The sequence below is a fragment of the Anarhichas minor genome, unplaced genomic scaffold (genome assembly GCF_050575085.1).
Source record: "Anarhichas minor isolate MPS153535 unplaced genomic scaffold, ASM5057508v1 ptg000003l, whole genome shotgun sequence".
In the NCBI taxonomy this organism is placed as follows: domain Eukaryota; kingdom Metazoa; phylum Chordata; class Actinopteri; order Perciformes; family Anarhichadidae; genus Anarhichas; species Anarhichas minor.
The window spans coordinates 680,904-812,500 of NW_027466449.1; the positions used below are offsets into that span (position 1 = coordinate 680,904).

At 43.5% G+C, this 131,597-nt stretch overlaps 3 protein-coding genes across 5 annotated transcripts in view; 2 read left to right on the forward strand and 1 right to left on the reverse strand.

The window, feature by feature from the left end:
* Positions 1-4,647: 4,647 nt before the first annotated feature.
* mtor (mechanistic target of rapamycin kinase) lies at positions 4,648-84,041 on the forward strand. Of its 3 annotated transcripts, none has more exons than XM_076092635.1 (58): positions 4,648-4,787; positions 5,253-5,395; positions 5,609-5,717; positions 5,902-6,134; positions 7,275-7,475; positions 7,571-7,705; positions 7,790-8,065; positions 8,580-8,688; positions 8,931-9,114; positions 9,288-9,416; positions 9,630-9,874; positions 10,763-10,972; positions 11,188-11,393; positions 12,019-12,141; positions 12,469-12,552; positions 13,357-13,449; positions 13,802-13,936; positions 15,115-15,244; positions 20,899-21,149; positions 21,266-21,352; positions 22,718-22,885; positions 27,897-28,009; positions 28,347-28,509; positions 29,067-29,159; positions 29,585-29,731; positions 30,280-30,422; positions 30,665-30,827; positions 32,195-32,340; positions 49,503-49,578; positions 51,161-51,300; positions 53,869-53,969; positions 54,412-54,527; positions 57,124-57,201; positions 57,534-57,641; positions 61,502-61,627; positions 62,361-62,492; positions 66,095-66,210; positions 70,157-70,274; positions 70,667-70,855; positions 71,255-71,382; positions 71,554-71,650; positions 71,936-72,034; positions 72,151-72,273; positions 72,688-72,870; positions 73,551-73,685; positions 74,880-75,054; positions 76,584-76,719; positions 76,906-77,053; positions 79,817-79,939; positions 80,416-80,498; positions 80,574-80,646; positions 80,739-80,813; positions 81,139-81,274; positions 82,163-82,225; positions 82,317-82,397; positions 82,664-82,744; positions 83,209-83,314; positions 83,519-84,041. In XM_076092635.1, the coding sequence occupies exons 2-58, from the start codon at positions 5,267-5,269 to the stop codon at positions 83,532-83,534; spliced, it is 7,566 nt and encodes a 2,521-aa protein (XP_075948750.1). In that variant the 5' UTR covers positions 4,648-4,787; positions 5,253-5,266; the 3' UTR covers positions 83,535-84,041. The 3 variants fall into 3 exon arrangements, with proteins under 3 accessions (XP_075948750.1, XP_075948758.1, XP_075948768.1); XM_076092643.1 differs by having other exon boundaries at positions 71,282-71,382; XM_076092653.1 differs by lacking the exons at positions 79,817-79,939; positions 80,416-80,498; positions 80,574-80,646; ... (5 more) ...; positions 83,209-83,314; positions 83,519-84,041 and adding an exon at positions 78,433-78,541.
* angptl7 (angiopoietin-like 7) lies at positions 35,752-38,366 on the reverse strand. The gene is made up of 5 exons (XM_076092664.1): positions 38,006-38,366; positions 36,641-36,741; positions 36,344-36,538; positions 36,018-36,213; positions 35,752-35,924 (listed from the first exon to the last, which is right to left on the reverse strand). The coding sequence occupies exons 1-5, from the start codon at positions 38,364-38,366 to the stop codon at positions 35,752-35,754; spliced, it is 1,026 nt and encodes a 341-aa protein (XP_075948779.1).
* Positions 84,042-112,854: 28,813 nt separating the features above from the next.
* The window catches only part of tafa5l (TAFA chemokine like family member 5, like), a 25,662-nt gene continuing 6,919 nt past the window's right edge, over positions 112,855-131,597 (forward strand). The window contains exons 1-2 of the mRNA XM_076102068.1: positions 112,855-112,961; positions 126,179-126,328. Coding sequence (XP_075958183.1) covers positions 112,865-112,961; positions 126,179-126,328 — 247 coding nt within the window. The 5' untranslated portion in view covers positions 112,855-112,864. The remainder of the gene's footprint in view (positions 112,962-126,178; positions 126,329-131,597) is intronic.

The following is a 131,597-nucleotide window of genomic DNA, read 5'->3' on the forward strand; positions in this document are numbered from 1 at the left end:
ATTGTGGCGGACTCATGTGTCTCTCACACCCAAACATGCTTTCTGTGTTCCAGTAAAAATGTCAGCCTTATGGTCCATGAGGTTTGCCACCATCATCAGTAGCCGTCCTCTATCTGAATGGATTGCCACCGATAAGGTTGAGTTAAAGATAAAGGAGTGTCAGTGAGGAACCCCATGTAGACTGTCTCTGCTTCATTACAGATAAGGACCCAGATAAAATCCCCTCACTTCCTCGCGCCACACATGGTGACTATATATTGCCTAGAGTGGATTTAATGTAGCCACACAAGCACGTGGTAAGATGAAAGTAGAATCAAGGTCATACGGAATATTCTAAAGCCCCAAAAATTGAAAAATGTTAATGTCAAATGCAACGTGTCATTGTGTCAATCATTGTGTTTTTAACCAGCTGTGAAGTGTTCACAGGCCATGCTGACGGCAGGGCAATCAGAGAGCGATAGCGAGCCAGCTTCCATTACTCTTAGTTGGTTTACGAGACCTCTCCATCCATCTGCTCCCCCCCAGCTCCCTGCTCGCTTCTGCGGACCGGCCACAATTTCCAGACGCCCATTTTATCTAATGGATGCCATTCATTCATTCCCAGCATGCTCGTTGGCAGGGGCTCGCCAGAGTCCATTAGAAAAATTAGTCCACTGCGAACGACCACGCCGCTGCAGATGAATGGAAAACCTGTCTGACTCCGAGCGATGTGGTCGCCAGCGTTGAGCTGATTTTGTATTCCGTAGCTGTGGGCTTCCTCTGCTGGTAGATGTGTAATGAGATACATTTTGATGTGAAATTGACTCGTTCAATTCACCGTAAAAGCGCTCTGCTGTCTCCTCTCTGAATCTCACCATTACCTAAGACAGTAGTAGAAATGATGAGCAACGTCTCCATGGAAACACCAACACCTCTGTAAACCCGAGGCACCAGTGTTCACTGTTAGACTGCCTGATTTAAGGACCTTCTGATGTACAGTCAGGGACTCAGTGTCAGAGAGGACCCTCATCTCCATAACCCGGCCTTAGGTTTCCCTGCACTGTGATTCATCGATTAGTGTTTGATCCATACGTCCCACCAAGGGAAGGAAACGTGATCAATAGGCTGACTCTGTGTGTGTGTGTGTGTGTGTGTGTGTGTGTGTGTGTGTGTGTGTGTGTGTGTGTAGCTGCCCTTCCTAAGTCAGTGAGCTGGGCACCGTGCCAGAAGACAAACTAAGCACTGTGACGAGAAAGTGCAGCATCACCATGGCTTCCCCTTCTGCAGACTTGGTTTCGACCCAAAATGGCTGCCCAGTTGCATTAGCTAATTGCACACCCCAGCGTCTCCGTGCCACTATGCACATTTTCAGCTGTGCTGGTTCACTTCAGCCAGACGATCGCATCCTTTAATTCTGCCGCGACCGTTATGTTTGGACCCACCTCTATCCGTGAAGAAGATATTATTATTTATTGAAACATTATGGATCTTGGAGATTCACATATCAGTGATCATCTCCTCTTCGACCAAACATCCAACAGACTGCTGTTGGTACCACTTTTGCTTGACCACGATGGTAGTACCATAGCTATCCATATATGCATTGTGTTCTGGTTGGGCTTTATGCTGCATTCATGCAATGTCTGCACAATGGGAGGAATGGGAAACCTCCTGTTATCCCCACTTGGGAGCCTTACTCCAAGATGGCAAACCTACATTGTAAGCCTAAATCTCACCATACAGTAGAAGTCTAGATTAGCTAGTTTATACAATGTTATATGATTAGTTAAAGCAGATGCAAACAAATAATGCATGGCTCCTTTATTGATTAGCTGAACGGCATATAACTGCCAGCCAGGGTGGCGGGCAATTGTAGCTATGAGGTAGCTACATTATGTTGAGGTATCTTGAAGTTTGTGTTTTTTGAATCAACTTGCCTGTTCATAATTATTGTCTGAACTATACGACATTAATGTTAAATTAGCATGGATGTAAAAAAAATTATTGCGGCCGAGATCTGTTGGTCAAAAACTTGAAAGCGTAAAAAATGAAAGTGCAAATATTCTATTTGAATATGTGTTGTGGTTTTTGCTGTGGACCTATAGCTTGTAATCAATACCATTATTACATATGGTATCTCTATTTAACAGCAACTAGTATTCATTGTACTTAGTCAATATCCTTCAACAATTAAATTCATTGTCGAAAAAATTATCAGAAAAAGAATGTCTTTCAGATACAGCAATAGCAGGACACCTTCATGGTAGCCAACCCCAAATGGTAGGACTACCATCACCATGTTTTGCTCCCAAAGCCGTCTTATTGGACCTGGATTGGATACTGAACACATCCACAGGCGTGTTTTCCCGTGCAGTTGGGTAAGGCCGGGACCCAGCTCTGGGCTGTGGCCAGGTAGGGGATGAGAGACGCCCCCACCTTTTTCTCCCCCCCTCCACTCTCTCCTCCTTCGATCTAGCCAGAACGAGAGGCTCCGTCATAGGGGGAATATTTCAAACGCACGGCTGAGTGAGGAGGCATGGCAGAAAATAAACAGGAGAGACGGCAGGAGGAGGAATCAAAGCCTCGGACTCCCACAACGTCCTGTCTGTCACTGAGCAGAGGAGGCCGGCTGCCTGTCAGGACAAGAGCCCTTTGTGGCTGTGAGTGTGCATGCATTCATGGTACTCGAGTGTTTTTTATGTGTGCGTTGAAGTCAAGTGGCTGCATGTGTGTAGGTGGCGTTCGCGGCCCCATGGTTAAGAATCACTGTCCTAAAGGACCACCGGACCTCAGACTGGGAACCACTGGTATACCTGAGTCACTAAATGAGAGAGGGAAATGTTTGCTTACCAGAGGAAACATCCATTACACCACGACCTCAACCTAATGATGAGGGTGATGTAAAAGAAGATGGTAATTATGGTTCAAATGCTTTTGACCTTTGGGGTCTAATTTCCTACAACTGAAAAACAAGAGTCTAATTGGTGTGTTGCACTGTGGTAAATGTCACTGGTCAGAGCTTCATGCAATCCAATATTTCCCTCTCAGTCATACAAGCTGGATGTTTACCTGGACAATGTCTCCCCCCTGAGGCTGAAGATTATTTACACCGTGAAGAAGAAAAAGAAAAAAGAAACAACCACACATAAACATCACCCATAATTAATTTAATGCTGGCATATTTTGTTCCATGTCTTACGCAGAAGCTCAATGCCATTTAGTTTGTACACTTCTCGCATGCTTGTAATACTCAAACATGTTGCTTTTGACATGGTTGTATTATCATTACATATAATGAATGTGGAGAAGTAATGTCGTCTCAATTCATTCTCATCTTTTCTGAATCCTCTACTCTTGACAGATTACAGTAACTGAGCTTAACTGCAAATATCTGTAAGATTTTGGGTAATCAGGTGATGCTTTTGAACTTTATAGTTATATGATTTTTATGTATTCATTTTATTGTTTATGAAAGTTAGTTTTTTTCCATATTTTCTTTTCTTTCTACTTTTAAGTCTTTTTTATGGATGACAACCAGAAGACAGCAAACTAAGAACTACATCGTGTATAATGAATAATTTGTCAAACATATGACAGTAAAAACCTGATTGCACGTTCATTCGCTGTGCCTCAGTTTGTTGCACAGCTTCTTCAGTCTCTTCAGTTCTGTTGGATGTTATCTTTAAGGGGTTGATCTCATCTCATCTCATTCGTTGTCCTTGTCTAAGTTTAGGTTTTCCTCCAAATGTAACATAGAGACACAGAAATATTAGCAGGGCCACATTAAACTGCTGGGGGACCCTGGGTTGAAAAAAAGCCCCAGTGAGTGATCTATTCCTCCTACTCTCTCAGGTGTGTGTGGTAGTTTATACAGTGTATGCGATATGTAAACACAAAATAACTATGAACATCTTAAATTGTTCAGATTTTAAGAAGAAGAAGAAGAAGAACTTTATTAGTCCCTCTTGAGGATTTTATTTGTTTCGCTGTTATTTTTTCTTATTACACACATACACACACATGGGAAATACAGACACATATTGCCAGATGCCAGAGTGAGATGCCAGAGGTATGGCCGGGGCTGCTGAGGGTTAGGGTTATAGTCAGCAGCCCCAAGCAGTCAGGGGTTCAGTTGGACTGACACGTCTCCAGCTACCAGTCCACCACAGTCCGTAACGTGGTCCGTATTGGACTTGAACTGGGCCACACTCTGGTTCCTAAGCCAAGTCCCCCACAGACTGAGCTGTTGTCGGCACATTTAAAGGAGGCTACAGCATACGGCTTTAAGATGAAATAATAGAGCAGGGCCCATTTTAAGTCGCTTAAATTGATATTGTGCTTTAATCGTGAACTTTCCCAAACAGATTAAATAAGCAGTAACCAGTTGTCGTAATTGGCAAGTCTGACATTTTTATTTTAGCAATGACACTTTCAGGTAGTGAGTTAACTTTCATACAAAGTATGTGAGTGAAACGTACAATATTTCTCATTGGGAATATCCGTTTGTCCCTCTCTGGAATGTATGTGAATAAAGTGTAAAGTATTACAAATTTACAAATACAAAATGTTCCAGTAAGGTGTCTCAAAACTGTACTTTACTCAAGGACATCTGCGCTACATGCGTTCAGCTCTGCGCAGGCCACTCGACGCAACACAGCGCTTGTGAAGTTTTCCGCACGTACCCTGCTGCAGACGGCCCAGCCTAACTTAGCTAACATTTCTCTGCGCTAGCTAGGTAGTCGTGCAATGAGAGATATTCTGCAAGAGCAGAATAGCAATTGAGTGGCCGACACATATAAGAGAAACACGTAAGTGGTTCAAAGTGACGTTACTATCTTGCTAACACTTCGCTACAGTAGATAGCTTAACCTTAGCAGTAGCTAACGTTAGCTAAACAAAACCAGCATGATACACTCATGAGGCTCTGTGTTAGCCTGTAACCTACGTGACATAACATAACGACACACTACTTAGACGTGTCAGTGTTGTACTAACTCTTAGTATTGTACAGGATATACTTTTTCTAGTTTCGTGTAATGTCTCTGTTTGGTATGTTGAGTTAATCAGTAAGGTTTCTGAAGCTAACCAGACGCGTTAGCTTGCTGCAACGTCAGCTAACAACAACATTGACCTGTGTAAACAACTCAGGACGGATATACTCTCTTTCCAAGTATGGTCTTTGAACTTGTTATTCTTTGTCTTTGTTGCATTTCCTTTGACGACCCAGGACGTGTTAGCGAAGGCATAAATCCACGTTATATGTCTCCTTGCAGATTAAGCCATCCAAATGGTGATCATGTCAGGCACAGCCACTGTGCTGCAGCAGTTTATCAGTGGGCTGAAGAATCGAAATGAAGACACCAGAGCAAAATCTGCCAAAGAGCTGCAGCACTATGTGACCACAGAACTCCGAGAGGTAAAAACATAAAAGTAAACATGGATGTAATAGAAACCTGCCACGAGGATATGATTACAATATACTGTTGTTGCCCACAGCTGAGTGATCAGCTGTTTACACTGATTCATTGTGGATATGAAGACTTTTTAGACACCTAGTTTTCTTTTTTTACTTCATTGTACAATTCATCAATTATGCTTTTTCAACACACATTTTTTGTGCCTTCCACAGTTAAGCCAAGATGAAGCCACTACATTCTACGATGAGTTGAACCATCACATATTTGAGCTGGTATCCAGCTCTGATGTGAATGAGAAGAAAGGAGGGATTCTCGCCATCGGTAAGCCGTAAACATCGACATGCTTTATTTCACTTTATTAAATGTAACTTTTGATTTACCGACGATCTGGTGGAATTCTCCAGAGATAAGTGACTGTCCTGGATGTATGTCACCTGAAGATGTGCAATACAGTACACATTATGTGTGAAACAGCATATTACTGAGACTCAATCCTGTGTTCCAGTGAGTCTGATCGGAGTGGAGGGAGGCAATGCCACCAGGATCAGCCGCTTTGCCAATTACCTGCGCAACCTGCTCCCGTCCAGCGACCCTGTGGTGATGGAGATGGCCTCTAAAGCCATGGGCCACCTGTCTATGGCAGGGGACACCTTCACTGCAGAGTATGTGGAGTTTGAGGTGAAGAGGGCCCTGGAGTGGCTGGGAGCAGACAGAAATGAGGGCCGACGCCATGCTGCAGTAAGTGACTCACAGACGGCAGGGGCTGTGTTGTTTGTTGTTGAAATAAAGCTACTTCTTGGTGGTGTGTTTACAGTATGTGTGGTGGAGATGAGGGCTGAAGACAGTTTGACTCAAGATTGTCCCATTGACCCGTTTTTACTTTGTAAAGCAGCACTAAGCTCATTATGGTCGAGAACACACTCATTGCTGTTCAGGAGACAGTGTTGAACTTTGCTAGTGAAGGAGGAAATTACCCCTTTATTTACATTCCAACATTTTTATATTTAATACAGGTACATGATTTTTGCCAATTTTCAAACACGTGGAATACATTTTCAGATCATACAAGAATGATTGTCAGGATCTTGCCCCCTCTAAAGGGAAATGATCGCTGATGGTTTTGTGGGCAGCTATTCATGCTGACTCTGTGCCGACATCAACGGGAAGAATGAAAATGTTTGAGGCGACCAAAATAATCAACATGAATACTTCTATTAACCTGTAAAATTTTTGATTTGTTTGGTCAAGCTCGATTGTTCAATTTCCTGCCAAATAACGGGGCAGAGTGAGGCTTTCGGATGTCAGTGAGCTTTGATGCTGAATGTGTAAATGCAGATTGTGTGGCTTGAGTTGATAAAACAAGTGCATTTTCTATACAGTTAACAAGTGCAGCTCGAATTAGAAGACACTCTTGCCATGTATGTTAACAACCCAGTCATAACGTGACGTGAGCAAGGTGGAGCCCGCGTTAAAAGCATATTTTTTATGTCACGTTAAGCATTTATGCTCATCATAGTAGTGGTCATAATCACAAATATTTCTAGAGTACTTTTATTTAAGTGGCACAGTTTCCTCCGAACACATTAATCTCTCACGCTCTCTTTACCACATCGTCTCTGAGTTGATGGTTTGATGGTGAATGGACACATCATTTTAGCAACCAAATATAACATTGTTGTAACAACAAATTTAAGATGATGATGGAACAATACACACACAATTTATTTCCAGTAGCACTTTTTTTTTTTTTAATTCTAAGGGTTGATATTAATTGCTGAGTGATGTCTCAAAGCACAATATTTACACATATTTTACACTGGAAAGACCCAAGAACGGCAATCAATGACCAGCTGTGAAATGCTTTCCTGTCCTCTCCAGGTGTTGGTGTTGAGGGAGCTGGCTGTGAGCGCGCCCACCTTCTTCTTTCAGCAAGTGCAGCCCTTCTTTGACAACATCTTCTACGCAGTGTGGGACCCCAAGCAGGCCATCCGGGAAGGGGCTGTCTCTGCACTGCGAGCCTCTCTCATCCTCACCACACAGAGGGAGACCAAGGAAATGCAGAAACCGCAGTGGTACAAAGTAAGACATCGCAGTAACGTCCCTGCATGCATTTGCTTGAATAAAGCCTTTGTCCTTGTATCAGACAACACGAGTGTTCGTCTTTTCTGTAACAGCAAACCTTCGAGGAAGCAGAGAAAGGCTTCGATGAGACTTTGGCCAAAGAGAAAGGGATGAATCGCGACGACAGGGTCCACGGGGCTCTCCTGATCCTGAATGAGCTGGTCCGCATCAGCAGCATGGAGGGAGAGGTGAGGAAGCCGTGTTCACTGTGGAAACGTTTCTCGCATCCGCAAAGCGAAACCTTCATCTCAACCGTCTCGTCTCTATGACAGCGCATGCGCGAGGAGATGGAGGAGATCACGCAGCAGCAGCTGGTCCACGATAAGTACTGCAAGGAGATGATGGGATTCGGAGCCAAGCCCCGGCACATCACGCCCTTCACCAGCTTCCAGTCGGTGCAGCCCCAGCAGTCCAACGCCCTCCTGGGCCTGCTGGGCTACAGCACGCCGCAGGGCTTCCTCAGCTTCGGAGCCACGCCGGCGCCCGCCAAGAGCTCGCTGGTGGAGAGCCGGTACTGCCGCGAGTTGATGGAGGAGCGATTCGACCAGGTAGGTCTCACAGAACAGGTCTGGCTTTTCCCCAGAAAAGCTGTTTTGGTAATTGCTTCATCTGACGATCATTGTGTTGGTGAATTGATGTTGTGGGCTTAAGAAGAGATGCATACCAAGCCATGGCATTTTACAATTTCCCAAGTAATTCAAGTGATAGAAATAACGATAACGTCCTCATAATAGTGCCAAAATGAGGCCCATAAACATTTTACTACCCCCCACAACAGAAAATGAGAAGATTATCAAGCTGTTAATAGCTGTGATGGCGATTTAAGTACAGCATAATTATGATGCTTCTTTAATGCATATCAACCCTTGCATCTCTACACTTTTACCCGGGTCTTGGCAAATGTTTTTTGTTTGAAAAACATTGTATTTATGTGCCATCTCAAAAAAAAAAAGTATATGTGGAAAGAGTATGTGTATAAGGTGAACAGCACGAGGCCAGCGCTGCTGCTTTAGCACCCGGTAAATCTTAGTTGACACGCTTGTATTATGTGCTTTTGTCCAGGTGTGTCGGTGGGTGCTGAAATACAGGACCAGTAAGAACCCTCTAATCCAGATGACCACCCTCAACCTGCTTCCACGCCTGGCTGCCTTCCAGCCAAATACCTTTACAGGTAAGACAAGTTAATGTTTGAATGTAACCCAAGATCCATTTTAATCTTTAGTAAAGTAACACGCAGCCATGCATTCTTTCCCGTCACTATATATCCACTGGGCTTTGACAAGATCGGTCCTAATATCAATGAGCTCTGCCGGGATAAATTGCTCATAGTTTCCCCCTAGTCAGTTATGTGTCGCAGCCTACACTTATCTGTGTTTAACCATTTGCACTGTGGTGCTTCCATCCACTGCTTAGACCAGTACCTGTCGGACACTATGGGCTACCTGCTGGCCTGTCTGAAGAAGGAGAAGGAGAGGACGGCGGCCTTCCAGGCTCTGGGACTGCTGGTGGTGGCCGTCAGGACAGAAATCCAGCCGTACCTCACGAGGATCCTTGAGATCATCAAGGCCGCCCTGCCGCTCAAGGACTTTGCACACAAGTCAGTCATTTAATACATGACATGATGGCTCTAGCAGCTTGTAGTCTCTCTATACTGCCAATTATATTTCTTCATTTTGAGATATGGTAGACCTGTTTTTAAATAATAATATTGGGATATTGTTTATGAAATGAAGAGAGACTTGCCGTGAGCTCATGTTTTCTTCCTTGCAGGAGGCAGAAGACCATGCAGGTGGACGCCACAGTGTTCACCTGCATCAGCATGCTTTCCAGAGCCATGGGTCCCAGCATCCAACCAGACATCAAGGAGCTGCTGGAGCCCATGCTGGCTGTGGGCCTCAGGTAGGACAGACTGCTCTCTCCATGACGCCGAATGATTGAACTAACAACAAGTAGATGGGTTTAAATCCAGACTTTGTCTTATATGGCTTGTTCACTTATGTTTAAAGCTCCATGTGGCGATACACACACCACAACACGCTTCTTTGTCCTCATCTTAAGATGACAACTATGATGATATTGGGTTGTTTGTCCTTTTCGTCCCGGATCGTTTAGTCCTGCGCTGACAGCGGTGCTGTACGACCTGAGCCGTCAGATCCCCCAGTTGAAGAAGGACATCCAGGACGGCCTGCTGAAGATGCTCTCCCTGGTGCTGATGCACAAGCCGCTGCGTCACCCCGGCATGCCCAAAGGCCTGGCTCACCAGCTGGCCTCGCCAAGCCTCACAAACATCCCCGAGGCCAGCGACGTAGGCAGCATCACACTTGCCCTACGCACACTGGGAAGCTTTGAATTTGAAGGCAAGAACCTTGCACGAGACACAGCTTCATAGCAGGACTATCATTTGATTCTTTAATGCTTATTTCTTAAGAAACTCAGCCAAGGAAAGTCCACAGATTGAAAAACATGTCCAGACCCCCAGTTCAGTTCGAACACACCAAACACCAGTGATCTTTGGTTCAGTCAGTAGAAGAAAATCATTATTTTTAGATATGGGCATTACAGCCCTTAAATTAATCCTAAAGCATGAGAAGAAATAACAGATGGACATGACTCCTCGGATTGGACTGCACATTCAGTAGAATTGGGGAAAAAAGGTTTTAAATTGAAGAGGCATAAACCATCGGGTATGGACCCACACGGGTGGGGGGGGGGGTGGGGGGGTGGGGGGGGGGGGGGTGCACGTAGTCTGTAAGAAATGATTAAGTGAACCGCTGGAGTGGTTGTATTGAATGCTACGTCCAGCTGTTTTCTGGATTGGACCCATGGGGGTTTGAGGCAGCATACCACAGGATCATACAGCAGCCCAGGGTAAAACAATCGCTTCTTAAAGTCTTATGTTGTCATCCTGTAGTGGACTGTGGGGTGGGTTTGCCTTTCTGTGCACCCTTTACTGCACAGATGTTACGAGTAATGGAACATTTCTGGCTCTTCTTTTAAAAACAAGTTGTTGACCAACTCCCACTGCAGCACACACATCCAGACCTCTTCAGAGTTTAGTTTTGTAACCCCAAACTAATTGAAATGGAAGCTGTATACATGCATTCAGTGTAGTAAAACCTAACATGGTTTATGATTACCTGTATTTCTACCCCGACTCGTCCTGAACTACAGTTAAACCAAAAAATGGCTGTAATGCCAAATCTCCCCATTTCAGGGATCATTCTAACTCTCCGTTCTTTCTCCAGGACACTCCCTCACCCAGTTTGTGCGCCACTGTGCCGATCACTTCCTGAACAGTGAGCACAAGGAGATCCGGATGGAGGCCGCTCGGACCTGCTCCCGCCTCCTCACGCCCTCCATCCACATGATCAGCGGCCATGTTGTCAGCCAGACCGCCGTGCAGGTTGTTGCGGATGTGCTCAGCAAGCTGTTAGTTGTTGGCATCACCGACCCAGGTAACGCATGAAAGAATACAACAAGGGGAGGAAGGGGACGGCAGTAGCATGTGGATTTATTGAGCTTCGTTTTATTTTGAAATTGGTTATGATGTCTCTGAAAGTGATGGGAACTCAATTATGCAAGAATCGGCATTTGATTATAAGAAATGTTGCATTGGAGGTTGAGAGTCAAAATGTCTGTCTTTTTCTTGTCCCTGTCCCCCCCCCTTCAGATCCAGACATTCGATACTGTGTGCTGGCATCTCTCGATGAGCGCTTCGACGCTCACCTCGCCCAGGCGGAGAACTTGCAGGCGCTGTTCGTTGCGCTGAACGACGAGGTGTTTGAGATCAGAGAGCTGGCCATCTGCACAATCGGGCGCCTCAGCAGTATGAACCCCGCCTTTGTCATGCCCTTCCTACGCAAGATGCTCATCCAGGTAGGAGAGGCACAGCAGATGGCTCACACGGAGCAGCCAGATGTTTAACAGCTGTAGCACAAGTGACAAATTGTCATTTGTGAACATCAGGTCGGGGTGACAGTCTGTCCAGTGGGCATGAAAGACAAAACCCTCATTCCTAAAGACTAATGCTACAAATTTGAAATATGTTGAACTCAATACATTTCCACATAGAGGTTTTTAATCACATTTTAAATGGATGATGATTATTATTATTATTTTGTGCTGGAAATGATGAAAACATTCTCTCCAAGACATTTGAGAAATGATATCTATTTTTAAATTAACATCAAAGAGGATGTTAAAAAAAAAATAATGGTGTTAAATACAAATACAATATTTATATTTGTATCATCATGCACAGATATGTAGATAAATGTTCTTCTTGAAAATATTACTTGTCTGTTATTTCAATTGGACACCTTTAGATGGCAGCAAAGGCCGTGGTATTGTTCACAGTTTAAACATCCACAGTAGTCCTCTATTAGACCTACTGAAGGTTTGTTGTTTAAAGACACCATTATGTACACCTTGCATTAACCTTTAGGATTCACTCCAGATAGAGAAGCCTCCTCACTTAACTCTTTTCTGAATCCTGTTGCAGATCTTAACAGAGCTGGAGCACAGCGGTGTCGGCAGGAACAAAGAGCAGAGTGCTCGTATGCTTGGTCATCTGGTGTCCAACGCCCCGCGCCTCATACGGCCATATATGGAGCCCATCCTCAAGGTACACCACTGCCACTCTCCACTGTGAAGGTGTTGGTGTGTATGAATGTAAACCGGGCTGTTACTTAAGTGGAGCGTGTGTACTCGGTAGACTTCACACATCAAAGTGTGTTGAGAGTTGCATTGTGGGTCATGTAGCCGCCAGGTTTTGAAGAGAGAGAAGAATGGTTCAAATAAAAAAATGTTATAGGGGTCCAATGCAAAGTCTGTGGAGGACTCTTTTACAATTTAATTTCCTGAAGCTCTTCAAGGATTGTTTTTCAGATTATTAAAATTATGGAGAGCTCTTTGGTACATTAAGTGACCACGTTACCTTTTTCATTTGCAGGCTCTCATCCTCAAGCTGAAAGACCCAGACCCCAACCCTGGAGTGGTCATTAGTGTCCTTGCGACCATCGGCGAGTTGGCTCAGGTAAGGCTGAGTGCTTCAATTTCTCCAAGTTGTAAGAGGACACTATTAGCCGGTGTATCATATTCATTCTCTAGCTGCTGCTGATTGAAACCCAGTAAATCCGAGCAGAAGTTTTCTTTTTTTCCCCCTTGTGCACATTATCTCTCGCTGACACAGTTTTAATGCAAGCATTCTGAGCTTGTCCTTTTCTGAGGTGGAAAGTTCAGGGTAGATCCCCGCCCATGGATCTGTGCATTGCTCCCCCCCCGTCCACGTGATTCGATGGTCCCCGCACAGGAGTCAGGAAAGCATGATTAAAGGCAGGCAGACTCTGCAGTTCAGACAGAGTGCAGGAGGTGCTCAGGTAGACCGAGTCTTCACGGGTGACTTAGCGCAGGAAGAGACAGACGCCCAGCTGCTCGGGAAGCAGCACAGGGAGACGCGACAAAACGTAGGGAGTTCAGACGACAGCCATGAAATGCCAAGCCAACTTGCATGCTTTGTAAGTTTTAAGCCACTATGTTTAGAGTTCGAAAATGTGTTCACAAAAGAGACTGTAGTCAATGTTGCAGCAAAACACCCCCTCTACCCTAATGAAGCCGACCCAACTTAGAGAAGTCTATGTAAAACACATACCATACCATCATAATAATTAAACATAAGGACTGTGGTTTGATATGGTCCGATTGAAACTGTTCATTTATATTACTTGTCATTTTAATGTAAAAAGTAATTATTCCCGCCCTTTCAGATGTTAGAAGGTCTTAGTGACGTACAATTGGACAGTGTGGTGTTGTTTACTTCACCTGTGCCTACCTGTGTCAGGTGAGTGGCCTGGAGATGAGGAAGTGGATGGACGAGCTTTTTCCAATCATCATGGACATGCTGCAGGACTCCTCCTCATTGGCCAAACGACAGGTACGCCAAGAAAATCAGTGTCCGCCTACAATACGCACCTACTTTCAGTTTACATAGCAGGATGGACAAGTATTGTGCGTCTGGTATTTCCTGTTTAAACAGGAGTGTGTGCCAGGAGCTTACACAGAGAGGATAATTCAAAAGTAGTAACCAATGACCTGCAGGATTAATGGCTGTAATGTTCTTTTCCACCTATTTACACGGAATATAGTGTACAATAAGATTACATCAAAATCAAACGAAAGTAACTGTTGCATTGTTATTTAAATAGTTCCATTTTATTACAAGGATGGTGAAGTAACAATGCAAAGAAAAGTGTATCCCAAACATTATACTTCATGCTTTCCACCAGGTGGCGCTGTGGACACTGGGCCAGCAGGTGGCTAGTACAGGTTATGTGGTGGAGCCCTACCGCAAGTACCCCTCCCTTCTGGATGTGCTGCTCAACTTCCTCAAGACGGAACAGAACCAGGGCATCAGGAGAGAGGTACGCCACTTCTTGTCCCATTTTTACCCCACGGTTGTCTTCATAGCAATGTGAAACCAACTCCGTCATTCTGAGGCCAGACACCCTCCCTGTCAACGTACACTAAACAAATATAGGTCTCTGTAGTTGCATTGACTTGACTGGTAAATTGTAATCACGTGTATGCAGACAGTATGAGGCGACAGTATGATGCTCTGGCATTTCTCGCCCCCGGATCCAGCATCTAATACGTCTGAAATCCAGTTGGGCTCATTATCCAATGGTAGTTGCTAGTCGAGGGTGACTATGTACCCTGTACAAACAGCAAGCATTTATGTCAAGTTTTAGCTTACTTTTGTACGTTGTCGGGTTTCGTATGAACGTCTGTCTTTTGAGTATCATACGTTCAGCTTGTAGGCCTAAAAAGATGGCTCTGCTTACTGCTTTAAAGAGTGTGTTCAGTTTGGATTCACAGCACTACAGATTCCAGCCGTCTATGCACGTCTATTTGCACTATTATACACCAATATTAATAGTATTGAACTATTTATAGAATTCGATTCCTGCGTACGATTGTGTCCAACTTGTGTGATCCAAACATTTCCAATAACTCCAGAGCGTTGTGAAGTCTAAAAGTAAAAATGTATTGAAAAAAAGACAATAATTTATCAAAATTCACATGTTTTATATTACATGTCTAAATATTCTGCTTCGATCCATATTTGTTAGTCTTTCAAAAACAACATTTTCACTGCGGTCAAAAAACAGTTGTCTCTACTGCTTGCTGCACGCTAAGGGAGGCACGCAGCAACGGTGTTCTAGCAGCAATCTAACTGCACCATTAATCACATTTATATACCCCCGATAACCAAAATCAGTTTTTTTCCACATTTATTTAGGGTCATGACTTCATGACGACAGACCTTCAAATCTTCATTCAAAAGCCTCAATAGAAGCTCTGAATGTAAAGAAACGACACATAGCCTTATATGCTGCTTCAACAGAGCTCCAGAACTATACGGAGGCCATAACACTTTGTAACTGCTGTCAAAAGAATGCTCATTTTCTTAGAATGCTGAGAGCGTGACCAAGTCTGACCGTCTTGTTGAGGAGTTCTCTGCTGTTAGACATGTGTTCCGGTGGAGGGCGAACACCGCTCAGTGGAAGATTTGCTAACCGTGTGCTGTGCGCTCCAACAGGCTATCCGTGTCCTGGGCCTCCTCGGAGCTCTGGACCCCTACAAGCACAAGGTGAACATCGGCATGATCGACCAGTCACGAGACGCCTCCGCCGTCAGTCTCTCCGAGTCCAAGTCCAGTCAGGACTCAGGTAGGCCACAACAGCTGATCACAGTTTTAGGAATACTATTGCGCTGCAACTCTTTCACCACGAGTCACAATGGAAAGTAGTTAAACTTTTTATTTGTGTTTCTCAAAGTTACGGCGGTATTAAATTCTCATTCTTCCAAATTCTTTTGCAATTCTACAACAGCTGGAAAATCTCTAAATCAACAGGAACCTTTTTCTAAAATCTCACGTTTGTCTGTGTGAGCCTGATGGATAGTGTTATACAGAGTCTGTATGTAGATCATCATGGAATTTGTGTTGATTTTTATCAGTCAGCCAGATTGTGAGGGGCAAGTAAACCGCAAGGCAGAGGTTTTTGGTTCACATGTAATGTCCAGTATGCTGTAGTTCTTGTGTTTAGTATTTTAAAAGGAATGATGTTTCCACTAAGACATGAAGGATTTACTGTATTACCCCTTCTGACACCCTTTCATCTCTAAACCTCTGCAAAGCCACCCGTTGAGGTGGTCCAATGCGTTTGGCAACATTAAGAACATACTGTGTGTGTGTGTATATATATATATATATATATATATATATATAATAGTGTCTCGACATTAATATAATATAAATCAGGTCCAACCTCTAAGTGCACGCATCTGGCAGCAGGCAGCCGAACACGCTCCATGAAGACGGGCTGTGAGGCGACTTATTGGAACAAACAGCTCCAGTTTTAAAGGTCGGCCAGTCAGCAGTTTAGAAGATGCATGTAAACGTAAATGTCAAAAGGCGTCTGAGATGTAAAACAAGGCTTTTGCATTTGTCATAAATTGATTTGTCAGTTCTCATGCAACGTTTTGATTCACATTCATGAAGAGTTTAGTGTTTTAAAGCAGCTGATGTTAAAGTAAAGAGGGTCCCGGATTATAACCCTTTGATAAAGCAGCTGGTCCGTCCTAGTGGTACGAGATGTTTTATGCTTCACTGAATTGAACAATATTAAATTGTGGAAATTCAAATTGAGATATTGAACCACTTGAATGCAATGAATGCATGCACAGATTCCCCTCCGTTAGCAGCAAGTCAGTGCTGCAGAATGTGAGTAAAACACACTGTGACAATTATTCTTTGGTCCGAATAGGATAGCTCTGATTTCATCCTCAATTGCTTCAATTGCTGAATCTGACTCACAAAACCAACGTCCTGCCAAAAAACGCATGTGATTATCTACAGCTCATTAGAAATAGAGGACAGAGAAGTGAAACACTATTTTTCGAGGTCTCCTCTGCATTTGAAAAGTCAACAGCAGCTTTGGGTTTGAGAGTTGTTGGATCTTCGCTCTTCAGGATCTAATGTCTGGCTTCTGTCTGATCGACGTCCAACTCAAACCTCCAGTTGGGCTGATTGAGCCAGTTTAGAGGGAAATGTAACCGCGGCAACTGGATTGGGACTTTTTAGACTGGAGAAATAATTTAGAGTGACCCACTTTTGACTTAATAAAGTTAATGATACACATCACTTTTATATGTCATTTTATATATGAGGATTGATACTGAAGCTAAAATGTATGACCAGCTGAATCATTCGTCATCACACATCGTTACAGAGATCTATGGCTGTCAAGCTCAGTTTGTTCTCACAACCAATGAGAGCAAAGCATGAGCGTTACAGCGTGCTACACAAAGGTCCCCTTATCCTACCGTAGCAGTATCTCTATGGAAAGATACATTCATGTCCAAATACCATGGTGTCATGGTTACATCAGGTTACACATCTGGGTCATATTCAAACCCCCAGGAAGAGCGCCGGGCTTTGAAGCAAATTTTACATAGTGTACAATGATAATATACGACTGACTCGGTCACGTGATGCCATGGGGGCCAAAAATACTTTTTCCCATAGACTTACATTAGGGGACGAGCCGCCTGTAATTCAGCGACGGCGAATATACTTTCAAGTACGAGTAATTGAATAGCTTTTATTCAAACCTATACATCCCATACAAAAGTTGTAAAATGCGCTATCAGCCGGATCTAGAGTTATTTCCCTCGCTCCATTCATGTGAATGAGCCCGGCGGCTGGGGGCCGGGGTTAAAGGAAACGCTAGTGTGCTTGCTCTATGGGCCCCTTGGATGCAGAAGATCGGCGTAAGTATTTTTATACTCGGAATTCAAACTTTTCTTTGCTTCATGTGCCACTGAGCAACTTTCATAGAAATGAATGGGGTGCCGCCTCCAACGCTGTATCAGTTCTCTTTATAAGTCCGTGGTCATCTTCTCTCTTTAGCTCTTAGTGTACGCACGGATATCCATCAGAACAGTCTTAAGCCCAACAGGCTGCATTGTTCTTTACTGTCCACAATATGAAAGACATAATATAACATACTTGTGATTTTGTGATGTCAATTGTCACCAAAAGCATTCGGATTCATCCACTGATGATTATGAGTGGAACACTTTGACCCGATAAATCACAACAATGACTGTAGATACAAACGGTCAACTCGGGGCTCCACTCGTCTGCATCTAAGAATGTGATCTTGGGACAATACGGTAATAGTTTTACCAGTTTTCCTTCTCCGAGTAAATGGTCTGTGACTGGAAGTGGAGGCTGTATATCTGTTGGCAGATCAGGGTCAGTGTCTGGAGCACTAGCAATATCTGACAGCATGTATTCTGTTTCGTGGGAGGTCACTGGCGGAGGCCCGTCGCCTCACCTGACTTCAAACGAGACCAATCACGTCACTACGGAACGCCAGGGTCATAAAACTGATGAGACGATGCCCTCTTAACAAGCTGTATTTACATCTGTTATTATGGCTAGGAAACAGTCCAGCTTTTCTTTTTTTTTTTTCTTCTCTTGCACAGCTGAAACCTGAATTACTACTGCGCTGCTACCTCACTTAACTACACGGGTGCCTGTTTGTGGGCTGTAAAGATACACATGTGTTGCCATCTATCACCGTCATTACTCTGGACTTGGCGGAGGCCCGGAATAATAAAAGATCCAAAGCTACCCCTCTTTAGCCCGTGAGCCCTGTGCCAATCTGTTTAGTCTACAGTCCGGAGTCTTCAGGGAGACAACTGGAGCAGCTGAAAGCCTCCTCCTGCAGAAGGCCGTTGAAACGCTGAATACCACGGATCTGTATTCTCAGATGCCTCGTAAAAAACATAATCATTCCGTGTAGATAAACGGTCTGACTGACCCCATTTGCATTGCCTGTCACAAAAAAAAACCATGAATAAAACTAGTGAATTTAAGAAAGACGTACGCATTATCAATGTTAAATAGACCACCGCTGTCGCTTGGTTTCTTTTAAGAAATGCATAAAGAAATCGCGCTCTGTAATTCTGGGCACGACTGCTGAAACCCTCCATGTGGCTCTTTTTTTAGATGCTCCTGTACTTAAAGGGGATTCTGAAGTGGCTTATCACATATGGCAGCAATCACACAAATACCCTCAAAGTGAGAATTACTGGGTGTTCAGACCAAATGGCACAGTTTGAAAGAAAAGCGAGGGGCGCAAACACGATCCAGCTTTAAAAAAAAAAAAAAAAAAAAATGCTATCCAACAGAATGGTTACATTTCTGTCATCTCATCTTCTGCTTTGTCGATCGCACGGCGAGCAGACGCATTACTCTTCATTTTCCGACAACCAGGAATGTGAGCTTGCACTGAAGTTGCATTGTGACGTGATCAAAAATGGGCCTTCATTTTCTCCATGCGGTGCTAACCTGAACTCAGCCTTCGCCTTGGCCATTAATGCTAATTTTACGCAATAATGTTCCTTCTTGCCTTTCTTTTTAACGTTCATGCCTATCCTGTTCTCCATGTAATTACATTTTGAACTGTAATGAGCCGAAACGTATAACCGTGTGAACCCATATCATCACGCATTACCTCATGATGCTAATAGAAGAATGAAAGTAGCTCAAAGGAGAACCGACACGATGTTTATGTTAGCAGGAAAAAGGTGCTCTTGTGGTTTAAACAAGACTAAACACACCAGAGCATAGTCATCAACTACTGCAATCCAGCTTCGTTAAATACAACCTTTGATTTGTTGTCCACTGCTGTAACACAGGTCGGTGCCAGAACTGACGAGCAACAAGCCAACAATATCAGCTCTCTTCTCCCGTCGGCCTGTTATTGTTGTCTTACTTTACAGAAGCACTGTAAGCTGTATTTAGAGTGAAGGAGGAGGTGTTGATTTGGATGGTAGGGGGGGAGGGCGACTGGTATGCCGTAAATCACCATTGATATACTCTCGCACACTGCAGAGTTATTGCCCGACTAATAGTCTCTGAGTGTCATGACGTACCTACACAGTCACAACGGGTTGGGCGGATGAAGTTATTGTTGGAATTGGATTTAAACTCATAAAATGAGCTCAAATACTCAAATGATGTTTATGATCACATTTGGAAAATGATAGAAGTAGTTTAGTTTTAGTTTTTCTTTTTCAGAATTGAGCTGGAAGTGTTCTTTTACCTTTTGACTGAAGAAAGCGCTGACTGCATCTGACTGACACCAGTGCTGGCTTCACACATTGAGTTAAACACAAGTTCTTTTCCACCACAGAAATGCAAACCGCCAGTTATTTTAATACAGGGCTACAAAGGGGTTATTGTTTTCAAAGTTTATCTATATTCTAACAAAAAGAAGCAGGAGAACTGTCCTGTGTTTTATATTATGATCAGTTGAGAAACACTGCAGACTAAATGCAGATATGTCATCGGCAACTCGTATAAGATTTATGTTGTTATTTCTCATATGTAAAGAAAATAGTGATTGGACCTCTAATCCAGGAACCAATTGATTGATGTTATTAGATATGTAACCGTATCACATTTGGCTCGTGTTGAGCGCCACTGCCTCATCCAGGAAGGTTTAGCATTTCCTGTAGAGACTTGTGGGCTGCTGAGATAAAGGAGCACTTGAGAAGTCCTTGTCAACTTGTATTACAGCCACAAAGCTTCCTTCAGGTGATCGACAAAGGAGGAAATTTCTTTTTGAGCGTACCAATTGCTACATTTTGCGGTGGCCTTATCATTGATCCAGTTCATTTAACATATTATTTACCGTTTGAACACCAACGCCTGGTGTATGTGACTTTGTCATGTTCACATTTTTCCGCGTTTGCAAGGACCATATGAATGCGTCTTTTAAATAAATCTGACCAGAGCCCGATGGCTTGTGAAATACTGATAGAAGGTGTCAGGTGTGACCTTAAAGTTTGAGCGAAAGAAGCTGCAATTCTCAGCTGTATTTGGAGCTAAAACCTCGGAACAAGCGTTCTTGCGCTGTTACTACATATTTTTTGAATAATTGGGACACAGCTTCTGCATATTGTGATACGATGATTTACTGGGGTACCTTTTATTGTGTGCCCTGGCCTGCCGTCATCCAGTGCATGCTGGGATAGGCTGTCTGTGGATGGACAAGATGGTTCTTAGTCTGGTTAGGACCAGGAAGTGCCAAGATTTCAAATTATGTGAATACAAACTGTGTGCTACTTGTTTCAGTTTGAGGACAATTATTTTCCTCATGGTTTAATGATTCCAGAGAAAAATATAGCCCCGACTTTTATTTCCTTGTGCACCATACAGCCATTTCCTCCTCGAGAGTAAAAAGTTGCTACTAGTGATTTATGATTCAAAAAATTAGCAAATGTCTCTATTTTCTCTTCCTCACAGCGGACTACAGCACCAGTGAGATGCTCGTGAACATGGGCAACCTGCCCCTGGACGAGTTTTACCCCGCCGTGGCAATCGTCACTCTGATGCGCATCCTGCGGGACCCCTCGCTCTCCAACCACCACACCATGGTGGTCCAGGCCGTCACCTTCATCTTTAAGTCTCTGGGCCTCAAGTGCGTCCAGTTCCTGCCGCAGGTCATGCCCACTTTCCTCAACGTGATCCGGGTCTGCGACGCCAGTATCCGAGAGGTAGGTAGCGCCACAGAATAAGAGGGGAAGAGGCTGTCTGGTTGATAATGTCAGTTATTCTCATCAGCAGCGAGTCCTTTACTCTTTTTCCTTCATGTGCTCTTTTTGCTCTCCAGTTCCTCTTCCAACAGATGGGAATGGTGGTGTGCTTTGTGAAGATCCACATCCGCCCTTACATGGACGACATCTTCACCCTCATCAGAGTGAGTAACTGTGTCAACACCCCCCCCCCCCCCCCCCTCTCCCCCCAAATCCCCTGAACTGATCATCCAGCCGCCCTTATTTTCCTGTGAGGCAGGCAAACAGCTGCAAACTCTTTAATTGCACTCAGTTGTGCTCTCCACCAGACTCATTAGGAGCGATGTGTTCAGGCCCCCTGGATGAAGTCTGGCCCCATGTCACACAGCGGTACACATCGTGTGTGGTGGTGTGGGCACCGTCCAACCAGATTAAAGAGGCTCATTGTGTAGAATGACACTTTCTAGGAGCAGATCAGCTCACGTGACATTCACCCCTTCTCACATGATGTGGAACAACTGCTAAAGCCATAGCCCTTGAACCTGCACAAACACACTTGTCTATGACATAATCACATAGCAAGGCACAAACTATCATATGACATGGCTTTGTAACGGAATCTTGGTAACACTGTTACCGGTAACTCCTCCTGCAGAAAAGTAATTGAGAGAACCGAAACCCCTGCGCCTCAAGTCCCTCTGAGTTAATAAATGGCGAGTGAAACAAAGAATCTATTCATTTTTTGCTCCCGCATCCAGATGAGGGGGCTGGAATAGCCATTCAGGATGTACACTCACTCGCTCTCGAGTCAGCTGCCACAGGCTGGGAAAGCAGGAAGTTGGGGGGCTGCTCGAGACCTCTGGCCACTGACTAAACACCTCTGCCAGATCTCACAGCTGAAGCCCATTGACTGATTGACGCATTGCGTGACTTCAAGTCCTCCGCCTTAACTCCGATTGCGATTATCTCTAATGAACGCGGCGGCCGTGCCGAGATTTTCCAAAAAAGACGGTGTCGCAAGCCACCCAGACGTGATGTCAGTCCCAGTTGACGGGGAATCGTCTCTGTCGCACTCGCACGAATGGAAACACATTTTGACCCGATTCCTCAGACCCACACAAACACCACGCGAGAGCAAGGTGGATGAGGTAGTGCTTTGGATGTACCCTCTGAATATTAAATATTTAATATTCAGAAATTGGACTCTCATGAATTGAGGTCACTTTTATTTAGACATATAACTTACTGCAGTCACATCTGTCTCTTTGCTTAGGTAAGATTAGTTTTGTGTATTTTTTAAGATCACACATTTGTGGAGAATTTTGGTTCCAGGATTCTCTACAGTCTGACCTTATATTATTTAATTGTATATATTTAATATCTTTATTAGCCATTTGCGTGATAGTATTGCAATCCCTTTTAGAGCTGTATAGTAGCAGAATGCCTTTTGCGAGTGTGCTATACAAAGCAAAGACAGTTTAGTTTATGGAAGAAATATTCCTTATCATGGTATTCTAATTCATGGCAACCTCTTCTGTCCTGCCCTGTAGGAGTACTGGACACCAAACAACCCCATGCAGAACACCATCATCCTTCTGATCGAGCAGATCGTGGTGGCACTGGGTGGAGAGTTCAAGCTCTACCTGCCTCAGCTCATCCCACACATGCTGCGTGTCTTCATGCACGACAACAGCACCGGACGCAGTGTTACCATCAAGGTCAGTGCACCAATCCTAATGTGCGATTGTAGGCCGACACCCGGCTAGAGTAGTGGTGCGTCACTATTCTTCATGGATTTAAAAGTATAATTAGTGATCAGAGTGTACACCGAAGGGTATCCCAACCACCACAATACAAAGACAAGAAGCTGCTGTCACTCCTGAACTGATTCACACAATAATACTGAGAACCACAAATTCTAAGACATTATTATTTCCCACGGTGTTTTTTTAAAACAGTGAAAAATATTTATTGTTTGTGATGAGATGAGAAAGGAACATTTTTTTTGCTTGTTTGCAAAATTTTCAACTATGTATGTGGAGGTGAATGAACAGTCACACAAATAACAGGTTGAACCTTTAACTGTGACACATGTCAGAATCACAGATCAGATAAAAAAAATCCAAGGCCTGCTGCCCTCGCGACCAGGCCTCAGGTAAGCGGATGAGGATAGATGGATGTAGAGAGGCACCGATTCTGATTTCCCATTTTTTAAAAGTCTGACATGCTGATTTAGAATTTTTTGAGTTAGAGAGTAGAGAGTTTTTTCCCCCGCAGATTTATGACTTTATAATCTCAGAGACGATTACAGTTTCTTTCTCGTATATTTGTGATTATTTTTCTCATAAAGTTAACACTTAATTCTTAGAAATTCTGTGTTTTTTCTCAGAATATACCCCCCCTCCCTGGCTGGGTAATTTCCTTTTTTTTTTTTTTTTACTTACAATGTCCCTAATACAGCGTCATACATTTCAGCTATTGCAGCAGGAAAACTTTTAATTAATCAGGGAATAAAAAACAAAATGTAATAGAAATAAAGAATTAACATACTGAGAGGTTACAGAAATGAATCTAGGAAGGCTGGAATTGAAATTGTGGTGAAAGAGCTGGAACAGCTTTAAAAAGTGCTTTCAGAACCCTCAGCAGAGGCTCAACAAGTTAATGCTGCCATCAATGCTTTCGCAGCCGAGTGAAGAGCAATAGCTAAAATACTAAAAGAAATTTGGTCATTTGAAAATCCTTGCAATATATCAGACCGAACTGCCTGCTGTGGCCCAGTACAATACATTTGATAATGCTCTGAGAAAGGCTATAGTAGCCTAAACGTCTGTTATTACGAGATAATCACAGAGACTGTCGGCATAGTGTCGTGCTTATTTCTGTACCGTATGCAAATCTGGTGGATTATATCAGTTCTTCCTCTATTTGGTGGATCATATTTTTTCATTATACAGCTTTCCTTGTTCACCACAAAGTGCAGAATGCTTTGTGTAGTAAAAGAGTGTATGTTTCACCAGAATGTCCCGTGTGTAGATCAGTACGTCAGATGGCTGCAGGCTTGTGAGTGCTGAGGAGGAAGTTTGAGACGTTATCGATGTAGAACGGCTAAATAACCTGATGAATCACAGTCGGGTGAAGGTGAAGAGGTTGATGGAATATCACCTTAATCCTTCGTAGCAAGTAGCTTAATTGCATTAAATAGTCTAACTGATCAATCACCCTGTCATTCTATGAACAAAAAAAGCAAGCGTTTGATTACTGACTTGAGATTTAAAGGTACCCTGCAGAGTTTTTGACCACTAGCAGTAATGTTTTTTACGAACGTGTCCCCCATACGAGCACAGGCACCCGAGCCACACATAGACTGTATATAAGAAGTGGGCGTAGCCGTTGTGACATCATCCTTTGGTTTGTTGACTGCTGTTTTGAATCCTCGAGTTTGGCATTTTGGTTGTCGCCATCTTGACTTTTTGCACCAGTGGACGGACCATATTAGGACAGCGGAGGAGTGACGTAGAGACGCCGTATACGGCTCTGGTAGCGGTGCCAACCTGTCAATCACAAGGTAGCCCACCTTAAAGCATACACTGCTTTATGGTCTACTTAATTCTAAATGGATCATAATTTACTAAATGAACATCATGCTGTATAAACTAGTGATTTAGGGCATAAACTCATGTTTACTGAGGGAATAAATCAAGTGAGAAGTAGAGTCATTTTCTCATAGACTTCTATACAATCACACTTCTTTTTGCAACCAGAAGAGTCACCCCCTGCTGGCCATTTGAGGTTAAAGACACGTCCGCCATTGCCTCACTCTTCAGAACGGAAGTTGCCGCCTAGAGCAACATGATACACATTCCTGCTGACGTGGTAACGCTATGCCACTATTCAGCAGCAGCAGTAATGCACCAGTAAAGTAAAGGAAGCAGAAGGCTGTCTGTAACATTTGTATTTTAAGGTACCCTGTTGAGTTTTATACAAATATTCAAACATTTCAGGCCAGCCTCGTGGCACAGTCAGTAAGAAATGTTCTTCCCATTCCTTCTTTGTGCAACGGGACACTTTGCAGAGAGTTCAATGTAATTGAAAGGAATCGTGAGACGCGTGAAACTGCATGGCGAAATGATGCAAGCAGCAAAGAAGGAAGAATGCTGTTTTGCTGCAGTGAGTGCAAGACTCAGAGCTACAGAGGTAGATGACAGTAGCTCAGTCCGTAGGGATTTGTCCTGGCAAACGGGTGGACCAGTCGCTACAGAGGGTGGACTGGTAGCTGGAGAGGTGACAGTTCACTTCCTGGGCACTGTTGAGCAAGGCACCGAAACCCCTAACTTCTCAAGCGCTTGACTATGCGGCAGCCTCATCCCTCTGACAATCGCTCCACAACAAAATAATGCACGTCTGTAAGGTCCTGTGTCTGCATGTGTGTATTTCGGGCCGATGTGTGTGTCCCAACGGAATGAAAAAATGTAATTTGTGCGTTTGCTAAAACACAACTTAGCAAATTTGTCGACTGCTGTCTGTAGTGTGATAGCTCCAGCTGTGTATTTTTACGAACCGACCCACACTATTTCCTCCTCCCCCTGCTTTTGGCCACAACGCGTGAATAACTTTCACCAGGCGGATTTCACTCCGACTGTGCCGGAGAAAAAAAGTCTAAAAAGAGTAATTACGGACTCATTTAGATGTGCTTGTGGTTCACTTAAGAAGTAAAAGGTAGCTGTAATGGAGAGTTAAAAAGTGAAGGGTTACTGGCCATAATTGATAATGTCAGTGGAACAATAATATGCGTCGCCCCAGTCGATGTGTTATTTTTTACTGCTTTATTTTTTGACTACCGGGCTGATTAATGGAGAAACAGTGACTTGTCGTGTGTCATAAATCAAGTGGAGAAAGCGCACTAACTAGATGGAGAAGATCATACGTCATATTTTGAGTAGTCATTTGAGTAGATAACTTAATTCTGTCCTGCACTACCAAGAGGTGTGGTGTGTTTTTTAGAAGTGCTCCCATCACTCCACACTCTCTCAGAAGGCACATGAGCTCAGCCCACAGTTGACTTATTGGGGTGCTGCTTTCTGTTGGCGGTTTCCGTCGATATCCATCAAAACCCATTCAGGTCATGAGCCATTCATTTGCAATGCAGCAGTTCAAAGACAGCATAGACCTGTAGCTACACACTCTCCCGTTTCAGCAGCTGCTGCCAGAGTTTGTCTGGGTTCTCTCTGACCCTAAATCACGGTTTGTGTTCAGACCACAGAGGCAGAATCAGAAGAATCACGGTCATCTAGCTCTCTCTCTCTTCTGGTGCTGTTTTGTCTCACAGTCTGCCGTATTAGATAACCCCGCAGCCCACAGTCTGGGTAGTCTATAACTCAGGCCTGGGTCTGGTACTTAATCTTAAGCACAGGATGGGGGTCACGAAATGGGGGGAACCGGGAATCGGGTTACCCTCTAGTCCAAAGGAGAAGAAAAGAAAAACACACTTCCATCATTTCATGGAGCTGTTCTTCGCAACCCCCTGAACACGCACACTCGCACACCTCCACCTCGGCTTCCTGCTGTCTCGCCGTGCGTCATTTAGACGTGGGGGCGGGGGAGCAGAAGTGGTTATGGTGCGCGGTGGGGGCCGGGTTCGCTTCAACATGCGTCATTCCTTTTAAGACCATCTATCCGTGAACATTCCTCACACATGCTCCACACAACATGATGTAGCCATTAGATGAAACTACAGGAGAACTCACACAGCTAATGTTAATTTTCTTAAAGATGTGTTGTTGACAGCTAGCAACCGAGCACTGCCACCTCACTGATCCCCTTCATGAATTTCTAACTTAATATTCAGTCATGAATTCATGCTGTTCATTGCATGCCACACTGTGCGAGTTGGGTCCAACAAAATCTTGTTTGAAAACTGTATCAAACCATTTAATATTAACATACAGGTATGTCAGATCTGTGTGAACCCTAATGCTGTATGCTTAATGCTGTAGATTTAACAACTCATAGCAATGCAGAATTTTCCTGGAAGACTAGCATGTGTGCTCGCACCTTCCTGAAATACAACACCGTCGGCGTTTCTTTAGGGATTCCTGAAAAGGCCATTTATTGATAACAAGCTCATTCAAAATGAACTGCTCATGTTAAGTGACTGAGCATTTAATTAGACGTTTAGATGTATCATTTCGATTTCAAGGGACTCCCAAAGCAAATGGGAAACGGAACAAGACACAACATTACATAACACAACGATGACAAAAACAATCAACACATAACTAAGAGAGAGGGAAAGAAAAGAGTACAAAGTTAGGCTAGATACAATCAAACAAACAATGATCTATCTCTAAATAGAGGAATAGTGACAACATTGGCAATCTGTTATAAGAGAAGAAAACAAAGCATTTTTAATTATGCGAAATTATGACAGAGAATTGATATTTAAAGGTAAATTATTCCAATCAGAAGGAAACATTTTCCAACCAACTACTTTAGATACACGTGGGACTGTAACGAGGATCTGATCAGAGCGTCTTAGTGAATAATTTGACGTATAAGGAACAAAAAAATGAATTGCTACTAGTGGAATTGACGTCTTATGCTCAGATGGAGCCATCGGAGTGTCTAACATTGTACAGAAAAAAGCCTGTTATAAATCTGCAGAGTCTGTTATGTGTAACATTTACGGGATGGAGATCAGTTTTAGTTTCAGTGTGCGCTTCTCTCTTGCAGATGCTCAACGCCATCCAGCTGTTTGGTGCCAACCTGGACGACTACCTGCACTTGCTGCTGCCTCCCATTGTCAAGCTGTTCGATGCCTCTGATGTGCCCCTGCAGGCCCGCAAGTCAGTACAGCACCTGGCTGTCCCTGTGCTAACGTAGTCTGTGTTTCCAATTATAGCGAGAGGTTTAAAGTCCTGTCTCACTGGGTCTCACACAGCAGTGGATTTTATGGATTTAACATTGTTGTGTTATCTCCTAAATCTGATTTTGATTGTATACACACTTGGCCACAGAAATGGAAAAATCGATACTAGCCAGAAAGAAGAACAGGGTTTCACGTTTAGTCTCCTTTACAGCATGACGTTGTTATTTGCTCTTGTGTCGGGCTGCTCTGTCCTACTGCTGGTAAAGTGAAGCTGAGCGTTTTGTGTTTATCTCTCTTTCCTCTGTGTGGCTCAGGGTCGCCTTGGAGACACTGGACCGGCTGACGGAGTCCCTGGACTTCACCGACTACGCTTCGCGCATAATCCACCCAATCGTTCGGACACTTGACAGCACGCCTGAGCTGCGCAGCACCTCTATGGACACCCTGTCCTCGCTAGTATTCCAGCTGGGAAAGAAGGTAGCTACAGTTGTCCCTCGGGGTTCCCATTTGGGTGCGATTATTCCTACAGAGACTGCTTCCACCCTCCCTGCTGCCGTGCTCCACATAACCAGCATTTCGGTAACCCTCCACCCAGCACCAGTCTTAATTACCGGTACTTCCTGCCAGACTGCTGATGTCATTGACCATTTGGCGGCGGGGGGTTGGTGTTTATGAGGGTGGATGAGGTCACGTTTACCCCTCCCTCTTACCCCCCCCCGAGCTATCCCCTCCCTTATCCCTAAACCCTCCTATGGTTTTTTTTAGGCCTAACCTCAGAAGCACCAGCCCACGTGCGGCCTCGTCTGGCAACACAAACGTGCAGGGGAAGCTTTTGATCTGAGACTCATGGTGGTTAGAGACAAGTGCAGGATTTTCAGTTATTTGGCTTCTGGTGTCGGGAAAGAGCTAGCCAGACTAAACCACATAAATCACACACACACACACACACACACACACACACACACACACACACACACACACACACACCACACACCCTTTTATTTACTCTCCTTCCTTATCCCCTCATTTTTCAGTACCAGATCTTCATCCCCATGGTGAACAAAGTGATGCTGAAGCACAGGATCAACCACCAGCGTTATGACATACTCATATGTCGCATTGTGAAGGTGAGTCCCACCCCCCCAATATATCCAGGTTTTCTCAAAAACACATTGATACAACGCACATTTTCTAGATGAATTCATTGTTCTTTGCCTCTTGCCCAGTCAGGCACAAACAATATAACCCTTCTTGACACAGAGTAACTGCACATGATCGAGCAATAAATTACAAAAGGCATTACAATGTTTTGTTTATCAACACTTCAAGGAAATGCACTTCTACATTCATAAAGTGTGTGTGTGTGTGTGTGTGTGTGTGTGTGTGTGTGTGTGTGTGTGTGTGTGTGTGTGTGTGTGTGTGTGTGTGTGTGTGTGTGTGTGTGTGTGTGTGTGTGTGTGTGTGTGTGTGTGTGTGTGTGTGTGTGTGTGTGTGTGTGTGTGTGTGTGTGTGTGTGTGTGTGTGTGTGTGCGTGCGTGCGACTACATTATAGGGCTATACTCTGGCTGAGGAGGAAGAGGACCCTCTAATCTTCCAAAATCGCCAGCTTCGTAGCAACCAAGGCGACACTCTGGTCAGCGGGCCGGTGGAGGCGGGGCCTATGAAGAAGCTTCACGTCAGCACCACTGCACTTCAGAAGGTCAGAGGGGGGTGATTGACATTGGTGCTTTCATGCTGAAGGGTAACACACACATGTCCAGTGCTGATTTCCACCGGCGTGGTTGTTGACTGTATTGCGGTTGTGTACAGGAAGCAGCCTTGTGGACAAGCAGATTGTTTACTCGTAGTGATGACATACGGACCAACAGAGAAGTGATGAATGTAAAACCCAAACCCAAACAAATGAGCGGAGAAACACAATGAACACAGATGCTCCCACGCAAGGGCTGACTGAATGCTTCGATGAATATGAAAGTGATGTGAATCATATGCTGTGGCCTTCACGGTCACTAGTTATCAACAAGGCTCTCCACCACCATCATCATCAAAACGCTCAAAATGAGGCAATCTTTTGGAAGAACGCCGTTTCATTCTTTAAGAACGTTTCACCGCAAGCAGTAACAATGATTTATGTGTCCGTCTCAGCCAGATGAGCCCACACACACACACACACGCACACATTACCTGTGTCACTACCCACGTAGTTCCCAGTGAATGCTGAGATGGAGGATTTCTGTCTCTTCACAGGCTTGGGGTGCTGCCAGGAAGGTGTCCAAAGACGATTGGCTTGAGTGGCTGAGGCGCTTGAGTGTGGTCCTGCTCAAGGAGTCGTCGTCTCCAGCCCTGCGATCATGCTGGTCTCTGGCCCAAACCTACATCCCTCTCGCCAGGTCGGGTCTACCACTCTAGCTCACTTCCTCCTCCCTTTATTTCTCCTTAATTTTTCTTTTTTTAACGTTCCACATGCATGATAGTCCGCAACAGCTAAAAACAATCGCATAATCGCCATGCTAATGCAAGCAAGCTAATCTCACTACTTATCGATTTGCCGTTCTCCCAAATTCAGTTAAGGCCCCGTTCTTGCAAAATATCATATTTTCAATGTGTTTTTGCTGTTTCCTTGGGTCCACAGGGACCTGTTCAACGCGGCCTTCCTGTCTTGTTGGTCCGAGCTGAACGAGGACCAGCAGGACGAGCTCATCCGTAGCATCGAGCTGGCCCTCACCTCCCAGGACATCGCGGAGGTCACGCAGACTCTGCTCAACCTGGCGGAGTTCATGGAGCACAGCGACAAGGTTAGCATCGAATCGCAGCAGCTACTTTAACCCACAGCATCACCGTGATGTAGTTCAGGCTGAAGCACACCTCTGGTTTTATTAGAGAGCTTGCAGGTCGATATCTTAAGTTGTTTTCAAAATTCAAGTTTTGATATTACGTCGTGCATTTTAAAGTGGTGGTATAAAAAGCTTTTCCTGTCTCATTGAATGTCAAACCGCCCACCATAAATCTACGAGGGTAAGATGTTATTTATTCTATCCATGACTCAGCTAGAACTGGTCCCTTTTTAAGCTTTTATACATATATACAAACTGTCCAGCCCCTTTGTGGAACGAAACGTCCATGCCAAGTGGATGTGCATGACATTACATGCACTACCTGATTTGAAATTAGCTGTACCGTACCGGCTCTCCAGCTGGCAGCGCAGCAGCAATTACACCTCATCTGTTTTAGTGTTGTCTGAGTGGAAACAACGATGATGGTTCACTTGGCTCTGATCACTTAAAGGTTTTTCTTTGTCATCAATGTATCTTCACACTAAGTTGCGCGTGAAAGCATTCAGTGTTTTGAATTTACGCATCTGCCGGAAAATTCCGAACGGTGCGTCGGATGCAAAACAAAACAAAAAACAGTGTATGACCGCAAATAACAGAACCTGCACAGAGGCGCTCAGGAAACTTACCAATGCTAAAAAAAACAAGAGAAACCAAGTCTCCTCGTTTGCCCTCGTATTCTGTGCAGACACCGTTGCCACAGTTCACCGCAAGTCAGGAAACCTACGAACTGTGGTTTTCAGTGCTAGGTGTTGTTTAAATGGATTGTGTGTTGGAGGTTTGAAATGGGCCCAAAACGGCACCACATTATCCTTCTTGGTAATAATTCAAAAAGTCGCAAGAGGAGAGCTGAGCAGAAACCATTCTGACTGCTGTCATTGTGATTAAAAATACAAACAGGAGGAGAGAACACTTAAAACCACAGTGAACAGAGAAACCCTTTCACGAGAGCCCTCTGTTTGACCGCACATGTTGAGCTAATTAGTGACGAAGCCGTTGCGTTGAGGGCAGAGAACCGTCATGGCCGGGTCATAATATATTATTTCAGCAGGGTCACCCCCTGCTGGGAGGCTGCAGTAGAAACAGACATAAAGTGTCTGTTTCCGGTGGAAAGATGTTTTCTCTAGGTTACCACACCAACTTAAACTCAATAACTACATAAAGCTTCCTTATTTCATTCCTTCACATCATAGCGTACATTTAAATATAGTGTACAGTTAAATAACAAGTTCAAACCCGACTAAATGCAGAAGGAGGACAGCAGATTTTATTCGAGTTTCATTATATTTAGGAAACAACTTATTTCACACACTTTTGTTTCCTTTGTCCAGGGCCCTCTGCCCCTCAGAGACGATAACGGCATCGTGCTGCTTGGCGAGAGAGCTGCCAAGTGTCGCGCCTACGCCAAGGCTCTGCACTACAAAGAGCTGGAGTTTCAGAAAGGGGCTTCTCCTCTCATCCTGGAGGCTCTTATCAGGTAGGTGGTCTGAAAACCTTTCTTTTATTTTTATGAGAAAAAAAGCATGGCTTTTATAAAACTGTGGGAAGATGAGCGCAGTCCTCGTCACAGTATTTTAATGACAACAACAAGCACACAGTTGTTCTTTACATGAAAAGGGCAAATAAGAAAGAGTGTATTTCTTTTCCAGCCTAACCCATTGTTTGGTTTTGTGTAAGTTCTCCTTTGGTTCACAGTTTAACAGTTTTCTTTTCATTAAAGTTATAAGGAATATGTAGCTTCTTCAAAGTTAGGACTTCATTTCTCGGTAACTTTGAGGTCATAACATAAATCGGTGTCGGTGGAAGGTCTCTTCCCTCTGGTGGAGATTCATCCTAGTCACAAAAACTAGGTTTGACAGGTGCCCCTGTGATAAACAGTTACTGCATTACAAGTTATTGCTTAAAGACAAACCGTTCCCTCAAAGTCAATTTTTATTCCAATAAATACACACAAAATGATATTGCACACATCTTCCCTTAAGCCTTTGATATCCTCTGTCATCTTTTCCATCCCCTTTTTTCTCATCCTGCTTTATTTCTATGCCTTTGGCACGGCGGGGAGAAATCTGTTTTCCAGGCATCTAATTGGACGCTTGCCTCCTTTTCATCTACGAGTGTCTGGACTTGTGTTTCTCAGGGGCCTGTTTTCAATTTCTCAGGAGCCTTGATGATGATGAATGATGGGAGCTGGCACTCTGGTGTTTTCAATATCCCCATCTGGTTCTCACCTCTCCAGGATTTCCCATAAAAAGATCCAGAGGCTGGTGTACAAAAAAAAAAAGCACAATGTAAAGCTGGCTCTACTGAGTTGCCGCCCTATTTAGAGAGAAAGAAAACAAAAACTTTCATAACTGATGCCCACTTTTTGATGACTGGGAGGCATCGTCACTGCTATTTCTGCACCTGACGAGTCACGGTGTTTGTAGATGAGTGGGCGAGTAGGTCAGGGATTGTTTTTTTATAGTCACAAATGGACCTTCAGTTAAAATTCAGGGAATTCAATCTGAATAGGTGACACACTCATAATAGAACACATTTTATGAGCTGTAACTGGTATAAATAATGTGTGAAGGATTTTAAGAAAGTCAAAATAATTAGTTTGTGGTCTAACTACATTCGCAGGCCCACGTAGCTGTGGACGGAGCCAGGAAGCTGCTCACATTTTCCCCATTTATCCCAACAACAGAGGAACATTGTTAATTGAGCATTTGGCCTATGGTGTTATGGTACATCATAAAGGCTCTTTCAATTGACTTGGATAAGTAATTTGTTTCTGTTTTTATTACATTTTGTACAATTTGACAGTCTCTGGTAGACGGCAATGATGGGGCGGAAGCTGCATGATAGAGAATATAAAGGTCTGTACTAGATCCGTGCTCCTTCACTTACAGAGAAACTATGACTTTGGTGGCTCCATCATCACGGTGGCTGCTGAAGCTGGACCATGTGTTAATAATACATGGGTAGCCATAATGGAAATGGAAAATGGAAAGTTTAGTATGTGTGTAGTTTATTCAGCTGTAGAGATGGCTGCAAACTGTTCAGCAAAATCTCAGTTTATACCAGCTTGTGTATTCATTTATTGGACTACTCAAGTGCTCAGTTGGACTCAATGTATGAGTAGACCGGGGTGGACACAATAGCAGGAACACTTGTACAGTCTAGTGCAATGTGCTGCCTTGGTTTCCCTTAGGATGTGTGGATTACACCTGACAGGGTGAAAGAACACCTCATTCACCTTATACGTATAATAATGTGTATAGGGTTATATATTTATGTTAATAGCAGGAATACAACAGTTCAACAACATCTCAAAATGTAGCCTATAGATTTACCCATAAGTTGAAGCCGTACTATCTTCCACCATATTAACCCTTTATATAAAATCTACGTTCCAGGTGAAAGTGAGGTGAACATAAGATACTGGAATCACATGAACCAATTTTTAAATACACACAATAAATCCAATGTGTTTTCTACAATATTTGGATAACCTTTAGTACAATCCATTTCCACACAATTTTTTGGGTTTAATACCCAGAGGTCAAGTCACATTCACCTTAGTTTACACTTATTTTCATCAAATAATAACTGCAACTCTTGGCTGCCCTATTCGCCGAAGTTTAACTCTCCAGGAAAAGTAACCATAACTTCCCTTTGCAGCAGCGTGGTTTCCTCAGTGCGTCGTGCGGTGCGTTGCCTTTACACTTTCAAGGTCTGCTTTTGTTGTTGAGGTCACAAGTTTGAATACTTTTAAACACTAAGATAGAAAGAGCAGGTCATTTGTCACCATCCAAAGGTCCTGTCCTTCATTCCCCTGTGGTCATTTCCTTCTAAGGGTAGAGATAAACGTCCAGCTTTAATTAGATGTTTACCCCCGACTGTCACCTTGTTAAAGGAAGAGAATTTTCACGAAGCCTTCCACCGAGCCCGTATAGGCAGTGCTCCCTGGCTGTAAGGTATTTAAATACTTGAAGGAATTCGTTGTTTCAGAGCGTAGCAAAAGGGCGTAATTGTTTTCAAGGTAGTAAAGCTAGAGGCATTCAACTCGCTGGCAGAACAGAGTGTGTGTGTGTGGTCTTCATTCCTGCGTTTAGCTAAGGTGCACTGGGACCTTTGGGCAATATGTCAGCAGATGACCGAAGGGTCAGAGGCAAATGTGTTGCTATTACTGGACACGAATGGACACGAGACTTTGTTTTGCCGTTAGACGTTGATACATTTCAACCTGTGAAGAGAGGAATGTTGGATGACCTGCATGAGACGTGTTTCGTTTAAAAAATATGTTTATTTTCTATCACATAAAACAACGTAATTACAGAGCTGTACACACTTTACAAATGACACATTTCCATCTTCAATGGTTAGGGTTTTACAATAAAAGGCAGCTTAATTCATAGGAAATGCCTTCGGTGGTTGATCCCATTCCAGCAACTCCCAAAGATCCCTCTTCTGTAGTCGTTCCTACCAGTCCTTAATGATTTATACCTGAACCTGACCACTCTGGATGGATTCTTGCTACGATCCTTACATGTGTTACTTGTGTTAACTAAAAAATACATCCTAGTGCTTTCAAGACAAACGAGAGAAGGAATCAAAATCCAGTCACCCTTACGGGACAGTGGTAAAAGAGCATCTATTAAAGCATTTGAAAAATAAAATATTTGTTTTTTACTGATAAATACACAAAATTAACTACAATTTACAATCAAACACGGCAACAAACATGACACATTCATCTGACTGAGACGTAACCAGACCGTCACAAACTACATTTTCATTCCTTTCGCAGTCGAGGAAAGGCCACAATTTGGTTGAACAGGTTATTTAGTGAGATCGCTCAGCATTCATGCTTATCGTCGCGGTCCAGCGCACACAGCTGAAGCACTTATGGTCGAAAATCCACCGGCCGGACCTTCATCTCCACTTTCTTGAGGGAGTAGTTGGACCCGTGCCAGCCGTACCAAGTGATCCCATCTGGGTTCTTCGTAATGTGCTGACCGTAGCGGTAAAAGATGCCGTTTAAGTTTGAGTCAGTGCAGCAGTTGTACCAGTAGCCACCTTGAAGGAGACGAGGGGAAGATAATTTAGACTTTATGTTGATGGGAGAGGGGAAATGTGTACCTGTAATGTAAATGAAACGTCATCATTTACCTTTGCGCAGGGACGCACAGTCATCCACACACTTGTCATTGTCCTTCTTGATGGTGCTGAAGTTGGTGTTGTTGTGGTAGCGCAGCGAGTCTCCGGCGTTCCCACTGTAGTTGGCGAGGAAGAGCTTGTAGCTGTTCAGCTCATTGCCCAGGGTGAAAAAGCCGTACTCAGCGTAGCGCGTCTCTCCCTGCCAGTCCTGCGTGGGAAAAGATATATGACTTGATTTAGAGAGCGGTTATAGAGCCTGGAGAATATCAGTTTGAATTATTAATTATTTTCTAACTCTCGGTACCCGTAGGAACAATGCCATGTTTTCCAACACGTACCTCCATCTCAATCCGGAGCACACTGGGCTGCCTTGTTAAACGGAAGATGTGGTCGTTGCCGAGCCAGAAGTCTCCGCGGATCGATCCAAATCCGTTTTTGTACTGCTTCCAGTCCCGGTGGAATGATGTTAGGCCGACTTTGCGCCGTTGGATCAGAGTCCAACCGCCTCCTTTCGTCTCCATATCGCAGAAGACCTGAAAGTATTCATCAAAATGTAATAGAGTGCAGATGCCTCACAATACGCACCACCAAACAAAGATGGCATGCGGTCCACACAGCTCTGAAGTGCAACTTACGCTCAGCTCAGGTGTCCCCAGAAACTCATCTTTAGGCAGCTTGTACTCGCCAGAGATTTTGTAGCTCTTGCTGTACAGGGATGCGCAGTCATATATGGCATCTGGAGAAGAAAAAAAACCACAATCTCTTCAGTTATGATAAAACCATATGCAGTTTTAAAAATGCCAGTGTCATAAATTCTAAAAGCTTTATGGATATCTGAGTGATCGGGCAGATGAAAAAGTGACCTTTACCCCCACTAAAAGCGAAATAGATCAAAACGGAGTGGAGTCATGGCTCTGATTTTTGCAAAGTTCTCCTCTTTCACTCCCGTCAGAGTATGGCGATGCCATTAATGGGGCTATGAGATCACTACAGAGCACTGAGCCCAATGCTTTAAAAAAAGTCTGTGTGAAAAGAGATGGAAACCTTCGGCTTCTTCTAATCTTTGCGTCCCTTCCTGTTCTGCCCTCCTGTCTCTAATTTACTCCAGCTTTAAGAGCAGGCCTCTGTGTTCCCTCTGCCAGTGACATGAACGCGGCCCTGCTCGACCACACAGTTGAGGCTATTGGAATAATAAACTACGTCATGCCTGGTTAACCTCTCTGCGGCAGCCAGCGCTGATTAGTGGCGTGTTAAAGTTGAGCTGAACGTCGGAGATGGTTTGGCTTCGGTGGGAGCTCTTTATTGACAGATGGGACTCCAGCTCCAGATGAATGCTTTAGACTGCCGTCGGGCCGCTCAGAGAGCCGCGTGCACTGTAATTTGCCTCACAACCAATTCACGGCAGTTTTCTGAGACTCTTTCTGAAGCAATGGATGAGGCTGATTATAGTTCTTCACAGTTGAAATAAATGTATAGTGTCTTGGCCTATTTGAGGACTGTTTTTGGAAAGTTTAGGTACTCGCAATCAACTGAAATGATGGCTCGTTATTTACTAGAGTTTGTCTTTTCAATTCAAAATGAGTGCTCTCCTGAATGGAAATAAGACAGTCAAACTAAAAGTGATTTAAATTTAAAGCAAGACTGAGACGGTTGGTAGACGGACGGTACAGTTTAAGTTCCGTCATATCTAAAGTCTTTGTCCACATGTGGAAATAATTCTAGGAGTGTGAATTTGACAACAGCTGGCTAAAGAGAGCGAAGAGGCAGGTTGCTCAAATATGCGATGGAGTCACCGACGGATCTGTTTTTCTCCACGTGTGAACACTTTACAGACTCTCTCCGGGTCTGCTTTCTGTATGTAAATTGCTTTCATGTGAATTCAATTTCGCAAAAACAATCACCAGTTAAGCGGACCCTTATTCATGCAATGCAATGCCAACCATCTGCACACATTTACTCCCTACTCTGCTAAACAGCTTCTACAGAGCGTTGATGCTCACCTGAGGAGGTCTGGGTGGCAGACTGCAGGGTTTGCAGCTGCATGATCTCCACGCGGTTGTTGATCTCCGAGTACTTGCTCTCGGCCTCCGTCACCCGGGCTTCCTGCTGCCGGTTCTGCTTGTCCAGATCCATTACTTGCCGCACAACACTCATCAAGTCCGTCTCCTGCTTGCGACTTATCTCCTCGAGGATGCTGGTCAGGTTGGCCACCTGCACCTTGAGAGAGCGCACGTCATCGCAGCACTGAGCCTTGGGAGGCTTTGGAGGTGCCAGCCTCTTCCTGGGATTCTGGGCCCACGTCTCTGCCAGCAGGAGCAGCGTGACCCCCAGAGCCACTACGATCAAATTCACTTTTGCCATTGTCTGTGCAAAAAAGCTCTGGATTCTCACGAGTCTTTTGCGTGCGGTCTGTGATTGGAAGTAGTCTGTCCCCGTAGAAGGCCTTTTGCTGGAAATCTCAGTTGAGTTGGAGCTCCTCTTTAAACCAACGGCTCTCCCAGGCTCTGTCTTATTTCCCTCAGTGAAGCCCTCCTCTGCCTGAACATCTTAAATATTTTTTTGTGCGAGGGTCCTCCCCCTTCCCTCCCGGCGCGCACCAGTCACCGCTGACCCTCTCCAACCTTCGGGGGGTGGAGGGCCTTCCCCCCCTGCCTCCTCCCCCCCCTACCCCTCCCCTCGTCTTACTTTCACTCATTCCACAGAGGGTTTTGACCACGTTTCTCCTCTCTCCGTCAGGTGTTGAGGGTTTACTGGGTGGTGTTTTTTGCCTCTGCCTGGAGGGGCAACATATGGAGCCGAGGAAACAACACAAAGGCTACCGTCCGAACGCTCTGTGCTTCCAGGCACAAGCCGCTTCGTGCAATGCGGAAAAGCAAACTCTCAAATACTTTGCCTTTTAAAGTCGTTTAGTTAGCTGTACGAAAAACATTGTTACAACATTTTTAGGCTTTAAAACAGTATGTAATTTCCTTCCCTGTCTTCACACCTAAATTACCCCGTTAATGAGGGATTTTACTATATCCCCGAGGCCAACCTTTTCTTCATTAAATTGGGTCTTCACATGCCAAGAGGTGAGTGAAGTCACTAAGCACTCTTAATTGTAGGTTAAGTGTTCTATTGATGCTCCCCTTTTTTTTGGCAGATGTTGAAACAGGCTTGTTTTCCACAGAGCCTCACATTTCAAAAGGGTGTTGATACGAGGAGGACGGCTCAGTGAAACCTCCAGGATAACATGAGGCCAAAATGCAGTTTCCATTAAGCGGAAAGTATTTGTTCAGGAGAGGACAACGTCTGAGTATGCTGTCTACATGTGTAAAGGCTTAACGTTTTTGCCATCACACGTGCACAGCATTTTTTTAAGTAGCTAAACTGGTATACTGTTACCCACTGGAGAACAACAGAATGAGGTGATACTCGTGTGGCTTTGGAGAATAACAGAAGGCTGCTTGTATTTTCCTCTCTGCGTTATGACACACACAACACTGACATTGGTTTCCATGTTGCTTTACCACCGCAGAATCTATTTAATAATGATTTTAGTAGAAAAATACGGGAAGCATGGGAAAGGAAATCCCCATTAATATTTTCATTTTTTTATGCAACCCTACCAGAGCTGGAAATAAAACAATAATTGTTCTTAAACACTCACATGCACTTGAATGCTCGTTGGTCGGAGCCAAATTTACAACACCTACAATAGTGGAAGACACAAAGCAGCCGGGGGAAGTGTTTCGCCATTTACAACCCGCCGCTGAATGTGCTGCGTTTTGTGTGGCCCAATGACGGTGTTTGCAAACTTCCTGCTTTTTGGCTCATCTTCTCCTTTAAAATGAGTAACATGCCAATCCCTGTCTGGGGCGTGAATAGAACACCTTTGCAGTGTCAGACATCAGAGACGCTCTCTCGAATCTCTGATTCTCTGGAATTTCTATCTCATCCGAGCTTCCCCCTGAGGAGCTGCCAGCCCTGCCAACTTAGCGGAGATGCCTTTGGAGATCAGGCCAAAGGTTTAGTCGGTGGGGATTTGTGGGGGGATGGCTGTGTGCCTTTCGGCATTGAGACAACAGATAATGCATGACTTTTATGACACTCGGCCATGTGTGATCATTGCCATGCTAAAATAGATGAACTGCCATGATGAAGTGTCAAAGTATGCTCTAAATACAGGGAGTTGTGCGTAATACTAACTGAGACATGGCTGGACCAGGACATTCCTGTCAGTATTTACTTCAGCTTTACGGCTTTCCCCTTCTTCTTATGCACACTAATGGAGTGTCTGGAAAAGGCAGGGATTCAGGTGTTTCCACATTCATAGAGGAGAAAACAAAGTTGAACTTTAAGTGTGAAACCACAGCAATGAATACTCTGTTTAAGCCTTTAAAGACCAATGTATTCGCCTCAAATGTACCCTGTCAAGTTTTTGAACAATATCTAGTGTGCATGGATGATACGATGCTTTTTTTGTGTCTGTGCTGCCAAATGTTTGGCAGGTGAACCTCGCTTTCACTCACTTGGTCTGGCAAACAAGTGGAGTTGTGATTGTTCTGCTCAGCATCATCTTTGTGTCACGGAAAATGCGGTCCGGAGCGCAAATTCCAAAATGATTACGTAGTTATGACATGGTTTGTTATTGCTTTGATGTTCAACATTTGGATTTGTACAACTCCAGCTCCTTGAATGTTACCGGACATTTTTTTTTTTTACAACTGGTCACAGCTTTGCAATTTTCCATTTACTCCTCTTTTTTTTGTTGTTTTATGTTGACATTTGCTTTTAGTTTCCTGTATTGTTTGATTGGTAAGACGCATATGGCAGTAATAAGCCATTTGTTGTCTTCATACAAACATAATTGCCTTCATGTTTAGTTTGCGGCAATGTCTTTAATTGCCGGACAAATTCTGTCTCATTAGGTCATGAACGCGATCCTCCTCTAGATTACCCACATTTCTCAAAAACACAAGAACAACAGCTCTCCGTCATGTTATGGTCAATATTTCTGTGGCTCAGTCACAAGAACCTAACCGCAGGCCAGGTTCTCCCGGTCTTACCTTTCCCTTCTATTCTAAAGTTAATATCTAGCAGAGAGAAAGGTAATTAAGTTAGGATAAGGATCGTTGTGGTGATATGATAAATATAATTGAGTTACAATCATCACTAGTTCCAACTCTGCTGCCAACAAAGACATTTACTGGTCCCTCACTTTAAAAGACATCTGAATGTCTTCTTCATTTTTTCTTAATCATTTTCACTTAAGCTCCTTTCTAAATATTTCCTCGGTTAGTATGTTTCTAACGAGTAACGTTACGTTAATAACGTCATGTTTGATGGCGGGTAGTGCCTGCTGACCTCCCTTTGAATCCTAACCCGAAGTCATTGATGTGCGTCAGTTCCTTTTGGAAAAAGGTGGATAATTTGGCCTCCTGGATTTTCTCTTTGCTCTGTGAGTCACATCTCACTCTCCAGCAATGCATCCCAGCGGCATCACTTTCCTCTGGGCCTGGACTCTGTCATTCAGATGCTGTTTTATATGTTTAGCATCACGCTGTTTTCCCCCTTCAAAACAGCTTCTTGAAACAGCATTCGCCCTCTAACTATGTCTCGCCAGGCTCTGTCTGAAGAATGCACGGCTCCTCTTAACATTAGAGGTATTCGCTAAGCTTTAACCAAAGCCCCCTTTCTTTATATGACTTCCTCTGGAAGCCCGCACATTTCATTGAACAGATTTTTTCCTTTATCCCGCGAGACGAGTTCGAAACCCCGCTGCGCTAATTGCAGCCGTCATCTATCTTTGATAAGTGCGGGCTGACAAAACAAAGAGTTGTTATTATTTCTTTTTTAATCAGAACATTCTCACAGGTTTCCCTAAAATACACTGGAAAAACGTTTTGTAATCAAACGGTGACCACCGGGGCCAAGCTGTCAGCGGAGTGCTCATGGGTTCAATTACAGGAAAGGGAGGAGGTGAGAGCAGGAGCCAGTGGATTCCAGGGCTTCTATCTCAAAACTTTGAATTACATAATATTTAATAAAAGTAACCTCTTCCACCTGTCGGCTCTGCCCGCAACAGAAGAGCCTCAGTTTGAATTGTACAAATGCTTTGGCTTATTGCATGTGTTATATTCTCCTTAAAGTGCTTGCACCTGATTTTTAAATCATTAACTTCACTTTATGATTGTTATTTAATTTGAAGGACCATGTTGTTTCTGAATGTAAGATTTGGGAAATTGATCTGGTGTTGGTGGTTATTTACTCACAGACTACTTTAATTATTAGCTCAGTTTAAATTGAAATAGACATCCAACCCCCCTCATTCTTTGTATAATGACCACGGGATGGGTGTTACCTTCATTTGAGACACTTAAGGCAAGTAGCCGACTTGCCATGGAAATAATACAATGGATAATGATCTGCAACTCGGTTAAACCTGGTCACGTATAGGAGTGAAATAAACTGTTCCATATTTTCCATAATGAAGGAGACGATATGCACCGGGGTATCCCGCTCTGAGGCAGGCTTCATGCGCTGGCAGGCCATGGAGAGGTCTGGTGGCTTAAGCCGGTGATGGCTACCAGGTGGAGTCTGTTGTCGTATGCTAGTCGACTACAAACCAGTTGAACTGGGACAATCGGTACTGGGGGGGGGGGGGGTAGCTTTAGAATAGCTTTGTGTATGCACAGTTGACCGCGTGGCACTTCTTCAGGGAGACGTTTCGTGACACCGGGATGTTAAAATTGTTGTGTCACGGGACAGAAAACCAAAACCACTTGTGTAACCAGCAAGGTTACACAAGGGTTCCGTTGTTTTTGGCTAAACATGAAGTGTTATATTTGGGTTGGTATGAGAGAGATCTCAGGCTTTTAACCTGAAAACTGTTACTTTCAATGAATTTAAAAACCATGGAATTGCTGCTTTGTGACTCTGATGTATTCCTTTGGTTCAAATGAGACAACCGCACTCAACCCCATTGTAAATGATTGGCCCTTATATAGTAACATTGTGTTATTTATGTTTGTAATTCCGCTCCTGTTAAGCACTTTGTGACTGTCTGTGAAAAGCGCGTTATAAATAAATCTTACTTACTTACATTGTTAACAAATCAATTCTTGCATGATTCAATTACAACAGAAGGAAGCAAAAATAAACATGTGAAACAAGTGGCATCTTTCATTTGGAAGTGTTTAATGGTTACTTTCACTGACAACGTAGTCAATATGCCTGTATAATGCATAAGACTTAGCATAGTATACGGATCTCTTTGTCCACATAGCAACGGCAGCATTCCAATGAGGTAGCGTGGGGTGGGGGTTGGGGGGGGCCACTGGAGACGCTTTCCTCTGTTGGCCCCTTGACCTGAAGGTGAAGGGCCCAGGAGACACATTCTGCAGGGGTGTCCCAGTGTGTTGATAGAGTGGTGTAAACACGGGCCCAATGGTTTCTCCGGCTGATTCCTCCATGGCCCCTGAACACGCCTAACTTCCTTGAGGAAAAAGAAAAACAGAAGAATGTCGGGAAATAATGCAATGGACGATCGAGCTGTTTTCTCTACGTATACCATTTCAACAGGGACATTTTTTTTTTCTTTTTTAATTTTTCACTATTTGAGTCACCAAGTAAATAACGTCTCATTTGCCCTTTTCCTGTGTACACATTAGTACTAAGCTTTATGATGAGCTTCACTGAGAAAGCTGATTCTGGTCATTTCGAAGAAGTAATTTCGAGTCGAGGGACACTAAGTGTTTCCTCATCTGCTCGGCCGTGAAACAACCACCTTCTTGTCTTGACGTTTGTCGAAGGAGCGAGAGACAAAGGGCTAGTCAGATGGTGTCAGAGATGAGTTCAGCCCGGCGTTAGCCGCACACGTCCCAGGGCAATGTGGAAGGAAGCGGGTGAGGTAACCCCCCTTCCTGTGCGTCCGTGCCTATCCCATGCAGTGATGCTCTGCTGTTTCTTAAGGCACGCAGAGGTCAAGACCTGCATTCGGCGGTGACAACATGCCGCTCTTTATTTCCATAGCAGATGTGTGCACGCCAGCCTGGAAGATGTATGTCGTGTTTCAGGTATTTGAAGTTTAGGATTTAGCTCCGTTCAGACACAATGTGGTCTGTTAAGATATCTGAATGAAAGATGGTTATGGTTATGTTGAAACATTTATCAAAGTCTCTGGGCTTCAACCGGTTTGATGGTGAGATGTAGGACGTCTGTCCATCAGCCGTATTGATTACATAACTAATCTGTACCAAAGGTTGGATATTTTCATACTTCAACATGTGTTATTTTGCCCGGGGTTCTTCTCAAATGTTAAAATGTCTTTGCCTTAGGTCAAGCGTGTTGATTTGTTTGAAAGGGGTTATAGAAATACATCTGCCTCTCCTGCCTTAAAAACTCAGCTCATGCTGCTAAAAATAATATCAAGCTGAAAAAATAGGAATCTTTTGGGCCCATTAATGCCAATCACTTTCTAATTGCCCCTGACTGAGTGGGATTGTTGGTTTATTTCTGGACGGAGAAGGAAAACAAAGCTAGTTCATGCCACGTTGGTCGCTGTGATTTAGTGAACAAAGGAGGGTCTCTGGAAGCAAACCATTTCCCCAAGAAGAAGAGTTTTAGGGAATGGGCTGTCTTAATATTATTTTATGTGCTTGGAAGACCATGAGTCTTGTGGAAATGTAGGTGTTGCTCCAGTTCCAACACTCCATAAGCTGTGTTAATTTGAAATTTGATACTGATTTGCCTTCTTGAATTTGAAAATGCCTCCACCTCAAAGCTCCAATATCAACAAGGACGCAGGATTCAAGTGTGACAGCTTCATTTATTCAGTTTCTTTATAGCTGCTATTTGTGTCTATCTGTGTTTTAGGTATTTGAGGATTTACTTCTCATACTTGTGCCACCTGTTAGCCAGAAAAAATAAATTGTTGTTTTGTAAAAAACAGGTTGTTGGCTCTCCGCGTCGTCTTCCACTGCTCGACATGTGTTCTCGTAAACATGAGGTCATCTCGGATTGGATGTTTATTTCCTTTTAAATTTCTCAAAATGGCCTTCTCGTGCCCAAATGCCTTGGGAAGTGTTTGTTAAGCAGCGTCGTGAAACTCTAGCTCCACGCGTTTCTCATCTGTATTCACTGGAAAGAACTCCCCCCAAGGTGCCAGACAGTTGGGTTCATTCTGCCTGGGAAGATCGTTGATTGCATTTTGGCTGCCCCACGGATGAACAGTTCCTTCGGCGCAGAGGCAAAAGATGCGTCGGGCAGCTCAGTGTGGAGCGAACGTAAGGCTCAGTGGTGTGAAAGATCTGCCACTGAAATGGACCGGCTAATCAGCTGCTGTCTCGGCAAAGCCTCGGTCACATGGAGGGACTTTGCCTACTTGGCGTGTCCAGAATTCATGCCTCCAGGCAGCTTCAACAAAATCAAACTATGAACCAAATATTTATTTATGTGTATGGGCAGCTTTTTCTCTCTCTCGTAAAGTGACTAAAGTGACTTCTTGCCTAACTCAACTAGCTTCCTTCATTGCAATTTCAACAACTTTGTCCTCGCAGACTTTTTCCAAAGTCACATGTGGTCTACGTTTGTGATTTCACATCATGATTTGTGATATTTAACTACATATGTTTAAATTATTTTACCATACATTTTTGTTTTTTTGCGTATGCAATATCTATATGTTCTTAACTTGCACCTAATGAGAAACCTGCAGAACAGATGTCAGTATACATATCTTCAGTGGGGAATCAATGTACTTCCATTATATACCTGTTGATAGCCACTATTATGAGATGTTTTTAAGAAATACCCCAAAAAGTGAATCAATTTAATGGACCTTGATTCAGCTTTTAGTTGAACAGTGTTTAGATAGCCAATCCCATTTTGACATGATTGTGTTCAACACTAAGGAATGGAGGCACTTGGCAAACAAAGGGCCCAAACAATCAGCCAGGATCAAGTGGATATCTTCCTGATTAGATTAGATTAGATCCAGTAGTGAGGCTCCATTTTTCCTCTCTGTGAGACCCTTGTACGTCTTATCCTCTCTGAGGGGAAATATCTGCAATTTCCTCAGAGATCATGCTCTCTCCTTTCAGTGAAGAAGCCAAAGTACTTTAGAGTAGTTGAGATGGGGTCTATGGATTATTTTAATGGATAGAGGGGATTTTCTTTCAAGAGTTTAACATATAAAAAGAAACTCCCTACTGGTGCTTTCTGACCCAAGGTAATCGTGGCTAAATGCATTGTATTCATCAGAATCTAATGCACACATGCTGGTTCAGTCACTTGAGTAGAGTGTAAGTGATTTGTTTCAGCGTGCCTCGACCCATCTGAAAGATTCAGTCAACATTTCTGCTTAAAATATGCCCGAAACATATGCCACCGCTGCAAATGTTTTATAGCTTAAAAAGAAAAACGCCCGGTATGAGTCTGTCTAAGGTGATTGTGATTGCTTTCTCCTCAGGTCAGAGAAGTTTGAATAGCAATGGTGCAGAGCTCTGTTTTTGTAATAAAGGGGGCAATAAATATAAAAGTTTGCACTCATAAAGCAAGCTGAAAGACATACTGTTCTTTCTGTATTCGGCCAAATGTAGTTCTCTGTGTCCCGTAGAATACATTATTTAATTCACTCTCAGGCTATTTTGTTGTGTTTACATTGTAGCATCTGGCTGCCTTGTGCATTTATGAACCGGTATCGAGGATCTCACGACTTGTGGCCCCGCACGAGAGAGAGAGAGAGAGAGACGCTTGAAGGAAGTTTTATGCTTGCTAATACTTTGACGGAGTTTCTGCTTCAGGAGAACATTACGTGAGCCTTGTCATCTGGTTGTGTTTAGACTCCGTATGCTCGGAGCTGGCAGCCAGATGGCTTCAGCTGAGGGACAATGAAATCTCCAGGGTCCGCAGGAGAGAAAGCCCTCATTCTGATTCGTCTCCTCGGATGAAGCCACATCTGGGCAGCTTTAGCATACCTCGGCAGCTTGTGTGCGGGGGGACGCGGAGGCCTCGGCGGCGCTTTGTTCATCTGGTGCTGACTTGATTATTTGACAACAAGTAGTAATTTGTTGGTCCAATTGGAATTAAAAAGTATACACAACATACCCGCGTGTTATCGTCAAGTGTTATCCAAAATACTGGATGAGTAGTTGTGTTTAATGAAGTGGGGATAATTATTTAATGAGTTGCCGAATGCGTGGCACTCCATCAGGCCTCACGAGAGTCATAGACAAATGCTTATTTACTCAAATGAGCTCACTTTGTTACACAATCGCGTTCTGTCTAGTTCGATTTCCGTCCGATCCTGAAGTCTTGCACCCCCCCCCCCCCCGTCACTTCAAGTACTACAGTGTGTGAAACTAACATATTGATTGTCACGCAAGACCAAAAGACATGAAGGATATCTTGCGCCACTGTTTGGCTTGTGATAGATCTTAGAACTTGTATTTCATTTCCAAAGATCTTGTTGTAGCTGCTATACAGTTATTTTAAGATCACTTCAGTTTCACTTCAACAGAGCTATCATATTCTTGTTTCTGGTCTATAACTTTAATATTTCACGTAGAGCCGCTGGTGCAGTAATTAGCACTAATTGCTAAAGGATAAGTGCTTATAGCTACTGGATGGTCATTCCATGTGGCATGCTCAGTCAAGCTCTCATTTAAGAAAAGGGTTACAAGATACAAGGCTCCGCTATTGTCACAACACATTTCTGTAACATACATACGTGATTGAAGCTACTTCACACGGCTGAAAGATCCACCGGATCCATGTGTGTGGTTAGTTACCGTCTTGGTAATTGTTTTATGAACACTTGGAGTTAAAAAATTATGCCAAGCCTTCAGACTTTTTGGGAGATCTTTGAATCCATCAGTGACATGAATAATATGACGAACCCCTTCCTGTTATTGCCTCGTTGGGATTGAGACCCGGGGGGACGCAGTGTGGCCGGATGCAATCTGTAATGTGGTCTCCTCTACTGCTGTTGGCTGGGCGGCTCATCCTCCTCAGCTGGAGGAAAGCGGTGCCACCGTCTCATTAAAGATGGCCAAGAGAGATTCTGTTTTACTTGAAGCTTGACGAATCTAATTCACATTGAAAGGGAACGCGAATAGATTGGAAAGCATCGGGAGGCATTTTTCCGACTGTGACGACCTAACCCAAATACCAGACTGGGAGAGTTCATAGCCTGACTCCTGCTTGGCTTGGAGTAACATTGTAGAAGTCCAACTAAGGGCTACTTTCTATTTATTTTTGAAATTATTATTTTATCTGCTGATTTTGTGATTTATAAACTCCAAAATTCCATTAAACAGAAGTATTAAAAAGGACAATATGTAGATAAGATCAGTTCCACTCAGATTTTACATTTTAAAAATAAAAACAGCACCGGCTTTGGATTCTTATCAGTATCAGGAGAGAATCAGTGCATCCTTGGTTGCATTAAGTCTTTCCTGGGACACGTATTGGCACATGATTAGCAGCTCGGAGCATTGAGTCTCGAGTGGTCCAGTGGTCGGATTGTCTTCTGTTTCCAACTATGTACAAGATAGCTGCCGTTGTTATTCTACGTGTCACCACGCAGGGCGGCACCAGCAGCTCCCCGAGCTTTGGCATGACCACTTGCTGTGCCATCTCATCACATTTCCTGGCCTTTACCCCACGTCCAACCGGGTTTTTGACATATGTATACTCAAGTATCCTTCATCAACTTTCCCCTGCTGTCCTCAAGAACTCCACCGCATACCAGTCCTCTTCAAACGCTACATTTTACAGATGTATTGGCCGTGCCTGCACAAGGGTTTTGCAGTTGAGGAAATATAATAGCCTCGCGGTTCATACGAGTGTTTCCAGATGTGGTGGCGTTGCGGGAGAGTGGAGGGTGTACAAACGGGAATGGTGGTGTCCTGACAGATAACACATCATTTGTCGAACAAGCGTGACACATGTCTAAAGGTGTGTTTCGTTTTCACAATAAACACCTTGCTGAAAGAGGAAACGTTTATTCTACATTGTCAAAATGCATTGAAGCAGGCTTTTTAGTTCGCATTGTTGGGTAAGTTACTTTTCTTGAAGGCAGAATGATGGTTCAGGGACACACTTGTCTCTCAACCCCGGAGAAACCCGGGGTTCTATGTTACAGCCGGTGAAGGATCACAAACTCGTGTCTGCACCACTGACTCATACACTGGTTTGTTGTCGCCCACACGGTTGATCTGACAAAGGAAAGCCACCAACGTCAACTGTGGAGTTGGCAGCAACACAGACTTCAGTGCGAGGCATTTACATTACATAGTGGGGCGTAAAGGACTTCTGGGCAGTTAGACATTCAACATCTACTTGATGTACCTGTGTAATCACTCACAAGGATGTGGAATTCATGAAAATCATTTTGTAACTACTAAACGAACTGCATCCACATATTGAACCAGATATTTCCCCAAGTGTAGGTATTCTAAGTTTTGTCTTCCAATTGGTCTAAAAGCTTGTCTTTGCTTTTGTCACATTTTGCAGCATCAACAATAAACTACAGCAGCCAGAAGCTGCATCAGGGGTTCTGGAGTACGCCATGAAGCATTTTGGTGAACTGGTGAGTATTTAAAGAAAGGAAACCTTATCTTGGGTTGTATTCAGGCACTGGGACCCAAAAGAAATGTAGCCTCCTTTGTTTTTTATTTCAATCATACCATTACATTGGCACAGTAGGCCAGCTACTGCAGAGGGCCTCTGCCAACCAACATTTTGTCACTTGTAACTGTATCAACAACCCTAACCAACTCAGATCTTTGCATTTGTTGATGCATCTTCAGACTGAATACGTTCATTCTGGGCTGTGTTACACGTGGCCTCTTGTACACATGCACGTCTTCCCGGAATATCCTCTCCCCGATACACGCATGGGGATGAGGGCCGCTGGAGACGCATGCCCCCAGAACCCCCTGTTCTTAATGTGCAGCACGTGGAAAAACCTAAATAGCTTCATCTATTGTGGCTTCTGATGGGGCCGAGTTGAAAGCATACAGAATATGTCACTATTCTTTTATATTACTGAAAACTCCTCTGTGACCATGTTCTGTGTGGGTAGACCTGGTCCAGATATGAAATAACTGTCAAACAGTGGACATGCATTGGACTCCATCACACACATGTTCCACATCAATTCCATGAGTTATTTTCTGATCGTTCCCCCTCACTGTAACCAAACTTGCATCTTTTAGTACCTGGTCTTGTTTGCTTGTTTGGATGTACCGGGCAGCCTTTTTAGGATTAGTATGAATTATGGACTTAAAGGAAGAATTCACCCTTATAATGATCATTTGTATATGAATTACTCAAGAGTTCTTGATGAAAAACTTGTCAAAATAATAAATTATACTATAATTATATATTTATTTTACTGTAAAACACTTTAATAGATACAGGTAGGACATTGACGTCAAAATCTAACACAGAGAAAGTAGATGACATTCAAAACAGCCATGCCATTCATCTTGAGGGCTGTGATGGACTGAAATTATATCCCTCTCGTGTACACTCGAGTGTAAATGAGAGATTATAACCTTTTTATGACAATTTGTGCCTAACGGCTAAAAAAAAAAAAAATCCGTTAACGAGCAGAGTTACTAATACTTAATCTTTTTTCCTTTCTTCTACAATCCACTGTTGCCACAAATCCAAATTCAAAGCTTAGCTGGTGTTGAGGACAAAGTCAATGTATAAAGTGGTTATTTTTAGCCTAAAGTCAAGTCAAATGTTTTCCCCCAACTACTAGGACCCCTATGGAAAAGGTCTTTCCTTCTGCCTTTGTGAACAGCGTTTATGTTTCTCTGTAAAAGAGTGAAAAGACTCAGTCTCGCAGTGCACTTCCGGGAACCTTGTTTATGAGGCGATCGTCTGGAAAGCTTTACTGTTAGAGGATGGAAGGTTTCCCTGTTTGGTATAGCAGTCAGGAATCATCAGTAAAGGTGGGAAGAGATCTATGTACAGTACGTAATCTACCAAAGGAAGTCAATACTTTTACATGAGGTCAACGTTTAGATAGAACAGGTCCAGGACTGATTGGTTAAAATGGGAATCTTTAATCTCTAACACAAAAAAAACCCAACAATTTATTACATCGTCAAACGGTCAACATATCAAACATGTGTCTACTTTTTGTTTTTATCTTCTAGGAAATCCAAGCTACTTGGTATGAGAAGCTACACGAGTGGGAGGATGCTCTGGGCGCATATGACAAGAAGATTGACATGAACAAAGAGGATCCAGAGCTCATCCTGGGCAGAATGCGCTGCTTAGAGGCCCTGGGAGAATGGTATGTCGGGGGTCCTATCTGTTGTGTGAGTTCAGTGGGGCTGCAGCAGTCCGTTCAAATCTGTGTTCTTCTGGTCTCAGATTCAATGACACGTATTTGCCTCTACAAACACTCAGAGAGTCAGCATTATTGTTTGACTGACATACTGCTGTGTGTTGTTTTTTTTAGAATACACATTTCTTCAGTTTTTAACCTCTGCTCTAACGGATAAAGACAGTTTCTGAGGTAGTATACTTGCAGTGAGCTATTCCATCTCCTATTTTCGTTGGCCGCTTAATTCCTAATGAGTCCTGACATTAGGGCCTTTAATGAGTAGTCAAAAAAAGAGAGAGAAACATTCCTAATTTCCTAATTCCTAACCGGAAAATGCACGAACAGGCGTCCAACGGCAGCAAGAGGCGCCGCCGCTGCAATGAAACCTCACCACGGCTGAGGCTCGACTCCATAATGACCGCCCGCCTTCAAGGAGCACTTTTTTTTTTAAGGGAAAAAGAAAGTCACAAGACGTCCCGAGTGGATCCAAATATGTGGATCGTCACCGGGCCCGTGACTCTAAGCAGATGTTAATCTGCTTACGTAACCTGCCTCTATGGGCCATTGTTGTGCACACTATGAGACATTTCACTAGAAAGTGATTCAGTCGATGATTCAGCTAAAGAGAGGCTCTGTGTGTGTGTTTGTGTGTGGATGGGTAAGGTAGGGAGATGATATAACAGTTGACCGGGTCATTCGTCAGAGGAGATCAGACTCAAGAGGGCACATTGTTCCGCGTTAAGGTAAGCGGATATTGTACAAGCGCTCTCTGTGATAATCCTAAACTGGTGAGTTAGGTTGTTAAATGTTTTCGGCAGTTGAACTCAAACATTAGTTAAGTATTGGACAGCTTTGAAGCGTCCTTAAGCCTACAATGTCCAATCAATTTAGCGTATGTGTTTTTGGTTCAAAGTGATTGGGCCTCCCCATTCTGTTAATCTTCACATAGCTTGTTTAATTTCTAACAAAATGCTGCTAATTGGCCCTCAAGCGCAAGCATGCAGCTGTTTTGGCATGTTGTGCTTGGGGAATGCAGGCTTGTGTGTCGGATAAAGCCGCTTTTTGACACCCCTGTATATCTTTCTGTTACAGACTAAAAAAAGAAATTGTTCCACACAGCTGATCTGAAAAAAAGTCAATAAGCATGAAAAGTAATGAAAAGTTGCAGAACGCTTTTTTGTTTTAGTACATATAATAACCGTTTATTGGATAAGGATAGTAAAAAGGATAGTAGATTTTGGCAAGAATATACTGCAAAGTACCAGGATGTCGGTCCCTGTATTCAGCACTACTTGTGTTCTTGTATGTTACTTAAGATGCTCCACAAACCTGCACAGGGTTCCCCGGAGATCTACTGGGAGTTATGTAACGTGACCTACAATGATATGCTAATAAAAACCATTGCATTTAGGTGAGCTAGCTCCCTGGTGCTGCTAGTGTTCATGCTTGACTCACTGTCATGGTTTACTGGAACCCTTTTTTAAAGGAGCTTATTCATCATTAACGCGTGCCGTGAAAACGGACTGTTTATCCCGTCCAAGCAGGTACAAGGAGACTAACGAGAGCGTGAGGGAGGATCACACAGTCCTCTGAGAAGAGGCTCAAGTGAAACAATCCTGTGCAGGGGGACCAATGGCTTGTACTGAAGGGCCTTTAAAAGAGTCTTTAAATTGCTAAATTAGTGTCGCCTTTTACGTTTTATTCTAGCAACTTCTGAAATGAAAATTCCAGAGACGTGAATAATGGTCTGCTGAGTCAAATTAAAAGCTCTTCCCTCTGCTGGACTCTCTCTGTCTGCTTTAGACAAATGTACGGCCAGTGTGCCGGAGCGCTCTGTGCTCGTTGCTTTCATGTTATACGATATAGCCAGGCAGCTGCAGAACGGCTCCACTTCACTTACCTCGGTCCAAACCTGCCTCTCTCTGTCTCTCTGTCTGCGCCTCCCTCTGTCTCTCTCCCTCATCCAGGCTCGCTCCAGCATCCTGCCTGTAATACACATGCGGCGGGTTTGATCTCCCGGACAATGCCGTACTGATTGTTGTTAATGAGGAATTAGTCTTGGTTGGATGCACCTGACCCCAAGGGGAACATCCCATCTGTTTGCTGGGACGCTTGATTTTTATCAGACTCTTTTGGGACGGTACACTGATTTTAAGATGTTCCTCTTTAGGAACAAATGAAGGAATAAATAATGGCAGATGTAGAAGAAAGCCTTATCTCCTTCTCTTGCTTGGCTGGAAGTGCTTGGTTATTCTGGTGACGGATAACTTCAGCTGTTGTTCTGTGCAGGAACAGTACATTCAGTGTCTTAACATTCATGTATTCATTGTCAGGACTTTTTAAAAATCTTTTGAGGATTAAGACTTGACCGGTGCAGTATAGCATCGCTTTAGACACGTTTTAAAAGCCGCAGTTTATGCAAGTGAACCTGAAGATTGCTGAGATCGGCTTCAGAATAACTGATGTCATCACTGGATCTGCTTCTTTTTTTTTTTTTTTTTCTACCATCTGAAGCCTGCGATTGTTGTTTTCCAGGGGGCAGTTGCACCAGCAGTGCTGCGAGGAATGGACGCTGGTGAGCGAGGAAACCCAGGCCAAGATGGCTCGTATGGCTGCTGCCGCCGCCTGGGGTCTAGGTAACCACTTCACGTCAGATATGAACTTAAAATTGAAAATATTTGGAAGAAAAACAATGAAAACAGCAACGGCTCTGGCCAATTCCGCCTCACATAACCAGATGGGAACGGTATCCAGTCATAACATTGACATATCTTAACGTGCAATGGTGGAGAAAAGCAGGGACCACACTGCAGAAGCTTCCTCAGAGGTCTGCGGTCTGGCTCTGACTTTCTTAAATCAATCGTAAACCTTGAGACGAAACCCAAACCGCAGACCCATCTGACCATCTTTTATTCTTGTCAGTGGGAAGCCAAATGTTGAGGTTGCAATCTTTTATATTCTAGCAAGCTGAGGTGGACTGTTGTTCAAAACAGCAGTGACAGTCAAACTTCAACCTGCCTCGGTCTTGCTAAGTTAGAGCTTTGGTGCTATTTGGTAACTTGATTGTTGTCTCTCCAGGGCACTGGGACAGCATGGAGGAGTACACCTGTATGATCCCAAGAGACACACATGATGGCGCTTTTTATAGAGCGGTGCTAGCCCTGCATCAGGACCTCTTCTCATTGGCCCAGCAGGTGGGTTACATCATCACTCACAAATACACCCAATGGATTTCTCCCCCCTCCTCCTCCATTTGATGCACATTAAAAGTCTATATTTTTAGAAAACATCTCATAAAGACATGCCACATGGGAGTCTGGTGTCTGGAATATTCATTAGTCTTTATAGCGAGGTATGAAAAGTTAAAATCATTGGAAACCAACGCTGTAAAGAAACATAAAAATGTCTTTACGGCTATTCCAGACAGGATCAAATTCCCCCATCAGCTCAGGCTTTTCATAAAAAAGAGTGAAATGCACAAGGTTTGTTTAGTTTTTTTTCCTTTTTACACCGTGGTGTGGAAATGTTATGTAACTCTTGAAATTGAAAATCATGGCAGCGTTCGGCCACAAACAAATACAGATCCCTGTCAGCCTGTCAACAAGGTCAGGGTGGTGTTCTCCTCAATGAAGGTTTGTATGTTAGATGAACTCACGCTCCCCAGAGATGGATTTGTTCAAGCTGTCTAACGAACACAAGCTCCAGCACTGACACCAGTTGACACATGCTCCTCCAATCTCCCTGGACTCACCCTCCCTGTCCCCTTTTTCGCCACAAAGCCCGGGAGACCTGCTCTCGGTGCCCCCTCTTCCCTCCACAGCTCTAATTTGGAGATTAGACCCAGGTGTGGCCCATAGGATTCGACATCAGCTGAATAGGAAAAGCAGACTTTGGACTCTTGGCAACAATGAGGCCGCTCAACAATGAGTGGAGAGGAATTAAAAGCAGATGGAGCGAGGGTGAAAGCTTAAATGTCAACATGAGCTCAGTCTAGTCTTCCGGATGTGGTTGGTAATCCTCCCACTTAAGTCCTTTTGATTCCATCGGGCTGTTCCTTTCCTCCCGCCCGTACCCCCCAACAACCAGACGTGCGCTCCGGGAGTTTCGCCGCGTGTCTTTGCGAAAGGGTTCAGGTTACTTTGCTTTATGAATCTCTGTGTTTTGGTCTGTTCCAGTGATGACGTGTAGACATGGCAGTCATGCTCTCTCCCCCCCCCCCCCCCAAAGTAGAGAAGTCCGTGGCTGTGCCAAGATTCGTGATATATCCAGTGCTCCGGTGTGCGTTTGATTAGCAAATTGTCTCATGGTTTTCACAAACTTCGAGTTTCCTCCAGCAGTTGATTTGGCTCCAACCGTTCACATAGAGGCCTTCATATCACGCTGCAGTGATAAAGTGATCTGACTGCACCTATGCAAGTAAGTAGGATCAACCTTTATGTGGGAGAATGGGAGATTGGGTCACGGTTTGTTTGTGCTGCCAGAAGCCAGACACTGCATTTATCAGGAGTTGTCTGGACTGCACATTTCCAACGAGGCCCCATAGCAGTAATTCAGGAGTAAACAGGACCATAACTGAGGGGAGGCTGTAAAGAAGCAGCCTCATTGTCACCTCGTCCCAGCCGCCCTCCCACAATCCCTCCTCTTGTTGTGCATGCCTGAAGTGGTGTTTCGGCACGCCATTCCTCCTTTCCCTCCCCACAAAAAAAAAAAAAAAGATTGGTGAGAGTCGTTCTGAAACAGCTGTGTGCGCCGGCCTCAGAGAGCTTCCTCAGTCAAACTCCCTCATTTTACCTTCCCACTAATAACAGTTCCCAAAAACATTGGCTGTGGAAGCCCGAGAAATCAGCACATTTTCTTCCACAGTACCTGTGTCCTTGTTTGTCCCCTTTGCTGCTCTGGATCGGGTCGTTCTCTCGGCTGCTGTGTTTTTTTTCCGCCCCTCAGGGTTTTCCCTGCTGATGGAATATCTGCTGTGTACTTGTGTTTGGAGAAGTGTAGTCCTGTTACGAAAAGTCAGGGAACTGAGTTTACCAATGATTCGGTAATATACGGTAATACACCCCAAAAAACATTTTTAGGGCATGAATGTACTGTGTGAGCCGGTTAAACATCATGAAAGCATTTTGGGGAATTTGCATCACTGTCCTGGAAGGAACCATGACTAACCCTATTTTATTCACTCCCTATTCTCAAACCCCTCTCCCTGTCGCCGAATGGGCGTGCAAAATCAGGCTGTTTTTTAAAGATACATTTGACATCCACAACCACGGTTGCATAGCTTTCACACTGTTCATTTCCCTCCTCTCATAAAACACTTGGCACTCAGCTTTGCATCAAACCAGTTTTGCTAAACAAGCTGGCGTTCTAGTCCTCGCTGCATTTATGTGTCGCTGTTGGCTCGACTTAAATGAGAAGGGTGCGAGCAGCGAGCAATAACATGCCTTTGTACACTTTGTACAAGGTGTTTTTATTCCCTGGGTTTGGTCCAATCCCGGCTGGTCCTGATGCGAGACGTTTTTTTGGACGGTGTGACATTGTGTTATGTGTACATGCCGGGGTCGTGTTCGCCATATGTTATTGAGGAAACTGCTATTTGTTAGCTTTACTGAGAGTATCTTGGGTAGGCAACTTAGTTAGGTCATGGATTAAACCTTCTTTCTCATGTCAAGGATGTGCTGCGGCTTCAGAAGCTAGTTGACAATTGCACCATCAGTGCAACATTCAGGCAGACATTCATTTCATTAAAAGATCACACTGTAAATGTTTTATTGTTGTTTATTCTTCATGTAGTGTATTGACAAAGCAAGAGACCTCCTGGATGCGGAGCTGACGGCCATGGCCGGAGAGAGCTACAGTCGAGCCTACGGGGTAAGTGAGTCAGACAAAAATATTCAGCGCTTGGCTTCAGTGGACCATCTCATTTTTCATAGCGTTCATGTGCAGAGGGATGATGCCACGGCATCACAATCTTATGAAAAGTTTAAGTCTCTGATCTAGCGTCTTTAGAAGTCAAAAAGCATTATTATTTGCAGTTTAACCACTCGATGAAGGTCCAGTGGCATGCTGAATGCATTTAATTGTAGATTCTGATCAATTTACAAGCTTTAATGATCCTTTTTTAAAATATTGCACAGAAGGTAAATTTAATTAATGAACGTGTGAATAAGAATTAATGTGTGTGTGTGTGTTTTGGTCTCCAGGCCATGGTGTCGTCCCAGATGCTGTCAGAGCTCGAGGAGGTGATCCAGTATAAGCTGGTGCCAGAGAGGAGGGACATCATTAGAGAAACATGGTGGGAGAGGCTTCAGGTAACTGCAGCGTATGATAGACCGACACACACACACACACACACACACACTCACGTGTGCAACTACAAATGTGAAACAGCTGTTGCAAAGGCTACTGTTACTAATGGGAAACATTACAAGACAGACGCCATACATACACACTAATACCTCAGCAAGTACGGATTCACCGCCTGATAGATTTGGGTGTTTATTTCTACATTTTGAAGTATATTTGTAAAAGCAGAATCATGTTGGGCTCTGGTATCATGTTGGGCTCTGGTAAGTTTACTGTGCTTGAACAAACTTCAGATGAAGGTGGGTGCTAACTAAGTCAAAGATATGGTCCACATGCAGCCAAAGCTAGCTACAATCTCTCCAAAATAGTCCATTTGTCTCCAGAAACAAATAAAAGAAATGAGAAGAGAAAATCTATAGATTTTTATATATTAAATGTTTTTAGCACACTGTCCACAAGTGGCCAAATGTGATTTGTGGGGTTTGTCTCTGTTATCATCTCTCTCATCATGAAAGAAATGAGGTGATCTTGTGCCGTAATGAGTTTTTTAATATTTGCCCACTGAATGCAGTCGGCAGCAGCAGCATGTGAACCACCCGTTCACCTTTGATTCCATTCACATAGCAGGTCACTTATATTAGTGTAAGTTGGATGATGACAAAGTGATATCAGATTTGAACCTCGCAGAGACTCACTCTGAGTCCCGTGTTCGGATCGTTTTTTACATTAACTGAAAGTCATGACCATACGTGAGAGTTGGAACATACAGTAAAAGGGCTTGTGAATCATGAGCTCAGTAAATATAACTGCCCTCCCCCCAAAGAACCTACACACTAAAGAAAATAATATACATCATTCAGCGGCACCCTTACTTGCCATCGCCTGCATGAAATGACCATTGTAGGAATATTCAGAAAAAAACCCATCCAAACTTCCTACTTCCTGAGTCTGATTATGATTACTATTATGATCTATGTTAATTATGAATTACAGTGTTGTACTGCTGTCTCATTTAACAACACGTTAAATGAGACAGCAGGACGTGTGGAAGAACCACAAATGCGCAAGCGGTTGAGGAAAACTGTGCCGCCCACCAAGTCTTTTGACATTTGAGACAAATGCCATCCAATCCAAGATGATACTGTTCAAGTTCATCGTTTCCATGTTGGCCTTCAAGATGTGATTGTCTGGAAAAAGAGCCTCTGCCTGGTATGTGCACGTTGAGGGAAGAATTTTGAGTTGGGCAGAAAAACTGAGAAGCCATCGATCTGTGACGCACCATTCCTGATAACATTGCATCCAAGCTGCTCGGTTTAATACGGCGTTTATAATGCTGCTTACCCTCTCTGCCTGTTGGCGTTCCTGTCCTTCATATCCTGCTCAGATGTTACTGGCATCTTGGAAATTCCCAAAACCTGCGTCATCCTTTGCCCTCGCTGCAGCCCAGGGCGATTCTATTTGTCTTTTCCTGCCCAGCTGTTAGAAATGCACCGAACTCTTACTAATATCCTTTTGACATTTCAAAAGTTTCTGTGTAATTAGCTTGACCATTGAATGGAAACCTTGACACACACCCACTCGAACCCTGTGCAGTAAATTGAAGATACTCTTGAACATCTCAACCTTTTCCAGACGGAGGTGGGTTGGGGGAGGTATTTAGGATCAAGAGGGGTCTTCTTGAGCAAACAGAGCAGCCCATAATGGCACCTGAGCTGGTGTTTCTTCTGTCTGTAGTGATTTATTGGAGGCTGACCTCACACATCTGTCTGGGAGTCACTGTCCCGCTCCCTTCTGTCCATGCCAGTCTCTCCCTCATCAAAGGATCATAGGTATGGCAGCGAGCGTATGAAAACACTGCACCCCAAATGTGTCAGAGTGAGTTCTTGCACTTCTATCCCCGTGACGACCTGTTGGAATTTCGGGCTCTTTGCTTCTTCTCGTCCTTTTCTCGTGTGTGCAGCGCTCCTCTACGCACACATTTTCAAACCATTTAACTCACACTTTTACTGTACCAATTCCATATCATAAAGGTCTAATATGTAACATTTCCACATCAAAATGTCTGAGAAAGACCAGACCTATGTTATTTATTTTGTTGAGTTTATTTCACCCAAATGTTTACAAGAATTTTCTAACCTAGAATAATTTAGTAATTTTAAACAAGGGAACAGTCAATGGCGTCATATTTACTTTGAACGTGCGTCAGGGTTGTCTGCAAAAGTTGTCATAAATCATTTTTTAATCCAGTTTTAAGCCTCATTTTTACACTGCACTTTTTAGATCTTGGTTATTTTTAACTATATATTTTGTCATCGGACGTCTGGATCTTAAAGTTATTAGAGAAACAAGCTGAGTAAACGTTCGCTGCACCTCAGCTCGAAGCCCCTCCGTGACGTCCCTTTGCCACTGAACACAGATTTTTAATAAGAAACCTCTTTGTTCAGTGTTTTTACCGGTTTTAATCACTGGGTCCGTTAGTTTTGGAGAGGAGGAGACCTCTGCGGATAGTTCGGCTTCCCGGGGAAAACCTCCGCCTGAATCTCAAATTATTAGATAAACATGCTGAGTAAGTCTGACCGCAATGACGGCAATGGTTGTGAAAACAAACAACTCCCATGACCCCACGCTACTTCATAATGTCCCCAACATCGTCTTTTGTTATTGCTTTGATTGAGAGACCCCTAGTGCCAGAAAATATCATTGTGTGCGTTAAGCCCATTCTCCAGCATGATACATAGTTCTTTGTCAACTTATCTTTTTTTTTTTCTACGTTTGCCCTTACCCGATGGTATACATCGAAGAAACAGACAGGAAATGTTGGGAGAAAGAAAGGGAGATGACGATGATCCACAGCTGGATTCAAACCCAGAATGTTGCGGTTTCATGGTGCACGTCTTGGTCCACCATGACGCCCCCAATGATATCGGCTGTTCTTTTCAATCAAGTTGCTTGAACCGGCTAATTTGGCACCTCCTCATTGCTTCTCAGCAGAATGATGTCAGTGGTCTCCTACAGTTAAACCCAGACTAAACTTCTAATCACTGATCAAAGCTTCTGCCAGATTTCACCTACACTCGGCCTCTTATCCCGTCATGGTAAGCCCACTGCAGAAACTGAAGTATTTAAATCTAGCCTCAGCTTTAACAGCTTCCTAAAAGGCTTGTCCCGACATACTTCTGCTGCCATCTAAGGCATACAGCAAACAAGTTTCAAATCAGATTAAACCATGAAGTAAGCACGTGTTGGGTAGTGTTATCTTTGAAACTCTGTTAGCTGTGTTGTTGGTTTAAAAGACATCAGCACTGATTTAAAGACCTTGTTTGTTGCTGCTAGTTGCCATGCAGCCTACAATGACCCTTACTTGTAGCAGTGTCTGTAAATGCAATCAGGTAACATCAGTAATTTATATTATTTTGTCTACCCCCCCCCCCTAGACTTGTCTTAAATTCAAATCATTCAGAGCGGATTATACAGAGCTTACTTATGTTCACCGGAGCTGGATCCCTCAGTGTCGCCTCCCCCTGCAGCACTGTGTTACATCACAATGATGAATGAGGTCGGGGTTGAGAGAATATTAGATCGTGAAAGTGAGCTAATGGTGCTTGTAAATGTATGAATACAGACCTGTGATTGTGAATGTTCTTTTCTGCCACATGAACGTGTAGTCACGTGTGAACATGTTTAAGACAGAGGGACCACTGCTTGCATTAGTAGCCCCCTGGGTTTCAACCGTGCCCCTCTCTCACACGTGTTCATTCTCTTGAGTTTTAACGAGTAGGTTGCTCTCTTTTGAGCGGAGTAACAAAAGGGTAATGCATCTAACCGTCTGTCCCTCGTGATCTTTATGTGTTTCTTTTCTCTCCAGGGTTGTCAGCGCATCGTAGAGGACTGGCAAAGGATCCTGATGGTCAGATCGCTTGTCATCAGCCCCCACGAGGACATGAGGACTTGGCTGAAGTATGCCAGCCTCTGTGGCAGGAGCGGACGCCTGGTCAGTACATCGACATATCTGTACAAAGCCCCTCAGCCGTCTCTGATCGGACCCCCGATCATGCGTGATTATTACGGTCCCATAACATTTAGGAGGAATGAATCAGAGTTGATTAAATCCGACTTGTCAAACGGAAAAAGGTAAGCTGAGCTCTGAGTTAAGTGCAAACATTAACAGCAGCCATGACATTTAACTTGATTTCAACCTGTTTTAAGTTGGCGCTGATGAACGTAGTAACGCAGCACCCTCAATCGCACTGTTTAGAAACCCGAGCCTGCATATCTGCACAATTTAAAGTGGTGCAATTTTCCATCCTTTACCTCACTGTTGTTCTAATTGATTGCAAGGGATGCCAGACAATCGGCCAATTTTTCTCTCTGCTCACTTTGCGTTTATGCACACACACACACACACACACACACACACACACACACACACACACACACACAGAATGTGATTGGCCAACGTCGAACGTAGCAGGAAATGTGATTAGAAGGGGTTGGAAAAAATGACATTTACCATTTTCTGTCTTCACAAAATCTTTAGCACTTACTCATGCTCTGACTTACTTGCTTTTTTTTTACTCTTTTGGTAAACGAACGTAATCAAATATTATCACGGTAGAAGTTTATCAAGCTCTTATTGTCTCGGGGCCCCCTAAAAACTGGGTTCTAATTAAACTATAAACCTTCTTGCGATTCATTTGCTTCTGTTGCCCTCTTCATCCCACCAGGCACTGGCCCATAAGACCCTGGTGCTCCTTCTGGGCGTCGACCCCTCCAAGCAACTTGATCACCCGCTGCCCACGGCCCACCCGCACGTCACCTACGCTTATATGAAGTACATGTGGAAGAGCGCCCGCAAGGTAGGAGCAAACAGACATGTTGTGTTGAGTCGACATTTTAGTTCAATGCTTATATATTAATCATGTATCAGAATCAGATTTAGCTTTAATGGCCCAGTGTGTGTACACATGGAAGGAATTTATACGGTGCAGACTGCACCACATACATGAGGTAGGTTGACAGTATATATAGTATTAACACCATGCTCATAATGTGTATATATGTCTTTGTACTTGACGAAAAAACAGGTATTACTTTTTTTAGGATAAACAGCAACGGGCATCGTGTTATCTTCTAAAGAGTTTTGATGTTCATTACTGTTGTATGGAAGTTTTTAGTGCAACATGAGGCAACAATCAGAGTTTACAATTTTCCAGATTGTGAGGGTTTAAAGTACTGGAACGTCCGTGACATAAACAGCTAATTAATTGAACATTGTGAAGGAAACAGCCTGAGAAACATTAACACCAATAAACCGTAAAATGGAAATTGCAACCAGCCCAGTGATTGTATTGTCACGCTTAATGAAGCCGTCCCACCAGGATCTGGAAGAGGTGTTTTATGATCGTCAACAATGACTGAGCTTCCCAGAACTATTATTATATATTTAGTGTCGTCGGTTCTCTTTAGGTAACGTAACCATAAAAAGCCTTCTGAAAAAAAGAAGCTTGTACCAAATATAAAAACAGTAAAGCTGAAGCATAACATTAAACCAACCTCCATTCAACGTGATGAGGACTGGCTGTTAAATTGCAAATTCTTGTATAAATTAAGTTCACTGTTGTATATGCAGGTAGCTAGCCAAAAGGTCATGTTGTCTAAGTTTGCTTTCAGATAGCCCCCCCGCCATGTAGATTATGGTTCAGTCAACATTTAGAATAGTTTGCTAAGATTTGAAAGCTTGAAAGCACCAACTAACAACAAAAATCAAAATAGTTTTATTTGCAAGCACCTTGTTTCAGTCCCTCCTAGACACGTGCACAGTACTAAAATCATGGAAACTCTCAATAATAAGGCCTGTGCCATAAAAGCAATGCGCAAATAAGCCAAATGAACTTCGGCCTACTGCTATATAACCTCCATATTGTGTGAATAAATTGAACAAGTTTTGGCCAGCCACTGGACCAGCACTGTGGGCACTACGCTGGATCCGCTCCAGTTCGCTTATAACAGCGACAGAGGCACAGGCACTATGCTGACTCTGCTTAATAAAGCTACAGAACACCTTATGCATCCTAAAGGTTCTGTCCGTGGGATTTAGCTCAATAAAAGGCTCATTGATCTCAACATCAATTCTCTGTGGTCGATAGTTCTCTGGATCAGAGGGCCTGTGTCAGGGGGAGCATGTCAGACTCTGAGCTCAGGCTGCCCACAAGGCTGTGTTCTTCCTCCTGTGCTTATTCACTCTTTTTACCAATACATTCATGATCAATGGGAAGTGTTCTAGATTGTTTTTAAGTATGCTGATGACATGGCCTTGGTTGGCCATCTACAGAAAACAGACCCACGAGGTGTAGCCGGGGTCGCATTCGCCAGCTAGAAATCAATGTGGCCAAGACAAAATAATTAATAATGTGCAGTAAAAAAACGACATCTTAACACATGTTGAAACTGTGAACATCTGTATTTACCTGGGTACAGTTCTGGGGTCTCATTTATAACCGTGGTCTGAAAGAGGCGTCGCCACTTCCCACGCAAAAGTTGTGATCTATAAAAACAAACTTGACGGGAGAATGTGCGCACCTGAAACATGTGAACATTTTGGATAGAGGGAGAAAGTTGATGAATGGAAGCCAGATTGTAGGAATTACATGTGAGAGGAATCATTACACTCCAGCATACTGAACACAGACTGTAAACATCTATCCGATGTGAGTATCCGCGGAGCAACCGCGGTGATGTCACACACCACCTCCACTCACCTCACCGGGCAAACTTTCACCACCATTGTAGCGACCATTTTGGAAGCAAACTGTCTGATCGCTGTAAACATATAAATACTGCGGTGACACTCTGCTGCACCATAGATCCTCTGTTAGGGCTGCGTAACTGGAAGAATCAGGAGGGAATGAGTGTTCTTTCTCTCGGTAGTTGCTGTTATTCGCTGTAGAGAACCACATGATCAGCAGGCTCATCCTCATTCATCCTCATTCATAAGGTGCTTTGCATTGACCATTTATGGTTGAATGTGGGCGTGTGTGAGGATGAACCAGCTGCGCACATTTACAGGTTGCGATTTATAAAAGGATATTGCGTACTGGCAGGCGTACACAAGGTTTTCTAAATCAGAATGTGTTTTGGCGTACGTGCATTTCCTCCTTTGCACGTATGTTCACATTTAGTTTGCACTGTTTTATAAGTTAGACTCCCAGAGGTCTCATTTACTGAGTATATCTTCTTACAGCAGCTTTATCTTCTGAGGAAACTGGCCTTTTAAAATGTTCATCCGGGTAGACAATTATGATTTATTGTATTGTGATTAGTGAGATTTGCAAGTGTTCTTCTGATTTGACAGACATTGTTACCGTGTTTCAGACATTGCAGTGTGGAGTTTGGTTAAATTTGCATTCATTAGAATCCTGTAGCAACTTACAAAACGCTCAGTCTTTAGTAACTTCTGAGAGGTTTTGATCTTCCTATTAAAAGCCTGGGTCGATCAGTAAAACACACTCGGCTGTTACGTTTCGGTCAATATTGTTTTTATTCTCTTGTATCCATGGCAACAGTGGATGAAGTAAGCCTCACTTAATATTTGAGCTAATAATAAACGTAAATGTTTGTTCTGAACGAGCTGTGCTTTCTGTGGCCGAGCGTCCGGCACAAGAACACCCGCCAAACTCCCAACTACCAGCAGTGGTGACCTAACGGCACACTGCAGGTGTGCACGCACGTCACCGGAGCAGCCTGGGATTGAACTGCTCTGCCCTGTGCCATTTGTCCCCTCAAACACACATAAACACACCGGCATTTATTGCCAGGTGTTGAATAGTGTTTATGGCTCCAGAGCGCAGGTCTCATTAGGGGACTTACGTAAGTGTGAGCATAAGCGTTGCTGTTGGACCAGCTGCACTGCTCACCAGAAAAATCGGAGTATATTAAAACACACACACACACACACACACGCATCTGTAAAGGACACATTGACTGTTCGCTCCTGAATGAAAAGACGCAAAAGTGGGTAATTTATCAGGTTTTTTTTTGTGTAATTTTTCAAATGAATTTCCTCGATGAATTGTCTGAAACAATATGCTGGCCACAGCAAATATGCCATCTGGATCAGTATGTCCGGCCCTTATTTTCTCCATTGTGGACGACATCCCAAATTTGGGCACGGCTACCTCTACTTTGCAGCGTCACAGTCGTCCTGGCTGTAATATAAGCTTCCAGCTGTCCAGCATTAAACTGACCGTCGGCTCTGTAGGAGCAGTAAGATGATGATAACAAATGGCATATAGGTGTGTCACTTTTGGCAGGACAGACATATAAATATCGAGTGTGACAACTTAGTGTCTTCGTCAATTTAGCACCGTCTGTTCACCGTTTGTCACAAACCAAAACCCCGACAGATGAGCATGTTTCTCTCGGTGAAGCTCTACCTGCCTTTTGCTTTGTGTCTCTCCAGATCGATGCCTTCCAGCACATGCAGCACTTTGTGCAAGGGATGCAGCAGCAAGCCCAGCACGCCATCGCTGCCGAGGACCAGCAGCATAAGCAGGAGCTCCACAAACTGATGGCCAGGTCTGCCTTTTTCTGAAACCCTAACCCTTCACATGTCACAGTAGGAAAAGCACAGGTGTCAACGGCTACTTACTGGGACAATAGAGCAGAGCCATCGTTAACTTTATTAGTAAGACCTGTGCTTTTCTTACTCCAGTATGACAAGTCAAAAAACAAACTATGGTGGATATCAAGTGTCTGTATGCCCGTACAGACATTTTCAGTTTTTAATGACGGATGTCCTGATAAAGAAAAAAAGATAATTTTTTCCAAGTAACATCTTTTTTTTTTAAACAGGTGGGTGGAAAATGCTTTTACTGGTGATTTTTTTTTTTTAATTTTCTTTGTCAGGATCATTTCTTTGATGTGTGTAGTTGTAATACTCATTTCGGCCACAAGAGGCTCAAGTGCACCGCTACCCCATGTTCTAAATAGGACTTAAAGCATTCATGACGAGGTGAGTTTTAATTTAACTTGTTGACACAAAGTATATGTACCTTATGTCTAGAGTACATGGGGAAATTAAAACTCACCCGGAAGAAAACATGAATGCTTTCAGTCCTATTTAGAACATGGGGTAGTGGTGCATTTCAACCTCTTGTGGACACAATTAGTATTACAGCTAAACATACATAAACATTTGTAAAAGAAACGTCACCTTTTCACTTGTTTTCACAGATGAAAAGAAAGAAACCTAAAAAAGTTTGCCCCAGCCGTTTCACTGAAAAAACAACTAGTAACTTAAAAAGATTGCCCTGATTATTCTGATTCCTTATTCTTTTTTTCCACTTATTTTTAAATCATAAACACAGAAGAAAAATGATTTGGATCAGACTTGGAAAATGGGCCACCATTTCTGTTTCTCACTTGGCTCTCAAGGCTTCCTTAGGGATGGCCCAAAATGCAGATAGAATCCCAGACATTTTTCACTGTCATTTCATTAAAATAACTCGCAAAACAAATGAAGTTCTGGTGTAATTAGCTTTGATCTCAAAGGCTCACCCCAAAACTGAGTCAAGTCCTTAATTCGGGGGACTGTTCTGGAGAGAGATGCTTCACAAAATCTAAAATCTTTTAAGTTTTACATAACCACAAAGTAGTTTTGACATTAGAATGTCTCGATTCAGGCAGAGACTAATAAGTACCACCTGCACATTCGTGTGGTCAAAGGCATTTGAACAGAACCAAGGGGCATCTATAAACTATGTTGCCATCGAGTAAACACGAGCTGGAGATCAGTCAGAAGCAGCATGTGTGAGTGGAGTCAGTGAATGTAGACAAATAACTGAGAAACTCCTCTTGGTGGTTTGTGAGACAGTGAGCAGTGTTCAGCACCTGCTGCTTTCATCCGCTAACCTCACGAAGAAACGTCACCAGTAAAGGAAAGTGATAATAGTTATATTACAATACAGTGAGCCGTTGAGTCCCCATCACAGAGGACGAGGGGCGCAATGTTGAAACTAATATGTTGTAGCGTTACATGTAAAGTTCTTCTTATCAAGCTTTTACAAGTACTAAGATAGATTTAAAACATTGAGTGCTTTGAAGAAAACTCACTGACTCTCTTCAGTCGGATGCACAGATACGACCGACTCCAGTAAATATCACCGGTGAAGCTCCTGAGAGGAGGTCAAGTTTACCATGAAGTAGTGCCAATGGGTCATCATGCATTTAGCTGGGGTTCAGCAGCATCACATCTCAGATTGTGCCTCTGTGCCAGCCTCCATACACCCACTCCAGCACGATGGAGAAAAAACACAACGCAACACGCGTCAGTCAGGAAAAAGTAACCTCATGTATTTTCTGCCCTCGTGTTGTAAACACACAGGGTCGTGTACGGTGCATTCTGCTTCTTTTTTATGAGCGTGACCCAATGCGGCTTAGCACCTTTCCTGCTAGACCGCTGGCGCGCCGTGGTCTTTTTTTCAAAGCGGGCCAGATTCTCGGAAATGTCTCACCTCAAACGTCTCAAAAAAATGATGCCGTTTGTGCAGTTTGTCCCACAGGTGTTAAAAGGAACGGGTGTGTCTGCACCTGCATCTCCCCTCACCCGGGTGTTGTGCTCTTCGGCTGACAGCCCTGGCACAGTCTTGGCACCTCTCCACTGGGATCGCCTCGCTGTAGGATAAGAAGCTGTTTGGAGTCTGTTTCAAGCAGTTGTCAACACAACACCGGATTTTTTATTTATTTTTTTAACGTGACATTTAAATAGCTACCATGTGTTCTCAGATGCTGATTTTGGGGGATTAGAGAATGGAAAGTTTCTTATTCTCCCCCAAATTGCCGGGAATGACTTCAAAATCTTAAAGAAGTTGTTTGCATGCTCTTGTGGGCTCATGAAAATATTTGAGGAGGATATCGTAAGCCTTTAACAACATTTAGGTGTGTGATAGTTGTTGTTGTAGCATCGTGTTGGTCAAACGACTCAAAACAAGTACAAAGTGTGTCCTGGCAGCAGACAGCTATAATCCTATGTACAGTAAATCATACAGTAGTCTCTTCAGGTCTTGTGGACAAACACACGCCAGTCATGTGCAGCCGCCCATCTCATAAATCATACATGGCAGCACACAAGCGTGACAACAGGCAGAAGGGGCTTTTTTTATTTTTTTTTATTTTTTTTATTTTTTTTGACTTTTGCATCGTGAAAAAGCGTGACTCTGTCTGTCTGAGGAATGCATGTAGGGGGGAAAACACCTGTATAATGTCAGTCAGGACGGGTGCTCTCCAGACGTGCTGACACACTTTCATGAATACAGGTCGGCCGTGTGGTATGGAGCACACCTGGACCGCTCAGTCAGACGCTCGCATCCGCACAGTCACGTGGACGCCTCCACTCTCTCCCCAAAGAATCCAGTGGAATTTTTCAGCGCCGTTTTTTACTAGAGATCAATGACCCTTGCCGTCGCCATTCGAAACAAACATGTTTTTCCGACGTCCCCAAACACCCCGGCCTCCTCCGGCCTCTTCCCCATAAGTTCAACCCGCTAACAGTTTACGGAAACAGTTTGGCATGGACGCGCTGAACCCAGACTGTGCGCTCCCATGGAAAAGCACTCAGAGGCAACCACGCAATTCCCGAAGAAACTCATCGGAGGTGCTCTGCAGACAGTATTCAGGCTGCTGGTGGATGGGTCCACAATGCAGCGCTTGCCAGTTGCTCAGTTTAGTGTAGTTGTGTGTAAGTTATACGTCTTGGCCGCTCCAAACACGCTAGTGTTACTGTGTGTGTGTGTGTGTGTGTGTGTGTGTGTGTGTGTGTGTGTGTGTGTGTGTGTGTGTGTGTGTGTGTGTGTGTGTGTGTGTGTGTGTGTGTGTGTGTGTGTGTGTGTGTGTGTGTGTGTGTGTGTGTGTGTGTGTGTGTGTGAGTGAGGGTGACGGATAGAGCTAAGTCCTCCTCAGAATGCCACAAAGCTCACAGTCGGTTTAAATTAAAGGAAAAAAAATGTTTGGATAATTGAAAGTCTCCGGCTGTGATCCCAGAACCTTTCAGCAGATGAACACACTTTGCTGCCTTTAGTAGCGATGCTTTTGATAAATGCCTGCGTGACATCAAACTGTTGTATCCGGCTCACTGCCAACTCTCCAGAAGCAATGACGACAATAAGCACGGTTTTAAACTCCTGCTGACGTTTCTTCGTTGTCTCGTATGTTGTCACGTAGTCATTGATGTAGTTCTTGTTGCAGAGCTTCTTTGAACAGCATTGCCCTCTGACCTCAGTAACTGTTTTTCTGTTGAATGCCAAAACATGTCAGCAAGTCTGTTTATCATTTATAGAATCGAAGCTGGTCATAGGAGGTTCATTGGTCGGGTACCACTTCATTGTTAGCGTGCAGTTTTTGTAAATGTTGGTGTAGAAGGCAAACAATCTATCTTCCAACAGGTCGGGCAAAGTGTAATTTAAATGATAGTCTTGGCTGAACTGTCCCCCTCTTGTCTTTCTATCTATCCCTTTCCTTTGTGTAGGTGCTTCTTGAAGCTGGGGGAGTGGCAGCTCAGTCTGCAGGGCATCAACGAGAGCACCATCCCCAAGGTTCTGCAGTATTACAGCCATTCCACCGAGCATGACCGCAACTGGTACAAGGTCAGTGTCTCCCGTTTAACTCCGACCTTTCACTTTTGACTTCTCTGTAGCCGGACTAAAACCCCAGCTGTGTCAGCAGGATAACTTTGGAACCCATTTTATTGCCCTCTAACCAATCATGTTTCGTTTCTGCCTGTGTGCGGCTCGTTTATTGTGATCATCCGACTGTTGATACTTGTGGTGCTCTGCTAACCCCTCTCTCCATCCATCCTCACCAACTTCAGCTCCAACTTATGTGTTTGCATGAGAATAATTACAGCCCCCCCCCCCCCTCCAGGAGACATCTGTCCCTCAGTAAACTGGAAAATGACATCATGCACAAAGCACATGCAAGTTGTTTCCAGTCACCACCTCTTATCCTTTTTCACTCAGTTTGTATCGTCTGTCCGCAGGCCTGGCACGCCTGGGCGGTGATGAACTTCGAGGCGGTGCTGCACTACAAACACCAGACCAATGGACGGGACGAGCCGCGGCACGTTGGCGCTGCCAGCGCTAATAGCGAAGCCAGCAACAGCGACAGCGAGGTTGACAGCACCGACCACAGTCCTGTGCCCTCACCGGGACAGAAGAAGGCCAATGAGGTGAGAGTCTCAGAGAATTAAGCCCTCTTCACCCCCGCCTACAGGTGCTCTTCTTCTCTCCCAGCACTCCAAGTCCAACCAAGGTAGAAATACTGACGCAGATCCCAGGCTCCGCTAGTCCATGTCGATGTGTCCTTGGACAAGACTCCCCAAATTGTTCCTGCGGCGTACGGATGGGTATGAATGATTAGATAGTCCTGATGGGCAGGTGGCCCCTTGCATGGTAGCCCCTGTCATCAGTGTGGGTGAATGGGTGAATGATGACATGTAGTGTTAAAGCGCTTTGAGTGGTCGGAAGACTAGAAAAGCGCTACACAAGTACATTTACCTCGCCATCTCCATAAATGTTTGACACCAGTACAATACCTTCTCGCTAATAGCTTCTTTTCTTGCATGAAGCATCTGCTGTTTGCTGACCCTCCTCAGGACCTCTCCAAGACGCTGCTCCTGTACACAGTTCCTGCTGTACAAGGTTTCTTCCGCTCCATTTCCCTCTCCAGAGGCAATAACCTGCAGGACACACTCAGGTGAGTTGAGTGACTGAAGCGTGAGTAGTCCAAGCAAGCTAACAGCACCCGTGTTCATGGACACCCTTAGCACAAGTGGTGCGTGGGGATGGGAGGACCTCTAGTGGTTTTATTGTGACTGCACCGTGTCATGATCCTTAATAACAAGGCACTGCTTTTTGTTCTGTTCAGGGTTCTGACTCTGTGGTTTGACTACGGCCATTGGCCTGAAGTGAACGAAGCCCTGGTGGAGGGTATCAAGACCATTCAAATAGACACCTGGCTGCAGGTAATACATGCACACACACACACACACACACACACACACACACACACACACACACACACACACACACACACACACACGAGGAGTTAGCCTAGAGATAAAGAAGTGTGTTAAAGGAATCCCTATGAACGATGCATAAAGGTTTGGACATGGCAAACATGTATCAAAAGAAAAGATTTTTAAAAAACCTTTTGATTTGAGCTCTTGTGGCGTCGATGCTGTATTTTATATTACACAGATAAAGCCAGGTCACTGAGGTTTTATTCCATTATGTCTCTGCCTGTGCAGGTGATCCCTCAGCTCATCGCTCGAATTGACACTCCTCGAGCCCTGGTGGGCCGCCTCATCCACCAGCTGCTTACAGACATCGGACGGTATCATCCCCAAGTAAGTCTGCTCACGCATACCGCTGTTTCAGAACAGAACCAAGAACGCGCCTTTTATGGTCACTTAAAGCGGTACGGTCGGTGAGTGTTGGATTGTTCTCTCTGTTCACCTCCCAGGCTCTGATCTACCCACTAACCGTGGCCTCCAAGTCCACCACCACAGCCCGCCACAATGCTGCTAACAAGATCTTGAAGAACATGTGCGAACACTGCAACGCTCTGGTCCAGCAGGCCATCATGGTAAAGGAATTTAATTATTGCTGTTTATCATTACTCATTAAAATCATTTTCACCCTTTACTTAGAAAAGGTCGTTTCTTGAGGGGTAAAACTTCTGTTTGTCTGTTTTGCGCCTGCAGAATAAATGTGTCAGTTGCTCGTTGCCTCCATCTCTCTGTTTCACATTCATGTTTAGTCTTTGGTCCCATAAAAAACTAAAGTGGCAGCGTTACAGATGTGCATCAATCTGTATCATAAAATCTGAACTTCTTCCTCTGCCTCTACCGTGCACTCTGCGGTAAACATGAAATGAAAAGAATGCATGAATGTAGATATTATGTAGATAATACCCATGCAGACCAGATGCCTGATATCTTATACCCCTTAGTTTGGAGGGGCAGTATCAGTCTGACCTTATTCATCTTCCTTCATCCAGGTGAGTGAGGAGCTTATCCGAGTGGCCATCTTGTGGCACGAGATGTGGCACGAGGGCCTTGAAGAGGCGTCGCGTCTTTACTTCGGCGAGCGTAACGTCAAGGGCATGTTCGCTGTGCTGGAGCCTCTACATGCCATGATGGAGAGGGGACCACAGACCCTCAAAGAGACGTCTTTTAACCAGGTGCGTGCCATCTCAGATTGGGGTTGAATTTCGAGTTTACACCACAAACTTAAGCCTCTGCATGTCCCCTGTGCGACATAGATTAAAAGTTGCACGACAGTCTTTTTGTGTTCAACAAATTACGCCACAAATTTCTTTTTAAACTGTTGTTATAGAAACTCAAATACAAATGTTGTGTTCCTAATTAAGTTCCTGAATTTAGTTCTCAAGATGTGGAAAAAGTAAATACCGCTTCGTAAACTTCAATTACATCAGTTTGCAGAGATTTGTTTTCACTCTCGCATTAATCTTTTCTGTTGAAAAAAAAGTGTCATTAACACACTGTAAATCGAAACCGTAAAACAACGGATGAATATGTTTTACAGGCATTGTAAAATTAACTATGTATATTTAGTCACCTCACAATGAGTGTGAGTTTGTACACAGGACTATTTACTTCACAGCCATAAGTCATACCAGTGACCCTAGCTCTGAATGTTTCCATTCAGGCTGCCTTTTGCAGATGTGCGCTATTAAAAACAAAATACTTACTGAAAAACCCTGGATTAATCAAGTTGGAGCGGTGATGTTTAATGCCGTGACATTCAGTTTTATAGTCCCGCTTTGGCAAACCATTTTTGGTTTAGTTGAATGAGTCATTGTACGAGGACAGAGTGTGTTTGTCTCACTTTATGCCACAGGCTTACGGCAGGGACTTGATGGAGGCTCAGGACTGGTGCAGGAAGTACATGCGCTCTGGAAACGTGAAAGACCTGACCCAGGCCTGGGACCTCTACTACCATGTGTTCAGACGCATTTCCAAACAGCTGCAACAGGTGAGTGACACTACGCAGTCACAGAGCGTAGTGTCTTAAAGTCGTACTCTTAAAAAACTAATTCTAGAGGAGAGAGAAGACTCTAAGGCTCCCGGTAAAAGTAGAGCTGACATCCCACCAGCTCTGCATTCACATGTCCATCGGGTGTGATGAGATATATTTCGCCTTTTACGTCACGACTCTTTCTTTGATCTCATGGCAGCAGGTAAATTTGCGCGCGTACTGTCTGTAAAGGGAATTCAGAAGCATGATGGACGTCAAAGAGGAATGGTAGAGCATCATGGGAAAGCATCGCTCCTTTTAAAAGCAGACGGCTCTTCTCTTGATAATTAAACTATCTTTTCCTTCACCAAAGATTTTAATACACTTGGTATCTAAATGCTCTTACAAACACTCTTATATCCCAGACATATGGATATGCTAATATGCACGTTAATATTCCCATAATGATCTGTATGCACAAAAGCTTTCACATGGAGACACCGTATCCATATCTGGATTCACACAGGCTGTTAGCCATTTGCTTTGGCGACCTACTCAAAGTCAGTTTGCTAAGTCATGAGGAGAGGGGCTTAAACTTTATCTCCACAGGTGGAATTGAAGTGCTAGATGTCGTTCCTCGCAGCGATCATTGCGTCGTCGCAGAACGACATTTCAACAGCTCTCGCTTCACATAGCAAATGGAGACGGCAATACTATCTGACATTGTTGCGTGGTCCCGCTGTCGGGGGGGATGCTAACTGCTTTGACGTTACAGTAAGCAGCATGAAATACACAGTGACATAATAAGATGCTGGGAGCATTTTATTCCCCCTCCGGGCATTAACAGGGAAATAAACCCTCTGCAGGATGCATCCAAACAGCAGATCCACAGCGGGTTGATGAGGTAACCATACATTCAACTGTAAAAGCATTTAAATGGATTCAATGCGGTTTAAATCACCGACTGAATGCCGACAAGCAGAGGGGACATCTGTTGATGGATACGTGGACAGTGAAATGCTACAGAGTGATTTATTAAAGGTGGTGTATAAACAACTTTTTGCACATAAGACCTTAACTTGGATACGAGCCAGTGTCTTTAAAACTGTTGGCAGGAGCTGTTGTATCAGTGCTTTTTTGTTTTGTAGTTACACAACAAACTAATTGCCTCGTCCTGTGCTAACATCTCCACCTCATCAACTTTCCCCACAGCTGACCTCCCTGGAGCTACAATATGTGTCTCCAAAGCTGCTGATGTGCCGGGACCTGGAGCTGGCTGTACCAGGCACCTATGACCCCAACCAGCCTATCATCCGCATCCAGTCCATCGCCGCCTCCCTGCAGGTCATCACCTCCAAGCAGCGCCCACGCAAACTCACCATCATGGGTAAGGTTAGGAGGAAATTGCGCAGGCCTTGTGGCTCTGAACCCATTATATTAGGAAAATAGATTGAAGAACATCTGTAGTTGTATGCTTTCAGCAGGCGTGGGCCATCGCATTAGAGAAAATTCAATATTCAGAGTCTTTACCCAAACAGCTCCAAGGCCACTATTTATTTTGAATTCATCAGTCGTGGCAAAGTTCTGTTTGTGGATAATACACCAGAATAAAAAGCTTCTTTACAAACAGAAGCAAGATTAAACCTGTGATTTATTTATTACAAAATTAATCTCAATCACCACCAAAACCCCCCAAAACAAACTACTTTTTTGAAACTCAATTGACAGGGAGTTCACGTCGTGAGTCATGGGTATTGCCATTTTCTCTCTGGAGAAAAATGGTGCATGCAGGTCAGATCGATTTGTCAGTAATCCTCCCAACACCGTCCACTGGCATTCATTTGAATACATAAAATAAGTAATTCTGACATTTAATGCCCTGCTCTGCTTTGTGAAATACGACTCCGAGGTGCTTCTAAAATGGCATGGCACTATAAAGTCACCTTGTCTAGAAGCCCAATCCTCAGATTATCAATCACAAATGGTTCGCTCCACTTCACTCCTTTTCTACCCCACAATGTACCTCGTTCTGACGTTTTCCATCAGCGTTACACAACACACTCTGTAAAAGACGATGGCCAATAAATCAACTGACCCCTGGAGCATGACTTCAGATTAAGACCTGTCACCCACTACGGGCCGCTTGGATTTACTGTCGGCGCTCGGTCCCCCCAGTGACACACAATACATTGCTCACTGGGATTGTCATTAGGAGCAGACGAAGGATAAAGCAGCGACTCGGTCGAACTCGTTCCACCGGATGTATCGGTTAACTCCATTGAAGGTGGTATGATAATTCCAGTGTTGGTACAAATCATTGTAGTGTGGTCTGCTGAGAATACCGAGGACGGTATAAGATAGTGGAACAATAAAGTGACGTCGTCTGCACTTCAGATAAGTTAAATACTTTCCCCTCCCCGTCCTGCTGAAAGCTTCCTGATGCTGAAGAGGATTTAGTTGATGTCACAGTTCATCCAGTGCACAGATACATATTTTCCTCTCCTCGTGAGTTGATCGAGTTAAATGCCTTGGCCGCAGTCAACAGAACTTCACAAGGTACTTTCAGTATGTACTTGTGTGTTTGTGGGGTTCTTTTCCATGGCAGAGTCCCGTCATATCTGTCGTTCCGGAGAGCCGTTCCAAACCACGGGCGACCGTTATGCGAGGGATTATGGGGAGCAAGCTTACTCTGGGAGCGCCCGGGTTCATATGAAATCATTTATTGCCGCCTGCTAAAAAGTCACTCGGCATTGCTTCAAGAGGAGGTAATGGAGATGCAGCTGCAGAGCAGCAGGGGCGCACCCTGGAGAGAACAGCCAGTAGCTGCCAAATCCAAGCACATAACCGTTCTTATGTAATGCCTCAACCCTTCTGAGAGCGGTGCATCGACGCTGTGTTGTGTGGCGCCCTCTGCAGGCAGCAATGGCCACGAGTTCATGTTCCTGTTGAAGGGCCACGAGGACCTGAGGCAGGACGAGAGAGTCATGCAGCTGTTCGGTCTCGTCAACACACTGCTGGCCAACGACCCTGCGTCCTTGCGCAAGAACCTCAGGTACACACACGGTCGTCATCACACACACACACACACACACACACACACACACACACACAGACTCTGAGGTACAGTACACCTCACACTTGTCTGGAGCACACACACATACTCTTACAGTTGTGGACATGAAGGTATTGAAAATAAATAGTGCGTTTGTTTGTCTTTTCTGTGTGTTGGGTTCACCAGCATTCAGCGCTACGCAGTGATCCCGCTGTCCACCAACTCGGGCCTGATTGGCTGGGTGCCCCACTGTGACACCCTGCACGCCCTCATCAGAGACTACAGAGAGAAGAAAAAGATTTTGCTCAACATTGAACATCGCATCATGCTCAGGGTGAGGAACCACTAACGTCCATTAGTAGGGACGCACTGGTCGATACCGATGTTTAAAATACCATATTAGCCGATTGCCGATACCAATGTTCTTGTTATTGTTGATGTTATTACTTAGTTGTTGCTGTTATTTAAACCCCTTCTGTGCCAGGGAGCTCTTATAATGTCAGTCAGCATTTCATTACCCTGTCTTTAAATGAGCACAAATGTATGGAACAACTTTTACTATAACCTCCTTTCACATTAAAAAACGTTCTTAAAAAAACAAAAAAGACCCTTTAGCTTCTATACAGACCAACAAAGATATTTGTTTTGTGAAATTAAATGTAATTACATTTGTAATGGCGATTACAAACAGTGTTTACCACGCATCAACTTTACTTGGGCGGGCTGTCCAGGTTTGATCCATGATCCGTACAAACCAACACATTTAGTCCGCACTAACTTGACGCAACACAACAGATAAAAATCGGCCACTGCAAGGCAAATATCAGCCGATAAATCAGTGCGTCCCTCGTGCATTTTAATTGAAAACAGACAGAATTGACATTATTTGCCGACGTATGTGTTTGTTTACATTATTACAGCAGCGTTTTCTCCGTTTCAGTTACCTCGCCCAGCAGTATTAAAATGTTAGAAACAATTACAGTCCATTCCCCGGACGGATCTTAATTATGCTCACACATTAATGTGTGATGATGAGCTAATGTGCTTGCATTATATTCACTGTATTGGGCCAACAGTTGTCTCATTCATGAATTGTGCGTACGTTTGATACTAAATACTAATTAGATTCATCAAAGCTGAGGAAGCGTCTGTTTGCAGTGACTATAAAGATGAATACCAATTACTCTTTAATGAAAACACATTCACAGGCCCTTAATTGTCTTGAGTTAACCTGATATCTCCGCGTCAGAAATGCCCAATAAAGCATAGAGAACGCATACATACAAAATCCTCCCTCTGGAAAATGTCACCACAGGAAGTGAGAGTGATGATGACAAATGGGAGCAGAGACGGTTGAGACCGAGACATCCGCTGTGCAAAAAGCTTTACAGAGAGTGGTGTGATTGAAAACTGTACACCGAAGAAGGAACATCAAGGCTACAGGAGAAAGGCGGAGCTGAAATGTCATTGGTCAAAAATAGGATGATGGCATGATGATGTCCAATTCAGTGTTCATTTAGTTAATTTGCACTGAAATATGTCAATAACCTTTATTACCATGACTAAAACGAGCAATATCGACAGGACTAAAATGTTGTTTAAAAAATACAAAACACCAAAATCTCTCTTTATTTTCGACACCTAACACCTTCTGTTCCCCCTCTCTCTGTAAGACACACACACTGTCTCTGTCCTTCTTGTCTCTGTCCTCAGTCCTGACAACAGTGCAGATTGGCACTCCTAGCGGGCCGGGCGGGTGCGACCGACCTGCACATCACTAATGACCCGAGTCAGGACGACTCGGAGGAGCAAAGCTGTAGTCTTCTTCATTCAACCTGTTTTTTCCATCAGATAATATTAAATATAATCGTACGCAAAATATGTTGGACTTCAATGACGAAATTATTTATTTTGGCTAGATTGACTGAAACGTTCAATAAGACTAATAATAAAATAATATAAAATAAGACAAAGACTAAAATGTAATGACTGGACTAAAACTTTTTGAGTTGTCGTCGACTTAAACCACACAAAACTTAAACTGTGGGGAAAGGAAAGGAAAAAAATGACTAAAACTAATAACCATGATAGAAGTTGCACTGTGAACACGTTTTCTTCTGCTGGCATGTTTTGAATAAGATTTTATTTATATCCTACTAATAGTGTTATTAATGATGTGTTGCGTTGGGTTTAAGCCGTTTAAATGTCAAGATATTAAGTTGAACAGTCAGTCAGCCAGGCCATCAATCAGTTGTAGATGAATCATGAAGCAGATGGTTGAGTGAGACGATGACCGATTGAAGTCTTTTGGAGTTTCACTGTGTTTCTTTCAGCTCAGTAAATATAAACTATTATTCTGGTTGTTTTCACTTCTGCCTCAGGTTCACAGGGAACTCAGCTGTTGTACACACCTTCAGGGCAAACACATACAAAGTTACTAAAGCCTTTTCCTTCATCAGATTAGGACCCTCAGCGTAGTGGGACCTGCCTTCCCCCTAGTTTCTCATTCGCTATGACCTGAACCAGTTTATATTTCAGTATTAACACAACCTCTTAGCTGTAGTTACATTAACACGTTGAATCCTTACCGGTATTATATGTCTTTCACTTGAATTAATTCAATTTCACTGTAGGTTATAACGCAGACAGTAAACATTCAGTGTGAAGAGTCTATCAACTTATTTGATCTCGTATTCATTCAATAATATATTGGCATCAAAAGCACATCATACAGTAACTGAAGTTTAGTTTATTAAAGGTGAAATCTAGCAGAAAGCAAAGATCATTTAGACGTGTCAACATATTAAACATGAACATTGAAGTATTTTAATCATCTTCTGGAAATTGCGTTTGTCCTGGAAACTAAAATGATATCAGACTCCGTCCGTTGTGATGACATTCAGATCACTCTGGTGACTTCATATTTGTGCACCAACAAGTTTTAATTTTCATTTTCATTTTTAATTGAAACGCAGAATCCAATATCCTTCACTTGTAATTGGCTTCGAAAAAGTTTAAAGCCTTGCATCGTGTCTGAACTCGCAGCGTTCTATTGGAATTCAAAGTCTGCTTGTGTAATGGGCTTTGTTTACTCCAGATGGCCCCAGACTACGACCACCTGACGCTGATGGAGAAGGTGGAGGTGTTCGAGCACGCCGTCAACAACACAGCCGGAGACGACCTGGCCAAGCTCTTGTGGCTGAAGAGCCCCAGCTCTGAGGTGAGATGCTCTGCGGAGGATGATTGAGAGTCCTTGATCTTTCCAGCATCCTTTCTCACATTCCAGAGGTTCTCTGGTAAAATGTTCAAAACATGCAGATCTATAAATCAACATTTTTGGCAGGTCATTTTTGGAAAGGTTTTCAGTTGATGCAGAGGAAACACTTTTTTAAGTGTATCCAGTCTCGGATGTTTCTAATTATTTTTGGGAAATACAGAAAAATATAAGTGATGGTTTCCCTGAAGAATCCGTTTTCTGGATTGTGTGTCCCACTTTCAAACCACTGACTTCACAGGACCCAACAAACAAACAAACAAACCCTTCAAATTGAATCCGTTTTGAGAAGCAATAATATCTCGTGCTCCTGATGCTGTGCGCGTGACAGAGTCTGGAAAGAGGCGTCGAGCAGCCTGCAAGAGATTTCATTTTCCGCACTGTTCTGGTTGAAGGTTGTCATAATGTCATCTCTCCTCCAGGTGTGGTTCGACAGGAGGACCAATTACACCCGCTCCCTGGCTGTGATGTCCATGGTGGGCTACATCCTCGGACTGGGTGACAGGTGAGTTTCTCATCCAAAAGAACACATTGTTATGATATCATAAGACATTAACATAGAGATGTTTCTGTTCTCCAGGCATCCTTCCAACTTGATGTTGGACCGCTTAAGCGGCAAGATCCTCCACATTGACTTTGGAGACTGTTTTGAGGTGAGAGGAGATTTTTCTTTCAATGCGTTATCCACAAATTTATGTTTTTGATTTATCCGAGACTGATGGACCCCCATTGCATCCTTCAAAAGGTCGCCATGACCAGAGAGAAGTTCCCTGAGAAGATCCCATTCAGACTGACGAGGATGCTGACCAACGCCATGGAGGTATGCAACTCTTGTGCTGTGATAAACACTGTTGTAATAGTGTGAGTATGACTGCGTGAAGGCTGTCTTAAAAAGAAGAAAAGTAAAAAAATAAATTTAAAAAACCTCCTAAACAACTGGAGAGGTTTTTAGAGTTAAAAGCATGTTTAAAAAGCTTTTAAAAAGAGAAATTCAAGCACATAGCACAGAGTTGCACCTCCACCAAACCTCTAAACACCACATCGGATGCTGCTCTTCACTCCCAGATACATTGACATCTCTTTAACGTGCAAACACAAAGCTCCTGAGGTTTGTGTCCATCGGTTTACGTCTGATTATGCTTCAGGTGACGGGCTTGGACGGTAACTACCGGATCACCTGCCACACAGTGATGGAGGTGCTGAGGGAGCACCGGGACAGCGTCATGGCCGTGCTGGAGGCTTTCGTCTACGACCCGCTGCTCAACTGGAGGCTCATGGACAGTAAGAGATCATCAGCTGCTCACCGTCGGTACATTCAGCATAAAGGAGCACAGACGACCGACATATTTCACGTGGCAGACTGAAGGAACCACGGCAGCATCACTTGACAATAACGGGTTCAGCCCACAAGAATACATTTGCGAGGGTGACTCCACTTGATGTGGAAACTCTTTTTTTTTTTTTGAAGTGGTTGAGAGTTTGAAGCATTACATTTAATCAGACGGGGCTGATTAAAAACTAAAGCGCGCTCCAAGTAGTAGAATGAAAATCTATTTGGCTCGTATTTGGGAGAGGAAACGTTTAAAGAAGTGGTGTAGACGTCTAAAGGTCGTTGGTTCAATTCAAGTGAGCAAAAGTGAATGAATATCTCTGGCACACCTTCTCAGCTAATACTGTCTGGCTTCCCTTAAGACGAGCAGCATTCATCAGTTTTACTCTAAATGAGGGGCAGTATTTTATATTTATATTTCAACACATAATTATTGTCATACATCATTTGTCGGCATTTATTTTGATAATTAAAAACGGTTATAAAATCATGAAAATTGGTTTCTGAAAATACTATTCAGAGCACATGTTTTTATGTTGTTTATTTTGACTATTTATGGTTTCTGACCCTGCATTTCCCGCATTAGTTAGAAGCCCATGAGGCCTTTCTCTCAGTTTCCTCCTGCATTTTAAATTACTGCAAGCATTTTCAACACCACAGTAGGAACCTTAGTTTATGGCCTTAACTCCTTGTAAAGGTTAGAAACGAGCTTCTTTCTTCTGCAGTTAAAAAGGTTAGAACAATGCTGCTGCTGCTGCTGCTTCCTGTGTGATGGATGAAAAATACAATATAGCCATTGTTGAGGAAAAAACTCACACATTTCCTTGTTTCTTCCACAGCAAACACCAAAGGCAACAAGCGCTCCCGCACCAGGACCGACTCGTACACCGCCGGGTCAGTGGGTGAGTCTGCAACACAAACCGTGCACCATGTTTTCTACGTGATGATGTTAAGAACATGTTTGAACCTGCCGCCGCGCTCTGTCCTCTGCAGAGGCCCTCGACGGAATCGACCTGGGAGAGACGACGCACAAGAAACCCGGCAGCACAGTGCCCGAGTCCATCCACTCCTTCAGTGAGTCGCCGGCTCATTCTGTCTGCCATGGATTGATCTGTTGAAGCCTTTTAGTGTGTTTTATTTTCTTCTTTTTCTCAACAACTCAAAACTTTTTTTGCTGTCATAAATGATTGGTGTAACTGTTGTGTTATTGTTAGGCAGCACTTCAGTTGATTTGAGCTGCAGAGAGGCTCGGTGTAGAGAGAGCACTTGCATTCACGGTTTCTAAGTCGGTAATAGTTGTTGATGCCGTTATGTTTGTGTTTTTTTTATTTTATTATTAGTCGGAGACGGATTGGTGCAACCTGAGGCACTCAACAAGAAAGCCATTCAGATTATCAACCGAGTGAGAGACAAACTTACAGGTGAGTTCCACACCGAGCTGCTGTTTGACTCCAGTTTTGATCTTCAACACAAGCCTGTGGGTGAAATACAGCTGTATCTCTAGTGTTAAGTAGTAAAAAAAAAAATGGAATTAGTGAATTACCACGCAAACAAAGTTGCAATTTTTGTGGAATAACTTTATGTTAAAAAAAAGATTTATTCATAGTTGTAATTTTTTTTCCAGTTGCTCAAAAAAACAATGCTTCAGTGCAGAAATGCTGTAGAGGGAAAAGTCAAGTGGTCCTATGTTTGACTCGTACTTTACCTTCTTCAGTCACATTATTATGATCACACTGTAAGCTAACCCACCATCTCTTGGTGTAGAGGAAAGGACCTGAACAGTCCTAAGAAGACCCCGGTGCCACTGATTGAAGTGCTTGAAACGGGAGGGATCCAAACCTCCCGGTAAAGGTCGGGTGTTCTGATGAGACTTTGTTCCCTGCAGGTCGAGACTTTTCTCACGATGAGACACTGGACGTGCCAACACAAGTGGAGCTCCTCATCAAGCAAGCCACATCACATGAAAACCTGTGCCAGTGCTACATTGGATGGTCAGTACTCGCCTGTAATTATTATTATCATTATGCCTGGTATTTTCTTCCTCCGTATTGAAGTAGACTGGTGATGTAGGGCCGCAGAAATGCACAAATCCGTTGTTTTCCCACATTTTTGAATTCACTACTACATCACTGGTGTTCAGCAGATTAAGCAGAACGAGACAGACTTCAGTGAATCATTACTTTTTCTGTCTCCAGGTGTCCATTCTGGTGAAGAACCGCCTCCGGCAGACAAAGTTAACGCTTGACTTTTTGTCCTCACTGGTAAACCAAGAAGAAACACTCAACTCAGATATTTCTCCCGGTAAAGTGCTTCAGCGACACAGTGCCGAGCCTCTGAGAAAGATATCTTGTTTTGTTGTTATTGTATAAATATCCGATTTTTTCCAGTGACAATGTTTGAAGGTTGTGAGAAAGAGCTCAGTTTGGACCTAATGATCATAATTGAATTCAAACTGCTTCAAATGACTTCCCTCGCTTTTAGCACCATAATCAGTTGCTAAAGCTTTCTACGGCGGCCATATTGTAATAAGTTGTGACATTTCTTACTTCACACACTGTATTAAAAACCCACCAGTCCGTCGTATCATTGTGTATTAATGTGACCGATTTCAATAACTAACTTAAACATTCTTATGAAGTTTACTCATGACAAGTCAAATTTGATTTGAGAGGATGATAATGTACTGTCTGTGTGCCATTAAACCCTGTACAGATACCACTGTGACCGCACTGTGTTCATTTACCTGTCCGTGTTGTTCATTTGGGTCGAGTTTGTCTCACCTACTGCAGGTGAAAACAGAAATATATAAACAATTAAGAAAGATCTCCATTAAAAGGCATGGGGTGTAACGCTCCCTTTGTTTTTCTATTATGCCCACAGAGGGCACTCTGACTCCTGACAAGATCCTCCATCTTTTCAGGAATTATTTTGGGAGAGGACGCACTCATCAGGCCAGAGATGATGAGATCGGACTAGATTCTCATCTTAAAAACCAGACCAAAAAAAAAACAAAAAACAGAAATACTGTGTTTCTTCCAACATTTGCTCCCAGTTTGAGACGAGGCTGCTCTGGTCTATGACAGCAGCTATATTTATCCTCCTCTTTAGGACCACAGGGAGATGCGGCCATTCACAGAGAATGCAGAAATACAAGACAGAAATAAAACCAGCAGAGGCAGCAGTGGAGACAACTATTAATTTCCCCATGCTTATCTGGTCAGTGCAAGGTAGCTTCTGTTTTACTTGTGCTCATTGCTATTCCCCCTCTCATTTCTCCATTTATTCCTTCCCTGCATTCTCCTCTGAAGGTTAATTACTTATAGATAGTTAAGGATTACGGATCAACAAAAAGCAGCCCATTGATCTCTTCCCTGCCGTGCCCACCTCTGCAATGTCACACTCTTTACACATTGGGACAGAGGCCTGGTGATTATCTGTTCATATCGATCCATTCCTCTGTTTTCCCTCGGTTCCTCTCCCGCCGCTCTGGCACTTTCCTCCCTCCTGCCCGCCAAACGCTCGTCACTGAGAAATGTGGCTTTTCATAGTCGTGCGCCACCATTTCTGTTGTTCTCTCTCTCACTCGTCTAATTTGTTTGTATTTTTTCAGCCTCGGAAGTCTGTCGAGAGGCACGCGGGTCAATAGCTCAAGTTAAATAGGCTGCATTGATTGGGAGAGGGATTTAGCTGTTTACCAACTGTGGAAATGGGCTCGGGCCACAGAAAAGAACGCTGCGGGAGTCTGCATGGGAGCAAGTCGATGGTGACAAATGATTCTCATTGTGAGACAATGCCCCTAAATGAGGGAAGGTGAAGGGCTTGGCGGGCAGAGGCTTGGGGATGCAGCAGGCCGTGCTCCATCAGCCTTTCAGGTTGTCACATGAGGCCATCCAGGCCTGGCGCCTTGAGCCAAGACATGAGGAATGATGGGATTCAGCAACACATTCGCAAGTATTAGCCACCCCCTCCCAACCACCACCACCACCCGCTGGGACCCAAGCCAGTTTCTCTATCCTGTTTGTGTTTTCTTCATCCTTGAGCTTGTATTCCTCCACAAGAGCTCCCCACTGGGTGTTATTCCACTTCCTTGAAAGCATCTTGAGCTTCTCATTACCCCTGGAGTGCTCTATCCAGCACTACAGACATCCCTCTGCGTGCCAGTATCGCACCGAGCTGTTGGTGGTGTAGGTATGGCCTTCGTGTCGGCTTGAACATGCCTCGGGGGTCATCCTCTCACCTGTTTCACAGAGCTGCCGGTGCGTGCACGCTTTGTTGTTCACACCAGTTTCTGAGGATGTGTGAAAATCTCAGGAGGGTGTCCTGCTCAACATCAGCCCAAGTGCACACGCACTTCGATCTCATGTCTTGTCCATGTTCGCTCAAATAGCAACTTGGATGGCGTCTGCATTCTCTATGTTTAAGTTGCAGTCACGCCATTGGCCGTGCGGAGGCAGCTTGGAGTGCTGTGGTGTACCTGATAAAGCATCTCCCCCCCCCCCCCCCCCCCGAGCGTAGATTAGTAGCTAACCACTCTGAAGTATTAAAGTGGTGCACATTGTTTTGTTGTCACCTTAAGAACTGAGAACTCAGATTGAACGATCTCGGGAACAGCCTTCACGTGTGAGTGTTGAATGGCCCCGAGCCCTGCAGAGCCATGTACCCAATCATTCAGCCTAAGTAACTTGTTGACGTGGGACCGTCCTCCAGCTGTCTGGGCGGGCCATCCTCTTGTCTCCCTACTGAGATTTACTCCCCGGGGGAAATAGCTATTACATCTCCTGTTATTATTTGCCATAAAAATGCACTGAATGGCGACCAACTCAGAGGTGCCATGAAAAGCAGTGGGGTGTGAGATGGTGTCTGTACGTCATCAATCAGACACAGTGGTGAAACATTGGGCCTCTCCACTGGGTAGTGGAAATTGATTTTTCTGTAAGTCTCAACGATTACGGTGTGAAAGAGGGAGTGTGGGGGGGGAGGAGAGGAATGTGGATGAGATGGGGTGGGGAACTGTGAGAAAATGGAGGAAAAGCTAATGTTATCAAGCGGTTCATAACTGTTGATATATGCCCTTTGCTTGTTTTCCTGAGAGCCTAAATCATGGTGGACTTTGACGTGGGCCTCTCTCAGAAGCAGGGCTTTAGGGCTCAGCTTGGAACGCAAACTAAAAAGATCAACGTCAATGGCTTAGAGCCATTAATACGTCCAAGCAGGAGTAGTACAGGTGTAATTAACAACCTTAATAAAGGCTTCATCCCTGTCAGGTCTTCCATTTCCAAGGTCCTTTTGTTGTGCGTGCCGGATCTCTGGCATGACTTACTGCGACAAACGCTTATGCCTGTGCTTTTCTTGCTTCGGCAAGTAAAAAGTCTAGTGATGGCCTTCAGAGAAGCAGGCTACAAGACATGTTGCTTGTTGATTTACAGAATATGTAGTACTAACTGTGATGGTTGTGTAAGTGATTTAAAGGATCAGTTTGGGGTGTATACAATAATCAAAAAATAAATGGACCCTATACCAACAAGTATCGTCTGTGTAGCCTGATTCCTCTGTGCCGCAGAGCTCCACCAAACACGTCAATGAGCGACGCGGTTATGAACTTTCACACTGTGGTTTATTTTCAGTCAACCGCACGTACGCTGTCCTGCTGCTGTAAATAGTCACTAAAGCATCAGCTTTGTGTTACTAGTCCCCAACTGTTAACTCCTTTTTGAGTAATGTTTGCTATAAAACTAGAGTGCCCAACTGTTTTTTATATATATATATATATATATATATATATATATATATATATATATATATATATATATATATATACAGTTGTGTGAAAAAGTGTTTGCCCCCTTCCTGATTTCTTTGCATGTTTGTCACACTTAAATGTTTCAGATCATCAAACTAATTTAAATATTAGACAAAGATAACACAAGTAAACACAAAATGCAGTTTTTAAATGAAGGTTTTTATTATTAAGGGGGAAAAAAAAATCCAAACCTACATGGCCCTGTGTGAAAAAGTGATTGCCCCCTAAACCTAATAACTGGTTGGGCCACCCTTAGCAGCAACAACTGCAATCAAGCGTTTGCGATAACTGGCAATGAGTCTTTTACAGCGCTGTAGAGGAATTTTGGCCCACTCATCTTTGCAGAATTGTTGTAATTCAGCCACATTGGAGGGTTTTCGAGCATGAACCGCCTTTTTAAGGTCATGCCACAGCATCTCAATCGGATTCAGGTCGGGACTTTGACTAGGCCACTCCAAAATCTTCATTTTGTTTTTCTTAAGCCATTCAGAGGTGGACTTGCTGGTGTGTTTTGGATCATTGTCCTGCTGCAGAACCCAAGTGCGCTTCAGCTTGAGGTCACGAACAGATGGCCGGACATTCTCCTTCAGGATTTTTTGGTAGACAGCAGAATTCATGGTTCCATTTACCACAGCAAGTCTTCCAGGTCCTGAAGCAGCAAAACAGCCCCAGACCATCACACTACCACCACCATATTTTACTGTTGGTATGATGTTCCTTTTCTGAAATGCCGTGTTACTTTTACGCCAGATGTAATGGGACATACACCTTCCAAAAAGTTCAACTTTTGTCTCAGTCCACAGAGTATTTTCCCAAAAGTCTTGGGGATCATCAAGATGTTTTCTGGCAAAACTGAGACGAGCCTTTATGTTCTTTTTGCTCAGAAGTGATTTTCGTCTTGGAACTCTGCCATGCAGGTCATTTTTGCCCAGTCTCTTTCTTATGGTGGAGTCATGAACACTGACCTTAATTGAGGCAAGTGAGGCCTGCAGTTCTTTGGATGTTGTTCTGGGGTCTTTTGTGACCTCTTGGACGAGTCGTCGCTGCGCTCTTGGGGTAATTTTGGTCGGCCGGCCACTCCTGGGAAGGTTCACCACTGTTCCATGTTTTCGCCATTTGTGGATAATGGCTCTCACTGTGGTTCGCTGGAGTCCCAAAGCTTTAGAAATGGCTTTGTACCGTAACCTTTTCCAGACTGATAGATCTCAATTACTTTGTTTCTCATTTGTTCCTGAATTTCTTTAGATCGCAGCATGATGTCTAGCTTTTGAGGATCTTTTGGTCTACCTCACTTTGTCAGGCAGGTCCTATTTAAGTGATTTCTTGATTGAGAACAGGTGTGGCAGTAATCAGGCCTGGGTGTGGCTAGAGAAATTGAACTCAGCTTTCCAAAGATGTGATAAACCACAGTTAATTTATGTTTTAACAGGGGGGGGGGGGGGCAATCACTTTTTCACACAGGGCCATGTAGGTTTGGATTTTTTTTCCCCCTTAATAATAAAAACCATTTAAAAACTGCATTTTGTGTTTACTTGTGTTATCTTTGTCTAATATTTAAATTTGTTTGATGATCTGAAACATTTAAGTGTGACAAACATGCAAAAAAATAAGAAATCAGGAAGGGGGCAAACACTTTTTCACACAACTGTATATCTGTGACCCATTTTCAAACATTTATATCTTTAGCAGGACTGAATGGAGCTGGACTTGGGTTGAGAGCCTCGGGCTGGGAAAGTATTGCGAGAGAAACACATTGTTTGTTTTTGGCTGTGTCTGTTAACACTCCTCAATGTACTATTCTACATAATATTGTAAATTATGATTAATTCTACAACGAGCATTAAGAAATTTCTGACACTGGCATTGTGATATATTTTTTTTATGGCACTCCACCACATTAAAGCATTACAATAAGAATTTGAACACTATTGCCATATCCCTTAAACCCCTCCAAACATTTGCTGGTCCAAGCTTCTCAAATGTTCGGATCTGCTGTTTGAATATCACTGTAAATCAAATATCTCTGTGTTTTGGACTCTTTTACGATGTCGCATTGGACTCTGAGAACTGCTTCTTTGCATTCCTCACTATTTTCTGACATATTATAGACCAAGCAAGGCCCTTAGTTGTAGCATTAGCACCTTTTTGCCACTGACATTTAACCACACAGCTTTGGTTTTATTGCCCACCGTTTTCCTCCAGATGACTTGAACAGGAGAAATGACAAGCGTACGTGTAATTCAGCTTTCAAGGATCCTTGAGCCTTGAAAATTGTGATTCACAAGCTGAACTGGCTACACACACACATGCACATCTCTGTATGTCTATCTTTGCGAGGACATTCTTTGACATAATGCCTTCTCTAGCTCCTTATTCTAACCTAAACCATCACAACTAAATGCTTAACCTCAACCCATAACTCCCACCTAAACCTAAAAAAACAAGTCTGAACCCTAAAAACAGGTTTTTGAAGAAGTGAGGACTGACCAAAATATCCTCACTTTCCAAAATGGGTCCTCACAAAGATAGATGTACAAGCAAACGCACACACATACACACCTTGCGTCGAGGAGAAGTGTAGCCGAGTCCAGCCCATCCAGTTTCTTGGCCTTATCTTCAATTCATTCCCCGTGCATCATCCATACACATAACTGCACTGTAAGCTATGATTCAGTGCACTATTCTTATCATAGCCCAGGCGTGATGATGTTCTGAGGCATGCTGGTGCAGTGACCCCCCCTCGCCTGTGTCTCCAATAAGCATAACCATGTCTGACAAGGCCAGAGCTATTGAAAGAAGGAAAAAGGGAGGGGGGTTGGGGTTGATTCTCGCCTCCTTTAGCTAGTTTTCCACCCTTCTGTTCTCTTGGCTTGTTTCCACCGGCGCTCCTCCTCCGTCTCCTCTTTGAAATGTAGCTGACTTATTTTTCCATATTGTTCGCTCAACCGTTGTGTTTTTTGCCCCTCTCATTTGCATCCCGGGGCATTTAGCATCAACAGGCAGATGAGTAGACAATATGGGAAAAAATAAATAAATAAGTCGGTGACAAACGGACAAACTCGTCCCGGTGGCTTCAGACGTGAAGGAGTGGCGACGTGTCGTAGAGGTGTGAAGCGACTGGATGCATGTTACAGGATATAAGCCCACCAATCATTCTCTACATTCCTGTGAGAATAGTTAGGAATCCTCCCACACACACACACACCAACACTTGAATGAATTTCACTTACTACCCACACACTGCATTTTTTTTTTTTGAGTCTACATAAATAATGTGCATGCGCCCATTATCTCAAGAAGGGGCTGCTAGAGCGTGAGGGGCATCTTTCGCCTGACTGACTTTCATTTACAAAGTGGCGATGTTACTTTTGTGTGGGGAAATGAGATAGCACTGCAGCAGACAGTGGGCTACATCCTGCTCTCTCCTTTCTTCTCCACCCCCCCCCCCCCTCCCTTTATCAGTGGCTTTTTCTCACATTGTTCATCAGCCCCCGAGACACACACACACACAAAAAAAAAGAGGCCCGTCTCCCAGGATCAATTAGTCACTTCTAGGGAGTTGTGGAGCGGAGAGGTATCTGAGGAGACAAAAGCCACGGCCATGTTGGCGTCGCAGGCGAGGTGATAAAGTGACATGGTCTTCCCTTCCAGGCCATTAACGTGACAAGCAGTCCTTGTCCGGGGAAGGTGGACCTGACAGCAGAGTGGTGCCCTGCCAGGATGTGAAGAGAGCTTTCAAAAGAGCAGTCGCTTTCTTTTGACACACTTTTTCTTTTTCTCTTTCCCCCCCTCTGCGTCTTTACTCCCTTCTCTCTCTCCAGCTGTTTACATTCAGTCGGCCTGCTCTCTCTCTGTCTTTCTTTGTCTTTTTTTAAAACTACATCCCTGTCCTCTCCCTGGAGCTTCCCCCCCCCCCCCCCTCTCAATCTCTCCCTCCATCCCCCTCACTTTCTTAAAAGCTGTCTCTTTCTAAAGCCCCAAAGTATCCCCCCCCCCCACTCCAAATGTCTCTTCTTTCATCTTTGACTCTGCAGTCTCCTCTCCCTCCATCTAGACTTATTTTTTACTTAAAACATCTTTCTATCTTTGAACATCACCCTTCTCTGTTTCGTGTCCACCTTCTCCTCTCCAGCAACAACTCGTCTGCTGTCTCTCGTCTTAAGGCGACCGGAGCAAAGCACAAGCCGTGAGCTGGCACTCCGAGTCACAGCAGGACACAGGCCCAACAAAACACAGGAGGGTAAACAAGGACTATTTTTAGGATGCTGTTGCCTGTCCTTAAGAAGCCAAAAGCAACGCAGTTAGCATTACATCACATGCCATTCGTTTGGCATTTTGTTGAACGTGACCTACAGTATAAGTGCTTTCAGCCTCCGTCGGAGCAACAACCAGATTTCATTAAAATGAGCATGTGTTCGAAAAAGCAAATGTTGTGAAACTTGGCATTGCTCTTGTGCAATGTGTAAGAGCATTCAAACAAATTAAAAGTAACAGTTATGGAGTACAAGTACTTCAAAATTGTAGCCTACTTATGTACAGTATACTTTACTTAGTTACATTTCACCAGTGGTAAACGTAAATACATACAGTATAATGACTTTTCCAACTCTAAGCAATATAGTACTCTTATACACACAATACTACTTATACAACCTTACAACAACTACTGATATTCTTAACACCACAATTGAGCAACATATCTACATGTTTCATTGATTAAGACATGCGCTTTGAATGTAAGAGCCAGAAAGAAGCCCCGGCTAGCGGAGCTGCAGCAGGTCTCCTGGTGGTGGGTGGGGGGGGGGGGGGACGAGACCAAATATGTGTCATTTTCCCGTTTCCGCCATTTTGGATTGGTCCAATAAACAGACGATAAAATTGTTTGCGAACCGTACAGCCCTTGATTAGTAGCATAGTACACGCATATGACGCCACACGTATAGATTATAAGTAACCCCCCCCCCCCCCTTACAGGGACCTTTTATTCTTCATAAATTCATGACTGATGTCATATGGCAAAAAACAAGAAATGATGTTTTTATATCCTTCTTCTACTGAGAGTATTCTGACCAAACCAACAATATATTACATATAAGATACCAGGAACACTATTCAAACCCACAGTCACCCACAGACATTAGTTTTGCACTGAATTGTGTTTGAGTTTGAGCTGCTAAAACAGTTTGGATACAAGAGTGTTTATCCGTCTCTCACTGTGAGTTTGGGCCAATGAGCCATTCTTTCAATTATTTCTGCTTGGCTGTCATTTGCTCCCCAAAATAAATAAAGATATGTTTAGATGTGCTTTATATGTGTTGCAGCAATCAGACTGAAACATCCACGGATGTGAAGTATGCATGTATGCATGGACTGGCTTTATTTGTGATGGCACATCACACACTTATTCCCAATCGGGGAAATTGGTTGAACAGGGATACAAATCTTGCCACTTGTTAATTCTGCTTGGCGTGTTAACCTCAATGATAAAAACTCTGTCATTCCTCCCGTTATGGGGTTTATTTGGCGCGTAACTATTCTACGCCTGCAGCGTTGGTCTTCACAACGTGTGAAGTGAAGGGAAGGAAGAAGGAGTGACACACAAACGCTTCCCCCACCCTCTCCGTCTCCTCCTATCAGCCTCACTTCCTGGGGTCCACTGCTGAGTTTGACCCTGCCAACGTCCTCCCCCAGAGAAGCCTGACCTGCTAAAGGTGCAGTCCATCGCTATTACACTGACCTCTTTGTGGGAATAAGGAGGTTGTTGTTGTTGTTGTCTTTGGTTTATGTTGAGATTACAAATCCGAGACATGAAGACTGACCGGACCAGCCTAAACCCGCCTGGTGAGACCCGAGGCCGCAGTTATATTTCTGTTATTCCTCTTCAAAGACGCATTATATGCTTGCTTTGGAAAGTCATTCTCACAAGTAAAAAACCTAATCTGACAAGGGTATTGGACCCACACAGAACATGGCACAGAGGCTGACCCACAAAGCATCGACCCATTGTTCGGGACCTGTCGGGTTCACGTCAGGTGCTGAACTCCAGTAGCGAGCTAAAGACCGTCTGAACGTGGACTTAGTCTTGTTTAATTGTAATATTTCCGCCCTGTCGGCACCACAAACTCATTTCCTTTCACCTAAAATGTGTAAGGACGAGAACATTTTCTTAGGCAGATGTCTCGAAAACCCGGGTAAATAAAGCGGAAACTATCTGTATAGCTAGATAAGACGGTGTAAGAGGGGAAAGAAATGTTTTTTTTACCATTTGAATGAACTGATCCTTTAATGAGCGGTTCAGCTCAGCCATATTAAGCTCTGGGTCTTGAGGCGCTGATGTCAAGCTGTTCAGCTGCAGTAGGAATGAGCACATACATACTGTAGATGCCGACACTTTCCGACACTTCTCCTCCAAACTGCCCCACAGGGCAACTCAAGCCTGCGAAAGCTGCTTACATTTGTAGTTGTTCATTGGCTGCTGTTAAAGAAACCCCCCAAAAAAACCTTTATTGTTGGTATTATGAAATTCCTGAGAACTTCTTGCTTTTTATTGACAGCAAATTTACAGCTAAAGGTGGTCGCCACTCCGGCACAATACAACAGCTCTGAGGGCAAATTCCTCTGCTAACTTCTTTACACCAGTACCCAACACAGTGCGCACACACACACACACACACACACACACACACACACACACACACACACGTGTGTGTATACACTCGGTCTCCTACCGCCCCCTTTAAGCTGCCGTGACAGCTTTGTCACAAAGATGAATTCATCGTCAGCACTGCAGCCAAAACAAGTAATTTGATTGCCCCGACCACAAATTAAGTTAGTGTGATTCAATTTTCGATTTGGGCTTCTCCTGCAGCCATACATCAAGGGAGACATATTTCATTACACAGCGAAACCACAGGCGAGCAGGCATCGGTGGCCCGCTCCCTCCATAGGAAGACATCATGGGAGCATTATGGCACGTACTCGATACCGCCGCCGGTCCAGTGAGGCCGGTGGCGGCATCGGTGCCACCGGTGGGCTTGTTATCCACGGGGCAACACAACTGCGTGCTGTACGGCCAGCATATTTAGATTGTTTAGATAGCTGCAAGCCAAGCTGCTGGCAGGCCTCGCTTCACAAGAAATCACACGAGTCTGGTGAAGAGTGCTAGGTTTTCATCACAGACTGTATGTGAGAAGTGGACGTAGTCATCGTGACGTCACCCATTGGTTTGTGGACTGTCGTTTTGAAGCCTCGAGATTGGCATTTTGGCTGTCGCCATCTTGGTTTTTGGAGGTTGCCATCTTGTTTTTATGGATGCTGCAATCTCGTGTTTTTTGCAACCAAAAGTGAAATGATAGGGCGGAGCTAAGTACAACCGAACACTGAATAAGACATTTTTAAGTGATCAAAAATGTTAACCATTTAACTTTCATGAACTAAAAAAAACACACTGCAAAAGTTCTAAGACAAAAACACGGCCAACTCCCAACCGGACAACGCCGTGGTAGCAACCTGTCAATCACAAGGTAGCCACGCCATAAAGCAAACCTGCTTTTTCCTCTATTATACTCTAAATGGGAACATCATTTGCGACATGAACATCATGCTGTATCGAAGAAGACTAGCAATTGACTTGATGAGTCACCCCCTGCTGGCTATGAGAAAGAATGCAAGTTTGAGGCACATTAGCTTCACCGCCTGGTTTTTGTTTCCACCTGAAGATGCCTACTGTCACTGACAAACTACTCACCTCACCTTCAGCAGGTATGCTGATAAGTGGAATCACCTGGTTGAATGAAGACCTGCACACTCGTTGTGCTCTTTGCTTTACAGGAAGTGTTCTCAGCTTCACCGTTGTTAGGATTCTGATACAATCGCACCATCTCCTACTTCCTCACCCTCCCCTGCCTTTCCTCCTCCTCCACCTCCTTAAGGTTTCTCCTTGCGTTCTTGTCTACTAAATGGGTTTGAAGACAGAGTGCTCAATCAGCGACTGCTAACACCTCCTCCTCCTTCCTTCTCCTTCCCCGCCTCACAATGGAGCAGAGAGCTTTCTAATTAAACTGCCTGCTGTTCTTCTGGGTAACCAGAGTTTGAATGCTGAGGAGTGAGTATGCGCCACACGGCCATTAATTCCATTGAATATCACTGAGCGGGGCCGAAACGTGCCCCTTGTTTAGCTACGTTATCGACAGCAGACTTTGTTCCGGTGCAGATTATTGTTGTACTTCACAAATTACCTTGCTGTTATATTCATGAAGTACAAGAGAAAAATGTCATTGGAGTAATGGGCCGTGATCAGACGCTCAGCCAGATTAGTACTGAAAGCATTCGATGATTGTGGTAGCCTATTGTCCAGTACAAAGATTTGCTGTGTGGCGTTGTAACGACGATGCAAGAAAAACATCCTTGGCACACAACCTCTGCATTGTGCATTTTATTTTGATTTTAGTTTTTCTGTTCTCGTGCAGCAATGTAACTGGCAAGTCTCCTGTAACAAAACCGTGTGTAGCATTTCAAATGCAACTGATTGTCAACTACTGACGGACACCTTTTGTGGTGTATTTCAGTTCAGTTTGAAAAACAGACCGACGAGTTTGAAGGCTCATAAGGCGCCAAACAACACTGCACAGTGGTTTATAATACACAGGATTCTGCTGCTCTGGAAAGTTGTCACAGCAGCAATTATCATACCTTTTTTTTGTGACAACTGCGGGTTAAACAGTGGAAATACATTCAAGTGGCATTCAAATTACAAAGTACTCTACCAGGAATGTGTGCTTTTTCAGAGCCTGGTTCAACTTCCCTGCAAGGTGAACCTGTTTTATGCCCGACCCTGTATGTCTCATCTAGCCTCACTGAAATGAATGAGCGGGCTGCGTTTTTGCGCACGGGGCTGAAGTTGGTCAACGAGCCGAGGAGCTCAGACTGCGGGATCACCGAGCAAAAGGGGGCTGGCTGAGGTGGTTCGGGAAGGGGGCTCCATAGGACGCCTCACTTTGTAAGTGTTCTGGGAATGTCCACCTGGGAGGTTGAGCCCATGTGCGAGCAGAACTCACTGGAGGAATCCACACGTCCAATCTGACCTGGAAACCCTTCAGGATATCTCGGGAGGACCCACTTAGACCCGTGCAAGTGGCCGAAAATGTATAATGTTGATGGAGTGCAGGCAAATGACGTCGGCTAAGAGAATTCATTAGCCAATTAAATTTGTAAATACATGAAGAGTAGATGGACTCTCTCTTCTGCAGTGCCCTTCTGGGAAATTAAGTGGGAGAATAAATTGCCACCGAGGTCTCTTCCTTGTGGTCTCTACCTACAGGGATGCTGCTAGTAAGTCTGGGCCAAATGAAAACTGCTCTCCTGGGGCTGCGAAATAGTGCATATCTATTATCCCTGGCAACCTCATCCACGTGTAGGGCCCCTGGAAATGGGTAGAAAATATCCCCTGGAGAACATTTGCATGTTGGGTGGATATGAAGATGTCACAAATTGTTACTTTAAAGGAAATCAAGAAATGGCACAGCAGTTTGGAAGGAGCTCAACATTGCCCGTAAAAGAAAAGCGTCCTCTTTGTCTGCTGAGTCTATCAATTCACATTTTCCCTTTTTGCCCTCCGCAATTGAAATGATCCCTCACGGCGTTGTGTCTTCAAGGCTGGCTGCTCAGGTATAGTGGAGATATGCCGCCTGTCTTGTGACGCAGGTTTCATTTGTGCTCCGTGCAGGATGGATAAGCACTCCAGAGAGAGGAGGAGAGGAGGAGGAGAGAAGCAGCGACAGAAACACCCAGCAAGCATGGGACTGTTTCTGGTGAGTCTGTTGTGTCTCCCTCTTCATCCAGATGCCAGGGCTGTGGGATTCCAAATTACCGCAGTAAATTTTGCACAACTGCTTCATGCTTGATTATCCCTGATCTGAGTTTTCGCTCTCCCTTTTCCCCCGCTGCTCTTTGTGCCTCCTTTCATTTTGTCTGCTTTACTTTCTCTCTCTCTCTCTCTCTTTATCTGGCTGCTCTTACTCAAATGGGACTGTCAGTGGAATTACATTGATCACTCTTACTCCACCCCCAATTTTTTATATAACATGTCTTTTTTCCTTCTGCTGTGTAGCATCTTGCTTCCTTCATTCTCCCAAACTCTGAAAGGATCGTCCACTTTCTGGAGTTCATTCATCGCCTCTGATGGGGGATGAAGGCCAGATATTTCTCGCTTTGTCGCCAACTCCAAATTCTCACCCTCTCATCCGTGTCTAGACACCGTCGACATCTTGTGGCTTACTTCCTCATCCGGTCTTAATGCTTTAATATTTCATGCGGTTCAAGGCCTCCTTTGTAATATGCAGGCGCTGCACTTTTCTGGACAGTATTAGAATTATGTGCCTGCTGGCCATTCTCCGATTCAAGCAGGAAGCCGTCGTTTCCATGAAAAGAAATAGGGGTCACTTGTCATAATGGTGGAACACGTCTTTGCTAAATGGATGCTAAGATTAGCTCTTCTGTAAGAGGATGAGTCATTATAATCACTATGCAAAGTAAAGGACGCAGCCATTCGGCATTTAAGTGGACAGCGCTCTGATTCCAGCAACAATAGAGCAAGGGCTCCTGATGGAGGTGAAATGAACATGAATGGCAAATGTCAGGATGGCGGAATTTTCCACGCCAAATTCCAATTAATATATATTTTTTGGGGTAGACGCATTGCCTGCTCCTCCATGAAATGTTAATGTGCGCTGCTGGGAGCGAGACAACATGAGGGGAAGCTGCAGAGACAGGACTGCTGTTCCTGGTCCGCAGAGTTATTTTGCCTCCGACTGCTTGACAAGGAAGCACAAACTTCCTCCTGTGGCTGTGTGCCTGGCCGGCTGCCACGCTGCTGTACAGTTTAACTCCATGGTTGAAAACAAACAAAACAGATACAGTGGGCTGGACGTGCACTTTTGGAGAAATGATGTTTGTTTTAGAAATCGTAACGTTCACATATCTACTTGTGTTCAATTTTAAAAGGGTATGTTCACCCAAACCAGGACAACAGTGCAGGGCCATCTCTAGAGCGCCGCTGCTAGTGTGGCTAAACATCCAACAGCATTGTGTCTTTCCTATGAAGCCTAGCGGGTGTCTTCTATTTTTTTTAATAAATTGTATTTGTGCACACAGATTAGTCATTTGTGCTGTTGAATAACTGTCAAAATACATTCAACAGCAAGTCACTGCAGTGGGAGACCTGCAAGGGACCGAGCTAGCATACCGCTAGCAAGCTAATCTACTCGAATCTTTACTGTTTACTGGATGTTAATTAACTGCTGGCTAATATTTAAAAAAAAACGTTTTTTTACAGATCACACTGGCTGAAAGTTTAGCAATTCTGTCTCATGATATTTAATTGGAAAAATGTTACAACTCGTTTCAGTAGGTAATTGAAAATGACATTTTCTCACTTGAGCTGTGCCCCTTTCATCAATGAACAGAGGTGGTATAAATATTATTTCTGGCTGACAAAGCCACACAAATATTCGATGGAGAATGATCTGATAGTAGAACTATAATTGTCTCTCTCTCACTTCATCACCTCTTGACTGGACTACTGCAACAGCATCCACCAAAATCATCAACAGACTACAATACATCCAGAACTACCCGTCTGCTCTCCCACTCCCTCACCAGAGACCACATCTCCCCAGTCCTTCAAAACCTCCACTGGCTCCCCATACAGCAAAGAATCCAGTTCAAGATTCTCCTCATTACATACAAAGCCCTTCACAACCTCACCCCTTCATACCTTTCAGACCTCCTGCACCGACACGCTCCCAACCGCAACCTCAGATCCGCCGACACCAACCTCCTTACCCCCCCTACTCTGTCCAAGCATCGGACCTGGGGGACAGGGCCTTCTACATTGCTGCCCCCTCCCTCTGGAACTCCCTCCTCATTCTCCGTGACTCGCCACTTTCAAAGCTGCATTTAAAACTCATCTATTTCAATCTGCTTTGAACAGGTGATAGTTATGCATGTTTTTGTTTTGTTTCTTACTCTTATGATATGATGTCCTCTATCTGCCTAGTTTATATTGTTACTGCTTTTAATATTTTTCAAGGACCTTTAAAAGCGCTATATACAAATACAATGTATTATTATTATTTTCATTATTATTATTATAATACAAATTAAATTGAAAAGTTACTTATCATGATTCATTGAGGTTATGATGTCATAGTCTATAGTTTGCTTCTCTTCTCTTTCATCTGAACTGTAAACTGCTCACATGGAGTGCTGTGGGTTATTCACAGTAACCAGAGCACTGCCTCTGGAGAGGCATGTTGCTGTTGAATTTTTAAAATGTAATTGAACTAATTTGTCAATGCTGTGAGCAACATCACAACTATTCTATTCACTTCCCTTTTATTTGGCTGGTGGAAGAAATCTGGGAGAGAAAGAATCAAACCAAAACTGCCTGCATGACTAGATACTGTCATAATATATACTGTGTGTGTATATATATATATATATATATATGTATATATATATATATATATATATATATATGTATATATATATATATATATATATATATATGTATATATATATATATATATATATATATATATATATATATATATGTATATATATATATATATATATATATATATATATATGTATATATATATATATATGTATATATATATATATGATTATTAGAATTTGGGTGAACCCACTTTTTAAGGTTACAATAACACGTTGAACTACAAGTGTATCGTTTGTCTCTCTCCACTGTTTTGAGCTCAAGATGTAGCGTTGTAGATCAGCGGTACAGAGTGTAGGGGGCTTCAGGGTGTTGAACATCACAGTGCAGATTCCCTCTTTCCTTATTTTATGATATTAATATTTGACTACAACAAAGTAGAGTTGCGGATTTGTCAGCTCAACTGACAAACCTGCAGTTTCAGGAGCTCAGATTAAATTGCTGGCCATCATTTCAACAGCTCTTACACAGACAGATAGCTTTTAAATTGCCGTAGAAAATCAGAAAGATTATCAAAAGTGTTCCCTGTAATTCCCATTTTTACTGGAGCAATGGTTCAGTGTAAATGTTGCTTGTTAAAAGAAGTCTGAGAAGCGAGAGCTTACCTGCTGGCTACTCCCGCTGTGGAGGAAATATGGTCTTGTCTTTTGGCTGAAGGTTATTAAAATTGAATTTCGGTGTGACAGAGGCGACTTTAGCATACTGAGTGACTAGAGTGGAACAGTGATGACACAAGCATTGTGATTTTTGCTCAATACAGCTATCCTAAAGGATAATTCTGGTTAATATTGCCTCAATCTCAGATCCCATCAGCTATCTGTCGGACGACCATTGAGCCTGTGGGGGCAACAGCCAATATTTCAGGAGTTGCAGATAACAGATGTCCTTTTCCGTGCAGTGGTCATTGATAACTGTGCGATCAGCAACTTTAAACGTGAGAATGGAGTTGAGAGACGACGTCTACGACCGGATTGTTTCCCAAGTAGCCAGTTTATGCTTAATTAACATTCATTTTTTAGCTAATTTAAAGCTAAATAGTCGTCAGACAATAATCGATTTGTAAACACAGACTGCATTCAACCAAAGCCTGCTTGAACGTGATTGGTCAATGCTACAAACTGACTACAAACAGGAAACAGAACACCTCCGATTGCAACATCTTGTCCTGTTGCCTACAGATTCTGCATTCATGTGCAGATACCTGTTTATATAGAATAATTATACCTTGGAAATAAAACGATCAAATAATCTTAACTCAAGGACCACTTGCGGCCTTTTTCTGAGCTTTCCACCATGTCTTACCCTCTTTATCTGAGCCATCCTCACGACAACGAAACAAACTCCATCTGCTGATGAAGTACATAAGAAACGGTTGAAAGCTCAGTAAAACAGATTGTGAACCCCCAAGGTAGCCAATGTTATTGCTGGATTGGTAAAATGAATACTCTTAACTGTTTGTTGTAAACACAGTTTACAGACTGGGTTCGCTCTTACCGTACGAATCCCTCATTTCATAGTTTTCCAAGTGACATTTGGGTGCACTCACTTAAAATAATTTAAGTGAGTGCAGTTTAATAATTTGAATAAAAAGGGGTTGCTTGTTTACGACTAATAGTCCCACTGCTTTCGTTTCTTGCCCCATTAAACTTAGCAATGTCATCATGTTGCCAGAGCTCAACAATTACAATGTTTGTCCAATAGGAATGATGCCCAAAGCTATAAAAAAGAAAAAGAGACCCGAGCTGGAATAAACCGGATTTATCCTCTAACATTCTGACACTTAACAATAAGTTCACAGTCATGCAAATGCCGTTCACTAAAGACGTCACAACTTCTAAATCCTCTGCAGAGAAAGTTCATTGATAGCTTTTTGCAGCCGCAACTTCACCGTGCGAGCCTCTTTTTCTCGCCTGCCCTACATTCTGCAGCCATATTGTTTGCATTCAAAGACGGTGCCCACACACAGCTGGAGGATAAGCCAAGTCTCTCGGCAGATAAAGTGCGGCGCCATTGGCTGCTGCACCCTCTTTTCATTTCCCTCTGTCTACTGGGGTGTCAGAGGCTCCTGGCCACAGCTGGAAGATGAATAGTGCTGCACCACTTCACTTTGTCATGGTGTCCAAGAAGGCTCTAAATGGCATTGAGAGACTCTCAAGCTCGCACAAATGGGATCTCTGTGGCTCTGTGTAACCTTGTGTGTACGGAACAGCCTGAATCTCTAAAGTTGTCTCATACAAGCCATTCCAAATCTCTCGTGGGCACTGTTGCTTGCTTAGAATACAAGCGTTATCAAGCCACATTTGTATCCCACATACTGGGCTCAATTCACTCTCATTTGACTTTTAAAATCATTTAGTAATAATCTACATCATCCCGGCCTCGATATGCGTCACGTTTTGTGCATGTGTGGGACGGCATCGTTGTGTGCTGTATTGATCTGTTCGTGCACACATGTGCAAGGCCACATGTGTGCATAAATAAAGCCTTGCATTGAATTGCCAGGCAGTGCTCGGGCTGGAAAGACACAGATAACAGGAATCTTTCAGCACTGCGTCCTCTCTGTTCAGTTTGGTTGTTCTTACACCAGGGGCAACACCACCTACCTGCTCTGTCTCACTGTTCTCATGGAAACGCATCAAAAGGGGCTGGAAGACAGATAGAAAACTGGAAGAGAGAGGGGGGGGGGGGGAGAGAGTAACATGCTGGAGATACTTTGTTACTGTACTGTTGCTCTTCTCGGCGGTGACAGTGAGCCCTGTCACGCATCTCTTTCCCCTTCTTGTTGGAGGGGAAGACCAAAGTAGAACGCGCAGTGTGCAGGCAGGTGCTGTTGCGCTGTGTTAAAATTGAAGGCACACAAGTTACCCACTCAACCGGCACAAAATGCACACTTTGGTCGGTTTCAGGGTACACCCATGTATATTTCAGTTGTTTGAAGGTATTCCTCCATGTTGAGTTTCCCTCATGTGATGAAAGCAGGGCTGACACGTAAGAGGGCCCGGGGCCTGGAGAGTTTGGAACCAAGATTAAACCAGAGACGCCTGTAGGCCTACAGGCGGTGATTACAACAGCTCCCATTAAAGGCGGCCTTGACGGAAATCCAAAGCGGCATGTCTCTTTGGGGAAGAGACAGGCAGAGGTTGCGTTCACGTCCGCCTTATAGACATACGGCAGTAAATGTTGTAGCGTTGAGCGTCGGTGATAGCGGGGCATGTACAGTAGCAACTACTGCTGACTGTCACAACAGCTCCTCCACGCCAAACAGCACACCAGAACGAGGCTATAGCTGGTCCGCTGAAGCGTTATAAAGTATGAATTGTGGTCACTTTCTTGATTGAGGTTGTTTAGTCCGTGGTTAATATCAGAGCACAAAGGGAACCTGCTGTTTCCAACGTGTGAAATGTAAAATGTTGATTTCTGAGTACATTGCCTCTTATCATGCCAAACCTTTCGTTGCTAATATTATTGTTTATTCAGTCTTGGACGATGTATATTCTACTGTTTTTCTTAGGTGGATTAAAACCAACCTATGATTTTCTTCTTCTTCCTTTCTTTTACTGTCACATCCATATTGCTATGATCTGGGAAAAATCTCATAGAGCCCCCGTCCCAATCTCCACACTCACAGACTCAGGGTCTTTGAGACGTCTTCCCTACTTAGTCTCTGAAGACTTACGCGCTGTCCAACTGTCGAATAGTCAAGTGAACAAGATATTTTCAGCCCTTTGTGCACACTTTCCTGCATTTCTGCAGGCTTTGCCTGAGGGAATTGCGGACGGTCAGAGCAAAGGATGTAGTATTTAACAAGTCCACTAAAGGTAGGAGGGACTGCTGGTGGATGAGGCAAACAAACACAGGACTTTAAATCTAAAGAGTGCTCTACAAATAGATTAAACCAATCATGAATATTTAGCAGAAGACCGCACTGTAACAACAGATAAAGGCACATAGAATATTCTATGTGAAATGAATCCAACAAAACATGTGAAACATTCAGCATCCTTTAGACACCATAATTCACATGCTATCACATCAATAGGCGGAGGAGCGTTGACTTGGGGAAATGAATGATGAACGAAAGTGATGAAGCAGTCCGAGGGAGAAGGAATAAGACTGACATTTCGGGTAGAAATAACGCAAAAGCTTTTCACACCAACACGCTCAAACCGAGCGGCCCAGCACAGGAACAATGGATCCTCGGCAGCGTGCCCAGTTCGGCCTTTGAGAGTCTTTAACTGAACAGTTCCTCTGAGCACCGATGATGTGCTGCAGGAGGTTGTGAAGGCTATCTTTTGATCGTGACTACAGAGGAGAGTGTTCCATCAAGAGGAGGTCTTTCAGTTGGTTTGGCAGCCAGTTCATTAATTCCACTTACCATGAAGAGAAAGAGGAAGTAGCCGAACACCCATGACTGCAAATAAAAAGAGGCTGAAAAGATTTTTGTTTGCCATTTATTACTCCACGCCGTGTTTTTGGATTAATCATCATCAGCAGCAGCACAAAGAACTATTCAGACAGCGAGGCTACAGAGAAGTCCAGACGCATGTGTTTTCACCATTCGTTATTTTTAGGCCTACTATCACCAGTGGTGCTTAGTAAAATGCCGGTAGAGTTTCGAGTGGGATTGGAAGTCCCACCTAGGAGGATTTAATTAGCGCTTTGAATGAATAACTTTTCACCCATTTCACTCTCTGTCCTTGGTAATCAGTTCTGGTCCATTAATGAAAGGACGACTATCGACTGGCGGAGCAGGCTGCTGATAATTGAATGTGTAGAGGCCATTAAACATTCCTAATCAAAAACAAACACTCCAAAGCCACAGTTCTCGCAAAACAATATGATGCAACAACAATGGAAGCATGTTTGTTAGAAACTGGAAAAAAAAGAAAGGAAAAAACATCTCTCCAGTCAGTCTTTGCTTTGTTATTGGGCTATCAGCGCCAACTGTTCAGACTTTGACAGGCCAGAAAATAGGCTGCATTTCTCGGGGCATTGCACCACATTGAATTTCCCAAGTTAGTGTTTTGATCCAAACAGCTGAGAGGGGGACAGACAAGAAAAACACTTTGTTATTGAAATGTTCTGAAAGGCTCCGTTCCACATGCAAACAGGTCCGTAAATCACTAATAGGGGCTGCGGTGCCGCATTGGAAATCACTGTCCCTCTATTGACTTGGCACTATTGATCTGACTGCAGCGTCACCACCACTCGCAGGAGGTTGGAAGGTCAGTATAACTAAAACCCAACCCTGTGTGGCCCTCTGCTTGAGCCTTGAGATAACGAAGCTTAAGTCGAGCTTTAATTCTGTATGTTTAAACCCTTATTCTTGTGATTTTAACACCTCTAAATGTTTGTTACTGTCATGTTTGTGTCCCAGAGTCACATGACTTTGTGTTGTTGTGAACCATCATATCCGATTGATTCATCGCACGGGCATATATAATTGAAGATCCACTAAATATTTTAGTACATGCAAATGTTATTATATGCAAATCTATGGAGACCTATTAGGTTTTTATGGTGCGCTGAGAAGATTATTGCCCCCGGGTGTTTGGAACAGAAAATGTGAACGCCCTCACAAACTGGCTACGCTGAATTATTGACATTTATTTATATGAAAATGCCAATGTCAGTTTAACCTTGTGATAGTCTCATTAGATTTGTACAGTACAGGCACGCGAATGCTGCGGCAGGCTGGTGTTTTCTTGGAGTCACGGGAGGAAGCAATAAGGAAGGAGAACTCCTCAGTCTGAATCATCATGAGGAACACGTTGCGTCTTCAGTAATTGCGTGAGGGACCTTGCTGTTGCACTCAAATTTGTTTGTGTTGTTCCTTCAAGGTCCGCTGCACCTCAAAAAAGGACAGACGCTCCTTTGCCTTTCTGCAAGCGGCTTGTCGACATGACACTCTGTCCAGCGGAGCAGAAAAAGCTGTCCAGTCCATGTCCGTCTGACTGGCATGTCGCTCACTTCGGAGGGAGCGAGAGGAGAGTTGTGCTTGTAAAAACCAAACAGACACCCGCGTGGAACATGGAGAGTTATTTCAGAAGCTGACGGCTGCTGCGACCGTCCGCGGGTCGCGTCTGGATGCTGGGGTTCTGTTTTGATCAAAAATGTTTTCATCATTTTGAGATGTGGAAACACAGCGGGAAGCTCTTTATCTGTATGCAGGGGCTAAACCAAAAAGACGCAGCCATGACATTGATTTTGACTTCGTTTTCTATCCTGATTTGTTTTAATACATTTTTTTTATTGTCATATTCGTGTTTAGGATTATAAATCAGTGTGGAATATACTCTCCATCACACAATTCAGCATAGTTTTGTTCACAAACATCCTGTTGTTGAATCTTAGGTGGCGTGATTGCATGCAAAGTCAGTCTCGGTTGAGTTCTGAGTTCAGTCTAGCGCGTCAGTTGCATGTCTTGTGCAGTCAGTACATCGGCCATTCGGAGTGAATCAAGGTAAAAACTCACTTTACCTTCTGACTGAACTCACCTTGGGGCGACTGCGGCTGAGAGATAGAGCGGGTCGTCCTTCAATCAGAGGATCGGAAGATGTGTCCCTGGACAAGACACTCAACCCAGCTGTGCCTACGGTGTGAATGTTGTGCAACTGTTAGTTAGTTAGGTAGTTCGGCAGGTGGCACCTTGCCATCAGTTTATAAATGGGTGTGAATAGGGTGAATGAACATGTAGTGTTAAAGTGCTTTGAGTGGTCGAGAGACTAGAAAAGCGTTATACAAGTACAAGTCCATTTACCTTCAGATATTCTTTATATCCTGTGGTTTTAGTATTGAAGACTCCCCTACTGTGGGATTGTAAAGTGGTTCTAGGAGGTTTGTAGCGTAACGCTTCAGTGGATTCCAACAGCAAGCCAGTTTCATAGTGGGGGGAAAAAACCTCAAACCACAACTACATTCAGTTGTCTTAATGTATGCCTTGTGCTTTCCAAACATTTGCTAACATGTGACTAAACACAGCTTCCCGGTCATCATGGCATTGTTATGTTACGTTTGAAGCACATCACCACCTTTTCTTACAGTATGGCTGAGAATAACATGGGAGCCAATAGCCGACCATGCGAGCAACAATTGAAAGCTGTGTATTCAGCCCACTCTGGCAAAATAAATATCAGTGCTTGAATATCCGTAGTGAGCATACAGCACAATGGAAAAATACAAATGCTGCAGACGTGGGTTGGGCTGTTACTCTGACATCTTGATCATTTGTTTCACTATGAAGCTGGCTCAACAAAGGAAATGAAACAGCTGTAGTCATCTGCAAATGAGTGCTCCAAAATTTTCAGAGCCACCTTCCGAGTCTACTGGTGGTAATTGCTTGTTAATCAACACAATACACCACAGAAAGTCTACATCTTTAGTTCCTAAAAACAAACTTTTAAGTGACGATTACACAGTAAGTACAGTGGCAGTATCCGCCCATAGTTTCAATATTTTGCAGAAGGTCCAAAGATGCACTGAGGCGCCATATGCTCTTCTCCAGCATGTAAGCAAAGAACAGCCGGTGGCTGGAAAATGGGGATTGGACTTGTGGGTCCACACAGCTGTGGCCTGTCTTGGTTCGATATGAGCTAACAAATCACATTCCCTAAAATGCCTGCGTTTCCTAATGCTCATGCTCATACATTTGGGGGTGTCCTAATTTGCTTTTCTTCCACCCCCAATGCTTTGACAAATGTAGCAAATTAACTGTAACAAATTCTCCACCTGTTCCAGTAAAACCACGTTTATGTGAAAACTTGCGTGAACAGGTATAATTGAAGAAACAACAGATGAGCTGCAATATGCAGCAGTAGCTTGTGCACAGAGAAAATATGAGCAAGATTCCCTGCTGAAGCGCCCTCGAGCAAGACACTGAATCCCACTAGATCTATGGCTGATCTTTAGCAGTTGACCCGGACCTCTGTCCCTCGTGCATCCCTTGCGTACCCACACCATCCCAGAAAGACCCTGTCTGGACCAGGACCAGTGCCAGCCACCAAAGCCATCATCTCACCCTGTGAACAGTCTATTGTACCACGCATTTGTAAAAGACACTTTCGCATGGGATAAAGTACCATATCAGAGGGACCACAACTACTTAACACATATGGGATTTGAAACTATGACCCCACCACTTAGAAACGCATACAGGCATAGAGACCTATACCACCACTGCACTGATCACCCAACAGAGAGTGTTTCTAACCATAACTCTTTCTCTACATATGTGTGACATATCACACATATCAATAGTGATTACTTTGGTGTCTCTACAATTCGAGTACTTGATTAGGAGTTTGTTCTCCCCCATTCCCTCTGTTCATATCACCTGTCTGTCTGTGAATTAACTGATAGAAGCTGGATTGAAGAGACAGAAGATCAGAAACTTAAGAGAATCGAGGTAAGTTAAATCGCATAACTTATTTCAACAAGCTTAAATATAAGGACTTTTACTGTGGAAGGTTGAGTATTGCAATGCTCACATTTGTGTATTGTTTTTTTTGTAGAAATTAACTACAAACAATGAGGTGTGCCAATGGAGGCTAGGAATTAGGCTTATTTAGACCACAATGTATTTTATATTCATTACTTTGGGAAAATATGCTTACTGCCAGGTCAGCGCATACCGCCTTACTCTTTCCGTTTTTACTTTTGACATTTAAAGCCCTAGACATAAATACGCTGCATCACTGCGTATGAGGGTGAACTTAAATTCACTCCTAGCATTTTGCTTAGAGGTAACTACACAGGAATAGCAAACAATATGTCCTTCTCACAAAAGTGCATGTATGTATTATGGATGGTTGGATGGCGTGACAGCAATGACGTAATGAACGGGGCAGAGACAATTACATGAAACAATGAGCTCACTATATAGTCCTCTACAAAGAACTTCCTGCAGTGAGTGAGTAGTGAATGAGTGAAGGATTTCTGACACTCAGTACTTCGAGACATCAGTATTTCAAATGCAATGCCAAGTGTACATTTCCCATGGATATTTTGTGGCAGTCTTTTTTCCTTTGGCACAGCCAAGGAATCCTTGCATGACATACTGATGTAGATCTTTCCAACAAGTGACTCAATATCCACTGACAGCTGGTGGCAGGCGTGCTTGCAGGTGTTCTGAGCTGTGTGAGCTGGGCAATTAACTTTCAGAATGTGATTGTTGGCACTGCTCAATAACTGGTAAACAGAGCGGTGTTTTCCAAAGCTGACATTATCTGCTGCATATGCTGTGATGTGTCTAATATCCAGTGCATGCTTTTCCAGACAGTTCATCATTTCATGTTTCATCACCGTCTTCATAAAAGTCAGGTAACTTGCGCTGCACTCATTTAGACGCGGAGGAAAATCTCACACACACTGGAAACATTTTTCCCGTTTTGTTTGTTTGAGACATCGGCGGCAACTGAGAAATACACATCATCCAAAATATCCTGCAGTCTTTGGTCCTTGAACATTTATTGTAATCATCTCAGCTTTCGTTCCTCCCAAGAGCATCTTCTTCACAACGTTTGAGTCATCAAAGAAAGCTGCGTTTAATTTAACGAGACAGTCCTTGTTTCGCCATATGGTACACATGCGGGGCTTAGCATATGTCACGAAGAACGCATCGATATTGCTTGCATCTACAGCTAGTGTCACACGCACCTCCATGGCCAATTGAGAATTCCCGACGGCATAAAGTACTGAAGGCTTTCGTCGAGTCAGCTGAAGGGCTTACACCAAGTCTTTCTTGCTTCTCATTGTTTGTTGTAGCTGCACAGTCTTTTCTTTTCTGTATGTTAATCCATATTTGCACAAGCCAAAACAACCGAACAACACCAGACATTAGCAGGAATTAGCGCATTTACGCTATACACAACTGATGTGCATACGGGGGCCTGTGATTGGATGACAGATGGTCTCCACTGTGACATGATCAGCACACAATCTCCTACTGCGGCTGTATCAGATCTAGGATCTGTACAAGTGCCGGCTGCTGATCAGGGTAGAGTAAAATTTGGGGCAGGCTGTTCACTGTTAGTAGCTATACCTAACTTAATTTGTAATCCATGTAACCGTGGGCCAGGACAAGTGACGCAGCATGAAAAACGACAAGTTCTGCATAAGGAGGAAGACAGTGTGGATGGGTGGGTCTGAAAACACCAGAGCAACCCAGGAGACCGCTGTTTATGTCTTGAGTAAAACCAGAAATAAAGGTATTTGTCACATAACACCACTTCCGTAGCTATTTAAACCCAAACCACAATATTCTCCTAAACCTAACCAAGTAGTTTTGTTCCCTACACCGCAGGGGCTTGTGCAAGGGGAACTGATCACTTGTGTTGCTAGACATTCATAGGAAAACACACGAAAAAACCCCAAATAACATGCTTATCGTATATATATTAAGATATCATACCGTACGTTGATACGGGACAAGGGAGGTCATGTGTGGGACAAACGAATTTAGCCCAATGTAGGGGATGTGCGGCTGATCCGGGACAATTGGCAGCCCTGCTTATTACACATTCAGCAGTTACGGAGCAACATTAGCATTCATTTGTTTCTGGCCACCTAATGAATATCCGTTTGGCTCTGTTTTGGTCTCTACAAATTTCAAAGAAGAATATGTGTTTTTTCTTGCTAATGTCCCCACTATGTTCTCGAGATGGAAAAAGTATCAATACTGTTGCGTGCAGTTTAATCTAATCTCAAGTTAAGTACCTCAAAATTGTATGAATTTGAGCAAATATACTTATTTACTTTCCCAAACAGCGATCAAAGATGGCAGCCAAATAACACTGTAGCATCAATGAAAATATGTAGTAAAAAGATAATAATCACCTGTTGATAGTTATAAAGCATCTGCATAAGCACCTGTCTGAATGAATCACCTTTTAAAAAGTTTTTTTTATATTTTGTTTTTGTTGACCACAGCTCTTTTAAAGTGCACACACTGGCATTACTATATTACACTCAGCACATACCCAAATGTAATTAAGAATAAGTATTTATATTATTGGTAAACATGAAAATAAATATGATGGGTAAAAAATAAACTGCCAGAATTGTTCACTGCCCCGTCAGTCACAGTGATGGATTGTGATTAATTACACTGCAACCCCCGGCTGGGGCGTCACTCTGACAGACTGAAACGTGGTTCTCCACTCTGATAGCTGGCTGAGCCGAGCTGCAGACGAGGGAAGAAAACAAATGGCACCTCGGCAGCCAAACCCTCCCCGTATAGTCCCTCCACCATTTCCCAAGTGCGCCGCGGCAGCTGGGTACAGTAACACAGAAAACATCAGCAGGTTTTAAGACACAAGGTGGCCAATCGCCAAAGTATCCCTTTAATACTCAGCAAATCCAGTCCGAAACCCAATCATTTTTTATACACCACAGTGATGATGAGACAGGCCTTGTCATCATAAAAAGCCATTCAGTGAAAGGCTGAAAGCACTGCAGTGAATGGGGGGAGTTACAGTAATGGTCCTCGAGAGGCTTAAATGGTGCTCTTTCAGAAGATCAACTGGCATCTTGGAGAACCATGTGCACACTTGAGACTTGATGTGATAGGAGACAGTATATAGAAATGTGACCTGTGCCTTAAAGAGCTCTGAGGCACTGCACGTGTTATACCGCCAGTCCTCTGAAGGAACAGACCTCTCACTTTTCCCCAGAATGCAGTGAGCTAAATGTTAGTCCTCAGACCATGCGGTCCTCAAGGGAGTTTTTCCACCCATGAAAGAGGGCATACAAACATGGAGAAGATGTCAGAATGTGGAGGAGGCTGGTGCTGCTTTGTGTCTCCCTGCGGACCGGGATGGGACATCTCTGTGTATTAATGAGCATCATCGCATACAATTTGGGATTTATATCCTGGGAGCTCAAAGTTTTTTTTTCTCACTTTGCAGAAGGAATTGGGGCACTGTGGAGAGAGAGAGAGGAGAGAGAGAGAGAGAGAGAGAGAGAGAGAGAGAGAGAGAGAGAGAGGAGAGAGGAGAGAGAGAGGAGAGAGAGAGAGAGAGAGAGAGAGAGAGAGAGAGAGAGAGAGAGAGAGAGAGAGAGAGAGAGAGAGAGATGAGAGAGGAGAAGAGAGAGAGAGAGAGAGAGCGAGCGAGGCAGATGGAAACATTGGAACTCAAGGCAACTCCGGGTGCAGCAGCAGTGTTTCCTTCCATGGATTGAAGGGAGGAAATCCTCTTCTTCGGCGTCGCCTGCAATGCAAATGGTGCCGACCGGGACAGAATAAGGCTGCGTTAACACACTCATCTGTAACAAACACCTGACTTTGCGAGGACGGGAAGCTTTATTATTTAAGAAAAATATTTTTTTCCTCGAGCCCGAGGTGCCAGGCATCACCACTGACAATTTCCCAGCGCCCTCCACAAAGGCTCATACAGGTGACAAGTGTGTCCAACTTCACCGCATCGCCCGCGTCGTCGACGCGCTCAGAGAGTGCTTTCTCCGGCGGCAGCGCGCGCTGCGTGAGACCCGTCGCTCTTGTTTTGACGTGACATTTTGAGCTGGAGCTGCAGTCCACATGTGGCGACGTATGACGCATCTGCGCCTTCAGCTGTTTGGTTAAAAAAAAAAAAAAAAAAAAAAGCCGGCGTCGGACGCTGGAGTGTTGAGTTGTCGGGCAAGTTGCTGATTGGTATGTTCGTCATGTCCGCCTGGGCCAACTTGCGCGTCTCTCTGTAGAGTCGCACGGTCTGGGCAGAAGTTGCTTGGGAATAATAACAGTGCGAAGAGGTTGATGTGAGCGGCTGAATTTACTACAAGCATCATCAGCGTCTCTGTGTGCGGATCAGGACTGCGGGCGGACCGCTGCCGCTCACCGCTCTCCGCTCTCCATCTACATACTAACATTTTTTTTTTTTTTTTGCATAAGCCTGCCAGTAAATTTCAGCTCCTGAGACCACAGCTGCGTAAACTTGGCCAGATCTGGTGACATTGTACCCTCTCTGTGTGTATGTGCGTGCGTGCATAGGCGCATGTGTGTGCGCGCGCTGAGCAGCCTGGATGGATATGCGGCTCACCGAGGGAATTTGAAAAGCAAGGGGGGATTACTATCAGTCCCTCTCCTTTTATAACTTCAAAATGGATGCCGACGACAGCCTGTGGAAACGCCAGTGGATTAGCCACTCTTCCGCCGATCTGATTGACATCTGAGCGGCACGAGCGTTCAAAGTTTGGATAATCTGTAAAAGAAAAAAAATAGGCTCAAGGTGTAGGATGCAGTCTGGAGTGAAGACGCTCTCCGCAGGTGGAGGTGCGTCACTCTGCTGCCTGCTGCTCCTCTGGCTCATCTACTCCCATCTGCTCAGAGAGGGTAAGGACACTTCTAGTTGTCGTTTTCTTTTTTACTTTGTCAGCACCACCATTGTCTCTGAGGGCTACTTATTGGGATGCAGCTGCACATGGTGTGGTCGGATCCTGTGCTGCTTAGAAGAAATTCCCATGATGTCTAGTAAAATGTGTCTGTGCTCATCGCCAGTCAATTTATGGTGACCTTGTTGTGCCTTGTGGTGCCTTGTGGTATTTATGTAATCTGATTGAATACAATAATCTTCCTTTAGTGAATGGATGGTACTCAGCAGCAGGCCTGCGGTGACATTATTGAACTATTCTTTATTGGTATATTACTTGTAATATAGGGCTGTGGCCATATTCTCACAATAGTATAATGTAGAACCTTGTTGTTGAACTAACCCTGTGGTTTTCCTGATTCTGATGCAGGCTCTTTGCCTTGTGTGATGATGATTTAGTGCAGCCATAATTGAGCTTCAGGTGACACAACACAGTTTGATTGCTATAATTCCCAGTGCAGACAGGAGGAGGCCCGACTCCTGCCTTCAAAGCTTTTATATTTTCACTCGGGTTAAGGCTATATCCATCCATGCCCTGCTTACCTCTTGAATAATACATCTGCTGGTGCAATTACACCTCCACCCTGACACAGAATGGAAAGCAAAAGGATGTTTCCCTGCACTTCATTTGGCTGCTGTCCACAACTAAACATTTCGGATTCCGGTGGCGTCAACGACCCACCGAGAACTGGCTTAAAGCATTGGAACTTGTTGGGAGATGTCGAACACTAAGTTTGCAGATTAGATCTTTTAATCAAGCATTGGCCAGCAGCATAATTACCGCTGTGGAGGAGGGATAGTGCCTACATCAATGTCTTTGGCAGCTTGCCGGGAACAAAAGTAGACACTGATGTGAAAAATGAACTGTCTGTGCTCTGAAATGTGCTCCCTTTGCCTCTAATTTGCAGTGTTTTCTTCCAAAGTGCTGCTTTCACCAGCCTCATATTGCCGCCCATGAACCGTCTCTCAAGTCTCCGCAAATTATCTGAGGCGTTAACAGCAACCCTCCTAAAGCCATTTATTATTGACTCAATTTCAACCGAAAATGATCGCATTAGAGTCTTATTGCACAAAATTGTTCAATCAATCTCTGGTGAACTTTACTACCCATGATATTCCTCGAGTAAATAGATTTCTGCTGGATTTGGCCGAGTTAAAACCTCTGGATATGATTTGAGCTTTGACATTCTCTGTGTGTCGCTCACTCCTCCTTCCAGCCCTGAGCTGAATTTCAAGAATGAAGCATGTAGTATTATTTAATCCGTACTTGTAATCTTCAAATCCTCCTAAAATCCCCCCTTTGAAACTGGCAGCTGTGACCAGTCAGGGCTGTTGTAAGACCACCACTGCCTTTTTTTATTTATAATTTCATCAGCTACTTTACAGTATACATTTGATTGTTTATGACTGCTTACCACTGATGGAATCAAACCACTCATCACTTTCATGACCAGCTATTCAAACTTCCACCTCCATGGCCCCTGTTGGAAGCAGCAACGTGTGCGGTTGAACTAGTGGCCAGAGAGGTAAAGCCTTGTGGTGGTGGGAGGCTGTGTCACCTCCACCCTCTCTGTACCTCATCTGTCATGGCGGCCAGGACAGGAAATCAAAGCGCAGCAGCCCTGTAAGCGCACACCATTGGGCCAGATCCCGCCATGATGAATGGCCTGTCAGCCGCGCTCAACGTTGCCAGTTTATTCGACGATAAATTTGGAAATGTCTGGATTTCCTCGCTGGACCACATTCCGGATCAGTGGTGCAGTCGGAGAGCGGTGGCAACTCCTGCTTGCTTTATCAACCACATTGCTCTGGGTTGGGAGTGTGTGTGTTTGTGTGTGTGAGAAGAGGAGGAGGGGATGGAGCATTTTTATCCACATTTGTAAGTTGGAGGTGGACAGACAGTTGGCCTTTGCTCTAACTCAGCTCAAGGAACTCAAATGCCAAGAATAAATTTCAACTTCAAGTGGGAACATCTGATCTGATCGAATGAGGCCATTTTGCATCTTAGAAGTGGCATTCCTCAAGATCTTTGAGCATCTACGAGGCTAAGTTAAGCACTCATTGTTACAGTGTACATGCACTACACTTTCCAAAGATCACCTGTCAATCAAACAGTTTGTTAAGAAGTATAACATCTTGTTTTTAATCCTGATTTCTTTTTGGATGTTTAAAGCTTTTTAAAGCTCCTAATATTTAAAAAATATATATATTAACACTGGATCACATGACTGTGTGAGACAGTTTATGAAAACTAAGACCAATGCAGAAGAATCTTAAACTTTGTTTCTCGCTAATGGCCAGCAGGGGGCGACGCCTCTGGTTACAAAAAGAAGTCTGATTGTATAGAAGTCTATGAGAAAATGACTCTACTTCTCACTTGATTTATTACCTCAGTAAACATTGTAAACATGAGTTTTATGGTCTCAATCTCTAGTTTCAAGTCTTCTTCAATACAGCATGATGTCATTTAGTTAATTATGATCCTATTTAGAGTCAACTAAACCATAAAGCTGAGTATGCTTTAGACCAGGGGTATTCAATTACAATTCCAAAAGGTCCAGATTGAGAAAATCTCCTTGTCCGGAATATTACAATAATATCTAACTTGCTCTATTTAGTGCCATATATATATTCAAGAAGCCTAGTAGTAGTAACAACGTCTCTGTGTAGTCAACAACTGTCAAATCAAATAAAGAAAGTACACATCAATTATATTTTAACAATTATTATTCTCAGCTTTCAAATTGAACTGGATGAATTATAAATAATAGATCTTCATGAATAAATTCTCATTTCAAGTAAAATAAGGGCTGGATTAAAGAATACAGAAATCTTTTGAAAAATGTGCATCTTAAAATAAAGTAATTCATTTAAGAAAAATGAACTTCACTGAATTGTCCTGCAGCTTTAAATTCAGTTCATTCAGGTGTGAAGTGATGTCAATCAAAAAAGCCACAATATTATATTTTTCTCATCTTCTAACAAGATAAATCAGTGAGCATGGACTTTATGTGGTTATTAACACTTCTTTCAGCTCTATCCTCTCTGTTAACATCATTGTTGGGCAGTGCATTCATGTGTTAGGATTCTGATCATTTTGGGCTCTTAGGTTTATTTTCTGTGTCTTCATTTAGATGTGAGTGGATACGTTTGCTAAAAACAATTATGCTTTGTCTCGTAGTGGCGCTTCACATTACCGCTTTTATTAACCGCTACGGCCTCTGAACATATGAGACATACTGGTTTTAAACTACCCGTGGGAAGAATTAACCTATAAGATTCTGTCTATTCTTGGTTAAAGCCTCTGGTCTCTCTGATGACTTTTCTCTCTTTGGAGAACGTCATGTGAAATAACTTCTCTGACTCACGTAATTCTCCTGCTCTTCCTCTTCTTCGTTCTCTCTCCTCGTCTCTCCCCCGTGTGTGTACATCTCACTCGAGTCAGGAAACTTGTCAGAATACCCGTATTTGATTGGCTGAGCTGCATCACCTGATGTGATTTACAACACATTTGGTCGTTGTGTTTCCTGCACCGCTGAACAAGTGCCGTAAAGGCTGAAAAAGCTGCTCCAGTTAAAATATAAAAATGTAATACGTCTCAATTATCTATCGGTTTTAGGTCCGGATACAACTGTGTCTGGGTCCGCCTATTAGTGATCCCTGCTTTAGGGCGTGGCTCCCTTGTCTTTGACAGGTTGCTACTACTACCAGAGCCGTATATGGCTTCTCTATGTCACTCGCCTGTAGTTGTAATATGGTTTTTAAAAAAGCCAATATGTCGACAGCCATAATCCAAGATGGCGACGGCCCAAACGCCGAACTCGAGGCTTGAAAACGAACCAAACCAAACAAACCAATGGGTGACGTCACGGGGACTACATCCACTTCTTATATATACAGTCTATGTGATGAACCAACAAAGAATTATCACCCTCTGAATCGTCCTTCAGTTAAACAGAGCTTTTGTGCCTCATTTGTCTCAGTAGATGGTTTGTTACACAGAACCATTTGAGAAAGAGTCATTGAAAGCTGTTTGTTAAAGGGCATCCACAAAAAATACTTGGGAGGTGTTTGGATGAACCATCTGTTAATCAAACTCTTGCCAAATCGAATCAGGAGAAGAGCGAAACATCTTTTCTATCAAGAAAAGCTTTCAGTGCCGTTCTCTGCTCTTCTTTCAATGAAGAAATGTTCTCCAGTTCTGATATAACGGATGCTATTGCAGTTTCTACGCTAACCTCTTCAGGAGCCGCCATTGTTGTTCTGAACAAGCAGTCGCCTCTCCGTGTCATCTCGCATACACCTAAACCACACCCGTAGCTGCCAGTAGCTCCTCCTTTGAGGCAGTAGCACCAAGGCTGTGGAAGAACAGTTCTGGAGCCTGAAGAGCCAGATATTTTCTCGGGAGTTGGTGGAGACCAAAAACAAGCTTCAAGGAGAGTAAATATTGGACTTATCGGGTAGCCAGAAAAATGACTCCAAATGAATGCTTATGTTGCTCCTTGTCTACTGAATGTGAAAATAGGCAATGTTTGCTAACACGTGCATTACAACAACTTCTTTAATGTAAATAACAGTTGTTTTTTTAGTGCGGTCTGCTGCCGTCAAGTGGACAAAAACAAATCAGTTGCTGCAGCTTTTAGTTTTCTTTTGTTTGTCTGCTCATATATTAGCTCTCATGCTACATAGCACTTTATCTGTTTTTCCAAAATAACCTAGACATTTTCAACGTCACTTCATGTTCAGCTAAACGTGTCATTAATATAACACAATACGTTTGATGACTCATCTACAGAGATCCTAAACTTGGTGTCATATAAGTGCAACCGTCAGCAATGTCGCGTATTATGATTAACGTGTCACTTTGACAATCTGTCGATGGGACTGACGGATGATTTTATGAGGTACGTCCACAGGCGGTGTCACAAAATTTTAGCATGAGTCACTGTGGCTTCAAAATCAGTACAAAGCTCCGTTGATGACGGCGGTCCACTCTTTTTGCGTTGCCATGTGTCTCTGATGTCTCCTGTTCAAATGCCATTCATAATCCAGACTGATTTCATCCTGGTAAATTATTTCAGAAGCCATCAGGTTTACTTTTTTTAACAAATCAGTGCTTGTGTGGGAGACAGCCAGTCCTCACCAGAATGATGCATTTCAAATTCTTTCGGTGGCATTAACTCAGGGAGCAGGGCCTATCCATCCAAGCATTAAACTAATCAGAGTAGCAAAGAATTACCGACTTTTTTGAAGTGAAAAGGATGATTTCCATTCGAGTCTTCTTCAAAAAGAGATCCGCTTTGATTATGACCTTGGCTGTAAATTCGAAGCAAATCATAGAAGTCTGCTTCTATAGGCGGCAGAGCTGTAAAAGTATGAGCATCTTTATGGAACAAAATGAAAATAATTTTTTACAGCTAAATCAATTTGGCAGCACACAAAAGCTCATATTTCATAGCTCCCTGATTATGAATTCTTTCTAGCCTTCAGCTTTGACCTCCCTTGTGGTTGAGTGTAGTGCACCGCTCTGTGTTTTTCTGCATTGTTATTTTCTCTGCGGAAAGCTCTGGGCTTGAAACCGCTCCATCATTTGGCAGAGTGGTGTAAATTATTTGAGTTATGTTCCTTCAGTCTTGTGTCCTGATCTATTTTCCGCCTGATGCCATGAACGTATTTACCGAGAGGGCTGTGTTTGAATATTAAAGCTACGGTTCAAGCAATCGCGCATTACTGTACCCTATGTGGTCTTAATAGGGGTCTTCTGACGCTCACCCTTTTCTCTGGGCTTGCATTAAAGAAGGAGGGCATCCTAGAGGGCTATGCAATTCGAAAGTGAGTCACTGTGGCATTAGCATTCTATCTGCATCACATTCAGCTGAGCTACTGTTTGCTTTTGCAAGCCATATTGTACATTCACTCTTTACGCCTCAGGCCTGTATTCATCCACGACCAATTGTCTGAGTGTACTCTACATTGTAGTATCTCTGCAGCCCAGACTGTGCTGCATCGCTGCAACAGAAATCTATCAGAAAGCCACCTCCATCATGTGCACCGTCCAAGGCATGTCGCAGACCAGGCCTAAATTACAGTGTCAGCCCTTGCACTGGGTGTATGAAAGGGGAATATTTTCTATTTTAAAGCAGCCCTCTGCAATGTCGCACAATGGCAGCGCTGAGTGTTAGAGAGTGCTAACTTTTTGAAGACGAAATTGAACTGCAAGGACCCGGGTGTCCAGGAGAGTGACGTTAGCAAACTAAACAACACGCTTCTGCTCTCCAGTGAGAGAGGAAACAATCTGACGCTGTTGAGTCCGGATTTCCTCCCGAGGGAGCGCCATCCTACTGCCGCTACGAGAAGTTTCAATTTGTCATCCCCCGTGGGTGGAGTAGCGCACACACCTGACACGAGAATTACATTTGGGCAAAAAGAGCACATGTCTGGCATCTCAGTCGGTGGGGGGGTGCAGTGCTTTTCTCTCATTTTCTGCAGCCCTGCTGGGTGCTCGTGACTGCATAGAAATCATTGCTTGGTGCAGCTTTAAGAAATCCCACATTTTGATACAGCGCAGGTACGCATTTGTGAATATGAAGAGCTTTTTAGAGCAGAAAACTCCAGCTGCATTGTCATCAGGAAGTGAGAGTCACTCCTCAGAACAATGAATGGTGGACTGACTGTGGGCCAACTCCGTGCTTATTTTACTGCTTGCAGATAAATGAGCCTCATCCTGCAATAGCATAACATACCACTCATCTCCAGGAGTCACCCTGGCTGCTCCCACACTTCCCTTTGCCATCGTTCCTGATTCATTCCTGTCAGCTTTCAGATTAAATTGCATACTTGGGTACCATTACAGGTCCTCCGACTTCAGCAGAGAGTTGTTCACTTGCATAAATATTGACCGGACTGCTGTACAGTATTCAAATAGCATGTGAAATTGAGCAGCGGTATTCCCCTTAAACCAAGCACATTGATATAAAGCGCGTGTTTCGCTCCACTGCTCTCCTGCCCTACTTGTTCAGCAGCAGAGGATCACAGAGGTGTCAGGAAACGCATAGCATGGGGTCACTGAAACATCTGCCTCTCTCACCTGGTGTCCTATTACGTGCTCCCTACTGTCCATCTCATTACCAAACGGTGTTGGGGTAATGAGATGCACTTGGCAGTGGCCGCCTTGCCTAACATATGCTCAGTAGAATAAGGTTGCTGTTCGATGTTGTCCTGAGTTGTTAACGACAGACAGCGCTGTGAGATGTGAACGGGCATGAAGGGAACATTAGGTCCGAGCACTGCAGATGAACTCAAAAGCAGCTGTGGATTATAAATCCAGTTCATTTAGATAAACCTTTTTATGTTGAAATGCCTGGTTTTTGGCTAATGTGACACTGTGAATAACATTATGACTGACGTACATGAACTAATGTACGTCATAGGTGAGGCGGAAAGACTAGTCAAGAAATAAATATCGAATCATTTTTAACCAAAGAATCCAAACAATGAACCTCATGTAAGAACACTCTGATGTTCTTATTAGGGCGGAATCGAAAACAACATTAGTCGGTCGACAGAAATATAATATAACAATGTAAAAATGATAAAGTCAACAGTCTTGGCTTGGAACCCAATCCCAACCTTTATTTCGGTCTCCACTACACACCTGTAAAGGTTCGTGAATGCATCTTGCACTGTTGTAACTTCGTTGTGGTCACAAAATCTGTCCACAGACAGAAATATAAACACCTGGCAAAGTACTTCTCTGGTAGTTCCTGCTACAGTAGGTGCCTCCAGGACAAGATCTTGCCATGATGACTCACACACTGACTCACAAGGTGAAAACAAGGTGATATAGTTGCAACCCAAATTCTCAACTCAAATCTCTTTTTTTTCTGTGAGGTTTACATTTAAGAGTGTTCCAGATCAGTTTCTGCAAACCTCTTACCTGCACACGTCTTAATTGCTTAATTCTTAATACATGTTCATTTTATATTTCCTTTTCTTCTTCTCCAGCATGTAAATTCATTCAGATTAAGGCTTTGCAATGTTTGAATCAAACAAGTGTTATCCATCCTGCGGAGAACGGACGACTATCTTTACACAACTGAAAGCAATTTCTTGGTAGCTAAGAGAAAAATCTAAATCAGAGAAAACTGGCGAACACCACACATTCTCATAAATCACTTGTTCCACTTCAAACAAAACTGTGTGTACGAGTGGTTCCTGCATGAGGCCCGTGGTCGGGTTTCAGCTTGTCAAATGTGAGGACTTGCTGCTCTCCCCCCTTAACCACACACAGGCGGAGGGTCATCGATTAATCGTTACATTTTTTTTTTCTCATTTCAACTCCTCCTGTCCACATCTGGAAGTGTCTTTGAGCAAGACACTGAATACCGAATTGCCCCTTGTATGGCCTCATCACCACCATCGTTATGCGAGTGTCTCTGAAGAAGAGGCTTTGTAACGCGGTTTGTTCTGCTCAGGTCGGAAAGCGCTAGAAAAGCAGTCCATTTGAGTTGGTCAATTCATCCAATTCATCCATAACAAAATGATGAAAAATGATTTGCATCTATGAATATAAGACTTTCAAGAGGAAAAGCCTAAATCTGAGCAGTATGAGGTAGCTGTATGGACTTATGATTTTTGGTGGTATGGGGGTTGAGTCAGTTCTCATTACATTTCAAAATGTGAAAACAGCAGCCACCACAAAATCTATTTGAACTGATTACCTGCGCCGTTAATATGTATTACGTCTCACACAATTCTTTAAATCTTCCATAAAAGATCAGCTGAATTCACATCTGATTTGATGCACGTTGATATGACTGTCATGCTCTCTAAGTCCCATTTTCATCCTTGAGATCGGCACTTCTCTCACGAAAGGAGCATAGAGTGGAATGGTTATAATCACTCAGACTTATTATTGTATGCCAGTGTTTAGATTCTGATTGACTCTCTCAGGGAAGAAAACGGGTTTTAAGCCAAGCCCGCACTGAATGGCTCCACACTATAGCTGTGTCTTTACGGGGAATAATTCCAAATACAATACATATTGTCATGAATAATAAACTGAACTAGCTTTACATGGAGTGGGATTTGTAATAAATATGGTTTGAATCTGTAGTTTGCAGAGGCGCCCAATAAAACATTGTAAAACCTCACTTCCATCTTAAGCAGCCCGCGAGTAATTACAATCTATAAAGAGAGATTGTTTTAATATGGAAATGGAATCCTTGTCATAGTTCGTTCATTGCAGCCTGTCATATAATTTTATGGCAAATTCCCTGAGGAGAAGCAGAGCCTTTCTCACTGCTCCCAATCTGGATTCAGTTGAATATGCGGGTGCTGTGTCTGATGTGTTGGTCTGTTTAATCTGATAAAAGTATTTTATCAGTCAGGACTAACTACTGATGTATCTCCACAGTCTTAATTAAAGACACAAACAAGAAAAAAAAGAAGATAAGCCAGAACAGAGTGAATGTTTTATTGATACGTCTAAATAAGCAACGGTCTGCAATGTTGACAGGAAAGATAATTAGTAGTTTTATACTACCCAGCCGGTGTAATGCATCCAGAGTTTAATAACCTCGTCATGCCCACCAGTTCTCAGCCCAACAATGACGCACATTGAAACAGGGGAACATTGTGAAAGCGAGCGTGGACTCCTGGCAGCCTATTTCAGGCAGAGATACTGAGATATTTGTGCTCCTGGTTTGTGTCTGATCAAAGCGCCGATATGTAGAGCACAGACTCCCGTCTTTGCTCTGAGCTGTGTGTGTGTGTGTGTGTGTGTGTGTGTGTGTGTGTGTTTGTGTGTGTGTGTGTCTTTTAACCCCTGTGTGTTCGCGCTGCCGCTCTGCACTTGTATGTTGTTGTGATTCAGTGATAAGGTCATCAGGCTGCCGGTCAGCGCTGAGAGACGGCCTCTGTGCTCCGTGTCGGCTTCCTGTAGCCCTCTAGATGTCTGACAGGATCCGGAGCCTGGACGCCAACGCGGCGCCGATCCTTCACCCGACAAGCTCCTCGCCGCCGTATGTGCATTTCATCATGTGAAATAGAGACGAGGCCAAGCGTCTTCACGCCGCTGAGTGACAGAAACCCCCTGTCACATGAATTAACTCGTGTACATATGATGGAGCGCTGGCCGTGGCTGAGGGGCCCATTACAAAGCCCCCCCCCTACCTTTCCACCCTTCCTTCTTACTATTCACCTCCTTCAGGCTTTTTTGCATGAAGCCCATTCATCTGTTCAGCGTTGAAATATCTGATGGCACCTCTGTCCCCCAAGCACCCACTGAGCATACAGGGACTCGCCTCGGCGGAAAAGAGAGTGGAGGGTGGTGCTGAGTGGTGGGTGGTGGGGGAGGGGAGGGCAGCGTGGCTGATGCTATGAAATGAAACGTGCATAGCAATTCTTCGTAGAGGTGATTGCGTTTTATGACTCCCAATACTGGTCTCGGTAATAATTTCATGAACACTAATCTTATCAGCCTAAATCACAAAAAGTAGCTGTCACTGAGACCAACAACCCTTCCACCAATCCATTAAGTGAGATGCAGATTCGTCCTGTTAGCTGGGGGTTGAGGAGTTACTGACAGTGAAAACCATTTGGACAAACGTCTTAAATCTGGCTAGCAAGCCCAATAGAGGTTGTAATGTTGAGGCGGTGGAGCTGGAGGAAAGCTTGTGGAGCGCTGAAAAATGAAAACGGTTCATCCTCTGAAGAACGTGAAGGTGTCATTTCACGGCAGTATGATCTCTTGATTCGATCGAGCTCTTGTCTGCAGATGGAAAATTTGACCCGATTGCGGTGCTAGGAGAAAGGTCAACGGGTTCGCCAACAACATTAGGATCCCTCCTCTGGGGATCATGAAGTTAAGGCTAACTCAGTTTTGTTATGGGCCAAAGTGTTGCCCAATGTTGACACTAAAGGAAAGGTCACGGGATTACAAAAATGAGCGAGATCCATTCTCTCCGCGGCCAGGGGACAGTTTGACCTTATGATGTTGCTAAATGAAAGGTCACACGGACACCATAATCAAACAAAACCGCATTCGTCATTTGGAATATTTCCAAGATGTCTTGCTCTGAAACTAGCAGCTTCTGAAACCTCTCCGTGCCCGCTGAGGCAATTTTATGAGTCATTTGTGTTGATCAACAACCCCTTCAACCTTTGGCATTGTTACAGTCATTTCATTCTATGCAGCAGTTAGCGTCTCACTTAATGAGCCTTTGAGGGTGTTGGGGAGCGACTAGAAGCAGCAGTGTAAAGGAGTGATGGTTGGTGAATGCCAGGGATTGACCTTACAAGAACTGCAGCACAGACTCTTCTCTAATCTACCCTCGCTGAGCTGATTTTATTTCAGTATCTGCCTGAATGCCTTTCACTGGCAGCTGTCTATTCAATGAAGAAGAGAAGGAACAACATATTTTACATTTTTCCAGATTATTACAAAGGTGAAGCAAGTTTCCCTAACTTTTTCTAAGATTTACCGTTCGACCCAGAGCAGATAAGCACTTTTTTAAGAAATGTGCTGTGAGTCGATGCACTCTCACGTTAATATTTTTCAGCAGGTTATTGACTTGTTTTTTTAATATCATTTAATATCATTTGAGGCTGCAATAAACCTTCCTCTGATTTTAAATGGCAAAGGTGCTACCTAAAATGTGTCATCTACATATATTGAATTTGTTCTTCCAAATGTGTGTTTGAAAGCAGCAGACACTCTCGAGAAATTTACTGTGATTAATGCTTGTTTATCTCAAAAACACAAGACTATTAACGTATAATAATTCCCCCAAACACACCAGGAAGGCCTCAATAAAAGACAATTAAATATGTTCCCTCGGGTTTCCAAATACTTTACCCAAACAAAACTGCTGCCTCGTCATTAAGTGTTCACTGAGACTACAATAGGCCATGCAGAGGGTTCATTTTAATAAATCTCTCCATTGAAAGCATCATTGTTTCAGCTCTTCTTTTGTTTGCCTGTGGCTGTTGGAAAGTTTTCAGTGTGACTCATTACAAACGATCATCGGAGCCACGCATGAGCTACAGCTGCAGTTCTGGGCGCATAGCTCAACTCCTCACCTTGTCAATAATTGGAGACAGGTGTGCTGCTGTGTGTTGAAATACCGAGTGGCAATTCATCTCTTGGCATTACAAAGTCACTCAATATTTATTGAAATTGGAAGCGTTATTCAAATTGGAAGCGTGTTCACTTCATCAAGATCATTCCATGCCGAGTAAAGAGTTGAGTAAAAAGTTTTAAAAAACATATTTTTATCAACTCTTTTAGCTTCCTTGACATACAATAATCAAGATAAAGAACATGTATTTTTAATTACCCCCTCCCCTCCCAAGTAGTACATTTGTAGCGAAAACACATTCTTGACTTGTTTGACTTGAGACTCGTTTCTCCAGTTTGTGTATCCTAATTCATTTAGAGATCAAATTCTGACAAACTTGAAACTCCAAAAGAAAACCTGCGTAGCCACAGGTCCTCGGCCATGGAGTCATCCATCAATTTCTAATGCCGGGAGAACTCTGCGGTGATTTCTCTGTGCTTGGATTGAAGTGTAAGAATAGCACACTCACTCACTCCACGGTGGTTTCTGAGCAAAGGTAATCATGACTTTAAGACATTTTGTCCATTTGCCGTTTCAGTAGAGCATAACTTGACTTGAAAATTGGTCCGTTGTAGGACCACAGGGCCCAGCAGCCGCTGCCATGTCAACCGAGTCAGTCACACATAATTTCCGCCACCGGTCCATGTTTCATCAACGAGTTCCTTTTACCACTTTCATGGAGCTTTAGACTGGTAGGCTTGTTAACTTGCAGTTATGGCTAACGAAATAGAAAATATCCTTTTATCAGATTCTTAAAAGGATTTGTTTTCCACAGGATCACTATGAGATACTTCTATCAACAGAGCAGCCCGCCATATACAAACTGAAGAAGCCCTCTAGCCTGCTGCTTGTAAAGCTTTGAAATCACTTTCTCATTTGAGATTGTTAAATGAGAGCATCAAACTGTTCCGTTCTATGCAGACCGCAGAGATGGCCCTCTCCCCAGGCTGCCTGTTGTCGTACCTTTTGTGGACCAGCTTCTCCTTTGCAATATGTTCATTGTACTCTCATTATGCTAATATTATGTTATGTACTTTGTTCCTCGCTGCTGTGTTCGGCAGGCCAGTTGGCGGTGGGAACCTGCGAGATAGTGATGCTCAACAGAGACAGCAGCGTCCCCAGACGGACCATCGCAAGGCAGACGGCCCGCTGCGCCTGCCGGAGAGGCCAGATCGCCGGGACCACCAGGGCGAGGCCGGCATGTGTAGACGGTGAGTTCAATGACCTTCCCCACTTGTGGGTAATAAATGTTGAAGTGATGAAAAATGGATCCTCAGCGGGTCCTTAGAAACAGTTTTGTTTTACTCTAATTTAATTCACTTATTGAAGTACAACCTATTCCCATGACAGGCATCACTGTCTCACCTGTAGTGACCATTTCATTGATTTCCCTACAATGACCTTATTAATACACTGTCATATAAACTAGAATTGATCTCTGAGCATTTATTTTGATTGAAGTAAGATTTGACTGAAGAGAACGCTGAATAAACGCTTGACTCTTGGCTTTATTTTGATGATGTGCTGTGAAGTTATATAATACATATTTAAGTTAGTTAAATAAATAGTTTGTCATTTTGGGTAATATGCTGATTTGTTTAAGATGAGAAGATTGATACCACAGTCACATATCTGTCCGGTAAACACACGGTAAAGCTACCATTGGCAGCCGCTTAGCTTCTCTTACCTCGACATAAACACTGGAAACCGGCAGAGAGGCTCCTCATACTACACTCAACAGACCAGTCCCAGTGGGAAACTAACATGATACATTATAAACAAGATTAACAAAAAATAAAATAGTCAACATCATTAGAGTGAAATACAGCTGCGACTAAAAATACATGAAATAAACAGTGATAATGACAAGTAATGTCAGTTGGACTCATTAACTCTGCTACAACAGAATACATGGACTGTTTTCAGGGCGGACATTTTGACATAACGGGAACATCATGAAAAATCCTAATTCTATTAGGGGTCCCATTCCAGTGAACCAGCATGCACAACACCGAGGCCTGAATGTAGGAACACGTAGTTGTTAATAATGTTATTTCAGTCAGAGACACTTACCTTAGAATAGACCATTTATAGTCCGCTAATCACCCGTAATAAAAACACACATGACCATTAAGTCTCATCGATAACACGAATACCACATAAGGTGGAGGTTGGGAGGGTGCAGCAGCAAACTTCGTCGGCACGGTCGTCAAAGTAAACAGCAATAAGTGTCACGTTCCGATACCTGTGCTGTACACCTGCATCAATATGATTGGATACTGCGAATGGCTGTTGCCAACACAAGCACATCATCAGCCTGAACCAACGCTATGCTTCATTAACTGTACCTGTGCTTTGCCTACAGGCACATATTAAAATGTCACATGCCACATGTCATGAAAAATGTCTTTTGTAACTGAACCTCTTTTCTTTTTCTCTCTGGTGTTACAGTTTGGTTGGGAGGTTAAAAAAGTGAAAGTAGCATTGACAAAAGCTCCACTATGGAGGACTTCGAAAGCCATTGACATGTTGCTTTAATAAACAATAACATTAGTAATGAAGTATTTGTCGTAATTAATCATTTTGTTATGGAAGAAAAACCCTGATCAAGGAACATAACACCCAATCCTATCCTAGACATCGAATAAAAGTCAGCAAACCAAAGAAAAAATAGGTCCAATGGATTTATGGGCTTCCTTTTTTCTCCATTAAAAGCAACTGCTGATGTAATTTCGTTGTTTAACCAGCCAATCGATAATCACTTTGCGTGTCTCCCCTTTTTGATGCCCTTTAGACTGTTTGACTCCCAACTATGTGATCGGCTGTCTGCATTGGAACTCCTGCAGTCAGCAACAAATTAGTCGTCGCTTTGTGCCCCTTCATGTGGAATTTTCCTCTTCCTCTGGTGTTTTTAATATACTCCAGCTCACTAAAGATCACTGGCAAAGGAGAATGCGTGGTGTTCATGCACTTTCTAAGATAAGATTTTATACTTCGGAGCCCCCCCTTGGTGTTATTGGACAGTATCTAGACGAGGGCGATAAAATAGATGAGACAAAGTCCATCTGCGCCGCTGATTGGATCGCACAGTATCACATGTATCAGATGGACCATTAGTTCCATCGCCCAATGACTCATGTTAGCCTTAATCTAATAGCCCTGACATGAGACTGTGTCACGCTCGCCACACTGCTTTTAACCACCGGTCCCGCTCTGCAGACGTCTCTCCGCAACACTCAACAGATGCTAATTAACTTACAGAGAGCTATGATTACAGCAGCAGGAAATTGATTATTACTGGCTTCCCTCCGCGCCACACCCTACACTACATTAATAGCCGGTGCATTAAAGATGCAACCTGTTGCTCATTTAAATGGCTTTCTGCTGACAACTGAAAACGGCGTCCATCATTACGAGGCTTTAAAGTGGAATTTTTCCATATTGGAATTTAAAGTGGAATTTTTGCGTCAGAGCTGCCACATATCCTCTCTGACCTTTCATTTGAGGGTGTATTCAGTAACACTATTGCTTTTGATGTGATGTCCCATAAATAGCCCTTTCGTCCTTCTTAGCACATAAACCAAATTTACTGACTTATAGACATGTTTATTCATTTGTGTCTCACTGAGGCTTTGCTTTCCAGTTTTTTTTCACTGAGCTGTTATTAGCGCAGCAAGGACTCACTGTCCTCTGGGTCAATTTAATATAACTCGTTCACTGCAGCAGCAGGAGTGTATTTCTGCCTTTCTGAGACGTGTGGTTATAGAATAGTGACCTTTAATGAAAGTTGGATCATCGACGTGGACTGAGTGTAGTGAGTAATCAAAGGGCAGGAACTCTGTCCTGAGATCGTGTGTTTACATGGACTCTTCTGATCTTGCTATTCTTCACTTTCAGCACATCAGATTCTTTCAAAACCTACATGTCGATGCAACACCTGTTTTGCTTTTTTTAGTAACTTGAAATTAATTCGTGAGTTAGTGAGTCACTTAATTATACTATTAACTTATTCTGGTCAAGGTTTACAGCATTCTTTGCTATTTCAATACTTTTCCTTTTCGCAGATAATATCATGTTATGTCCTTTCAGTCCCACAGACCAAAACAATTGGGTAATGCACCAATATCAAGACACATAAAAAGAGAAATCACCTCTCAGCAGTGTCTGACTGCCAGAGAAAGTGGAAATCCTGCACACCAATTCTGTCAATTCACAGAATTCTAGTTACATATGTAACTCTTGATTTGAAAAGAGGTCGGTGCATATAACCGCAGTGTCCCCGCTTCAGTTCCAGTTTTTTTCCATGTTGTTGCCCTCTCTCACTCCCCACGACTGTATTTACACTCTCAACATCCAATAAAGGCAAAATAGTCTAAACAAACAAAAAGATGAGATGGAGAGTCGCTGAGGCAACGATCCATCAGAGCTTTTGGCAGGTTAATACATAAGGTTCTTAGGGTGGAAAAGACACAGAAAAAGCTCACTTATCTTGGAAAGTGAAGTTGTTGGCAAGAATAATAAAGCTTTTCTCTCTAAAGTTATGATTCACAGGTGAAACTTCTGCACAGTGCATCTTTGTTTGCGGTAGTGCGATAAAGGCTAATAATGACGTTTATTTTTGGGATGTGAAACCAGTGAGAGATACCGTAACTGTAACGTTGCCAAATGGCACACGAGTGCAGAAAAGTAGAAACAAAGACACAAACAAGGGGCTTCTTTTGGAGTAAGCATGAATAAATAACTAAACTTGCAGCAGATATTAGGCAACCAAACGTATACTAAATAAAAAACATTCTTTTTTTTAAGATTTATTTTGGTGGTTTTGCTTTTTACTTTGACAGAGTAGATACGGGGGAGAGAGAGTAATTAAATGCCACAAGAATCCCAATGACCCGGGATGCTGCAGTTACAAGGCATGGCCTATAACCACTTGACTACCAAAGAGGTGCTTAAACACAATGCTAAACACGAAAGCACTGACAGGAACTAAGTCCGCTTGTTGTGGCGTCACCAAGTCTCAGCAACCAGGATCTGCATCAATAAGATATATATAGTGATAACAGGTGAGGCAATATGCTGATAACATAAGATAACTTATTGGCCATCCCGCCTAATGATGGAAGAAGTACTCAGATCTTGTACTTAGAGGTAAAGTAGTACTACCACAATGTAGAAATACTGTACTCAGTAAAAATATTGTAGAATACTCAAAATATTACTAAAGTACAAAAGTATCAGCATAAAAGTATACTTAAAGTAAGAAAAGTAAAGTATTCATCATGCAGAATGTCCCCTTTTTAGAATGATGTATATTATATTATCATATTATTAGGTTATAATTATGATTTATGTGTTGTTCACTTAGTTACCAGTTACTTTCCAGACAGCTCCAGAATCAGCACCATGGACAGCGGTCAAACAGATTTATTCACTCAATTCATTTTCTTTCAGACTTCAGATGTGCCCCAGTTCAAAACTACATACTCTGGACTGGGTCTAAGCATGTAGTTTGTTTACACTGGAAAAGTCACACAATTATTAGTAAAAGATTTTACCTTAATTATGTGCAAAAGTCACCGTTTGGTTGATGTCATTCATCACACTTCTTAAAATTATGATTAAACCTTTATTGAGCCATCCCATTGAGACGCAATCTTTACCAAATGACTCCTGGCCAAACAAACATAGCCTAAAGTGTCAACTGCAGAATAATATGACAAGGAAGACAGACAGGAGAAAACGGATCCAGCTGAGGAAGAAATGACAAACTCCAAACCCTTCACTACATTTTTAAATGCTCTTATTGGGATCCGCCAGTCTAGCTGCCAATCTGTCTGCAAGCGGTTCCAGCCTGTAATTTAAAAAAGTACATTAATGTCTTATGTACCAACTTTAAACTATTATGAAGTTTGTCGTCTACACTTTATAGTATTAGTACTGTGATGTACGAGTGGGCAGTAATGGATCTGCCTGTTTGTGAGTCTGTTTACTCCTTCGTCAAGTGTATTATCTCAGGTGCCACAGCCTGGATTTGAAATGAAAACCCCACATCTTAAATACCACATCTTAACACAGTTTTCAAACATTTCCGCTGCCAGTTATAGTGATTGGCATGTTGGTGGTGGGGGGGATTACAAGTCAAAACTGAAACTTTGATAAACATTCTCTCCTACCCTGCCGGTTTGACTGACGTGGAATCTAGCGCACAGCGATTCTGTCATTACAAACTTACTCCTTTTTACTATATAGTCACTTTACTACACGTCACATTGGAATTTGCACCATTTACAATCCCACCCTCGTAGCAAGGAACAGAGGCTCGCGTGCGTGATCATAAGCTTCGTTTTCTGTGAGCAGAATGGTGCAAGTGCCACTTCTCACACTGCTGCACTGATGTTCGACCGTGTTTGCAGTTTGACCTTTCAGAGTGTAGCCAGACAACTTTCTGCAGCGAGTGAAAATTGGAGAAACTCATCTGCA

Coding starts and splice junctions, on each gene's coding strand:
- angptl7 (XM_076092664.1), bottom strand. CDS start 38,366: ATGGCAAAAGTGAATTTGATCGTAGTGGCTCTGGGGGTCACGCTGCTC. Junction 36,742..38,005: donor TGCCACCCAGACCTCCTCAG/GTGAGCATCAAC, acceptor TTTCTTCTCCAG/ATGCCATATATGACTGCGCA. Junction 36,214..36,343: donor TGCTCCGGATTGAGATGGAG/GTACGTGTTGGA, acceptor TTTCCCACGCAG/GACTGGCAGGGAGAGACGCG.
- mtor (XM_076092635.1), top strand. CDS start 5,267: ATGGTGATCATGTCAGGCACAGCCACTGTGCTGCAGCAGTTTATCAGT. Junction 12,142..12,468: donor ATATGGAGCCCATCCTCAAG/GTACACCACTGC, acceptor TTTCATTTGCAG/GCTCTCATCCTCAAGCTGAA. Junction 57,202..57,533: donor GCTACAGTCGAGCCTACGGG/GTAAGTGAGTCA, acceptor TTTGGTCTCCAG/GCCATGGTGTCGTCCCAGAT.